Consider the following 124,417-nt stretch of genomic DNA (forward strand, 5'->3'; position numbering starts at 1 on the left):
GCCCTCGTGACCGAAAGACGGATGCTCTGAGGAAATATGCTGTTAAATATTGAAAAATATTCTTTATAATCTTACTAACCATCTGTGATCCATGTTTTACAATATTTAATAGCTATACGCAGACCTCCATAAATAAAATCAGTCGAAATGGTAAAGAATGTATGCATTATGAACGAAAACCATAGGTTATTTTATATTATTTTTTGGACATCTTGGTGTTTGACTCTCTTAAGTGGGTCTTTCTGTTTTGCCTAAACATGTTTGTTCATGTTCATGTAAGATGCTCCAATAAAACATCCTCGATGGATCTATTGAATGTGCCTGTCGGCAGTTAATGACATGGAGCATCTGGTTAGTCGAGCGGAATCTGTGAAGGATGATAGATCCAAACTCAACAGTGTTTCAACAGGGTTTCATGATTCCCCCCCCCCTAAAAAAAAAAAAAAACTTACACGTCCTCTGATGTCATGGCTACAGTAGCACCTCTGAACCTCAACCAATCCATAATAGCGCTGCCCCATAAAACTCCAGCCACTGGAATAACCCTTTGGTATAAATATCAGAGCGCAAACCTGCTGCTAGTTGCTTTTGTTAAGCAACTGGTTGAGATAGCCTACAACTTTCCCCCTTGGCATCTAGAATCAAGGCTGAGGATATGTTTTGCAATTCTCCCCCGTGTTGTAATGATGCAGGTTTCCTGCAGAAGAACAACAGTCTGGATGAGAAGAGTCGTATGGTGGGCGCCTTCAAGGAGAGCGCGAAGAACCAGCTGACGTGTGACAACAGCGAGCGCTTCACACGCGCAGAGATAGACTTCTCCAATCTGTTCGCTCGAGGTAATGACAAATTTTAATTAATATTCATTCTTAATGCTTTTTAAAGTTAAACATTTGAATCTGTTTCTTTTACTGTTTGCTTTTTTAGATGAAGCACAAATGCAAAAAATTAGAATTAAATATATTATTCTAAACTAAAATCATGATATGGCCAAATAATCTGAGACAACTATGTCTATGCATGAAAAAATTTTTTTTTACTGCTTTGTAATTTAATAATTTTTTCTTTGCAACTTGTATTCTCAGCAAACAATTTAAATGTTTTAAACAGCTGAAGTTTTTATGAGTTTGGAATGTCGTATTTTGTCCCCTGTATGCTTTAATGACAGCAGCACTTAAAGGGTTAGTTCACCCAAAAATGAAATTTCTGTCATTAATTACTCACCCTCATGTCGTTCCACACCCTTAAGACCTTCATTCATCTTCGGAACACAAATTATAACACATTTTTTAAAGAAATCTGAGAGGTAGATATATGACTCGTCCATAGACAGCAATTTAACCACCACTTTCAAGGTCCAGACATTGTTAAAAAAGTCGACATGACTACAGCCGTTCAACCTTAATTTTATGAAGCGATGAGAATGCTTTTTGTGTGCAAAGAACAAACAAAAATAACGACTTTATTCAACAATATCTTCTCTTCTGTGTCATTCTCATACACTGTTTACATTTAGCCTTCCAGGTTCTAGGCCTACGTTCGAACGGCGACTCATTATTGGGAGGCTCCTGCGTCAGCATCACATGCATGCATCGTGCTGATCATGTGATCAGCTTTGGCCAATAATGAGCCCGCATTCTGACGTAGAACTAAAAACAGCGCATGAGAATGACACAGAAGAGAAGATATTGTTGAATAAAGTCGTTATTTTTGTTTTGTGCACAAAAAGTATTCTCGTCGCTCCATAAAATTAAGGTTGAACGACTGCAGTCATGTGGACTTTTTTAACAATGTCTTTAGTACCTTTCTGTACCTCAAAAGTGGTGGTTAAATTGCTGTCTATGGACGAGTCATATACCTCTCAGATTTAATAAAAAATATCTGCATTTGTTGTCCGAAGATGAACGAAGGTCTTATGGGTGTGGAATGACATGTGGGTAAGTGATTAATGACAGAATTTTCATTTTTGGGTGAACTAACCCTTTTAGCTGCATGAACAAAACCTGATGATCAAGCATGTTGTGCATCCATGCAAGTACAATGAGTTCACATGATCACTGTCACTTATTGATTAGTGACCTAGAAAAAATGCAGGCATTAAGGATTAGATGAAAAAATCCCAAATTTTCAATGTGGGTTTCAAGAGTTTTCACCTCCTCCTGCCCACTTCAACCCCACTGATACTTTTCAGTTTAATAAATAAATAAATCCTTACATGCTGACTTTATTCTAGATCTACTGCCTGCAAAGAACGGAGAGGAACAAACAATCCAGTTTCTTCTTGAGGTGGTGGAGATCCTCACCAATTACGTTCGCAAGACCTTCGACAGATCTACCAAAGTGCTGGACTTCCATCACCCTCACCAGCTTCTGGAGGGGATGGAGGGCTTCAACCTGGAGTTGTCAGATCAACCAGAGTCCCTGGAGCAGATCCTGGTGGACTGCAGAGACACGCTTAAGTATGGAGTGAGAACAGGTACAGGCCAATGTAACAATCTCTCACATCGGCCAATCGTCACTTATACCTATTACTTTAACCATATAATGAATATAATTTATATCTTACAACAGATATTTGAGATGATTCTGATTTTAAACCAATGATAAATTCCTACAGGTTGTCCCTATTTATCCACATAAGATATATCTTTATTATATGAAATGGTATGTTTTGGATATTGTATATATATTCACATAGAAAACAGTTATTTTAAATTGTAACAATATTTCACAATATTACTGTTTTTCCTCTATTTTTGCTCAAATAAATGCAGCATGGGTGAGAGATTCTTTCAAAAACATTAACACAAAACTTACCAACCCCAAATTCAATTCAAGTGAACATCAGTGTATAGCTGACATGTAGAAAGTATTTTTGTACTCGTTGATTAATTTTATGCCATTAAAGGGTATTTGTTTGCACTTTTGTCCTTATATTTCCTGTAAAATCTCTTCTCAGGTCATCCTAGATTTTTTAATCAGCTTTCATCTGGACTGGACATCATTGGTCTCGCTGGAGAATGGCTCACCTCTACTGCCAACACTAACATGTGAGTTATTCAAATCAGTCTCCTCTCCTCTCCTCTCCTCTCCTCTCCTCTCCTCTCCTCTCCTCTCATAGTCTCCTCTCCTCTTCTGTCCTGTCCTCTCCTCTCCTCCCCATCCTCTCTTCTAGTCTCCTCTCCTCTCATATTCTCCTCTCTTGTCATCTCCTCCCCTCCCTTCCCCTCTAGTCTTCTCTAGTCTCCTCTCCTCTCATAGTCTCCTCTCCTCTCATGTCATTTCCTCTCCTCTAGTCTCCTCTCCTCTAATCTCCTCTCCTCCCCTCTCTTCTCCTCTAGTCTCCTCCTCTCCTCTCCTCTCCTCTCCTCTCCTCTCCTCTCCTCTACTCTAGTGTCCTCTCTTCTAGTCTCCTCCCCTCTCCTCTAGTTTCCTCTCCTCTAATCTCCTCTCCTCTCCTCTAGTTTCCTCTCCTCCCCTCTCTTCTCCTCCTCTCCTCTCCTCTCCTCTAGTCTCCTCTCCATCCTCTCCTCTAGTGTCCTCTCTTCTAGTCTCCTCCCCTCTCCTTTAGTCTTCTCTCTTCTAATCTCCTCCCCTCTCTTCTCCTCTAGTCTCCTCTTTCCCTCTCCTCTCCTCTCCTCTCCTCTCCTCTAGTTTCTTCTCCTCCCCTCTCTTCTCCTCTAGTCTCCTCTTCCCCTCTCCTCTCCTCTAGTTTCTTCTCCTCCCCTCTCTTCTCCTCTAGTCTCCTCTTCCCCTCTCCTCTCCTCTAGTATCCTCTCCATCCTCTCCTCTAGTGTCTTCTCTTCTAGTCTCCTCCCCTCTCCTCTAGTCTCCTTTCCTTCCCTCTCCTCTCATCTCCTCTCCTCTCCTCCCTTCTCCTCTCCTCTAATTTCCTCCCTTCTCCCCCCTCCTCTCCTCAAGTCTCCTCTCCTTCCCTGTCCTCTCATCTAATCTCCTCCCTTCTCTTCCCGCTCCTCTCCTCTAGTCTCCTCTCCTCTAATCTCCTGTCCTCACTTCTCCTCTCCTCTAGGTTCCTTTCCTCCCCTCTCTCCTCTAGTCTCCTCCACCCCCCATCCTCTCTTCTCCTTTCCATCCTCTCCTCTAATGTCCTCTCTTTTAGTCTCCTCTCCTCCCCTCTCCTCTCATCTCCTCAATTCTCCTCTCCTCCCTTCTCCTCTAATCTCCTCTTCTCTCCTCTAGTTTCCTCTCCTCTCCTCTCTTCTCCTCTCCTCCCCTCCCCTCCCCTCTCCTCCCCTCTCCTCTCCTCTCCTCTCCTCTCCTCTCCTCTCCTCTCCTCTCCTCTCCTCTCCTCTCCTCTCCTCTCCTCTCCTCTCCTCTCGGTGGGGTCATTTGGAAATAACAGCATGTTGTCTGTGTTATGCATGTAAGTATTTCCGATGCTCTGAGGTTATGTAAAGGGTTTGTTTAAACGCTATGGCTAGAGGCGCTGCCTTTGTCAACTCTGTATCGAGTGATGTCTCTGATTGCTGTTACCACCCCGGTGCCCTCCAGGCATGTGAGATTGCATATTGATCAGCCCATAGAGTTACACATTTGGCCACTGCACTGCGTGACATAAAGAGCAAATTGACTTGAGCTGTTTTATTGGACATTTCTGTCTGATGAGTTGCTCATGCGGTGTACAAAGGTGATTAGGAAAGAAACGATAGTATAGATTGCACTGACACATTGAATATTTGAATATTTTTATTCCTTTTTAAATTGCAGAAAACACATAGGTATAGAGCATTGCAGTGCTGATTTATTTTTGTAGGCCAACCCAGAAGTTCCCTCGACAAACTCTGTAACCAACAAAAGTTTATGATTCTTACATGTTTTGTCCAACATGATAACCTTCACAAATGAACACATTTTTTATGAATTTTGAAGTCTAAATACAATCGGCAGAAGTAAAAAACTAAACGTATGCTATCACCACCATCTCTTTCAATATTTATTTAAAAACATTTTCCCTGAAAGTTTGATTTAGAATAGTTTGCTAGAGCTGATTATAAACACAATGAGGCTGTGAAAGCGACTTGTGAGTAGATGAGTTTTCCGGTTTGTCTGATGACGTTTAATGTCCCCAACAACCTCTGTAATCCCATTTAGACACTTGACAGCAACCGCCGTTTTTCAGACAAGTAAAAGCTTTTAAAAATCACAAGTGGGATATTACTGATGTGTTTTATGTCATAAAATAAAATGTAAAAATATCTTGAACTTGTATTAACCACAGACTGTATTTCAGGCATTTAACCAAAGCCATTGACTTCAGGATGATAGAACCAGAAGTGTTAAAATGCTAAAACTCATTTGAGTTGTCGCACAAATTTGCTTAAGCGAATAAGGAATCAGGATGGTCTATTTCTGAGCGTAATTTTCTGCATAAACACAGTCCTTTAAATCTACCTTTCTTATATAATATGTAACTCACCCAAATTATTACCACTGATAAAAAACAAGGATTTGTGCGACTTAGAAATTTGTATTCAAAACCTTATACTTCTTGAGATTTAACCTTTGTGACCACTTCCCCGGCTGAAAACGAACCCTTTATCCCATATATAAAACAGAAGCTGATGAGTTTTTTTTCATGAAGCATATGACTGAGCCTGTGCAGCACTGAAGAGTCTTACAACACTAAAGCACAGAATGGACTTGTACCAAATCTATTTAACAGCCCATTGATTGTGTCTGACTGTGGGCTGGTAGGAAGCCTGTGCCAGCTGGGACCAGCCAGTCGGAGAGCGCGTCCCTGCGGGCTGAGCAGTCTGGCCATCGCATTTTACTCCCAGAGGCCATTTTGATCTCAGAGGACCGAGCACTTCATTACAGCTGTCTTTCTTAATATAAATAGAGAGCTTCTTATAATAGAAGTCACTTATGATGAGAAAGGCCTTGTTAAATAGCCATAACTATGAACAATGGGTTTTGGCAATAGGGAATTACTTTGATTAATATCCTCTTAAGCTAATTCATGCCACATACGAAAAGAAAGAGAGAACAGAGCAGAGCCAAAAACATAAAAGAATTTATAGGGTCTGTTTCAATATAGCGAGCTGCCTACATAGGCAGTATTTTAGGGATGCACTTCTGACATGAAATCTGTTTATATTCCATTTTGGACAAAATTTAAAGCAGTATCACATGTTATGCTGCCTAAAAGGGCATGTAGGAAGCTTGTACCTCAGAGTTGAAAACATACCATGGAAGTAGCCTAAACAAAAGAAATATATTGTGAACAATAAACCCAAATAACTACATCTAAATTCAAAATGGTGAAAATTATTCATTTCTATGCACTTGTTTACATGGTATCACAAAACTAAATGTTTTTGTTACATTAAGTAATCCGTGATACATCATTTTTAACAGAAGAGCGGATTTGGCCATTTGTAACTTAAATGTGCAAGGCCTCCGGTCTCATTCACTTCCAGCACCAACATAACAGAAACTATTTTAAATACAACATAATAGACATTAACGTTTTCTCATCTTACTAAAAATCCATAAAATAAAACTTTATGTATTTCAACATTTACTCTCCCTATTCAGCCCCGTGCATGCACGATGGAAAATGAGAATCCTGTTTTCCATATTTGATTATACTTGATTGAAAAATGTTGTTTCAACATGAAAACAACAGCATCAATAAATATTTTTTTGAGTGTATTTTAGATGACCAAGTCCTATATGCTGCCTATTTGTTATTATATTATTTTAATTTATCATATTCATAAACACTGGTTTGTAGTGCATATAGTTTTACTGTTTACTGCACTTTGTAATTCTTAGAGTTATTTACACTCTAAAAAATGCTGGGTTAAAAACAACCCAAGTTGGGTTGAAAATGGACAAACCCAGTGGTTGGGTTAAATGTTTGCCCAACCTGCTGGGTAGTTTTATTTAAACCAACTATTGTTTAAAAATTGCTATATGGCTAGCTTAAAATGAACCCAAAATAGTTGGGGAAATTAAAAACCAGATGCAATTAGAGGCAACAATAATAGACAAAAGGTGAATGTTTATTAATAAGCTTTAATATTTTATTAATATAAATTTAGTTTAATAGTTTATCAATATAAATTTATTAATAAGCAATTTAATAAATGTTTATTGTTTAATAATTATTCATTTAACATTAATAAATGTTCATTTCCAACATACTTTGGGTTAATTTTAATTAAGCAATACAGTAATTTTTAAACAATAGTTGAGTTAAATAAAACTACCCAGCAGGTTGGGCAAACATTTAACACAACCGCTGGGTTAAAACAACCCAATTGCTGGGTTTGTCCATTTTCAACCCAACTTGGGTTGTTTTTAACCCAGCATTTTTTAGAGTGTACAGCGGCTAATGAATCGGAAGTCTCGAACTTGGAAGAAAAAAAAGCCAAATAAATAAGCACCAAATAAGGTGGATAGACTTGCTTCCCCCTCACTGATATGTATATAGTTTATAGATGTATTACATTATAGTAATTCAGGTTGATTCGGACACTTTTTCCAATTCATCTCAATGGCAAAAAGTGTCCCAATCACCCTGAATTCACCCTATATTATAGATCAGTGTTACAGCAAATCAGCACACCCTTAAGACATCACAACTTGGCAACTGATGTATCATTTATAATTCCGAGTTTCTCACCTGTAAATATGACGTTGCTCATTCATTCATCTGCTCAATATTTTCCAACTCCACTTGAAGGGCACATATAAAAAGGCATTCCCAGAGAGCATTGTGATAAAAACATTTAATATGGCTGAGAATGCAAGAGGATATACTTATACAATTATTGCCTATTTTACAATGTTTACAATGTATTTTTATGCCATTTACAGTATTGTTCCATTAGCTTAGCAGATCCTGCGTGCTTTGGATTATTTGATAATATGAATACAATCTGAATGTGAACACCCCATCTGAACACAATTTTCATGTTTCACATTTTCCACATGCAGTAGACACCAAGGCAGCTCATTATTCTGTAGTGTTTTCTTTGTGACATTTGCTTTATATGATTTTTAACAGTATAAATAAACACATCCACAAGTGCTGCTGACATTTGAGAAGTCAAGAGGTGATCGATGGTGTTGGCCGGTTTCCTGTATTAAACCTTGAATTTTGCCCTTTCTTCAGATCTCATTCCTGTAAAGCACGGATATGATGTTAAAAAGCACTATATTTGTATCCAAAGGCAGATGGAGTCATGATAGTGCTTTTACATGAAGTACTAATGGCAGTAGTTCACTAGATGAGAGTGTGGGAGTCTCTCTGGGAGGAGGATGTTGATTAGTTCTTCACTTTACGCTAAAGCATTTTCAGCCGCTCCAAATCTCAGGATAAACATTTCTCCTTCTCTCCCACATTATGCCGTCTTCTAGCTCCAGGGATAAAGCTGTTCTGTTCGCCTCCCACTGCTCACTGCCCCATTTTGAAGGATTTCACCTGCAACGTTTTAGAATGTTTCATTTCTGCACTGATGAGATTGTCGCTTCTGCTGCTGCCACCTTCACACAAACACACTAACAAATGCTCTATAGAAAGGGCTTTGTGAGAAGAGAAAGGGGAGTGTCCTATTCAGTGAATTGGACTGGCTGCAAATGCTGCTTATTCTGTCATTATTCACCATGACTAATTTAGACCCATTATTTCTCATCAGCAGTGACATACACTGACCGGCAGCTAATGGACTGACACACACACACAAAGAATTCCCCCTACACCCTCAAAATAGCTTAACATAAAAGACAAAAAAAGATATTTTTAAATTAAATTTTGGCTTGTTTCTATAGGCTTTTCAAGGAGCTTGTGTGTGTATTTAGGGTGTGTGGTTGCTAGTAAAGACCTTTTGTCTCTATGATTTCTGTGGTTGATGCCAGTATTGATATCTGACCAAAACGAGATACTGAATTAAAGGGTTAGTTCACCCAAAAATGAAAATTCTGTCATTAGGCTAATTACTCATCGTTCCACATAACCTTCGTTCATCTTCGGAACACAAATTGAGATATTTTTGATAAAAATCCAATGGCTCAGTCAGGCTTCCATTGCCAGAAAGACAATTAACACTTTCAATGCACAGAAAGCTACTAAAGATATATTTAAAACAGTTCATGTGACTACAGTGGTTCAACCTTAATGTTATGAAGCGACGTTAATACTTTTTGTGCACCAAAAAAATTAAATAACGACTTTATTCAACAAGATCTAGTGATGGGCGATTTCAAAACTCTGCTTCATTAAGCTTCGAAGCTTTTCGAGTGTTTTGTTTCGAATCAGTGCTTCAGAGTGTATCAAACTGCCAAAGTCACACACCCCACCGGTGAACCATTGAAATTTCAAAACACTTACTGTATGACATAACAAAGCTTTGTTTACTGAAATCACGTGACTTTGGTGCTCCGAACCACTGATTCGAAACAAAAGATTCGTAAAGCTTTCATGAAGCAGAGATTTGAAATCGCCCATCAGATATTGTTGAATAAAGTCGATATTTTGTTTTTTTGGTGCACAAAAAGTATTCTCGTCGCATTTTATGAAAAACATCTTAATTTGTGTTCCGAAGATGAACGAAGGTCTTACGGATGTGACAAAATTATCATTTTTGTGTGAACTAACCCTTTAAGATACACAGTACTCAAAAATCACTTTTATAAGACAATCGCTGTCACAACAGAAATTATGTACCGTCTCTTGTTTATTTGATCAACATATTGTGCTTATACTGAGTATTTGATTATTATTTTAAGTTATGCAAATGCATATCACACAATTTCATAATATAGTGCAATGAATAAGCCTATATAAAAGGTCCCAATATACATTGTGCTGCCACAATATTCAGGCAGGTATTAAATTTCCTGTTGGTTTCTTCTCCTTTGTACATGAAAATGCAATTTGTCAAATCCAACACGTGTAAGGTCTGAGGGAGAGAAAAAAAAAAAAAAAAAACATTGTTCTATTTATATGACATTATGACAGCCGGAATCATGTTTTAGCTGCATGTTATTGATGATTCTCGGTTATTTTACTGTCTTAAATCTTTGTTCCTTTTGTGACGGAGCTGAACAATGAGTCTGCCCGGGGCTGTTCCCTGTCCTAGTTGTGTTCCATCACACTTTCGTCCATCCTTTCTCTGAATGAGATGGATTTGTGCTGGAGCGTGTTCTTATCTCGTGCGCGCAGCCGTCCCCTCATTTGTGCGCTGTCTGTCCCCCGTCAGCTGAACTCCTCCATTTAGACGGACAGATAGCCATCAGAGTACTCACTCCCTTCATTAAAACACCCTGAAATGAGCCCTTATCTAGTCTATCACAGCCGTCTTTTAATTAGCGATATTCAAAGCAGCCGAGAGGGACAGAATGTACCTCTGATGGGACAGCATGTGATGTCTGCAGGGACTGTGATTCTCTGAAGTAGCTGGCTGATTTCGACGATTTGGAGAAGCTGAACATAATTAAACGAACCTCATAACCAAGTCAAATAAATAAATAAACACCACACATTACTTCCTTGTCATTAGCACGCTTGGAAAGCCTCTCGTCCAATCAGAATCGAGGACCAAAACTAACTCAAAAATCATCAATGAAAATAATGTGAATGTGAAATACTGTGGGGGAAAATAATAATTTTATTTTCTTCTTGACAAGTTTAATTTCTTTTATTATTGGATATCATTTATTTACACTATGATTTGATTGTTAAACTTTTAGAAGAAAAAAAAACGTTTATTCTTGACTAAATATGGTCTTCCTGTGTGTGTCTGTTCAGGTTCACATACGAGATCGCGCCCGTGTTTGTTCTGATGGAGCAGCTGACCCTAAAGAAGATGAGAGAGATCATTGGCTGGCCTAACGGTGATGGCGATGGACTCTTCTCACCAGGTAAATAATCAATCGAAATAATCCATAACAAACCAAATGATTTAATATTACCATTACAAATGTATGGTGTTCTCTTCACCCAAAAACATACCGGTAGATTTTCAAGTTGGCTTAATTCCTTTAACACATTTAATTTAGGAAAACCAGCTGTCAGTGGTGCTGAAATACAATGAATGCTCATCTGTTCACAGGTGGTGCCATATCAAACATGTACAGTGTGATGGTTGCGCGGTATAAGTATTTCCCAGAAGTCAAAACCAAAGGCATGTCTGCAGCACCACGACTCGTGCTTTTCACATCTGAACATGTAAGTGCACACTGCAGTTAAACAGAGCATTTGTCTCCCTCTAGGGGTCGCATATAGTTTTTGTAGCGTTAGTGTAGGGTTGCATTAATTGTCTTCTATCTAGTATTTTGGCCGTTTGTTTGACTGGCAACACTGTTTATTTTTTGCAGAGTCATTATTCAATCAAAAAGGCAGGAGCTGTACTTGGATTTGGCAGAGAAAATGTCATTCTCCTGAAGACAGATGAGAGGTATCATGATAGTACAGTTCTGTGTCAGTTATAGCCTATAAGAATAAAAAGCACAAAACTATGTTTGTAGAACAACTTAAAAAAACAAAAAAAATGCATCTTTTTTTACTTCTCAGTCCACTTTTCTGATGTTAAGTGTATATATATATATATATATATATATATATATATATATATATATATCACTTCTGATTGATTTAATGCATCCTTGCTGAATAAAAGTATTAATTTCTTTAATTTCTTTTAAAAAAAATTAAAAATCTTACTGACCCCAAACGTTTGAACGGTAGTGTAAAATGTTACAAAAGCTTTTTATTTTAGATAAATGCTGTTCTTTTGAACTTTCTATTCATCAAGGAATCCTGAAAAAAAAGTACACAACTGTTTTCAACATTGATAATAATAACAAATATTTCTTGAGGAACTAATCATCATATTAGAATGATTTCTGAAGGATCATGTGACACTGAAGACTGGAGTTATTCAGAAAATTCAGCTTTGCCAACACGAGAATAAATTACTTTGTAAAATATATTCAAATAGAAAACAGTTATTTTAAATTGTAATAATTTTTCACAATATTACTGTTTTACTGTATTTTTAATTAAATAAATTAAGCCTTGGTGAGCAGACAAAACTTCTTTTAAAAACATTAAAAATCTTACCGATCCCAAACTTTTGAGCGGTAGTGTGTATATATATATATATATATATATATATATAATATTTTTCTCCAATTTTGATGGCTCAATCGAACTATATATATATATATATATATATATATATATATATATAATATTTTTCTCCAATTTTGATGGTTCAATCGAACTATATATATATAATAGGAGAAAAATTTTATTTTTAAATATGACATTTTAATATTTAAATATAAAATATTTTAAATATATTTAACCACTTAGTTACTTTCTTTCAAAGTTCATGTCTTATTTGTTTATTTGCTTTTATAGTCCCTCCCACTTACACCTCATTGGCTGTCTTGTTTTAGGGGGCGTGTCATACCTGCTGACTTAGAGGCTAAGATCATTGATGCCAAACAGAAGGTAAGTAAATTAACAGACTACACTGCATTGTTCTGTGCTGTCGAGACAATTGAGTCAGAGTATTTAACCTCTGTGCTTGAAGAATTGTGGATCAATACCAGTATCCTCAAGCTGATGGATGATTTGACCCTTATGTACTAATTCTGAGTGCTTCTGTTAATAAAGTGGCACTTATCTTTAAGCTGTACTATTAACAGTGAATGTACATTTTAAATGTTTATTTTAGGGTCATGTGCCACTGTTTGTGAATGCAACGGCTGGTACCACAGTATATGGAGCATTCGATCCCATCAATGACATTGCTGACATCTGCGAGAAGTACAACCTGTGGTTGCATGTGGATGTAAGTTTGACCTGAATGCATGCATTTCTAATTCGTGCTTTCAGGATTAGTTGAAATTGTAACTAAATAGATGAAACAGTATATGGATCACTGAATAAATTAATGAATAAATCTTAAAAGAGTCAGTCAGTGGTGTTTGTACATCTTCAGGGCGCATGGGGCGGAGGACTGTTGATGTCCAGGAAACACCGTCACAAGCTAAACGGCATTGAGAGGTATGTACAAATCAAAGCTAAAATGACTGTATATCACAGGAAAGGTGCAGTGTGAGCTGAAAACCCACTTGCCTGTTTGTTTCAGGGCGAACTCTGTCACGTGGAACCCTCATAAGATGATGGGTGTACCATTGCAATGTTCAGCCATCCTGGTTAGAGAGAAGGTGAGATTTTGACATAAACATAAATATACACTACCGTTCAAAAGTTTGGGGTCAGTAAAAAAAAAAACATTTCCGAATGATTTCTATTTCAAATGCTGTTCTTTTGAACTTTCTATTCAGCAAAGAATTCTGAAAAAATGTTTTTAACATTGATAATAATCAGAAATGTTTCTTAAGCAGCAAATCAGCATATTAGAATGATTTCTGAAGGATCATGTGACACTGAAGACTGGAGTAATGATGCTGAAAACTCATCTTTGACCACAGGAATTACATTTTAAAATATATTTACCTAAAAAACAGTTATTTTAAAATGTAATAATATTTTACAATAGTACTGCTTTTACTGTATTTTTGATCAAATAAATGCAGCTTTGGTGATCATAAGAGACTTCTTTTAAAAATATTAAATAATCTTACCAACCCAAAATCTCTGAACAGTACACATGTACAAGTTTAAACAAAAATCTTGGCTATATGCAGTTACACACCTAAATGAATCATCTGCTAAATGAATACATAGATCAAGTGAACTCAAATACATTTAAAGTTTAGTTAATACAGCTACTGATCACAGGAGATGCATTTGAGATGGACATGAATACAAGTAATGCTGTGCTTCTGTTACAGGGCATTCTGCAGGGCTGCAACTCCATGTGCGCTGGATACCTCTTCCAACCAGACAAACAGTATGATGTGACCTATGACACCGGTGACAAGGCCATCCAGTGTGGCAGACATGTAGACATCTTCAAATTCTGGCTCATGTGGAAGGCCAAGGTGGGTCACAACAGCCGATTATGTCATGTCATGTCAAGTCAAGTCAAATTTATTTGTATAGCGTTTTTCACAATACACATGGTTTTGAAACAGTTTTAAAGAAAATCATTATCTCTTAGTCACATCCAGCAGATTAGAGCTGGGTGATAGTATAGTTTACATTCTGAAATGATACAAGCAATCAAGAAATTTGCTCTATATCACATTATGTATGCCGATAAAGTCAGACATATATCGAACTTTATGTAAAGAGCTGGGCAATAATTGAGTTACATTTAGTGACAAAATAAATGTATGTAGTTGATTTGCATGAGTGTACTATATGATAATACAGTTATATGTCCAACTTTTAATATAAAGACAATTATGTGGCTATAGCATTGAGTATTTTGCTTAGAAAAAAATTTTTTTCTTCCTGGTGAATTTTATCCATGCAGGGCACAATTGGGTTTGAGCAGCATATTGACAGATGCCTGGAGCTTTCTGAATATCTCTACAATAAAATCAAGAACCGTGAGGGATATGAAATGGTCTTTGAGGGCCAGGTTTGTATCTGTCACACACATACTTATAGATTGAAAGAACTGCTTACCTAATACTGAATGTAATGGTTTTTATTTTGCTGTCTACAGCCCCAGCACACAAATGTTTGCTTCTGGTATATTCCACCAAGCTTGCGTGGCATGCCATCTGGAGACGAACGAAGGGAGAAGCTGCACAGGGTACTTCATCTCATCTAATTACCAAAACAAGAGTAACAAGCACACAGACTGGTGTCATAATTACTCTGTTTTCTCTTGCAGGTGGCACCGAAGATCAAAGCAATGATGATGGAGTGCGGTACAACCATGGTAGGATACCAACCACAGGGAGACAAAGTCAACTTCTTCCGAATGGTCGTCTCCAATCATGCCGTCACCAAGTCAGACATCGACTTCCTCATCGACGAGATCGAGAGGCTGGGTAATGACCTGTAAGAGCAGAGAACTGCAGCTCTGTGTCTATAATAGCGGCTCAGGCATCTCCTTCATCCACTCGACAGGACAGTCGTGCGGTCTACACATTTAATGGCTATGTTTCGACGTCGTGTTGTGGTCCAATATGTTCTGTCCTTCTTCTCAATGTCTTTAGATCTTTAACTTATAGATTACATAGCCTGTATAGTATGGAGGCTTGTTTCCGCTTCGGAATACAAAAATAAAAAAGGCAATTGCGACTTTTTATCTCACAATTCTGACTTCTTTTTTTTTTTTTCAAATATAAAAATCTGGAATTTCGAGAAATAAAGTCAGAATTGAAAGATATAAACTTGTCAAAAAATGTCATAATTGTAAGAAGAAAAAAAAGTGCAATTACCTTTTGTAATTGCAAGTTTATATTACAATTCTTTTTCCACAAAAAGACTTTCGGAGAATTTTGAGATATAAATTAGGAATTGCGAGGAAAAAAAGTCAGAATTGTGAGATATAAACTCTTAATAATTACAAATAAAACATGTAATTGGATGAAAAAATGTCTGAATTGTAAGATATAAACTTGCAATTACAAATAAAACTCGCAGTTGTGAGAAAAAAGTCAGAATTGTGAGATATAAACTCGCAATTACAAATAAAACTCACAACTGTGAGAAAAAAAGGTCAGAATTGTGAAATATAAACTCATAATTAAAAATAAAACTTGCAGCTGCGAGAAAAAAAGTTGGAATTGTCAATCCAATCTCGCAGCAATTTGTACATATTTTACGAGATGGCTAATTCGTACGATCACACTAATTGTCTGTATTTTACAAGTTGCCAAATCCGTATGAATGACCTACCCCTAAACCTGCCCCTAAACCTACCTGTCACTGAGGTTTAGACAAAACGTATGAATTTGTACGAGTGACGTCGTACGAATTCGTACGAATTAGCCACCTCGTAATATACGTACGAATTGGTCATGAGATAGCGTTGGAATTGTGAGATTTAAACTTGCAATTACAAATGAAGCTTGTAATAAGGAGAAAAATGTCGTAATTGTAAGATATAAACTCGCTATTGTGAGAAAAAATTCATAATTATGAGAAAAAAGTTGCAATTACTTGTGTAATTGCGAGTTTATATCACAATTCTGATTTTATTTCTCACAATTCTGAGTTTATACAAAGTCCCTTTAAGACAAGTCATTTCACTCAGCGGCCATCTTTGAAACGCCTCTCAGACTTCCTGGGCATCCATTCAACTCCTATCTCTTTGAATGGGGAAACATCAAATTCTCCAAAGCTGTTTGCCAAGCTTTCGATTAAATTTCATATTTGAAATCATCAATGAAATCTGACAACAACTGTCTCATAATTTTTTTTCCAAACGCTGGAATCATGACAAAAAAACTGTATTTTTTAGGCTGGATCAAGCTAATGCGCATGCGCAGACCTAAATGTGCGTCTCTTGTGCCTCATTTCGGAGGCGCGAGTCTGACTGTTTCTATAGAAACCAGAGCTTCTAACGGCCGCTGCAGTGACGCAATAATTTTACCAGTCGGCGATTGGCTCTTATTTTGAAGGCGGGACTTATTCCGCCATATTGCGCGTTAAACTTTATCCCATTCAAAACAATACGAGTGACATGTCTTGTGTTATTCTATAGTCTTTGGTTTGTATCTCGCAATTCTGACTTTTTTTCACAGAATTTTGAAACATAAACTCAGAATTCCAAGAAAAAGTTAGAATTGTGAGATATAAACTCCAAATTACAAATAAAACTTGTAATAAGGAGAAAAATGTCAACATTCTAAGATATAAATTCACAATTGCGAGAAAAAACGTTATAAAAATGAGAAAAAAGTTGCAATTACTTTTGTGATTGCAAGCTTATATCACAATTCTGACTTTATTTCTCACAATAATTCTGAGTTTATATCTCACAATTCTGACTTTTTCAAAATCAGAATTGTAAGATATAAACTTGCAATTGTGAGAAAAAAGTCAGAATTGTGAGATATAAAAATTTAGAATTGGAAAAATAAAGTCCGAATTGCGAGATATAAACTAGTAATTGCAAGAACATGCGAGATGTAAACTCGCAATTGCAACAAATAAAGCAAGATATGAACTCACAATGATCTTTTTCGCAGTTACTTGTAGTTTTTTTGTTCCATGACGGAAACGAGCTTCCATAGTATAGCTACACGGTCACCTTACAGCACACTAAGTCCATTGGGATCATGTGTAACAGCCGGTGCTTCGGTTTGTAAATACAAGATAAAGACAAGCAAAGGCGCAGCACCCTTTTAATGAAGCTCGAAGCCCTTTCTGTGTAGTAGTGGGGTCTGTGTGTAAACCAGTGGTTGATCTGTATTTTAGTGTTGTGTTTCTAGAACTTACCTTGTAGCAGGTCATGTAAAGTGTTTAATCAACACCTTTGTGAGGTGAAACATAGGTATTCAATTTTCAGTTTGAAATATTCTACTGATATAAAAATATATATAAACAAAGACCTTTATTTATATCGTGAGCCGAGCAGTGTTCAAAGGTTCAGTATTTCTCCCATTTGTAATGGTTCTTCATTTGTATTTTAAGACAAGATATATAATCAAATAAGTTTAGGCTAATGTTTAATGGTCCAGTAGTGTACTTGTGAGCCAAAGACAGAACTAGTGCCATACATTTTACAATATACTCGATATTCTTTGAAATAAGCAAGCATATAAATTATAACATGAATCTACATACATTTATATAAATATGACTATATTGTACATGTTTATTGTTGTTCAGGCCTTTAACTCTGTGCAATCAGTGTGTTAGTGTTATAATGTTATTGTGTGTATCTTTGACTGAATGTTACAGGCAATCCTATCAATTATCTGAAGGTTAGTTACCAGATGTATAATGCTGATTATTGATATTCAACTCAGGCAATTATAGCATCATATATAAACAACAAAAGAAAACAATAAAGCAAAAAGCACAAACTTAGAAGGGAGGCTGGAAGTGATGTCCTCAGGATGCTGGAAGATTGTGTTAATATAAATATTTATTAAAGGTTTATTGATATTTCACTGCTGTATTTAGATTCAGCTGTTGTCTTTGGAATGTGAAAGATGACTTTATTTAATGTTCTCTATTTGTTCAAAGTGTTTTTGACAAATGCACAATAATCTTTTTCCTCTATTGCTGTAAATTGTTGACTGTAAATGTTGAATGTGAGGAGAGCGATTTGGTCTCCTCAGTAAGGCTGGCACTTTAAAATGCAATCACACTATATGTAAACTGCAATTAACACAATAAAAGTGATTAAACTATAAGAATGTTCTATTAGTCGTCTTTTCGAAATGTAAAATCTGACGCCTTCATTTTAAAGCCTATAATAAACTACTTGTACACTTCACATTTGAGATTATTTGTGTTTTGTTTTGAATTAATCTTAATGAATTTAATTAATTTTAACTATCCGGGGTTAGGGTTAGTTAAATAATCTTTCAACAAAAGACAGTATAAACCATTTTAAAATAACTAAAATGTCATCTAAAATCAAAACCAATCTAAAAGTAATCAAAAAGTTGTCTGGTTATATTACCTTAAATGTGTAATGTAATGGATTACGTTACTAACTACAATTTGGAATATGGAATCGATTATAATATGTAAGTAATCTACTGCTGAACGATTACCATATTCATATGCCCAGTTACATTTTACAATACATCAGGCTATCAGATCAGAGACCCGAGGAGCCAAATTAAGTATAAATAATGCAAAGATTAGAGAAAAATTCAGTTGTAAAAACATTTGCAAAAGCATGACTTACACACTATCTATAAAAGATGACTCTTATGTTTTCCATTTATCGGCCTATAGGTTCTATCAGCCACAGGGAGGCAGTGTAGTAACTGAAAACATGTTACACACAGGGGGCGATCATGGGCGCATAAAGCTGAACCCCACATTACACCCTCAAGTTGTTCCAAAACTGTATTAATAGATTAATAGATAGTATGGAAAAAAATACTATGGAAGTCAATGAGGACGATTAATTGTTTGGCAACTCATATTCTTCAAAATATCTTCTTCAGACAGGTTTGGAAGTTGGAATAACTTGAGGGTGAGTAAATGATGACAGAATTTTCATTTTTGGGTGAACAATCCCTTTAAGACTGAAATATCGGAACCATGGCCATTTTGACTTGTATTGGACAGCCTTTTGCACTACATAGTTCAATCCTTTAAATAAGTTTAAAGGGTTATTTCACCCAAAAATGAAAATTATGTCATTTATTACTCACCCTCACGTTGTTCCACACCCCTAAGGTCTTTGTTCATCTTCAGATTAACGAAGCAGCTGCCTTCGTTAATCTTCGGAACGCAAATTAAGATATTTTTGATTAAATCCGATGGCTCCGTGAGGCCTGCATAGACAGCAATGGTACTTCCTCTCTCAAGATCCATAAAGGCACTAAAAACATATTTAAATCAGTTCATGTGAATTCAGTGGTTATACCTTAATATTATAAAGCGACAAGAATATTTTTGTGCGGCAAAAAAACAACAAAATAATGACTTTTTAACAATATCTTGTGATGGCCGATTTCAAAACACTGCTTCGTGAAGCTTCGGAGCTTTACAAATCAAATCAGTGGTTCGGAGCGCCAAAGTCACATGATTTCAGCAGTTTGGCGATTTGATACGCGATCCAAATCACTGATTCGACTCAAAAGATTCATAACCCTCCGAAGCAGTGTTTTGCAATCGGCCATCACTAGATATTGTTAAAAAGTCGTTATTTTGTTTTTTTTTTGGAGCACAAAAAATATTCTCATCGCTTTATAATATTAAGGTTGAACCACTGTACTCACATGAACTGATTTAAATATGTTTTTTGTACCTTTATGGTCATTGCTGTCTATGCAGGCCTCACGGAGCCATCAGATTTAATCAAAAATATCTTAATTTGTGTTCTGAAGATGAACGAAGGTCTTACGGGTAGAACGACACGAGGGTGAGTAATAAATGGCATTATTTTCATTTTTGGGTGAACTAACCCTTTAACAGGTTAACTGGTTAAATAAACATTACATATAAAAGGCCAAATACAGTTATATTTTGTATTTTTAGACTATGTAATATTCTGTTTATCAAAACCAATAAGTCTAATCAAGTTAGTGTTTTTATGTATTTTTACATTTATTCCAGATTAATAACAAAAGACAGAAAAAATACAAACAATATGTACTGTTCTTTTTAACTTTACCAACAAGATTAACCTCAGAAAACTTAATGTGATGTGTTAAACAAGTTTATGTATTGGATCCAAAGAGACATGACACTGTCACAGACACGTCAGGTTCCACCTCACTCCCTTACCCACGCACTCAATCACCAGCATACTGATCACCGCCACCTGTGACTCATCAGCACTGCAATCACCACCACTACAAAACCACCACACTCACACGCACTCACTGTCCGGTCTCGTTTGCACTACAACTCATGTATGCTTACCTTAAGGACTCCAAACGCTATACATACCTGCTCCAAGTTGTCTACTCCATCTCCCTCGTCTCCTGTTCTCCTCGTGTGCCTACTACCTACCTACCTACCTGTGTGTGTGAGTGTCTCAGCCATCACCTTCCAACGCATCTCTCCATCTGCATCTGCAAGACAAAATCAGGACAGTATTATACTCTCTCCATTATTCAAGAACTGCTTATCTGCTTACCATCACCCTGTGCTCTGCTGTTTGTGCAATAAACTTACCTGGATTGCTTTTATCTCTGCCTCCGTGTCTCTGTCGTAACAGACACATGCAGGTACATATTTGCAAAGCTGCTCTTTCAAGCACACTTGCTTTATTCAATGGCAATACTTAAATGGGGGAAGCCTATAACCCTTACACGAACATCAAAATTGAATTAATCTTAAATAATGATGCTTGGAACTTCGATTTATATGTTTTTGCTGATTATTTTACATTTTACATAATTTTTATGTGTCATGAAAATAATAAAAATGGAGAATAATATAAACATGGTACATGAATGAAGTTACATTTTTGTAATATAAAATATCGGGCAAATATCTGTGGGATTCCTGATGACGCATAACAGTTATTTAATTAATTCTGAAGGAATTTGATTTGACATTAAGGTCTCAAATGGCACAAGAACTAATATACAGCATTCATTATAAAAAATAAAAAATAAATCACATTTCCTAAAAAATGTTGTAACAGCTTTATGTTTGAAGCATTAACATCATTATGCATCAAATACTTTGACCATATTTGTTATTTTATCCAGAAAAACCTTCTTATCAGAGACAGCAGGACTGCTGCTGACTGGTGTAGCAAGAGAAACTGGGATGGAAAAATACAGTTTCCTACTGTCCTTTCAATGGAAAAGGAGGAACAAATTGCATCCAAATGCAAATTGCAGAGCTGGATCGGTGAATACGGCGAAAGTTCTCCAGCCGAACTGTTCACTTTTGTATTTGAGAAAAAAGACGATTATGAGGTGTTCTGGACAGAAATGGTTGATAAAATGAAGTACAGAATCTTTGCCAGATTTGAGAATAAATAAGTTATCCTTCATGATGAGAATTAAAAAAAAAAAATCAATCAATGATAACAATACATTTAAAAAAATCATTAAAAACTTAAGTGTTTCAATAAAAGTGTCTAATGATTATTTTAACTCTAGAATTATGATATATATATATATATATATATATAGTGTGTGTGTGTGTGTGTGTGTCACTTTAGTTTTGGGTCTAATTCTCACTATTAACTATTGACTTTTGCCTCAATAAACTTCTAATTACTGTTCAGGTATAGGGTGAGATGTAGAATATGGTCACTCATAATGAGGCAATATGTGCTTTATGAGTACTAATAAACAGCTAATATAGTAATATACAAGCAACTAGTTATTAACTAAAGCGTTACATTAAATAAAAATGTTTGTGTTGCGCGCGTGCGTAGTACTATTGGCAGCTGAGCACTCCTTATGTGTGTTCTTTTATGGGAAAATGCTTATGCAATTTAGTTTATTGGGATCATATTCTGGTCCCATTTACTTGCTGGTATGTAATATGCATCATCATATCTTTTAAAAAAAAACAGTGTAGTTTGCAGCCAGAAACGGCAAAAAACGATCGTGACTGCTAGCACAAACTCTGGCAGCAGATATATAAAAATTTATAATAATAATAATAATAATAATAATAATAATACAATTGTATTATTTGTATTATTTTATTTTAACTTTGCATCATAATTTTAAAATACCACCGCACGCCACTGAGAACATCTCAAACAGCGACAAACTCCAAGAAAGACCGTGGCAGCTGCCAGAAGAATCCGTGACAGCTGCTGATGCCACCGGAAGTGGCGCTGTGACCTGCCACTGCCAGAGGGAGCGCCAGGCCCTGCTGTCCGCTTCTAAGGGGTGGGGTTGGATCTAGATCCAACTCCTCCCACTTTCCATAGCCCTAAACCTACCCGACTCTGCCCCCTGGCTCTAAACCTACCCATCTCCACCCCCTGGTTCTAGATCCAACTCCTCCCACTTTCCATATACCTTAAAGGTGCCGTAGAATGTCTTTTTAAAAGATGTAATATAAGTCTAAGGTGTCCCCTGAATGTGTCTGTAAAGTTTCAGCTGAAAATACTCCACAGATTTTTTTTAATTAATTTTTTTAACTGCCTATTTTGGGGCATCATTAAATATGAGCCGATTTAGGCTGCGGCCCCTTTAAATGTTCACGCTCCACGGAGCTGGTGCTTGCCTTTAACAGCATAAACAAAGTTCACACAGCTAATATAAACCTCAAAATTGTTCTTTACAAAGTGTTCGTCATGCAGCATGTCTAATCGCGTAAGTATGGTATTTATTTGGATGTTTACATTTGATTCTGAATGAGTTTGATAGTGCTCTGTGGTTAAAGCTAACATTACACACTGTTGGAGAGATTTATAAAGAATTGTGTTTATGAATTATACAGACTGCAAGTGTTTAAAAAATGAACATAACGACAGTCTTGTCTCCGTGAACACAGTAAGAAACTATGGTAACTTTAACCACATTTAACAGTACATTAACAACATGCTAACAAAACATTTAGAAAGACAATTTACAAATATCACTAAAAATATCATGATATCAAGGATCATGTCAGTTATTATTGCTCCATCTGCCATTTTTTGCTATTGTCCTTGCTTGCTTACCTAGTCTGATGATTCAGCTGTCTTTGTCTAATGCCTTCAACATGGGTTGGCATATGCAAATATTGGGGGCGTACACCCCGACTGTTACGTAACAGTCGGTGTTATGTTGAGATTCGCCTGTTCGTCGGAGGTCTTTTAAACAAATGAGATTTATAAGAAGGAGGAAACAGCTGTGTTTGAGACTCACTGTATGTCATTTCCATGTACTTAACTCTTGTTATTTAACTATGCCGAGATAAATTCAATTTTTAATTCTAGGGCACCTTTAACCTACCCGACTCCGCCCCTTGGATCTCGAGTGTTCTGCTGTGAGAGGCTACTGGGGAGTGTTAGAGCAGTGTGAACTGACCCCGATATTGGACTTTAAAGGTAATAATATAACCTAGCTAGTTATTTTTTTTATTGTTTTATTCAATTTAAATATTCGAATGTTTGTGAGAAGAAGAAAAAACGATCAATATTAATCTGCATATGCGGTGGACATCGGTTATGGTCATCTTTGGTAGCTCCTTTAAAAGCTTATTTGGCAAAACAGCTCTGATATTCACGAACGACCTGAACCGGAAGCGATGCAACCTGTTTTGGAAAACGGAAAGTTTGTTGCACGTAACCATGAACTTTAAGGTAATATGCTAGCCTCGCTTATTCATTTTATGTTTACTTTACATTCTATTTTATTTTATTTTAATATCTGAATGATATTGAGAGGAAAATGTCTTTGTCAAAACCAATAAAGTACCAGAAGCGAAATAATCCTAACAGCGATTTCTGTTGTGTACCTAAATGCGCGATATCAGGGAAGTTCAATTCCACCATTAGTTTCCACCACTTCCCAAAGGATGAAACTTTAAGGAAAATATGGATACGTAATGTGAGACGTGAGAATTTGGTAATTAAGAGGACCACGACAGTCTGTAGTAGACATTTCGTTTCCACGGATGTCATTCAAGGTGGACGACGACGCTTGAAAGAGGGGGCTGTGCCTGTGTTGTTTGCCTGGAACGATTACTCTTTACCGGCAGCCAGTGTCTGGGAGAGAAGACCACGACCAGAGGATGGAGTAACTGAAAAGGAAAACATGGATGTTGAATTGTTGCTTCAGTGCCACGATTACGATGCAAAACCAGAACCATCAGCGTTGGATATAGCATATGAGAAAATAGAGGCTCAACAGCTGGTGATAGAAGAGCTGCGAAAGAGACTGGAAGAGGTTACACTGAAGCAGTCGTTTGGCTTGGAGAGGTTTTCAGCATCGGACGAGGACATTAGATTCTATACCAGGTACGTATTGTGTCATATGATATTTATCTTGCATACACCTGTGGTTATGACTTTGTTGCTGACTTAGATTGTGTTCACATTCATTCACTTATTCACCCATCCCTCCATCCAATAACCTTTATACTGGGTGACCAATGAGAGAAACTCTGATATGAGGGCACCATATGAAAACAGGACCATATTAAAGTAAATGAATAAAAGCAATATGAGATTTACATGACCACATAGGACTGCTGATATAACAACGCAGCCATAACAAAATTCAGATCGTGCTGCAATTCATTCTAATAGAAGTAAATCACTTTAGCTCTACCAGGGCTAACATCAGTAATGAGTTATGTTTGGATTTAAAGGAAATAAATACTTTTGTCTCACTCTATTAGATTTGCCAGCTACCGACATCTACAGGCATTTTGGAGGCAGATTGAACCTGCAACCAGGAGAATTGTGCGTGTTGGTACACAGCCATCCACTTCCAGCCCAACAGCAGCTCCTGACAAAGCAGCTGATCTGCCTCGTCATACGGTAGGCATCGTTTATACCAGTGTTTCTCAACTCCAGTCCTCAGGATGTTTTAAAGGTCTCCCTATATAATGCACTAACAAGCTGATGAGTTGAATCAGAAGTTTTAATTTGAGAGACATGTAAAACATTCTGGTAGGTGGGTTTAAACTCAAGCCCAAACCTAGCCCATACCCGAGATCGTTTGACCCTACCTGACCGGTACAGATACATTTTAAAGGGTTAGTTTACCCAAAAATGAAATTTCTGTCATTAAGTACTCACCATCATGTCGTTCCAAACTCATAAGACCTCCGTTCATCTTCAGAACACAAATTAAGATATTTTTGATGAAATCCGAGAGTTTTTTTTTTTTTATCTCCCATTGAAAGCAATGAAATTACCACATTTAAGGTCCGGAGAAGTAGTAAAAACATTGTTAAAATAGTTAACGTGACTACAGTGGTTCGACCTTAAAGGTGCTAAAGAGGTTCTTTTCGTCGACTGAGAAACCAAAAACTGTTACTGAGTTTTTGAAATGAGCGCATGTGTAAGAACAACCCCCCTCCTTCGAAGGAACGCCTCCCAAAACTCGTAAACACTCGTATTGGAACACGAGTGTTTACCACCGGCATTCGCTGTGTTGTGTTAGTGGATTCATTATGTCGGACTCACCGCAGGTAACTCATAATCTGCAGTTGTTACTCCTGTCTCCTGACAAAAACATTGCATGCGGCGCCTGTGGAGTGTGGAAAGTTACTGGAGCGCACAGCCGCGCTCGTCTCTCACAAGAAACGTCATGGCAGTGATTGACAAGCCAGAGGGCCAATCCGCGCATGTCTCTCACAAGGAACGTCACGGCAATGATTGACAAGCCAGAGGGCCAATCGTTTACACGATGATCACGTAAACGATTGGCTGATGTTTTTAAGGCCCTACCTCGTGCACAGATGATGTATATTAATATTATTCCTTTCAGTGCACCTAATAAATAGTCTTTTATCAGTTAGTAAAGACAGTTTCAAGTAATATTGCAAAAATGTATAAAACAAAACATCCTCTTTAGCACCTTTAATGCAGGGCTCCAGACTTCGACCAAATGCTTGCATTTTGCGACTAGTTTTTGAACAGCACAAGCATTTTTTACAAGTACTCGCACATGTGCGACCTGCAAATTTGGAATTTATTTTAGTTGTTATTTCATGTTGAAAGAAGTGAAGATCACAAGCCCATCAGTGTAGGCCTATGTATAAAGAGGAGGAGGGTCCGGAAGTGATTAGTTAACTGCGCGGGCCATTGATGTTTCTCGCTGTCATTGCGTCTACTTTCACAACTTTGACAGCGCTAACAGCACAAAACAGCAACAACAACAACAATAGCAGACTCTAGATGCTTGTGTTTGTGCTGCAGAAGCTACTGAGCCAAAATAAAGCGTTATTTCTAAGCTTTACTGTAGTTTGTATACAGAGCGCAAGGTCTATGCGCATGCTTCAAGTCTTATCCTCTGTTTTAAGTGTATCTCTGTGGCAAAACTGCAGCACCATATACTGGTCTGGCATGTATACTACATCATTTTGAGTCGGTTTCAGCAGTTTCGTGTGTACGCAGATATTTCTTGAGACGAGGGAAAAAAAAGATTGGATAGGAAAAGATCTGGCTTTGTGTGGACGGGGCCTAAGGTTGAACCACTGTAGTCACGTTGACTATTTTAACAATGTCTTTACTACTTCTCTGGACCTTGAATGTGGTAATTTCATTGCTTTCTATGGGGGATAAAAAATCTCTCAGATTTCATCAAAAAAATCTTAATTTGTGTTCTGAAGATAAACGAAGGTCTTGAAGGTTTGGAACAACATGAGGGTGAGTAATTAATGACAGAAATTTTTGGGTTTAAACCCTTTAAGCTCAAACCCGAAGTCCATTTCTCACAGAAAATACCTTTTAGCAATATGCTGTATTTTAGGATTGCATACAAATATATAATATGTTTTTCTGTAGTTACAAACCCGAACCTGGAGCTATTTATAAAACATTAACCCAAACCTCTATCCAGGACTGGAGTTGAGAAACACTGGTTTATACTGCATCATTTTGTTTTTAAAAGCAGCTTGATAAATCACTCCCCGAAAGAACACTGATATCTAATTCAATCTCATTTAAAACGCATAGATAAATGTATGACCAGGCAATGATTATCATTAATAACACTGAGACTTACCCCCTTCCAGAGCCGATGTCTTCCACTAATCGATGAACTGTTCCTGTTCTTGGTGTACCTGTCGCTGGGTCTGAAGGAGAAAGATCTTGGTGATCGCTTCAATATTCACCAGTCTGCCGTCAGCAGGATAATCAAAAGTTGGGTAAATTTTTTGTACACCTTATTGGGCGCTGTCAGAATTTGGATGTCTCCTGAGGAAATTAGAGCCACGATGCCGAGTGTGTTCGGCAAGTACTCTGACACCCAAGTCATTATTGACTGTACAGAGCTGAGATGTCAGGTGCCTTCATCTTTACTCTTACAGAGTGAGACGTTTTCTCAGTGTAAATCCCACACTACCCTGAAAGGAATGATCGGTGTGTCACCACATGGTGCTGTTTCATTTGTTTCCTCACTATATCCAGGCTCTGTCAGTGACAAAGAATTGTTCAGGCAATCTGGAATTATCCCTCTTTTGGATAAAGACATGGCTGTAATGGTGGACGAGGGTTTCAGAATCGATGACCTAGTGCCCTGCAAAGTTTACAGACCACCTTTTCAGCTGTCTCATGATGAAGTGCTGGTCACTCAGGACATTGCACGGTTAAGGATACACGTGGAGAGGATAATTCGGCGCATCAAAGAGATCAAACTGTTTGACACTATTATCCCTCTGACCTTTTCTGGCAGAATCAACCAGCTTTTTGAGGTAGCCTGCCTCCTAACAAACTATCAAAACAAGCCACTGGTCAAGGCTTGGGCCAAAGAACTGACTCTGTATTAACCTCACTGAGAAACTGGACGCTTGCTCACCAAAATGACAATGAGCCTCCATCAGTTCTGGTTCTTAGCACTACACAACGATTTCAAAAAGAACCGGATTTTCTGATGTCACAGATGTGATGCATATTTATGTAGCAGCAATACATGTTTTGACTTCAAGCTATTTGTCAAAGTTTTCATTAACAGTCTTTTATATCTAGTAGAATGTATGAAGACGGAAAACATCTTTTATACTGTGACAATATGATACATTTATTTTAAATGTTATAATGAATTTTGTCATTGACAAATCTGTCTAGAAAAGAAACATTTTTCTCTTTGTTCATTGACCTTCTGCAGTCCATCATGTTTACAGCTGTGACAATAAATGCTTATCAGGATCAACGAAATGCTGGATTTTCAAAGGTATGTGAAGTTCATGAAATACTCTTTAAAAGTCGTCTAAGAGTTTTACACACCTCTCTGTTATTGTAGGGACATTGACTACATTTTCATGCACCTAAACTTGATGCTTAACAAAACTGGAACATTTCGGGACTTGATATTGTCTATGGGGAATTGATTGGATTGTTGCTATTGCTGTGATCCCAAGTGAGTGACAGGTTGGCCCGCCCTCATGTCGGTGAACACGTCATCAGAGAAGAGATGTCCTTGCAAGAGGGAGGGGATTATTATTTTTTTTTTTTCATTTATTTATGTGTCCTCATAATCTATAATCAAATAATGATGTGCACGATAAATCATTTATAACAAACACTGCTATACTCCATTAAAAAAAGGAATGGTTTATTTCGATTTCATGGTGCCTTTAATGCTATTCAGCAAATACATCCACCCATTATCGACCTAAAAAATATTTTGAGAGACGGGGCACCAAAAGGATTTATGTGTTATTTTTATTAGCAGAGAAAACGAGTGGGGCATTTTTAAGACTGTCCTACAATGTTTCCGATAACTCGACAACGCAACCACCTCACTTGAACGAATCGTTCAGACTGGCTAGTGAACCGTTCAACCGATTCATAGAAAAGATCCGATTCAAACGAATGATTCGCTCGGGAATCCGATATCGCTTCCGTGTATTCAAGCGCTATGGTTGAATATCCCATCGTTTACCTACTTTTCACTTACAAATGATAGACCAAAATAGACCATGTTTCACTGATTCATATACTAAAAATGCCCCTGTGTGTACCGCTGCAGTCTCACCTGTGCGCCACATAAGCACGAGCCTTCCTTGCGCTGCCACGTCATTCACCGCCGTCGTGCGCATCCTTGGGAGACTCCGACGTGTCTGTTCACAAAACCGGCTGCTAGTAGCAAAAAAAATAAAACGGACAATTTTCTCACAGGTGACACGAAGCGGGGATCATGGGGGGATCACAGAGCGTGGAAATTCCAGGAGGTGGTTCCGAGGGCTATCACGTTCTCAGAGTGAGTGTGTTTTACAGATGCGCCCGCTCTATCGGTCTCTCTCTTTAACTCATGCGGTAGATCGCGACTCGCAGGCGGCGGAAAATTCAAATTGAGGCCGGGGACGTCAGTGTGGCCTCCTGACAGTGGCTAAATGCTAATATGGCTAAATGAAAATCTCTGCTGTAAAATGTCAAGAAATTTCTTTTCTGCATTTGACATGCAAAGACTAATAGCATTTAAAATGCACGTGTTTATTTATCCTACTGCGCCTTGTAATTATTATTTTTTGGATGGGATGTTAAAGAAGCTTACTAGTTACATGTCATTATGCTTCACTGTTAAAATGTTAAGTGTTCATGTGTCATAACTCAAATTGACCTAAATAAAGCTATTTAATTGGGGAACAGCATAACGTAACTGTTTTGAAGGTTGATTCTGATCTCAGTCAAGAATATGATAGAAAGGTTACGTTTTGCCAGTCTAGAGTTTTGCTAGGAGATATTGATGTTTGATATATATTTGAATGGTTTATTTGATGGTTAAATTCGAATGTTAGGGTATAACTCGGCTCCTTTCTCTATTATGCAGGTGCAGGAGAATTCTCCCGGGCACAGAGCAGGTCTCGAACCGTTCTTTGACTTCATTGTGTCCATCAACAACACCAGACTGGTAGGTTTGTTGCACATGGTGCATGGTCATCCATCATCAAACCACATTTGAAGCCATTGTAAAACATTTTATATATGCACACCTAGACTGTACATTATTTAAAATGTATGTTGACACATTTGACCACATTTTATATGGTATATAGCATCATTTTACACAGTCCTACATAGTTTGTTTGTTACTGTTTAATGTTGTTTTTGCTTTTATTTATTTATTTTTTATATATAGAACAAGGATAATGACACGCTGAAAGACATACTGAAGGCTAGCGTTGAGAAACCTGTGAAGATGCTAGTGTACAGCAGCAAAACCCTCGAGCTGCGGGAAGCCACCGTTACTCCTAGCAACATGTGGGGCGGCCAGGGTCTTCTGGGGGTCAGCATCCGCTTTTGCAGCTTTGAGGGAGCCAATGAGAATGTCTGGCATGTTTTGGTAAGTGAAAAGGTGGTGAAATGGAATTAGAGAAAGATGCTGGAATGAGTTATTTACACTGCATATTTTGTAAGGGTGGGGTAGCATTTGTTGAGCGAAAATAGCATGTTTGCTTTGAACTCATTTTTATTAACAACTTTTGGTCAATTAGTTATAATTTAGCATGGTGTTCGAAAAGGCTGTGGGCTTGTAAAACAGACCGGTCGGTCCAGCTGTAAGATGAAATGTAAGCCTTGACTTGCTTTCTTCTCTTGTTTTGTAGGAAGTGGAACCAAATTCTCCAGCTGCATTAGCAGGTTTGAGACCACACACAGACTACATTATCGGAGCAGACACAGTCATGAACGAGGTACACTTCTCTTTCACATCACAAACTCTTTTCAGACATCATGATGATGGTGCAAAGACATCTCAGACACATACTAGAATTGTAGTCTAGTTGTTAAATGTAGTTTTTTTTTTTGGTTTAGGGATAAATTGTCAATGGATGTCACTCTCTGCAGCTCAAATATAGATAATACATAAAATGATGGTTTGCTAACAAACTCTGATGACAAAACCTACAGATTCTTCAGGCACCCTAGAAAAGAGCTGAAATGACCGTGAAATGCAGTGCTCATTTTCTGTTAATAAAATAGTTTGTATTATTAGCATTTTGCATCTTTATATTTGCTAGAAATGTTTAGATTTTTCGTTAAAAGTTTCATTCACTTTACAAATTCCTTTAAGGAAAAGAAGCTGTGAATTAAACGACTGTAATAATGTTCATAAATTCATGAGCATACATTTTCTGTAAAACGATGACATATAGTGCAAAACTATATTGTTTTTAGTTTAAACCTCCTCTTATGTTTTCAAGACCAGTGTTTGTTATTGTTAAATGAAACAAGTTTAAAAAAAAGTTTTTGATAAATAGGTTTAAGTGCTAAAATGACTAAAACTAAAAATGAATGAAGGCTAAATTAAAATTAAAAATTAAAACAATGACAAGCACATAACAAAATTACTACAACTTAAAACAAAATTACAATGAAATCTGAAAATATAAAAAACTAACCCCTGGTTTCACAGACAAGGCTTAAGCCTTGTCCCAAACTAAAATGCATGTTTGAGCTTTTTTAACTGAAAGCAACTTGCACTGACATATCTTGGCACCCTAAGATGAACTTGCAGTTTGGTTTGTTTGGTTTGGACCAAAAAAAAAAAAAAAAAAAACATTTAGTCATGGTCCGATTAGCATTCAGATTGGCAATTTTAGCACCGAACCTAAAGGCATAGGGATACATTCACAACCCGATTGGCCGGATTTTATGATGTATTGCCTATTTCGAGACAGAACTTATCAAACATCCAAAACAATGCTGTGTGCTGAGGTAAATGCACTTGTTGTGTGTGCGTAGCCTGCATATGATGATAGTTTGGCCAGCTGGGAGTCAAAACAGCAGCGGGAATCCCTACGTCTCACACACACAAATGATCTGTGTGGAGACGCGCGTCTGATGCCCGTGATGGGCAAACTCGCAACTATGATGAGAAAAAACGATATGTGTGAGGATTCTTTACTGGGGTCTCATCTTCCTGTTTTTGGTTTATTTACATGTCTTTGGTCCGTGTTGTGTCCATATATCATTTGAACCACACCAGAGTTAGTTTGGAAGCAGACCAAGACCCATCTTTTCAGCGATCTCTGTCCACTTGTTTGGTGCGCACTAGGGTTAAGATGGCAGCGTTCACGCATGTTCAAATGAACCGCACTAACAGAGCAATCGCACCAGGGTTCGGTTTAATCAAACCAAACATGACAAGTGTGAACGCTCCCTTAAAATATGTCCGTGCCATTGTTTCGTCTCAAGATGCACACCAGTGATGTTTTTTTTTCTAAGGCATATTTATAAAAACTACTTAAATGCCGTAATTGAACCAAGACCTAATCATGGCTTAATCTAAGCCCTGTCTGTGAAACCAGGTTTGCAAAAGTTTGCAAGGTAAAAAAAAATGTTTGAACTAGATCATTGAATCAAAATAAATTTCAGTGATTTTATTTTGTGCGCTGTGCTCTTTCTCCAGTCAGAGGACTTATTCTCATTGATAGAAACCCATGAGGGCAAAGGCCTGAAACTCTACGTCTATAACACAGACACGGACAACTGCAGAGAAGTGGTCATTACTCCCAACAGTGCCTGGGGTGGAGAGGGCAGGTGTGTAAAACTCTTGCTCTTCTGGTACCTGCCTCTGTGTGCATGTCTAACATGATGATTTTTCTCCGTTCAGTCTTGGCTGCGGTATCGGCTATGGTTACCTGCACAGAATCCCTACTCGGCCCTTTGAAGAGGGCAAGAAATTTAGCTTCCCCGGACACACCCCCAGTGAGCCCACCAGCCCGCTGAAAGACGGCTTCACAGAGGTTAGTTTGTGTATATGAGTTTTGCTTGGTGTATTTGAATATATTTGGTCAGCCGTTTGACCTCCATGACGTTTTGTGTAGGTTCAGCTGTCTGCAGTGACTCCGCCCCCTGTGTCGCAGTCTGTTCCCACAGGGCTTGAGGACAGTCTGTCCGGCCTGTCACTCAGCTCTGCCCCGCCCTCAATACCCAGTGAGCTCCACACAGGTGAAATGTCAACAATGTTTTTACATTTATTCTGTACTTTTTCTACATCGCTCATTTATAATATTAATATAATACAAATATTGTCATTTTCTGCAGGTGTTCCTACAGTCCCCCTGCTGCCCACTCAGGTGACCCCAGGGCTGGGTACCCTTCCCATTGTCAACCCCTCCACCACTGTACCAGGTAGAGAACATGCCCTTGTCTCTATTTTTGTGAAATGAATGAAAACTGGGAGAAAAGTTTCTTTTCACATTCTCTGTTATGTGAATAAATGATTTTCATTTTGTGTTTGCAGGTTTGATGTCCTTACCGTCTGGTCTCCCTCCCCTGCCAAACCTGCCTAACCTCCCAAACCTTAATCTACCATTACCGGACCTTAGCGCTGTATCTTTAGCTGGAATCAGTGGGTTACCTCATAATACAGCAGGTATACATTATTATACATTATATACCACATTACAGCTTATTCTGACCAAGAACCAGCCACTTAATCAGGAAGGAACCGACACGTGTGCGACTGACATGTAAACTGGGTCCTCACGGGTCCTTAAGTATTAAATTCATTTTGATGAAATTTAAAGTAATAAGTCTAGAAGGGAACTTTTTATGCTCTGATTGGTTGGCTGGACCAGTGTGTTGTGATTGGTCAACTTCTTTAAGCGTGTTTAGGAAATGTCCTGCCCCTTACCATAACCACGAGTTTCAACAAACTACTAACTAACTCAACTAGGCTCTGCCCCTTTATTTTGCATATACCTTGGGTGGGAATTATTTAAATGAGGAATACTGTGACGTGTTCGTTCCTGGAAGAAAACTCAAGACTACAATGGAGGCGTTTCGGGGAGTTCAGAAACAGTGCGCACTGATATAGAGTATAACTCCCTTTGGAGTGACTTTGTAACTTTGCTGACCTTTTTTATGCTCAAAAAGCAACATTACACACTAAAGAAAGATGAACATGTAAAAAAGTATAATAGGACCCCTTTAAATATCTTAAATGTAAAAAAAAAAAAAAAAAAAAAGGTCGTCATTTTAAGAGGTTTTAAATTTGGGGACAGAAAAGCAGTAATCGTGATACTAAATGTGATTTATTAAAATTGAAAAGGCAATTATTTAAATTGACCCATTATGCCACTTTTCACAAGATGTAATATAAGTCTCTGGTGTCCCCAGAATGTGTCTGTGACGTTTCAGAAAATACTCCACGGATCATTTATTATATCGCGTCAAATTTTCCCCTATTTGGGTGTGAGCAAAAACATGCCGTTTTAGTGTATGTCCCTTAAAATGCAAATGAGCTGCTGTTCCCGGCCGCTTTTCAGAAAAAGGCGGAGCTTTAACAGCATGCGCATCAGTTGCTCAACAACAAAGCTGGAGAGTCTCACACAGTCAAAATGACAATTCTAATAACTCTGTTCAGCCTTACAGTCAAACCAAAATTTATATGAAGAATTTTTGGGTAAATGAACTATGGTGTCCTGCACCAACTAGTAAAAAAAATATTAAAAATTATATCTATTGTCTGAATAATTTTTGGTTTGACTGTACATTGTTTAAACCGGAGTCGGACACTGATGGAGACACTTAGGAAGCAACTTTTAGAATGCAACTGGATGTTTCTGAATGGTTAGTGTATAAATTTATGTAGTTGCTGTGGAGTTGATTCAGCTCCTCGACTAGCATGTGCCATCATGTTAATGTTTTGTGCAAAACCCGTATGGGCGCCCACTATACATAGTGTACCTGTTTGCCAAACAGAGCCATACACACCAAGCTAACGTTTATGATTGCTATCAAATGCTGTGAATGATCCAATATTTTTTCCAAAATATTGCTTGGACAGAAACGCTCACTTTTTAGCAATCAAGCTTGCCAGGGTCAACTTGCAGGCTATCCAAGCTAACGAGACTATAAATAGTGTTCTGTGATTGTATGTGCAGCCAACGACAGAACAGTTAGCATGCTATGCTTGAACTTTTGCCATGCCGTTAACTGGTACACTGTTGTTGCTTGCGAAAACAAAATGACGGTGCTGTGGGTGGAAACTTGCAGTTTAAGGGGCGGTACTATTATAATAAGATCCCCTTCCTACGTCACAAGGGGAGGGAAATCTGAGCAGCTCGTTTTTTCACATGCTTGCAGAGGAAGGCTTGCCAAAAAAAAGTTACTGGGTTGTCCTTTTTCACGTTTTCTGGGTTGTTAGATGCACCGGGCACCCGATTATAGCACTTAAACATGGAAAAAGTCAGATTTTCATGATATGTCCCCTTTAATCACACTAATGCAAACACTGCATGTCTCTCTGTAGGTTTGCCCCCTCTTCCTCCTCTGAACCTGCCTGGCATCTCTCCTCTGCCCATGCACACCGTTCTATCTTCCACACTTCCCAGCATGCCAGGAGTCACGCTGCCATCTTCCCTGGCACCATCTGACCTGGTCCCGCCTGTCTCCTTAGCGAGTGTGCAAACTCCAGCACTGATACTGGATGCCACGCCTAACCCTGCGGTGAAAGACATGCCCTCAGAGATGCCCGTTGCCACGGAGACCCTCTTACAACAGACGACGGATGCACAGGTGGCCCCGGAGTCCTCGTAATGACCCGACCGTGGCCGGAGGGCGTCCCTCTGTATGTCTCTATTGTATTTATTCCGTACAAAAAGATTCCAGTGTGTAAACGCACACAGAGATAAACACGGTTCTGTTGAGAGACACCAGTGCCTGAGGTCAGAGAGTAATGAGCGTGTGGACAGATATCGAATATTAAAACATACATTTAAAAATAAAAAGATGTGACTGTTGTATGTCTGGTTTACACTCTCCTCAGAATCTGTGTTGTCTCATGCTTTTTCTTTCTGTATATCCTGTAATCACCTTTCAAACCTTAGTATAGCATTCCCTGTAATTACCAATTGCTATGTGATTTTACAATGTAACGTCTGACTTTTTTCTTTCTTTCTTTGCACCACGTTTGTTTTGAATGCTTTGATTTTTCTCAGAAAATCTCTATACGTGGTCAGACTGGGCTCTGGGCCTCTGTTTCTCTCGCTCACACACTCTCTGGAAGATAGCTCTGCCATCAAGGTGAACGGAAACACAGTTCAGATGTGCTGCAGGGCTGAATGTGCGCTTGTGCAGTTTGAAGATTGTGAAGGAAACTCTAATTCAAACATACACAAGCAATAAAATACCCAGTTTTACACTATGGACTGTCTCTGTTGAATCTAAATTAGGGATTTATGAATTGACTATAAATCTATCACAGTTAAAGCTGCAGTCCATAAGTTGCCTCTTTGTCTCCATCTCTGTTTGAAACCTGCAATTGCAGTTTGTGGAATTGTCTTTACGCGGGTTGTGCTTCGGCACGGCTCCTCAGCGTGGATGAATCTAATGTTTGCTGTCAGTCACCACATCAGTGTGAATACTTTCCTGCAAAAACCCACCAGTACCACCCGAATTAGGAAACATTATTAGCTAACCATTGTGAATCGGGCTAAGGTAAGGAGATAGTTTCGAACAATGGCTGGTTATGTACTTGCTCAAATTGATTTTGGATCATTTTTAACCAACAAAAAGTTATGGATGGCAGCTTTAAGCATATAGTTTGTATTAAGTGCAGTGATCTATATATCACTTTACAATTCCTTGTTTTTAACGTGGTCAAGTGATAAGAGATTTTCAGTAGCCACGCTCATATCTGAAGAGCATGGTGTATGCGATAATGCAGAGTCAGATGATCAGGACACCAATGCATATATTAAAATATATACTGTACATATTGGCAGGTGTGGAAAAAAAGTTAGTTTTAGGCCTAAAACTAACTTTTTTCCACACCTACCAATTGCCGGTGACAAGAAAATTTACCAGCCATAAATATTTTTTACCGGCCATGAAACTGTTTTTGCAAAAACAGGCAGTTTATGACACCAAAATTTTAGATACCTGTGAAAATTCACAATTCTAGTTTCGATACCACAGCTGTTACGTAACAGTCGGGATCATTAATATGTACGCCCCCAATATTTGCATATGCTATATTTGCATATATTTGCATATGTTCAAGGCATTAGACAAGGGCAGCCAGTATTAACGTCTGGATCTGCACAGCTGAATCATCAGACTAGGTAAGCAAGCAAGAACAATAGCGAAAAATGGCAGATGGAGCAATAATAACTGACATGATCCATGATATCATGATATTTTTAGTGATATTTGTAAACTGTCTTTCTAAATGTTTCGTTAGCATGTTTGCTAATGTACTGTTAAATGTGGTTAAAGTTATCATCGTTTCTTACTGTATTCACGGAGACAAAAGCAGTCGATATTTTTTCATTAAACACTTGCAGTCTGTATAATTCATAAACACAACTTCATTCTTTATAAATCTCTCCAACAGTGTAGCATTAGCCGTTAGCCACGGAGCATAGCCTCAAACTCATTCAGAATCAAATGTAAACATCCAAATAAATACAATACTCACATAATCCGATGTATGCATGCAGCATGCATGACGAACACTTTGTAAAGATCCATTTTGAGGGTTATATTAGCTTTGTGAACTTTGCTTATGCTGTTAAAGGCAAACGCGAGCTCCGTGGGCGGGGGAGCGCCAGATTTAAAGGGGCCGCGCAGCATGAATCAGCTCATATTTAATGATGCCCCAAAATAGGCAGTTAAAAAAATTAATAAAAAAAAAAAATCTATGGGGTATTTTGAGCTGAAACTTCACAGACACATTCAGGGGACACCTTAGACTTATATTACATCTTGTAAAAAAAACGTTCAATGACACCTTTAATTTTAAGCCCTGTTAAGTGTTTTTTTTCCCTGTGCTATGAAAAAATGAATTCTCAGTAATTACAACAAGCTGGTAAATTCACTGGTCAGCTGTAGACTGATCACTCAACTTGGCTGTGAAATGTAGGCCAACTTTTGATTCTGTCCAGCAGGGGCCCTGAAAGCAAACAAAGCTGGTACTAACAAGAACAGCTCTGATATCACATGAAAATGTCCAAAAAAAAAAAAAAAAAAATCAGTCACCACAAACACCAAAGGAAAGAAAGCACATGTATCCAAATATTTTCAAAATGTTTATTTCTCTTTTGGCTACATTCTCTACAATCGCAGCAGCACTTTAGAGACAGATCACCATATGTTGAGCTGAAAACTGCTTCTGGGGTTGAAAGAGTATTTAGAGAGTGGAAACAACAAAAGCTGAGATTCTTCCCCTGAAAACAGACTCTGGAAGCTTTGACAGTTTGTTCGCGGTCCGGTTCACGTCATTCGGAGATGCTGACCTGACTCAGGCTCCGGGATCAGCGAGGGTTGCTAAGCAACATGACAGCACTGGGTCTAGGCATAAAGGGGTTAAACGATCAAGGGTGGGGTCCGGCCCACCTTCCGTCTGCTCTGTGAATCGTCGCACACACAAACACGCATACGTACGTCAGACCCTTAGTCTCACAACACACCTCATTCAGTTTTTTTTCATGCTTTTCCTGGTAAATCAAATTTATATTTGGTCTGATTCTTAATCTGAGTAAATCATAGAACTAAAAGCAACATCAGGTAGCAGCAAGGTGATGCTGCATCAGACAACAAAAGCTACAAACAAACCTGCAAACAAAATATGAAAACCTGCTCAGGGTTGGATTCATTAATACACACATGTCATTTGAGAGTTTCTATAGGAGGTCTACTGAGATGACTTTTTACGGTGTCTCCTCCTACATGCAGGATTCTCAGGTGAATCTCACCAAACTGGTCAATAACATGTCCAGGTCATTTTCCACCCTAAAATCTAAAGAAATAAATATGACTTGAAAGAATCCTATTTCATAATTTTGACAAAATTTATGCCTATATATATATATATATATATATATATATATATATATATATATATATATATATATATATATATATATATATATATATATATATATACAGTAAAACTCAAAATCAAAATAGTGTCACAATCTTTATTTGTAAATCTGTGCCAAAATCTGTCCAAATGGTCCAGAAATAGCACAAATTTCCTTAATCTAAAATAAAGGTTTTTTTTTTTTCCCCCGCTTGGTTTTGAGGTGAAATATGACCTGGACATTCTTTGTGAGATCCATTCATCCACATTTTGCAAATATTGCGCCCATTTAAACAAACTGACAATGTTCATACATGTTACTTTAAAGTGAAACAGACAGTATTTTGTCTCACACACACACACACACACACACACACACATCTTGCAATCTGCGGCCAACATACATGTATGTTATGAACAGCCAACATATAACGCTGTGGCGTAAAACATCCATTCACAGGTGCACGCACACAAAAATTCTTACAGACACATTTGTCACATTAAAACACTCGTTCATCTATTTCCACTCACACTACAATTAATTGCCTCTAAATTTCACACTTACACAAAACAAAACACCCCTTTACTGAGGCGTAGCTCAGGGAGGATATCAACAAGAAGCTAAAACGTTAGCGCAACCCTCCCAAATCTACTCCACAAAATGCCTTGGGTAAAAACAAATGTCAATTTTCAAATGGTTCTAGCTCTCACTGACATCTGGATCCACACAGGAAATGACATCGGCCATTCCTGCCCCAATATCAATGGCAGTCACTGTGGCCGGTGTGGGCATGTCCTACAGCCTGTCAGCTGATATATAGCTCCTCCCCCTTCCTGGCCACCCCGAGGTGTTGAAGGGAGGGAAATCACCATCAGAACCATCAATCATGATCGATCAGCCATTGAGATCAGTAGGAGATTATTCCTGAAGAGGCGGGGCTTGCGGGAGTGGCCTGCAAGTTCCCCGACGAATTGGACCGCCTCATGTGAGGAAGAAGGTACGAGTCACTGCCCAGCTGGTGGACGTCAAAGCGGTCCTCCTTCCTGTAAGCCAGACAGCGGCGGATAAACGCCTGCGGAGGACAAGAAAGAACTTAGACCGTCTTTTCCACACATTCATTTACATAAAAAACTCATAATACTGACCTTGGCCTCATTGCTAGCCACCGGTTTAGCAGGAAACTGCACCTCAGTGGCTTTCAGGATGGTGTTCTCTTGAAGGATGTCTTGCTGGGACTGATTATGGCCAAACGGCTACATAATGACAAAAAATTCAATGCAGCTTCATCCTAAAATGCATTACATCAACGGCCGTGTGGCTGAGTTTTCAGTGACCCACACAGCAGTTTCTAAACATTAAACCTTACCTTTCGTCCATACAGGCACTGGAAGAAGATGACGCCCACAGACCACACATCTACTTTATTAGAGATCTTTGGAGGCTCTTTACCAACAACAAAACACTCTGGCGGCAAATACCTAAAAATTAGAACATGTGGTTTTGTTATACATTTAAAATAATAGCCAGAAAAATCTAATTTTTTTAATGAAACAGTGTTTTAAAAGAGTGTTTTATAACATATTTGATACAACGGACTTTTATGGCTTATATATTGAGAACATGGAGCTCATACTCATGGAGTTAAACACTTCAGTTGTATTCAGAGACTCAAAATGAGCAAGACTATGCAATTTGGTGCAGATAACTGTTATTTATATGGCCAAAAGAGTAAGATGAAATGATGATAGCTGGTAATGTAAATCAAAGAGATTTTTACACAGGCTACTTACATAAAATGCATATAAATATCAGTCGTCACTTTATATCTCCCAATAATGTGTCTTGGTAAGATGATATTTAAATGCTTAGTCTTATGATCAAAGCTCTGTAGTTTTAATTTTGGAAAGCAAAATGTATAATGCAACGCAATACAATGATGATTAAGACATGGATCATATCTGACATATCTATTTTAACATGATTTTTCTGAAATTTATGAATTTAGAGTTTAGAGTTCATCAATAACTCTAAAAGTGACCAAAACAACAACAAAATTATAAAAAGGTGGTCCATATGACATGCACTAGTCTTCTGATGTCATATAAAAGGAACAGATGGAAATTCCTATGAAAGTGCATGAACAGATAAAATGTTTACCTGAAATAACATGGAAGCTGCTTTGGATAAATAATCTGCCAAATGCGTTAATGTAAATGTAAAAATAGATGCATGTTTGATACATGAGGTTACTTTCATGCAGCCTGATCTCTGCCATCATATTTGATATGACAGCTACGACACTCAGTGAAAAACAACTGGTCTGTTCCTCACACACATTTATGCTGCTATTTTGTCCTTTTTGGAGTTTCGGAGCTGTTTAAATATTCATAAAAATCCACAATACAAATGTGTTTGGAATGAGTTTTGGGAGAACACTGAAGTAATGTGCACTAGAAAGCGCTGTTTTTAGCTGGGAATACTGACCAGTAAGTTCCAGCTCCCTGTGATGTTAGGTCCATCCCGTCCACTCCGTAGCTGTCGTCATCCATGATTTTAGACAAGCCAAAGTCTGTGATCTTTATCTCCCCACATGCTGTTCCATCCACCAACAGGATATTTCCTGAGCAACCAAAAAACAAAACAAAAAAAAACATACTTCCTATACAGTCTACATGACAAATAACAAATCAACCATCCTTAAAAGAAGCATTTTTTTGCACCAATTCTCCATTCACATCATGTGCTACATAAATTGCTCGTCTCTGAGAAGAGTTCACGTGTGTGAATGAAAGCGGACATGGGCTGCTTCCAAAAGCTTAGGCAGTGACTTGTTTGTAAAAAGTTGGTCAAAAATGTTTATTTACACAAACTGACCACCAACTGCAACTTTCAGGCACCATCTTTATTTTTTAGCTCAATGGTCATGGAATGGAATGCAGAGGATTGTAGGATATCAAAGGCAGTAAAGGATACACCTATGCTTCCTTCAAAAATCAGATCAGATGAAGGTATCTCAGGAGACAGGATGTGATGCGATTATTGGATTCGGGTGCCTTGTTGTCTTTTTACCACCGTATGCTGCCTATGGAGACCGCGTTTTTCAGCTTTCGGACACAGCCATGCTCTGTAGTAGAGGTCTGCGCGGGATGGATTTTTCAATCCCGCTCCCGCCAAAAATGTGTAATATTTTATCCAGCTCCTGTTTTGACCCCTTCCCACCCGTAAAAGCCCATAGAAAGAGGTCTACGCAGATCTATCAGTCCCGATCCAGTTAGATTCTGTCCCGTTCTGGTGTCTATAGACTATTTTTCCCACAATTTTTCAGACTTTTCAAACTACGCTTCAGATGTCCAGTGACAGACTTGTGCGTGCTTTTATTATTAGATAATTATATTTTGTCATTTCTTTCTCCTGCTTCCCACCAGTGTAAATTTTGACAGCAAATTTTGGATTTAGTTGTTTTAGTCATAGTCTTTTGACTAAAATGCCTTTTAGTATTAGTCATATTTTAGTCATCTGAATTGTTTGTTTTAGTCGACTAAATCTACAGTAGATTTATTTGACTACAATCTAATGGATTTAGTTAAATTGTAATGCATCAATTAAGCAATTCTCTAAAATTTCAAAACTCATGATATACTCCCAGAGAAAATCTATTAACCTGTTAATATGCATGTTGGACATGCAATACAGACACAGATTCTGCTGTGTCATACGTCTTTATCTTAAAATTAAATAAAACCACTTCTCATATAGAAACATATGAGAAGTTTTAATTAGAAACATATGATATATGCATTCTTTAAAACAACTTGCAAGCAGACATATTTATTTGTATAAATTATAGAGTAATCCTTATTAAAGCTATTAAAGTTGTTCAATCAAAGAGCATTAAGTGATTTTCTCTTTTTCTTTTGATGTTTGATTAACATTAATGACGGGCAGCAGACGGTTTATTAGACTGCTGCCACTTTAAGGCCGAATGCATGGATCCAATACACTGATCCACATCCAACATTCTCCCAACTGTTTACGTTCACTTCAAGACATAACCGACTGGGTTTATGTGAATACTCACCAAAACAGACATTTTGACAATTTTGTGTGTATGTCCATTCAAGCGTGGAAAGATGCGAAAGAGAGCTCAATTCAGTACTTGTGCGCTGACGTCTGAGAGGTGGCTTTCTGTGTGCGCACAGAAAACTGGACTGAATTGAGCTCTCTTTCGCTTCCTCACACTTTTTCAGATTTAACCATATGCCAACTCCGACGCTTTATGAGACATGCAGCAAGTGTACGCCAACTTATGTCCTGCCGGGTAGATCAGCACGTAAAAATTCAAATCTACCACGCAGGACATCATTCTGACTGGATCTATTACCAAATTCCCTCCCTAACATGTTCATCTCTTTTTATTCATTGACGAAAATGTCAATAGATTTTCATCAGTTTTGTCATTCAAAACTGTTTTTTTATTTAGTTATCATCTAGTTTTCGTCAGTGAAATAATGATGTTGATGAAAATTATTCGTCAGCAAAATAATCACACTGCTTCCCGGCGCACATATCAGTATCTTCCCTTTTGCATCTGCATTCAGCAATTCAAAATTTGCCCCTCACACATGAATTAACATATGTAATTCTGCGACACAGCAGTTATTGTGCGTGTTGCGTTCACCTGGTTTCAGGTCGTAATGGATGATGGGCGGTTTGATCTCATTGAGGTATCGGAGGGCGTTGACTATCTGCATGACGATTGAGCGAGCCTCTTTCTCAGACATCAGCTTGTGTTGCTTCAGATAGAAATCGAGATCATTCCCCTCACAGAACTCGAGAACAGTGCAGAATCTAGAACAAAAACACATCAAGTGAACATTTGTAAAGTTGCAAAAAGGTTGCTTCAGCTTCCCAATTTAAGATGGTACTATATGGCTGCCCAACTGACTTCAGCACTAAACTATTTCTGTACAACAACAACACCTGCTTGGGTAGATATTGAACAAAACTCCATCCCAGATGGATATTTATTTAATTTTTATTGCTTTTTTTTAAGAAGTGTAAATTAAATACATCTATGTGAAAGGATGTATGCTTGTATACTTGTTCTGGTGTTCCATAGGCTATTTTTATTACTATATGCCTAGTTGATGTGTGGTTATAAAAAAAGAAAAGGACAATAAACATATTGGGAAGAAAAAAAACAGTCAGACGCTTACGTGTCAGTGTCCAGAGAAAAGTAGTCGTAAAGTTTGACTATTCTGGGATGGTCCAGTTGCTTGTGGATTCTGTATTCTCTACAGGCATGTCTGGAGTGGACAAAACAAATGAGCATGAAAAACTTGGGAGACAGAGAGAGGGAAAAAAAAAGGTGGGCAACATACTTGTGGTAGTTCTCTTTCTTCTCTTCTCTCCAGTTCTTGTTGAGCTGGTGGATCTTCACAGCAGCATATCGCTGCTCAAACAGGTCAAATGCCTTCACACAACAACATAAAACACATTTATTTAGGCAATAAGCCCCAGTTTTTCACAACACATAAACTAGGGTTATGCTGTCTGTGGACATTTTCTAGTGACTGGGTGTTTCATGCCACAGCTGTATACCACAGCATATGGTATGTTTCTATATACTATAAAACAGACATATTATTTTTGAAAATCGGTGTCTTTTATGATATTGCTGTTTGCATTAAGCCATGCAAAGCTTTGTGTAGTTTTACAATGGTTCAGGCCTATAAATTTTTCCCTCAAATACACATTTCTGGTATTACTGGGACATAATATAATGGTTTATAATGGCATTCACATAATATGAATGCCATTATAAACAAAATGCCTGCATTGTTTTTAACAAAATGCTATAACTTGCTCTGAAATGACTATGTAAGAGTTTCATGATCTAATCATTTTTGATTAAATCAAGTCCTGTTTTACATTTTTCTCACTGAATATCCAGTTTCACTAATAAATGAGTCCAATTACAGAAGTAAAATGTGTTGTGAAAATGGTTTGTTGTTGGCTTTTACGTACACTAATGTACACTAAAGATTTTTTGTTTCTGAAAGAAGTCTCTTAAGGTTACATTTATTTAAAAATATATAAATAAATAAATAAAAGTAGTACTACTGTGAAATATTACTACAATTGAAGAACAGAAAAAGAAAGAAAGAAAAAAAAAAGTTTTCTATGTGAATATATTGTAAAGTGTAATTTATTCCAGTGATGGTAAAGCTGAATTTTCAGCATCATTACTACGGTCTTCAGGGTCACATGATCCTTCAGAAATCATTCTAATAAGTTGATTTGCTGCCCAAGAAACATTTCTGATTATCATCAATGTTGAAAACAGTTGTGCTGCTTCATATTTTTTGTGGAAACTGTCATATAATTTTTTCAGGATTCTTTGATGAATAGAAAGTTCAAAAGAACAGCATTTATTTGAGATAGAAATCTGCCATTTAATCAATTTAATGCATCCTTGCTGAAAAGTATTACTTTTTTCAAAAAAAAGAAAGAAAAAAAAATCTGTATATATATATATATATATATATATATATATATATATATATATATATATATATATATATATATATATATATATATATATATATATGCATTGAACAGGCAAGTACACAAACTGTATCAAAGTGTGTGAGTGCATCTAATAATAAAAAACTAAATAACCTTATAAACTTCACTGAAACCTCCTCTTCCCAGCAAGTGTAACAGAAGATACCTTTCATTAAGGGTTGGATGGTCTTTAAACCTACAAACACAAACAAATACATCAGGCATATTCACAACTTTTCTGAGATGGATTAAGAGTGTGATTATCTCTTTTCAGAAGCACATTTTGGGGCAAACAGCAATTGTTGCGAAGAAAACTAAAAAAGGAAAAAAAATAAAATAAACGGCAATAAAATATAGCAACAAAAAAAAAAAAAAAAAAAAAAGAGATATGTTTTACAATTACAGTTTTCCAGTTTTTTTTTTTTTTTTTTTTTTTAAGTTAACATTTCTGCAATCAGTCTTTAAACTGCAATCAAACGCTGTACATGAAAATGTTGACCCAGACTTTTTAATTCAGAACAGAGTAGTACCAAAGACTATAGAATAACACAAGACGCGTCACTCGTATTGTTTTGAATGGGAGAAAGTGTAAAGTGCAATAGACCCCTTAAAAGTTTGTAAACATTACAAGGTTTCCTGATGGGCGGGGCTTAGCTGGAGGCAAAAAGAGACGCTGGACTCAATGCTGACAAGCGTAAGCTAGCATGTTTTAGGAGGGATTTATTAAACATGGATGCAGAAGGTGGTTCAGAACTGTCCGAATATGTACAGTCACTGACTCTACGGGACCGTGACAGCTATTTTTGTAAATTAACTTAAGTTTTGGATATTTCCTAGACAACATATGAATTACTTTCGGGTGGTTCTGGGAATTTTGTCAAGGCTTATTGTCTAATGTAACCTAACGCTGGGCTAACTATGATTATGGCTAGCAATGTGGATTATTTTAAGAGACCATTTAAAGGATGGCACACTCATCTATCGCTGTATGTTTGTTTAACATTTAAGCTAGCTAGTGCACTGAAAGTTGGCGACTTTTCACCTATAAAACAGAAACTTGCTGATTTGTACTAGATAAAACCAACACACCATTACATATGAATTGATTATTTTACCTGATATGAAGTGTGCACTGCAAACACGAGTATTATTTATGATCGTCTCCGTCCAGTCTGTATACAGTATATCTGTATACGCTGTATTGCTTTCAACCACAATTATCTTTTTGATTTCTGTGAAGGAATGTCTGCCAGGATCTGGTAAAACTTTAGTTTTCTAAATAAGAGCCAATCGCCGACTGGTAAAGTCATCGTGTCACTTCAGCGGCCGTTAGAATCACCGGTTTCTATAGAAACAGTCAGACGTACGCCTCCGAAGAGACGCGCATTTAGGTCTGCGCATGCGCATTAGCTTGATCCAGCCTGAAAAATAGTTTTTTTGTCATGATTCGAGCGTTTGGAAACTAAATTTATGAGCCGGTTGTTGTTAGATTTCATTGGTGATTTCAAATATGAAATTTAATCATAAGGTTGGCGAACAGTTTTGGAGAATTTGATGTTTCCCCATTCAAACAGATTGCATGATGCCCAGGATGCCCGAGAGGCGTTTCAAAGATGGCCGCCGAGTGAAATGACTCGTCTTAAAGGGACTTTGGTAGTACACTCTCAAAAGTTGATCACTGATTCTTGTGTACAGCCGACAGAAAAAATACATGCAATAACTGACAATGGCAGAGTTTCTGATGCAGTGTTCCATTTACATCTATGTAGGCACTGCATTTTATCTGCAAACTCTTTTCATCCCTATATTTAAAATCTCAAAAAAACAATACTTAAGATTTCATTGAAATATTTAAATGCAATAAGAAGTGGGCGGGACTTACTGAGAACTGTCCTCATTGTTGATTCTTTTAAGTTCTCGAATGTGCAGATTCCTCACACGCTCCAACCGTTCTAGCTCCGCCTGAATCTCTGCCTCCTCCTGAACACACACAAACACACACACTTGAGCACATACTAACATAGTCATGTATGAATGGTAGATTCCACTGAAAGGACAAAAAGACTGCTTGAAGCAGCATTTTTGCATGACTGCTTTTGCATGAAGCACTAATGCTACACCTCACTGCTTTTTAACCATCTTAGGCCCCGTTTACACTTAGTATTGAGATGCGTTTTGGTCGATCGGATCACAAGTAGACGAAGGAAACACCTGGTATTTTAATCCGTATCTTTTGTCCACTTTCAACCACTTCTGTCCTGATTTCTTTGAGGGGAGGGTGGGTGGGTAAATGTGTGAGTTTTTTCAGATCTTTCAATCTAATGGACAAAATAAGTTTGCGCAAATTACATATGAACGCGTCCGGAGACGACGGAAAAACACAGGGAGAGCAGCAGCTTTCGTTTCTGCTCTGACAGCCGCAAGACCGGCCGAACGCAGTGAGTACGAGTTAGAAATCAGGACTGGTGAGAAAACATTGTGCTTTGGTATGTTTTTCGTCTTCAAACCAAACTTTGGTCTTCAGCTGACAGAGTTTAAATCCCATCTGGCTAGCGTGCATCCCATAATGTTTACACGTTAGTCAGCAGGCGGAGAGTAGACGGTCCTTTTGTGGCTGTTTGAACGCATTCGACCACATGAGTGTTTCCACTACGAAAACAATCCGGTCAAATGCGTTTTTGACTACCTCTGGAAGTGGTCAAAAGTGAACAAGCTCAAAACGTTTTACACATGCATTTAGCGTTGTCCACTTGTGATCTGATCGACCAAAATGCATCTTAATAGCAGTTATAAACAGGGCCTTACTCTGAAGCACACAAGAGAGTGTGTGTGTGTATTGTGTTTATATAGAGACTAACCTTTTTGAGATGACCCAGTCTCAGTTTGAAGATTTCTTCCTGCTCGTGATACTCTGCCACTGTCAATCTGCATATTCAATACAGAAGCATTTCAATAATAAAACCATTTTGATGACAATATTGCAGAAAACATTTTACTTTTTTATTTAATGGCACCCTTTTCTGCTTCTATAAATCATACACGCTTCAATAATGATACTAAAATGACGAATTGTACAGCCCTGGTGTACAACAATCTTAATTATCTCATTTTAATAACATTAGAAGTCAATGGGAAGTCTCTGTTTAGAAGGCAAGAAACTAATATGTTTGCGCTTGTGTGTGTTAATATCTCACAGTGTAGGCAGGCTGGGTTTGAGGAAGGGGTCATTGTCAGCTCCATTGACGGCTTTGGTCTTTCTCTGTTTGGACTCATTGGGGGTCGGGCTCTGGGAGGAGGGTGTGCTGGGAGGTTTACGCTTTGCTAGAAGTTTCCGCTGCCTCTCAATCTCTTCCCTCTGCTGGTTTATCCACTCCTGCTGCCTATTAAAACAGTAATAGAAAAATATTAAAAACCACAATAAAAAAATAACGACTTATGCAAATGCAGGACAGAAAGGACTCGCCCCATTTTATTATTTACAATGGCAGATACTTTAATACAAAGTCATGTACAATGCATTAACACCAATGTTTGTACAAAAATTCAATATTTAATTCATTAAATTCCACCAATATCCCATCTGGATTTCATTTATAGAATTATATAAAGACTAATTATAATGTCAAATTCTGTAAATTAGGTTTAGGGATGAAGTCAGTGCATTAACTTTATGCTTCATGTCACATTTTGTCTTGTCTCAGCCTCAGACGTCTCGCCCACCGACTGTTGGCTGAACATATGACGCATAAAGCCCCGTTCACACCCCCGACGACAGTAACAAAGCGTCATAATCCCATTTTGTTTCAACTGAGAGCTGGTGATTTCTGGCGACAGGATGTAGGCATGTCCAGCAATGCAACAAAGTTGAGATATGTTTAACTTTATGCAAATGAAGAGCGACTTTCGGGAGCAACGGCAAATAGGAGTGAAGTAAGTTGAGTGCATGTGACCCGTCACTACATCCTGTTGTAGAGTGTCAGTGGCAAGATGGAGGAGACGTTAAATTTAGCAGTAAGCAACTTCCCTATAATTTATAATATGTCTCCGAGTACATACGATGATACGCTGCGACAAAGTCGCTGGCAGTGTGAACAGCTTAAGGCACACAAAATGGGAAACACTTTGGGAGTTCTGAAGTAGTCATCTGATTGGTTGAATTTTACAGGATTTCCAGAAGACTTGTGTTGTGTGTTCTCTAATGGTCTGCCTGGAAAAAAAGTCATTGTGACGCCAAACCAGAGATGGCTAAACCACCTCAAGATCAACTAAATGCTGGATTTTCAAAAGTATGTGAAGTCTGCGGCATACACTCTTTAAAAGACATCCAAGAGTTTTACACGCTGCTATTGTAGGGACATTGACTTGACATTGATTTTCAAGCCCCTAAACATGATGCTGAACAAAACTAACTGTCATTGGCTGGTTTTCATGTCAGTCAGACAATATCTGGGCGGTCCTTGGCAAATGAAAGCTGCTATGGAGTCTAGACCTAATGCCGTCAGTCTGAAGGTCTGGCTATGCGAGACTACATTGTGTCAAACTGAATAGCAGCACACTGGCATCCTGTTCACGTACTGAATGATGACGGTACATTTCTGCACTTTTTCAGTCCCAGACAAAACCACAGAACATTAGTGTTTGTCTGTGGGCGACTCTTACTTGACTAGGTTCTGGAAGGCATATCCGTCCGTCCACTGTTCCGAGTAGGATGCTCCGTGTCGGACTGTGGTGAAGTGCCCCAGACGCAGCCGGTCCTGCATACTCTTTTCACGGCAGGACTGCTTCTCTTGAGTGCTCTAGGAAGAAGAGAACACACTCAAGAGTCACTCTACAACCCCTGAAACATGTGAAATAAGCAGCTGTGAGCATTAAAAAAAAAAAAAAAAAAAAAAAAACAGCTCACCTTCTCAATGAGGAGTTTTTTACTCATCGTAGTGCATTTGTTCAGACGCTCCTTGAAACGTTCCAGCAGCTTCTGTTGCTCATCTATCTGTCTGCGGAGGTCACAGTTTGCCTGGGGAGAAAATATCAAAACCACTCAATTTCTGAACTCAAATGGCACTTTGTGATTTCTACATAAAAATAAAAAAAAAAACCTCAAGGACAGGACGCTCGTCTGTTTGTTACTCACCCTGAGTAGATCATCTATTCTGCCCTCTTTCTTCTCAAGGTCAAGATTCTTATTGCTCTCAAGTGCAGCCAGTTTCAACAGTGTCAAATCAGTCTGAGAACAGAGAAGGAAAAAGAGATAAATGTTTAGAGAACGCAAATAACAGCGAGATTGAGAGAGAATATACTATGTCAGCATGTGTTATCAATTGAGTCGCGGCAAACTGTGCATCATACAGTGCAAGTGAGCTTGTTTAAAGGTGCCCAAGAATGCTTTTTCACAAGATGTAATATAAGTCTAAGGTGTCCCCTGAATGTGTCTGTGAAGTTTCAGCTCAAAATACCCCATAGATTTTTTAAAAATAAATTTTTTTAACTGCCTATTTTGGGGCATCATTAACTATGCACTGATTTTTTTCAGCGCGCCGCCCCTTTAATTCGCGTGCTCCCTGCCACATGAGCTACGTAACAGTCGGTGTTATGTTGAGATCCGCGTGTTTTCCGGAAGTCTTTTAAACAAATGAGATTTACATAAGAAAGAGAAAGCAATGGAGTTTGAAACTCACTGTATGTCTTTTCCATGTACTGAACTCTTGTTATTCAACTATGCCGAGGTAAATTCAAATTTTGAATCTAGGGCACCTTTAACAGCATCAGAGCATGTAGTACACGCATATAACTGTGTCAGAGTATGTAGTACGTAGAGTATGTGCAGTGCAGGGTTAACAATATATGTGCAGTGCATCATTAAAAGGTGTTTAGTGTCAGAGCAGTGCACGTTTAATAGCATCAATGTTTGAAAGTGAACTTGTTTTACAGTGCCAGAACATGCAATAGATCACCCAAAAATTAAAGTGTAATTTATTACTCACCCTCATGTTGTTCTATACCCGTAAGACCTTCATTCATCTTCGGAACACAAATTAAGATATTTTTGATGAAATCCAGCAAGTTAATTTACAATTTCAGTGCCCAGAAAGCTACTAAAGACATATTTAAAACAGTTCATGTCGAGTACAGTGGTTCAACCTTAATATTATAAAGCGACAAGAATACTTTTTGTGCGCCAAAAAACAAAATAACGACTTTTCAACAATATCTAGCGATGGCTGATTTCAAAACACTGTTTCGAAGCTTTTTTTCGAATCAGTGGTTTGGATCACGCATCAAACTGCTGAAATCACGTGACTTTGGTGCTCCAAACCACTGAATCAAAACAAAAGACTCAAAGCTGTGTTTTGAAATCGGCCATTACTAGGTATTGTTGAAAAGTTATTTTGTTTTTTTTGGCGTCGCTTTATAGTGATGGCCAATTTCAAAACACTGCTTCATGAAGCTTTACGATTCTTTTGTTTTGAATTTTTTGTTTTGATGCATATATCAAATGATCTCAAACTGCCATGTGATTTCAGTAAACAAGGCTTTGTTACGTCTTAAGTGTTTCGAAGTTTCAATGGTTCACGTGACTTTGGCAGTTTGATACATGCTCCAAACCACTGATTGGAAACAAAAGATTCGTAAAGCTTCGAAGCTTCATGAAGCACTGTTTTGAAATCGCCAATCAATATATATTGTTGAATAAAGTTGCTATTTTGTTTTTTTGGCACACAAAAAGTATTCTCGTCGCTTCATAACATTAAGTTTGAACCAGTGTAGTCACATGAACCGTTTTAAATATGTTTTTAGTACCTTTCTGGGTGTTTGAAAGTCTAAATTATCTTGCTGTCAATGCAGGCCTCACAAGCCATCAGATTTTATCAAAAATATCTTAATTTGTGTTCCGAAGATGAACGAAGGTCTTACGGATGTGGAACGACATGAGGGTGAGTAATTAAAGACAGAATTTTCATTTTTCATGTTTAAGCACATTAGTGTGAGAGTGAGCTTATTCATACGCTGATTCATAATGCTCCGAAGCTTCCTGAAGCAGTGTTTTGAAATCGGCCATCACTATATAAGTCGTTATTTAGTTTTTTTGCCGCACCAAAAATATTCTTGTCGCTTTATAATATTAATATTGATCCACTGTACTAACTGATTTTCACTATGTTTTTAGTACATTAATGGATCTTGAAAGAGGAAATGTCATTGCTGGCTATGTAGGCCTCACTGAGCCATCGGATTTCAACAAAAATATCTTAATTTGCGCTCTGAAGATTAACGAAGGTCTTACAGCATGAGGGTGAGTAATAAATGACATTATTTTCATTTTTGGGTGAACTAACCCTTTAAGTCCTGTCAGTTTAAACATCAAGCAAAACGACTGGACCTCGTACGCTGTTTTCCAAATTCAGTTCTCTTTCTCTTCTTTTTGAGCTTGAACGGACACGTGCATGCAAAGTGAAATCAAAATGCCCATCTCGGCAAGTATCCTCTTAAACACAGTTGGTTACGTGTTGTAAACAATTGAGAAAGAAAACAGATGGGTATCATTATATTGGATCTGTGCATTCGTCTTAAAGTGACAGCAGCCTATTATACCCGCAGCTGTTTTTTCACCAATGTTAATCAAACAACGAGAGAAAGAGAAAATCACATTTGTAGCTTTAATATAATTAATTAATACAATGTATCATTGTTAATTATATTTAATTTATACAGTAAAGACTATGCAGTATTATTTTACATTTGATCATGTCTGTACCTGAATACAGATAAATTTACCTGAAAAACAAAGCACTGCTTATTTAATTTGTTTTTGTTTTTTTTTAAATTGTATTTATCTATGCTTGTACATTTTTTTATTATTTTTTTATGCAGATGCACTTCCCTACAAAATTAGCCCAATCGTCCTAGAATTCTTCACAAATAGAGCTATTCGAATCATCTGGTGAAATTGTTTTCATATAGCAATATGAAAAAAAAAATATCACAATGTCATTTTTTCCCAATATTTTTTCCAAGTATTACCTGGACACTCCTGCTGCTAAGCTGTTTTGGATTCATCATGTGATCCATGAAACACAGGCTGGTGGGTGAGGAGCTGTTCTGTCTGACCTGAAGAGTGAAAAACAGCAACATTATTAAAAGGAAGCATCACTGGCTCCTTGCTGATGTTTAAACATCAAACATCAGCACTTACGATAGCTCCGGGTGCAGAGTGTGAGTTCTGTGGTGATCGCAGGACCGGAGGAAGACCCCTGACTGGACTTGATCCGTTTCCTCCCTGGAACTTCAGAAAGGAGATATGCCATGTTTTTTACCAGCACCACACAACATACTAACATGTGGTGTCATCACAATGCTACTAATGATGAGCTCAAGAAATTTCACAACTCTACAAGTCAAAACATCTACTAAAGCGAGTGGCCATTTCAAGATGAAAAAGCAAAAGTACTCTGACTAAAAGCTCTCTGACAACTGACTGACATTTAATACAGAGCTGACTAAATGCAGAGTCATCCACACAAAGCTTTACTCACATCAAAATAATCGCTGATCTTGGGCCCTCGGCCGGAAGACTTTCCTGAGAGGTAAAAAGCAAAATAGATACAATCACTTCTCTGTGAGTGCACTGCATTATTTCCATGCTAAAAATTAAAGGTGCCCTAGAACCAGTTTTTACAAGATGTAATACAAGTCTAAGGTGTCCCCTGAATGTGTCTGTGAAGTTTCAGCTCAAAATACCCCATAGATTTTTTTTAATTCATTTATTTAACTGCCTATTTTGGGGCATCATTAACTATGCACTGATTCAGGCTGCGGCCCCTTTAAATCGCACACTCCCTGCCCCCCGAGCTCTCGACTATAATACAGTGCATTTACAAAGTTCACACAGCTAATATAACCCTCAAATGGATCTTTACAAGATGTTCGTCATGCATACTGCATGCATGTGTCGGATCATGCGAGTATAGTATTTATTTGGATGTTTACATTTGATTCTGAATGAGTTTGATAGTATGCTCCATGGCTAAAGCTAACATTTCACACTGTTGGAGAGATTTATAAAGAATGAAGTTGTGTTTATGAATTATACAGAACGCAAGTGTTTAAAAATGAAAATAGCGACGGCTCTCTTGTCTCTGTGAATACAGTAAAAAACGATGGTAACTTTAACCACATTTAACAGTACATTAGCAACATGCTAACGAAACATTTAGAAAGACAATTAACAAATTTCACTAAAAATATCATGTAATCATGGATCATGTCAGTTATTATTGCTCCATCTGCCATTTTTCGCTATTGTCCTTGCTTGCTTACCTAGTCTGATGATTCAGCTGTGCACATCCAGACGTTAATACTGGCTGCCCTTATGTAATGCCTTGAACATGGGCTGGCATATAGAAATACTGGGGGGCGTACATATTAATGATCAGGACTGTTACGTTACAGTCAGTGTTATGTTGAGATTCGCCTGTTTTTCAGAGGTCTTTTAAACAAATGAGATTTACATAAGAAGGAGGAAGCAATGGATTTTGAAACTCAATGTATGTCTTTTCCATGTACTGAACTCTTGTTATTCAACTATGCCAAGGTAAATTCAATTTTTCATTCTAGGGCACCTTTAAATGCTGTATTTCCCAACAAACATGAAGCACATGACTCTGATCCTGGATGTTTCCAAAATGCCAGGTCTGTTAACTGAAGAACGTAGTTGTCAAACAAACTAGCATGTCTCATTAAGAAATACTTCATTCAAACACACAGGAAGTTAACATTACCTTGACTGCTCTCTGATTGGTTATCAACCTTCCTCTTTCTTCCCCTGGATGATTCGGAGTGCTTCTTCTCTGGAGTCTTGGGGAAAACAGGAAAAAACATTACTATTTTATTCAATCAATTCTAATGCTCACTAAATCAGGCAAGTTCCATCTGAAGCTGAATTGAGGCCACAAAGGAGTTCTAAAAGGTTCACCAATGAGGCTTCCAGACAGCCATTCTGCATTTGTACGAATTCCAAACGTCATTTACCATGTCATTCCGAACCCATCTGACTTTTTTATTATTCTGCTCTTTAAATGTAACGAAAGTGAATATGAACAGGTGTTGTCAAACTCCAAAATGACAAAAAAAATAAAATAAATAAAATCACCATCAAACGATCATAAAAATTATTCATAAGAGTTTTGCACATAGAAGACAAGGAATAAAATGCATGCAATAACACTGCAGGAGGAAAAGACTCAAGTTATTATTCCCTGAAAATCTCCCCACTGCAGCTTTCAAATTATGGCACGTCAAGATTGACATCTTAGACAAATTGCATGATTATTTGTCCCCATTCACTTCTATTATATTAACACAGCATAAAGTGATAATTGTCACTGTAACTCACTGAATATGCAGGCGATCCTCCTTTCTTTATGTCAGAGTTCTTTATGGGAATGAAAAAAGTACATTTTAAACATGGACACACTGTTGAAACAGAGCTGTTCAATAAATATAAAGCTCAAACATCAAATCTTTGAGTATACATGTCCATAATGTTCACCTCTGACTCCTTGTCACTAGATGACCCCAGGCTGCCAAAACTGTGACTGGAACATTCGTTATTGTTCAAACCCTAAAAACAGATCAAAACAATACAAAGCAGGTTTAGGACAGGTCATGACCATGACAGAGAGCGTGTGGCATTACAGATCAAATATTTACAAAATATTCACACTGGTGAAACAAAATTAAAGGGATCCTATTATGCTTTTCTACATGTTTTCTACACTTTCTTTAGTGTGTAATGTTGCTGTTTGAGCATGAAAAAGGTCTGCAAAGATACAAAGCACTAAGTCACTCCAAAGGGAGTCATTCGCTAAATCAGTGCGGAATGTTTCTGAACAATGAACGCCTCCATTGTAGCCTTGAGTTTTCTTCTGGGAACGAACACGTCACAATATTCCTAATTTAAATAATTCCTGCCCAAGTTATACACAAATAAAGGGCCCGCTCCATTAGTAGTGTTGAAACTTGTGGTTATGGTAAGGGGCGTGGTATTTCATGCTCAAAGCAGTTGACCAATCACAACACACTGGTCCAGCTGACCAATCAGAGCACATTGCACTTTTCAGAAGGAGTGGTTTCATAAAGAGAGGAACTAAACAGAGCGTTACTGACAGGGGAACTGGGAAGAGAGGTGCTGAGACTGTCAAATATGGGACAAATAAGTTGTTTTTTTTAAACATTCAAGCATGAAAACCATTCTAATAGACCCCAAAAACAAAATCAAGACTTTAAAAGACTTTATAGGTCCCCTTTGAGCAACATTATGATTATAGTGTCATTACGATAGTTTAGTCTTGGGTTCTTGCAAGTATGCGAGTGTTAGAAAATATGGTTTTAATAGGGTCTTTGATTTTAACTTCAACAGCTAAAACTGTGTTAGACTTGGTAAGTTCAGTTCACTTCATAGGGAATCGATTCATTTTCAGATTCAATGATTCAGAGTCCATTGATGGGATGTTTCATTTATTTACAAAAAAAACGTGTAGGTAATATACTTTATGTGTAGGTACATTTTGCTTTTTATTACTATCTATTGTTGAACTGATGCACATAAAATGAGCTGATTCTTATTTGTGTTCTTTCAGTGAAACACTAAAATGAAATTAGTGTGAAAAACAATTCAAATAACTTTTTTTATACAATAAACACTTTGTTTAGTTAGTTGAGTGATGCTTTTTCAGTTTAAAGAAAACAAAATAACCCCTTTTGCCATTTCATAGAAAATCTCAACATAATAATAAATTTAAATGATATTAAAATTAATTAAATATAAATTATTATAATTACATGCGCATGCACGTTTGTGTGTATGCATGAGTGTGCATTACTTTAGGTCCGCCACTCGCGCTCCCTGTGCTTCCTCCTGTGTTTCCACTAACTGCCCCGATGAAACGTGCCTCCAAAAGCTCCTGCCGACGTGGATCCAGAGAATGCAGTTCATCCATTCCTACAAACACAGACAAACATGTCAATCTCAACACGTTCACACACAGGTACACAGGCTTCATGATCAGGGGTGTGATCATGGTGACACATCCTCCTGGAATCTTACAAGACCATCAAGTCATTGTTGTCTGATCCTATGCCACCCTAAAAGAGCCAAAAGATCATACATATTACTGGTTTAAAGACACGCCAAGAACTTATACTTACGAAAAGGCTTACAGCTTCCCATGTACACTCACATGAGATGTATGTGTACTTATATTAAAGGATTAGTTCACTTTGAACTGAAAATTACCCCAAGCTTTACTCCCCCTCAAGCCATCCTAGGTGTATATGACTTTCTTCTTTCTGATGAACATAACCGCAGAAATATTAATAAATATCCTGATGCATCCAAGCTTTATAATGGCAGTGACAGGAATCAATAAGTATGAGCTGAAGAAATTGCTTCCATCCACATCCATCCATCATAAATATGTGCTCCACACGGCTCCAGGGGGTTAATAAAGACCTTTTGAAGCAAAGCATTTGTGTAAAAAAAAAAAAAAAAAATCTATATTTAAACAAGTTATGAAGTAAAATATGTAGCTTCCGCCAGACAGCCTTCCGTATTGAAGATACGAAGATACAAAGAAAGTGTAAACTGGCATCACGTCAGTTACATTTTTTCCGTAAGCTGACATAGGATGTAGCGTAAGCTTTGTGAACTGCAAGAGTTTTACAGTTTCTGCGTATGCTGAATACGGAAGGCGGCTTGTGCAGAAGACTTCATTTTACTTCATAACTTGTTAAATATGGATTTTTTTTTTTTTACACAAATGCATCGCTTTGCTTCAGAAGGCCTTTATTAACCCCCCAGATCCATGTGGAGCACATATTTATGATGGATGGATGTGGATGGAAGCACTTTCTTCAGCTCATACTCATTGATTCCTATCACTCTCATTATAAAGCTAGGATGCTTCAGGATTTTTTTTTATATTTCTGCAATTATGTTCATCAGAAAGAAGAAAGTCATATACACCTAGGCTTGAGGGTGAGTAAAGCTTGGGCTAATTTTCATTTCAAAGTGAACTAATCCTTTAATACGTCTCAAAATTGCTCTACAATGACAAGATGAAGATGTCTACAGTAAAGGCCCTGACACACCAAGCCGACGGTCAGCTGGCATAGAGCATCGGCCAGACCAGTTTTTGCGGTGTGTTCCACACCGTCTGCACTAGCTGGACCCCGTCTGGGTTTTTTTGGCCAATTGAGCATGTTGAATCAGCGTCTGTTGGCGTCGTCTGTGAGAGAGATCACTCTGATTGGCTGTTCAATGTAGCGAGAATGAAAGCGACCAAAGTTGTCAAGACAGCACAGACAGAAGGCTGTTCTAATTTTACATCATCTTACCTGAGGATTCCAATAGAAGAATATTTTCATAACATGAGCTGCCATCATCAGCATAAATGATTTTTCAAAATGGTAAGCAAGCGCTGCTTTGTTTATTGTTTGTATATCTGCAGTTCTAGTTTCGTTTGCCTTTCTGAATGACGAATATAGACCATTAATACCTGCTGATATAAATGTATATGTCCTTTCACAAAGGTACAGAACACTCGTTACAGTGGCTTGTAGTTTTTGTGGTGTATTCCAACACAGCTTTTTGGTGGAGACACAGCCAACACGAGGAGACAACACAGTCAGCTTTAGTCGCTGCTAGTTTTTTGACGTCGACTTGGTATGTCACAGCATTAAAATGTCCACCATCCTTCACATCTGACTATGCTCAAGCTTCTAAAAACTATTTAAAAAAAAAAAAAAAAAAAAAACTATTAACAAATTTTTTTTATCTGCTCTTTTAGCCCTTTTCATTTTTCATGGCCAACTTCAGCACAGCTTCTTCCTGCGGGAGTCAGAATGACAAACAGGAAGTACTATGAGACGTTTTCTGCTCATTATCAGCTGATGCCACTGACAGCTTCGCTCCATCTTTCTATTTTAGTCTCAGAAAATAATGACGACACAATCTACAATTTTATGGAAAAAAAAAATAAAACAAATGAAATGTAAATAAATGCAATGAGTATTCCCACATGCCACTGTGACCTCAATGTTACACATTACATCTGGCGATATATACTACCATACACTACCGTTCAAAGGTTTGGGGTCAAGAAGATTCAAACAAATTAATACTTTTATTCAGAATGGATGCATTAAAGTGACAAAAGACTTAATGTTTAATTATATTGTGTTTGCTTCTTTTTTTCTTCTTTTTAATAACACAAAATAACTATATCTCGATGTATTTTGTTCATAGGGCTGGGTATTGACAATTTTCACGATTCGATTCGATTCCTATTCACATGCTTTTGATTCGATTTCGATTATTTTGGATGTAGTATTTCAGAGACAGTACATGGCAAATTTTCTAGAGGAAAAAAATCTCTCACCTAATGCTGTAAACTAAACATGGGAGTCAGTTGGTACTACCATAAAAATACTGAAGGTTAAATTAACTTATTTATATACAAACCCTTAAATTATACTCAATGATGTTTTTATTATAAATAAAGTTAAGAATTACATAATCATTTCTACTCCAATTCCTTTTTTTTTTCTTCTTTTTATTTTAATATAAACATTTAAATCGTGTCTGTCATAACTAGGGCTGTCAAACGATTAATCGCGATTAATCGCATACAAAATAAAAGTTTGAGTTTGCCTAATACATGTGGGTGTACTGTGTGTAATTATTATGTATATATATATATATAAATACAAACACATTCATGTATATATTTGAGAAATATTTACAAGTATATGCATTTATTTATATTTTTATATAATTTATATTATATATAAATAAAAATATTTTGTACATAACATATTTCTCTTACATATATACATTAATTTGTGTGTATTTATATATACATAATAAGTACACACAGTACTCACACATATATTATGCAAACTCAAACTTTCATTTGGTATGCGATTAATCGCGATTAATCGCTTGACAGCCCTAGTCATAACTGATTTATTCAAACATGCATTAAATATTGAAGAACATTAAAAATTATAATGAATATGTAGTGGTGCACAGCTATATTTATCAGAATGTTGCTTTCTAGAGTACACTTTTCTAGCTTACTAATGAGTTTATGGTCACTACAAGCTGTTATTGACGTCTTTCCGAGGTTGAAACACTGATTGAGCTATTGAGACATGATACTGATTTCGGTATGTTGAACTGTATATTTTAACATACCTTCAGATGTTTAATCGTGTTTATTTCGAGCTGTAACTGGTATTAAAGCGTAGGAGAGGTTGTTCACAACATGCGCTCCGTGCTGCCGCTTCTCTTTAACTGAGGCGCTAAAGCGATCTGTCACGTCACATTAAATAGCGCCAAAACGGTATTTATTTTTTGAATCTCATAATAAGATGGACGTCATTTGAAATCTGAGACTTTGCTTCATATCAAAAGTAACAAAGCACAAAGATTATTGCGATTTATTGGATGGGAGGCGCTATATATTCTGCTCATTCAACAACTGAAAACAGACTAGACTAATCGATTCTTGGGATTTAAGAATCGATATCGGTTTGTAAAAATGAGAATCGATTAAAATCGAGAAATCAATATTTTTTACCCAGCCCTAATTGTTAACGTAAAATAAAATTTCTCACATCGTTAATTAAATAAGAATTTGGTCATATCGCCCCAACCCTATTCTGGACCTCTTCTTTTCAATGAATAACCATTCAAATTTGAGTCTGTTCCTCTCACAAAGCTAGTGTATGACTTCATAAAACCTATTATTGTTCATTAGTTACACTTTTTTTTTTTTTTTGCCATTTTGGGAGCTCAATAGCCCACATGAATTATTGAATTCGGGGAAAAAAAACTGTATTAAAAATTTTCAATCATTTGCAACTGTGTTCTACAGTAAAATTACAGCATATAAGTTTGGAACAACATGAGGGTGAGCAAATAATGCAAGAATTACATTTTGGGTGAAATATTCCGTAGTTTAACATGTTTGACATGATCTGCCACCAGAAGCCCGATGACAGAATTCATCATTTTTGCAGCAGCCAAATGGCCCCGTTTCTTCAGCACATGAGAATACAGTATCAGCAGCTGATAAGAACAACCAGCTAGCTACTAACGACATGAATTATCATTATAAAACCAGTCTAAAAAGAATCATCTGGTCTTCAAACCCCATTACAGTGACTAGACGAAACAGCCCAGGTTCACTTGCGTTCTCTAGTCATAATCACCGGCGCACTGGATGCGTCCGACACCGCTGCCATGATAAGACTCGTGCCAGAAAGAGCTACAAGCCAAAGAGATCCCAAGATGGTGGATGGGTGGAAAACTATGAAGGTCAACAGGGCAGGAAGTGCCCAGATAAATGACACAGATGACAAATCAAAATGCTAGGAGTGAGTAAACAAACCTAAGGCCACGTCTGGTTTGGCAAAAAACCCAAGTAATGCTTGGCTACACAAGACACCTCACTGACACGAGCTCCAAACATGCAGAAGGTGGAGTGGAAATGAGTACAAGCAAATGACCAGAAAACAAACAAACCACATCCTAGTTTGTGCACCAGTTCACAGGTTATTGAATTCAGAGCCATCAAGATATCATGAAATATTATAACATAATCCACCTTCTTATGGATGATTATGGTAACACTTTACAACATTTAGTGTAGTTAACATTACTTAACTACACTAAATGTTAACTAATGTAGTTAACATTACTTAACTACATTAAAGGGATAGTTCACCCAAAAATGACAATTCTGTCATTATTTACTCACCCTCAAGTTGTTCCAAATCTGTATAAATGTCTTTGTTCTGCTCAAAAGAAAAGAAGATATTTTGAAGAAAGTTCATAACCAGGCCGCTTTGGGGCACCATTGACTTCCATAGTAGGAAAAAAAAATACTATGTAAGTCAATGGTGCTCCAAAACTGTTCAGTTTCCCACTATCTTCAAAATATCTTCTTTTGTGTTCAACAGAACAAAGAAATGTATACAGGTTTGGAACAACCTGAGGATGAGTCAATGATGACAGAATTTTCATTTTTGGGTGAACTATCCCTTTAATTAACATGCTCAAACTCTCAATGAGAAATATTTCTAAAACATTAATTAAACTCTTGTATTTTTAATACCTAACTTTAGATTATATTGTTATATTGAGATTATAAGATTAGGGCAACAACTAATCAATAATATCGGCAATAATGAAATGAATGAAAATCATTGTCATTATCGATTAGTCGTGTCTACCCACCAAGCACGGAAACTTCCACAAGTCACGACAATTACAGCACTGAATAATAATGCATTTCTATGGACAAAATGCATCTAAATATAATGGAGAATAACTGCTGCGGAAAATGTACGTGATCCAAGCTGCCCAAAACATGAGAATTCTTTATTTTAAGCTTAAAGCTAACGCATTAGCATAATGTTTAACATGGCTTGACCTATCAGGTGCTTTGACAGATGTGTGTGCTGTTTAATGTATGATATATTTCCTCAGCGCAAAACTTTCATTTTATGGTTACATTCTTATCTGTGTTATAAATTCATATGAGTAATTCCATTTTGCATGAAGGCTCGTCCTGACAGTCTGCGTTAAACTTCAGTCTTTACTGAATGAACGCCGGCGCGTGTGCGCATCCAACAGACAGGACACATTAGAAAGGGAGACAATTAGGCTAATATTCAGCACAAAAATATTAATTTTGGTGAAATATCTGTTGTTGGACATTAAATTTAGTTTTAAGTCAACGTGTAATTCAAATATTTTATATGAGCGGTAACTGTAAAGGGAAAACTGCGTGTATTGAATACAAATAAATGTAGCCTAGGACATTTCTTACATTAACAGGAAAAAGAAATGACAGTGACAGGTTACTGTGTCCAGAGTGAATGTGTGTTTTCTTGCCAAAGATTTGTTTTTCTTTATCATTTTTATAGGGATTTAAACTGTCATATTGCTTTATAGCACTTTTGCATATAGCATAGATATAGATATATTCACTATATAAGTTTTCATAGCATACAGTTAACACTTTTGTTTGAAGGACAGCATTTGGCAGGATGTAAAATAGTGTGTTTTGGCAATAAAAAAAAAAAAAAAGAAAATTGGGCTTTTTAATCAGATTAATCATTTAATCAAAGAAATGATCAACCAACTAATGGATTATCAAAATAATAGTTGTCGCCCTATAAGATTGTATTATATATTTCCTGTGGCTATACCAGTGTGATCTTGTGCATTTTACAGCTTGATTTGATTTTAATAGGCCTAGGTAACAGCCAATTGTTTAACTTGAGAATTTATGTCAGTCATTCATTCAAGTGAAGTATTTAAAATGAATGGATGAAACACCAACCATCTGTTTTGCATGCTCAAAAATCAATTCCTGGAGCAAATCTTAAAGGGATAGTTCACCCAAAAATGCTTACCCCCAGCGCATCCAAAATGTAGGTGACTTTGTTTCTTCAGTAGAACACAAATGATGATTTTTAACTCCAACCATTGCAGTTTGTCAGTCAAATAATGGGAGTGAATGGGAACTCTATCAATAAGAGTCGAAAAAACTTGCATAGACATGAAACGATTGGTTTGTGCAAGAAACTAAACAGTATTTATATTATTTTTTACCTCTAAAACACCACTATGTCCAACTGCCCTGCACTTCCGGTTAGTGAGGTCTGATCGCGCTCTGATGATGGAAGTGATGTCTCGCGCTTATACTTCAATTAGTGCTAGACATTACTGCCGTTGTCAGAGCACGATCAGACCTCACTAACCGAGTGGTGTATTAGAGGTAAAAAATTATATAAATACTTTTCGGTTTCTCACACAAACCGATCGTTTCGTGTCTTAGGACATCAAAGTGTTTTCGACTCTTATTGATAGAGTTCCCATTCACTCCCATTATTTGACTGACAGATTGCAATGGTTGGAGTTAAAAATCATCATTTGTGTTCTATTGAAGAAACAAAGTCACCTACATCTTGGATGCGCTTGGGGTAAGCAGATAAACATCACATTTTCAATTTTGGGTGAACTATCCCTTTAATTCCATTTGTATCAGATGGTAATAGCATTATATGTCGATATACACTTCTGCTTAAAAGTTTGGGGTCGTAAGATTTTTTATGGTTTTGAAAAGTCTAATTTGCTCACCACAGCTGCATATATTTAATCAAAAATACAGTAAAAACAGTAATACTGTGAAATATTACAATTCAAAATAACTCTTCTATTGTAATATACTGTATAAAAAAAAAAAAAAAAAAAAAAAAAAAAAAAGTGTAATTTATTCCTGTGATCAAAGTCGAATTTTCAGCATCATTACTCCAGCCTTCAGTGTCACATGATCCCTCAGAAATCGTTCTAATATGCTGATTGCTGCTGATAATCAGAAATGTTTGTTCAATGTTGAAAACAGTGCTGCTTCATATTTTTGTTCAACTAGTGATCAATTTTTTCAGGATTCTTTGATGAATAGAAAGTTCACAAATCTTTTTAACATTATATAGTATAGATATCCATAAAACATGATACTACCATAGTACTAAGTAAAAAATAAATAAATACCAACACCAAATACCAATACTTTTTGGTTTAACAAGCAGGTAAAAGACATTTTAACTGCAAAACTTTTAAAAAAATAAATAAAGGCAGAGCATGCCATTACATGGCTGAGAACTTATTCTTGGACATGAGAATCTGAGTGATGCATTAACACACGTATGATATTACACTCATCAGTGCACATACACATGTTTACAGCACATATTAACACAGACCAGCCTGAGTCTCTGGGGCACAGGAAACATCCGGTGCAACACTTCATTAAGTTCTTCAAAAACACATCAAACAAAATTTTGCAAAACAAAGGAAACCATTTAACCTGAAAAAAAGCACTTGAATTTAAAGGGATAGTTCTGTAATCATTTACTCACCCTCATGTTGTTCCAAACCCGTAAGACTTTTGTTCATCTTCGGAACACAAATTAAGATATTTTTAATAAAATCTGAGCGATTTCTGTCCCTCCATAGACAGCTACACAACTACCACCTTAATGCTTCAAAAGGTTCATAAAGAAATCATAAAACTAATCCATATGAATTGAGCGGTTAAGTCCACATTTTCTGAAAAGACTCGAACACATTATATGATGAGCATTGAACAGATTGAATTTAGTCTTTTATTCACATATAAACATTGATCAGTGAACATAAACAGAAGCTCAACTGTACATGCTTTGACCCATGAGAACAAACCTCATTGGTTCTCACACGTCAAGCAAACATGCTTGAGCTTCTGTTTACCATAACCGATGTGTGAGTTGATGAATGTTTATATGTGAATCAAAGCCTAAATTAAATATCTTCATCATATAAAGTGATCGAGTCTCTTCAGAAAATTTGGACTAAACCACTCAATTCATAATATGTATTAGTTTTACAATCTCTTTATGAACTTTTTGAAGCGTCAAAGTGGTAGTTGCGTAGACTGTCAATGGAGGGACAGAAATCTCTCAGATTTCATTAGAATTATCTTCTTCTGTGTTCCACAAATGATCGAAAGACTCGCGTGTTCGGAACAATATGAGGGTGAGTAAATGACAGAATTTTCATTTTTGGGTGAATCAGATGTGTATCAGACAGACTTTTGCTTAGAGGTTCAAAGCCATCCAGCTTATTTCAGGGACAAAACTACAAGTAAAGCTGCAATAACAGAAAAAATCCAAAATCTCACCTACCTAGAAGGCATTTCTAAGCCATTGCATTGTACACAAATAAACACTTACACATAACTAATGTGCATCACATACTAGATGTCTCAAAACCTAGTCTGCTGCCTACCTAGACAGCATTTTGAGTGCTAGATAAATAAATCAATACTTTCAACTATAAAAACACAAAATCATGTTTATTGTAATAAAATCCAGTGAGTTCTCTATGTGCATTTTTGACTTCATTCTCATATCACGTATGTTGATATTGAACTGCCTACCTTATATAACATTTTAGAGTCACTGCATACATAAGTGCTAGAAATAACACACCCAAGCATACAAACATCAACTTTTATCATATTTATCATATATGGGCTGCGTCTCAAAAGCTAGTAAACAGACAGCAGTTTGGGGCATTGCATTGCAAGACATGCATAAATGACAAATACATGCCGTCAACCTTAAAAATGTCTAATGTTTGTCATGTACTGGTTGTGACTGTCTACCTACCTAGACAGCATTTATGAGCAATTGCATGACATGCATAGAGTGCTATGTAAAAACAGCAACTCGTGTGTATCGGATACTGACAGCGTCCTGAAAGCCAGCGAGTTTCGACCTAACCTAAATTTTCAATGCATGGGTGATAAACATTCTCCCTTTTTATCAGGTAACGTTACAGGCTGTGTCATTTGTGAGCTATTGCATTACATACATAAAAGATAAACATAACTCTAAACCTCAAAAACATCAACTCATATTATTCAGACTGCCTGTGTATCAAAACCTAGCAAGCTGCCTAATGCCTACCTAGACACAAAGACAGAATTTAGGCATCATAAAAACACAAAAAATACGCACCTATGATGCCCAAAAATGCAGTCTAGTAAGACATCTCGCTAGGTTTTGAGACACGGCCAATGGCTGAGTCCCCTAATAGGTGACTATGGGCATCCTCGCATCAAATTAACCGTGCAATCAACAAACAAAGAGACATAATTCCATCGCAAACGGTTTAAAACACAGCAGCTCATCTCTAGGACTCGATGCTTGTTATAAAAACACAAGAGAGTCACAGTCAGCAGACGAGAGATCAGCGGCCTCCGACACGACCGCTTCGATATAAGGCCAGATTTACTCAAAATCACACGTCAATCTAACACAATCCCGACCGATTCTACATGAACAAACTTTAAATTCACATTCACACCGGTTTTACCTTCTTTATGCCTCCGCGGAGCGCAGATATCGAGCGGAGAAACTGAGCCCGGGGTCGGAGATCCAGTCGAGAACTGAGAGCAAGATGGCGCTCCGTCCAAACTTCCACTGCTGTTGCTGTTACTTTGGACACTCATGAAGACACTTTCCCCCGCGAAGAGACGCCCGAGCGCACCGCACACATGATCTCTGTCAAATCACACCTGTGTGTGTCTAATGCATCATGCACAAACACTGATAATCAATGCAACGCTGCTCATGTTTTCAGCTCCGCACTGCGCACTGAGATCCTCCTCACTCACTCACTCTCAGTGTGTGTGTGTGTGTGTAGCCGATGCGTGACGCCAGTTGCAAAGGTTACACACACACACACACACACACACACATACATTAGTGCAAAACTTAAAATCCATGTTTGATGCTTCAACCCTTCTAGCAAATTGTATTCTAGATAAAATAAGTATGAGCATAAGTATGATCACTTTATGTCTGCGTCCTAATAGACCTGAGTGTTTATTTTACAATAATGACCACCTGACTGGGTTATTACATGAATACTTACCAAATAAATACATTAATGAACATATCGATTTATGTACAATATATGATATTGAATGGACTAAATATTATTTTGTTTTTCTACGCAGCTGTGATTTTGTTATTTATTAATTTCGCCATTATTCAGAAATATTTTATATTAATATTATATTTTAAGTGAATAATATAAATACAAATTAAGTTAACAATTGCATATAATCAAATATAAATAATATAAAAATAGGCCTATGGGTTACACTTTAGTTTATGGACCAATTCTCACTATTAAGTTGCATATTAGCCTGCATACTAGGATATTATTGGCTGTTACTTATAAAGCACATGTTAATGCCTTATTGTGCATGACCATATTCTACATCCCATAATCCTTCCCAGTACCTAAACTTAACATCTACCTTACTAACTATTAATAAGCAGTAATTAGGTGTTTATTTAGGCAAAAGTTGTAGTTAATAGTTAGTTAATTGGACTCTAAATTAAAGTGTGACCAAAAAATAATATCTCAATATAGCCTAATAATTTGTAAATTATAATAAAACATTTACAAGCATCTTCACAAAACAGGTACATTAAGTTCATGTGTTCATTAGAACTAGTACTTAAAAATACTGCAATGTAAAGTGATTTTTTTAGTGGATGAAACTTCCTAGCTTGTGTGTATGTGTGTGTGTGTGTGTGTGTGTGTGTGTGTGTGTACATGCAGGTTTATCTAACATACAGACATCTTGATCTGTGATTTGCTGACTCAGAGATCTGCCCAGAGCTGAGCTTTACCCTCTGAACGGCTCCAGACACATATTTCACAATAAACATCCCACTAGAGTTATCTTCCTCTCAACTCACCACAGAGGAATTCACTGGAATAAGAGCCCTCATTATATATTCTGCTGAACTGAAGATAATTTAGAATGCAAATGTTCTGCCTTTTCATGTCAACAGATGACAGCTATATTGGTTCATAGAGTTGATCAGTTTATGAATAGATCCTGCTGAATCACACCAGCCTCTGAGGAACTGCTTTTTGCCATCTGACCGGAAATGTGTCAGCTTCCTCCTTCTTCACAATCTGAAGGTGTTCTTGGAATATTCTAAGTCACAGAGACCTAAAAAAAAATGTCCAGAGACATAATTTCACCTCTATAATCAAAGTTATTAAAAGGATAATAATGCATCAGATGTTCTTATAGAGCTGTGTTATATGCAATAGTACAAAAAAAAAAAATGCTATTGAGGTAGTGTCACAGTCGCCCATAGTAGATAGCTCACAAAGACAAGGGAAACTCAGGAACAGGCAACAAATGGCTGAAAAAGCAAAAAATGTTGTAAAGATTCAGCAACTAATTAAGTTAATTGATATCAGGTTTGTAACATGACATGTGCTATAAAAGGGATGTCTTAGAGAGGCAGAGTCTCTCAGAAGTAAAGATGGGCAGAGCTGTGAAAGAGTGCGTAAAAAGATTGTGGAAAACTTTAAAAACAATGTTCCTCAACGTCAAATTGCAAAGGCTTTGCAAATCTCATCATCTACAGTGCATAACATCATCAAAAGGTTTAGAGAACTGGAGAAATATCTGTGCATAAGGGACAAGGCCGAAGACCTTTATTGGATGCCTGTGGTCTTCGGGCCCTCAGACAACACTGCATCACTCATCGGCATGATTATGTCAATGACATTACTAAATGGGCCCAGGAATACTTCCAGAAACCACTGTCGGTAAACACAATCCGCCGTGCCATCTGCAGATGCCAACTAAATCGCTATCATGCAAAAAGAAAGCTATATGTAAACATGGTCCAGAAGTGCTGTCCTGTCCTGTGGGCCAAGGATCATTTAAAATGGATTGTTTCAAAGTGGAAAAGTGTTCTATGGTCAGACGATTCCAAATTTGACATAACTAGACACACCTGAATACTCAATCAACTGGTAACCTAGGAAATGAAAAGGCCAGGAACATAGGAGAACAGAACTAAGGGTAAGTTTACACAATAATGATGTACTAAACTGTCATCTTTCTACAGATGACAACGTTATCAAACCTTCACATGGATTCGCAAAAATTTCTGAAAATGCTGTATTATGCATGCCAGACAAGTAGTTGGCAATGTCACATTGTAAAGAAAGACTACACGCCTGCACATACGCATTCTTTTACAGAGCACTTGCGCCAAACGCGCATGGCTATCCACCTTATTTTTACAGTTTTGTGCACTTTGATATTCTTCTTGTTATTTCCCTATAGCGGCTAATAAATCGGAAGTCTCACACATTCACAGAAAACACATTGAAAAATAAGGTGGATAGACTAAACACGTAATACGCATACGCATGACTTCACAGATTCGCGTTTTTTCTGTTTACATGGAGATGACAATGGTATCATTTTCAAATACTTGCACTTTGAAACCTGTTTTCAAAAGTTTGCGTTTTCAGGCCACCAAAACGCTGTTGTCGTGTAAATGAGCGGCCAAAACGCATAAAAAGTTTTCAGTTTTTAGTTGTAAACAGTGTCGTGTAAACAACCCCTAATTAATAAACTAGAAAAGTGACCATGAAAGCAAGACATGAACAGCAAAACAAACTCAAAATGTGACAGGTATGTCTTGCTTAAGGGTAAAATGGTGCTAAGTCATCATGTCTTGTTCTTTATAGGACAAGACATTGCATTTATCAATTCTGAGCTTCAGTCACTATGCCACACCAAACCATGTCCAACGTACAATAGTCTCTTCCTCAGATGACATGCCCATAAACCTTGTCAACGCCACAGTCTGATGAAAAGAACGTCTTTAACTACTATGTACTTACTGTACATCCAAATAAGAAATTGTTAGGTACAATGAACTCATTGTGTTAATGTTGCATAGCAAATCACTTTTGCTGCTATTGAGGTGGATACGGGTGGTTAGTACAGATATGTGTAGGTTTAAGGGCGGGTTAAGATGTAAGGGAAAGGTCAACAGTGTAATTATAGATTACAAAAAGAGAAACAGAGAAAACGCCTGCGCTTCTGGATCATGTTTAGATATGGCTTCTTTTTTGACCTATAGAGTTTTAGCCGGCAACGGCGAATGGCACGGTGGATTGTGTTCACCGACAATGTTTTCTGGAAGCATTCCTGAGCCCATGTTGTGATTTCCATTACAGTAGTATTCCTGTATGTGATGCAGTGCCGTCTAAGGGCCTGAAGATCATGGGCATCCAGTATGTTTTCCGGCCTTGACCCTTACGTGCAGAGATTGTTCCAGATTCTCTGAATCTTTGGATGATATTATGAACTGTAGATGATGATAACTTCAAACTCTTTGCAATTTTTCTCTGAGAAACTCCTTTCTGATATTGCTCCACTATTTTTCGCAGCAGCATTGGGGGAATTGGTGATCCTCTGCCCATCTTGACTTCTGAGAGACACTCTGAGAGGCTCTTTTTATACCCAATCATGTTGCCAATTGACCTAATAAGTTGCAAATTGGTCCTCCAGCTGTTCCTTATATGTACATTTAACTTTTCCGGCCTCTTATTGCTACCTGTCCCAACTTTTTTGGAATGTGTAGCTCTCATGAAATCCAAAATGAGCCAATATTTGGCATGACATTTCAAAATGTCTCACTTTCAACATTTGATATGTTATCTATATTCTATTGTGAATAAACTATAAGTTTGTGAGATTTGTAAATTATTGCATTCCTTTTTTATTCACAATTTGTACAGTGTCCCAACTTTTTTGGAATCGGGTTTGTACATCCATCTAATAGATCCCTGACATATTTTATCTTACAGTCCAGAGAGAACAAACCTTTTCGTTTGTTTATTTTTTTTACAGCCTAGTTTATGTGTTAGATGTTCTGTTGGAAGAACGACACTTGAATGAATTTGAATAAAGTCAGAAACAGAAATTGGGATAGTCTTTTCTTCCCTATTGTGATGTATATCCAAGTGAAATGGCTTCTGGAACAAGAAAAAATGTAGGACTGGTCTTGATTTTGTCCATGAGGAATTGATTGGATGGTTCTGGTTTACTATTGGTGGATCTCATGTGAGTGACAGGTTGCCCCGCCCTCACTCACATCATCAGAGAAGAGATGTCGCTGCAAGAGGGAGGGACATTTTTTACGAGGGCACATGAATTAAAAAAACAATGATGTGCACACATAAATCATTTAAAATAAATGCTGCAATATTACATAAAAAATAAGAATTGTCAATTTTGATTTCGTGGTAGCTTTAAAAACAATGTTTAAATGCAAATTTCTAATAGGCTATTTTTAATGTGCTGTTACTGCTTTATAGAAGCAATGTTTTATATATCTGTGAATTTTTTGCCTTTCAATATCAGACCATATCATATAAGCTACCCAAACTGATGTGGTTACAGGTGACTTTTGTATATTTCCTCAGATGCCGTGGGAGTGTGATTGATGTGGGGTGATAAAATATAGTGAAACATCTCTGCACATATGCATGTTCATGCACCTGCTAACCCATAACCTGATTTTTAGACATGTTGCCATGGAAACTACAACGGCCCTTTACAGCCATTGTCATATGGCAAAAGACAAAGGAGATGTGGGTTACAGGGCTTTTACTCATCTCATCCACACACACACATACTTGTATATGTGGTTTATGGGGACTTAATGGTTTTTATACTGAGCTAAACAAAATTTCTATCCCCTTACCCTAAATCTACACTTAAACCTATCCATCACAGAAAAACAAAAATAAATAAACAAACAACAAAAACATGCAGTTTAGTATGTTTTTTAAGTCACTTTACAGGTTTACGAGGACATAGGAAGTAATATCCATGTTATTTTAAACATTTCCTTATACAGGAACACAGACAGACAGACAGACAGACACACACACACACGCGCACACACACAGACAGAAGGGACTTCACCATGAAACAAGTCCCTGAATCATGCACAAGCTCCAGCATGCACACACACACTCATATTCAAGTTGTCATTATTTCCCCCCATATATCAAATTCACAATGCTTCATGAATGAAATCACCAACTGCATTGGCAAACAGGGTGTGGTGGGAAAAAAAAAACCAATGTGATGACAGTTTTACTTTTCACTTGTATTGTTTTATTGCCTGCTTAGGTGTCATTCACACAAAAATGCCATAGGCTCTCGCATATGTCATAACACAGTACACCATTTTGAATATGCATATCATATGACTTCAGAAAACATGAGAAGTAATGAGTATAATGGACTAATTTTAGGATATTAAGGGACCAAGCACCGAAGGTCATAGGCACCTATTGTAATCGTTGGCGTTCTTATTATTATTCTTCCTTTTCCGCTCTGGAAATCTATGGCTGCCCATAGAACCGCTTGTGGGAAAGTTGTGAAATTTGGCACACAGATAGAGGACAGTCTGAACTGTAACCATAGCAAATTTGGAGTCTCTAACTCAAGCACCACCAGCTGTCTAAATTTGCACTCAAGTTTATGCTAATAACGTTTGAACCGCAAGCACTAGAAACAAAATGATTTTTTCCTCTGATTCCTTGGCTCAAGACGATTCGATTGCACCCTATGACGTGAAAGTTCATGAAAATTGAACCAGATCATCTTCAGTCCATGCTGACAAAAAGTTATGGAATTCAAGTCCATTTCTCAAACCGTTTTCGAAAAACACGCAAATGAATTTCACGTAGCGCTTGTGAGAATAGATGTAAGGCTGTATCTCTGCAACTATTCATCAAATTCAGACCAAACTTGGTACATGTCTTCACAATCATGACCTGAGGTTACATGCTGTTTTTCGGTGCAGCGCCACTTACTGGTCTGGAGATACAAAAAATGGCTATTTTTGCTTATAACTAACTTCTGAATGGTTTGTACATAAAATTGGTCACATTAGATTGAGGGTGGACATTTTGAATTTTGTACAGAAATGCTGTATTTTATGAACACATTAGCATATCATTACGAAATACATTCCTCAATACATTCCTTGTCTCAATACATTCCTTGGGTCATGCCGAGACCATAGATACCAAATTTGCCATAGTCAGCCAAACTTCCTGTCCGCTATTTTTTTTTTTTTTTTTTTTTAAACATACTTTTTCTAACTCCTAGACCGTTGCTCTGATTTTCAACAAAATCCAATCGTATCATCTTCAGACAATGCCGATTCATCAAAGTCGATTCATCAAACCGTTTTTCGTATACCACAGCAACAAAGTTGAGGCATGATGCAAAACTGACTCTTAAAGCTGTATGCAATGCTTTGGCATATTGACACCAAACTTTGCATGAGTCATCATCATCTCACTATGACCATACCACATCAATCTGGTCACAGCGCCACCTATTGGTCGACAGTGATAAACATTTCAGTCATATTTCAAATTACTATATTTGTTTTTTTTCAGCCATTTTGCCTAAAATCATCTTAAAATGTCATTACTTACTTGTTGTTGCAGCTGGTCTGACCCTCCCAGCCATGTTGGCATGGCTTATTGTGCTATTTGTGCTTGGCCTCGATAATTTCTGCTTGCAGCTATATGTTTTAGTTGTTGCTGTTGTTTGCTATACTTAAAGGTGCCCTAGATTCAAGATTTGAATTTACCTCGGCATAGTTGAATAACAAGAGTTCAGTACATGGAAAAGACATACATTGAGTTTCAAACTCCATTGCTTTCTCTTTCTTATGTAAATCTCATTTGTTTAAAAGACTTCCGGAAAACACGCGGATCTCAACATAACACCGACTGTTACGTAACAGTCGGGGTGTACGCCCCAATATTTGCATATGCCAGCCCATGTTCCCAACATTATGAAAGGCATTAGACAAGGGCAGCCAGTAACGTCTGGACCTGCACAGGTGAATCAACAGACTAGGTAAGCAAGAACAACAGCGAAAATGGCTGATGGAGCAATAATAACTGACATGATCCATGATAGCATGATATTTTTAGTGATATTTGTAAATTGTTTCTAATCTAAATGTTTCGTTAGCATGTTGCTAATGTACTGTTAAATGAGGTTAAAGTTACCATCGTTTCTTACTGAATTCACGGAGACAAGAGCCATCGTTATTTTCATTTTTAAACACTTGCAGTCTGTATAATGCATAAACACATCTTCATTCTTTATAAATCTCTCCAACAGTGTAGCATTAGCCGTTAGCCACAGAGCATAGCCTCAAACTCATAGAGAATCAAATATAAACATCAAAATAAATACTTTACTCACATAATTCGAAGCATGCATACAGCATGCATGACGAACATCTTGTAAAGATCCATTTGAGGTTTATATTAGCTGTGTGAACTTTGTAAATGTGCTGTAATATAATCGAGAGCTTGTGTGGCAGGGAGCACGTGAATTAAAGGGGCGGCGCGCTGAAAAAATCAGTGCATTGTTAATGATGCCCCAAAATAGGCAGTTAAAAAAATTAATTAAAAAAAATCTATGGGGTATTTTGAGCTGAAACTTCACAGACACATTCAGGGGACACCTTAGACTTATATTACATCTTGTGAAAAAGCATTCTTGGGCACCTTTAAGCACTATGAACTGCATTCCATATTGTCATATGGAAAAGAGCTGCAAATTAAAAATAGGCTAATACATGTTTGGAGCAACAAGAGAGTGATATTGACAGATTTTTTTTTTGGTGAACTATTGCTTTACAAGGTTTTTTTTTGTGTGCAATTATTTCTTGTAAGTCTGGTGTAGGTTACAGTATAAAAACATGAATGAATAAATCAAAACAAAGACATGAATGAATAAACCAATATATTTTAATTAATGATTGCAGAATAAATAAATGCATCATCATTAGGCTACATTCATTTACATTTTAGTACGGATTATGCACAAATGTTTGCACTTCATTCTAACTGAAAATACACAACATTCAGACTTACATTTATTCTTTTATAAGAGACTTTAACAAGGACAATAACACCTGACAAAGCATAAAACCAGTGCCAGAAATAGAGCTCTGCATCTACCGCCTACACTTATTCATCTTTCCTTTTATAACAGGAAAGTGCCAGACTGTAGTGGATGAACACACCAATAAAAAATCATTATGCATTGCTTAAACATCATGCTTATGTGAAAACATTTCTCTGATGTTCCAACTATATTTTATTATTTTATCATATTCCTTAATAATAATTTTAATTTCTGACTACTATCTCTGACCCTTAGAGCGGACCCTTAAAGCAAAATATTGTTCAAAACGTTTCATAACTTTGTACATTTTATTTTTTGTTGGGTCTCCGTTTATGTTCTATTTGCATGTTATTATTTAGATTATTTTCCATAAAAATTATCAATTTATTAATTACTGATGTCAATCACAGTGCTAATTGCCTACACAAACGCTGCAACAAATACTAAAAAAATCACGCGTCCAGTACGTATTGGATTTAATCAAATCTCTGATTTAATCCAGTACTTCACATCGCGATACTGTTATGGTGGGTAAAAGGTATTTGTGTTGTGTTCAAAAGGAAGTTCATCACCAATCAGTTAAGTGAAAGTGCGTCATCTAGTGGTCACTTTAAGAAACGCCGCATCCGCTCTGTTTGAGAAAAGCGCCACACGGCACCCGTAGCCGCATCCCAGATTCAGCGCTGCCGCTGCTGTCACAACAGAGAAAGAGGATAATAAGTTATTAGACCGCTGACAGAAGAATAATCCTCTTCATACCGACCCCAAGCCGCTAACATTTTATTTCAAGTAAGAATAATGTTTTCTTTATTAATCAGCAGGCTTTCTAATGTTATAATGAATTATTATGTGTTTTTAATGGCGATGTTTCTGCATTGATTCATGAGGCCGTCTGTCTGACGTGTGCGCTTTAACTGTCATTTATGTTATAATAACTTATACAGTCTTACTGAAATTAATTTAAAACAAAGCACAACATGAACTCCTAATGCACTGTATTTTTAAACATCAGTTCAAACGGTTTGGAGAAAAAAAAGAAACATAAATGCACAGCTGATTCAACTAGACAGATGATGTAACGTTATTTAATTCGATTTCAGCTCAACAGTCCTGCGCGCGCAGTTTAAATAATATAATTAATGACTCCACAAGTATTATGCTTTTAAACTAATGATTTTATGTTAGTTTGCGAGCTTTCACCGGTGGTTTTCGCTATGCAGCCATATTGACTGACCATCCGGGACACTTACAGGAGTGTCCTGTGTGTGTGTGTGTGTGTGTGTGTGTGTGTGTGTGTGTGTGTTTGTGTGTGAACAAACTCTTCTCAGCTACTGCCGCAGTGAGCTGTCTTTTAGTAATTAAAAAAAAAAAAAAAAAAAAAAAGAAAGAAAAATACAAAAGGTTATTTGAAATAATGTGAGATTATAATATGAAGTTATGCATGAAATTTGCTGTTAAACATCTTTGATATTATATATATATATATTGTACATTTTTAATTTTATTTGTATGTATAATTTTATAATTATTATATATTATATTTGGCTAGCAACCAATGCATGGTGAAAGTCACTTTAAATCACTTCATTTCCCAGAATGCTCTCATTTACATAATATACAAATTATTTAAGATGCTGTATATCAAAATTGAAATCTTTGTATTTAATATATGTATTAATTGTTTGTTGTTTGGACAATGTTGAACTTAGTTTAGAGAAATATATTAAATTTAAAAAAAAGTATTTTACATAAGATTAAATTGTCACAATTAATTAAAATAATATTGTTAAAACTTGTGATGGACTTATGAAATTCACAGAACAGAGCACAATAAATCCAGGCAGTATACATTAAATATTAAAAAATAAATAAATTACAAATGAAATAAAAAAAAATCACTTATAAACAATAAATACTGAAATATATAAAAGCAAATTACAATGTAAATCAAATTAAACTTAAGTGGTTTTTTTTCAATATATATTGCAAGTCATTTAGGAAGTTTTAAGGCACTCCGTTTTTCAGCTGCTTTATAAATAAAAAATTTCAAATAATTTTAAGTGAAATTCAGTTCAGGAAATTCTTCTTCCTGTCATTCTTCTTCAAATTCCAGATCAAAATCCTGTGGTTTGTGTCCAATTCAAGTTCACACTGAAAAAGATCCAGTCCACTGAAAAAGATCAGACTTTTGCTCAACCCTGCAACACTAAAGTATACAAAAATGTGTCCTAAACCAGTTACCAGAGTGAAGCTGTTGATGAAGCAGTGACGTGGTGATTGTTGCACATTGAGCTCATGGGTGTGGACCAGAATGACCTCACGTGTGTGATATTCCCTGACTGACCACTAGAGACCGCTCTTGTAAAATAAGAAATAAAAGCAGCAGCAAGCAAATAAAACAAGTTAGCATCTAAAGGCTTTCTTAGCAAATGCACTCAAAAGATTAAATGTGTGTGTTTGTCTGTCTGTCTGCAGAATGTCTGACAAAAGTGAGCTGAAAGCAGAGTTAGAGAGAAAGAAACAACGATTGGCCCAGATCAGGGAGGAGAAGAAGAGGAAAGAGGAAGAACGCAAGAAGAAAGAGGTGAGCTGTTGTCTAAGTGATTTGTAGTGATTTTATTTCTGTGTTTGTGTTATACTGAAACACGTCTCTTTCTCTCTCTCTCTTTCTCTCTCTCATCTCCTGCAGCTGGATGGGCGGAAGGAGGGAGCATCTCCTCCGCAGGATGACTCTGATCTGGAGAGGAAGAGGAGGGAGGCAGAAGCCCTGCTGCAGAGCATGGGGATAGTGGATGCCTCCATGGGTATGAAACAACAAAGCAGCATAGAAAATTAAATGAGGTTTTTGTGGCTAACAAGTGTGAACAACAAGCAACCTACTAAAAAACACTTAAAAGTTGTTAAAAGGGGTCATATGAGGAGAATTCTGGATCTTTTGTAAGAGTATCATCCACATTCTGTAACTTTCAAAACTCAAAACCTCATTTTCAATGAGAAAATGCTATTTATTGAAACTACACAGCAAAAATGACTTGTTCTACAACTTCTGCAACCCTTTTCTGTTCATTGGACAGATTAACACATTAACACACCTTACATGTTAATGACACCTACCGGGTGATCAGAAACTTGGTCCACTCAGTTTCTGTAAGACAATAAAGAGAAAGCAGGACTGATGCTATTATTTCCAATATGTAGTTTAGAGCTGCACGATTAATCGTTAAAAGATCACAATCTCGATTCAAATGCCCACGCAATCTTCATTCCTAAATGACAACGATTCTCCTGTGTCTATTAAACCTTTGACAGTACGATCACAGCGAACATTCAGATCTGTGTTGGTGCTGCCGCTGACCAAGAGAAAGCAGTTGTCATGTATATGTATGAAACGGCTTCAAAAACAGTCCTTTCAACCACACAGTGATGTATTCATATTATCACAAAAGAACTCGGATAAAAGTTCATAGTTGTTCAGATATAAACACTGATGTGATGTCTATGGAAGGGATCATTTCAAATGATACAAAAATCATAAATAATATTACAAAAATAAGCAACAATTGTATCGATTACATCCTTAAACCAGTAGGTGGCGACAAGTGACTGTTAAAAAATATATTTGTCATTGAATCATTCATTCAAGAGATTCATTTAAAAATACTGATTCATGTGGTAATGTAACAAGTGAGGAATTTATGAGCGAGTCATTGAATCATTCATTCAAACCGTTTAAAAAAAAAAGATTCATTCATATTCATTAAACATTTTAAATAGGCTGCTGCAATAAACATTTGTCAGAACCACTAGTACAGGGATGGGCAGCTTCAGTCCTGGAGGGCCACTGCCCAGCAGAGTTTAGCTCCAACCCTAATCAAACACACCTGAACCAGCTAATCAAGGTCTTCAGGATTAGTAGAAAGCTATAGGCAAGTGAGTTTTTATCAGGGATGGAGATAAACTCTGCAGGACACTGGCCCTCCAGGACCAGAGTTGCCCATCCCTGCTCTAGTAAATTACATGTTATTTTGTTTAGTTGTCTGTTTAAAATCGAGAGAGAATCGTGATGATTTAGTTTAGGGTCCAATTCTCACTATTAACTAGTTGTTTATTAGCATGCATATTACTATGATATTGGCTGTTTATTAGTGCTTATAAAGCACGTATTAATGGCTTATTTTGCATGACTATATTCTACATCCCTCAATCCTACCCAATACTTAAACTTAACAACTATACTAACTATTAATAAGCAGTAATTAGGAGTTTATTGAGGCAAAAGTCATAGTTAATAGTTAGTTAATAGTGAAAACTTGACCCTAATCTAAAGCGTGACCATGATTTTATATATATATATATATATATATATATATATACAGTACAGTCCAAAAGTTTGGAACCACTAAGATTTTTAATGTTTTTAAAAGAAGTTTCGTCTGTTCACCAAAGGTTACATTTATTTAATTAAAAATACAGTAAAAAACAGTAATATTGTGAAATATTATTACAATTTAAAATAACTGTGTACTATTTAAATATATTTGACAAAGTAATTTATTCCTGTGATGCTGCTCAATAAACATTTATGATTATTTTCAATGTTGAAAACAGTTGTGTACTTTTTTTTTTCAGGATTCCTTGATGAATAGAAAGTTCAAAAGAACAGCATTTATCTGAAATACAAAGATTCTGTAGCATTATACACTACCGTTCAAAAGTTTGGGGTCACTAAGAATTTTTATTTTTATTTTTTTAAAAGAAATTAAAGAAATGAATACTTTTATTCAGCAAGGATGCATTAAATCAATCAAAAGTGGCAGTAAAGACATTTATAATGTTACAAAAGATTAGATTTCAGATAAACACTGTTCTTTTGAACTTTCTATTCATCAAATAATCCTGCAAAAAAATATTGTACACAAATATTTTGTACAATTGTACACATTAAATGTTTCTTGAGCAGCAGATCAGCATATTAGAATGATTTCTGAAGGATCATGTGACACCGAAGACTGGAGTAATGATGCTGAAAATTCAGCTTTGCCATCACAGGAATAAATTACTTTGTGAAATATATTCAAATAGAAAACAGTTATTTTAAATTGTACAATTCACAATATTGCTGTTTTTTACTGTATTTCTAATTAAATAAATGTAGCCTTGGTGAGCAGACGAAACTTCTTTTAATAACATTAAAAATCTTAGTGGTTCAAAACTTTTGGACTCTACTGTATGTGTGTGTGTGTGTTAATTATTTTATATATGATCTGTTTAAACCAGCCTAAGCTTGGTTAGATGTTTACCCAGCCTGACCAGCTGACAAGAACCCAAAGCCTTAAAATAAAGCTAATTTGTTTAGTCGTAATTATGTTATCCATCTCCTCTGGTTTTATGGTACTTTATTCTTTCTTTCTTAACATAATAGTTTTGTTTGGTTTGGAATGAGCACTGATATCTTTTTAACGCATGTGGATCCTGCATGAATATTAACCACTGCCCTTTTTGTCTTCTTCTTCTTTTTTTTGGCTCAATCCTCTTTGATTTTGCTGCTTCATCGTGTTTCTTGCTCCACCCTCTTGCTTTTTGTTGCTTACCTACTTTTTACATCTTTTTTTACTTGAAATTTTGTATGTTTTTTTTTTTATTTCAAACACCCACCCTTCGCCCTGCTTATGCATGTGTACGTAGTGCAACCTCTGCGCGTGGTAACAGAGGATACGTGTCTGTTTCACTATTTAGTCCCCCCTCCCATGTCCCCCTCTGCCAAATCAGTGGGCACACCCAGCGAAACGGGCAGCCAGGACTCAGGAGACGGCGGCACAGGGCCGAGGTGAGACGCACACGTGTACACAGATACAGAACATCAGAAACACTAGAGGTGGAGGGTATGACCACAATCTTATGGCATGGGAACTGTATATACACTACCATTCAAAAGTTTGGGGTAAGTAAGATTTTTTTTTTTAAATATTTTTATTCAAGGATGCATTAAATTGATCAAAACAGACATTTATAATGTCTCCATTTCAAATAAATGCTGTTCTTCTGAACTTTCTATTCATCAAAGAATCCTGAAAAAATCTATCATCGTTTCACACAAAAATATTAGACAGCACACCTGTTTTCAACACAACAACAAATCTTCCTTGATTTCTGGTTTCCTTATGTATAAACCTCAAGGTACTAACCCTCACTTTCAAAGCTCTTCATGACCTTGGTCCTTCATATTTATTTGATTTACTTCAGCCATATGCCCCTGTTTGTTCCTTAAGATTGTTTGTTCCACGGGATTGTTAATGAATCCTAAATTTAGTTTGGTCACGATGGATGCCAGGGCTTTTAGTGTTGTGGATCCCATGTTGTGGAATGCTCTGCCTTAAGACATCTGTCAAGAATCCTCCCTTCTTTCTTTTAGAAACCTCCTAAAAACATTTAGTCTCTGAATATTACTCTTCAGCTCTTGGTCTGTGAACCAAGTACTTTGATATGGATGTTTGTGATTTGTCTGTATTCCTCTAGCCTAACTGTGAAAAAGTTACCTTGGGCCTTTGGCTTTGGAAAGGTGCTATAAAAATAAAAAACATTATTATTATTGTTATTACAACATTACTGTTTTACTGTTTTTTTGATCAAAAACATGCAGACTTGATGAGCATAAGTATGGAAGCTTGTTTACACCACTAAATAAAAAAGGTAATTGTGACTTTTTATCTCACAATTCTGACATTTTCTTTCCTCACAATTGCAAGATTACATCTTGCAATTCTGACTTCTTTTCTCAGAATTGCCAGACATAAACTCACAATTGCGAGCTTAATGTCAGATTTGCAAGATATAAACTCGCAATTCTGACTTTTTTACTCGCAATTGCAAGATATAAACTCACAATGTTATAACAATGAGTTATAAAGTCCAATTCTGAAGAAAAAATGACTTTTCTTCCCAGAATTGCGAGTTTATATCTCACAATTCTGACTTTATAACTCACAATTCTGAGTTTATAACTTGCAGTTGTGTGTTATAAAGTCAGAATTGCTAGATATAAACATTTCTGAGAAAAAGTCAGAGTTGTGAGTTTATATCTCGCAATTCTGAACTTATAACTCGTAGTTGCAAGTTTATATCGCGTAATTCTGAGAAAAAAGTCAAAAATGCGAGATTCGAAAGTCGCAATTATACCTTTTTTATTTTTTATTCAGTGGCGGAAACAAGCTTCCATACAATCTTACCGACCCCAAACTTTTGAAAGATAGTGTAGTTAATCTTTCTTGAAATTCTATTAAAATATGGTTATGCATATTAAACAAATTATGTATACGAAACAACCATGTGATAATGCCTGTTTTTGGTTAATGAAGGGAATTAATTAACTTGCAAATAAAAGATTCTTTTTTCTCCTGTTTTTTTTTTTTTTTTAATATTATTATTATTGACATAAATGATGAAGAAAAAAAACAGCTTCACATTATATAACATATCATTATTTTAATATGTTGCGTGGAAAGCATAAACTAAACTTTGCTTCACACTCTGTATTTCACATTCCTCCATGTTTCACTGTAAAGATGTTTTCATCATTATCTTTTCATCTATTTTTCCCATTCTTTTAATTTGTCACAATATTTTCTGTCATTTCTATTAAATGCTTTGAGTTTTCAGAGATTCAACACAATTTTCAAAATGAAGAAAGTGCAATAAACTCATCACTGCAGGCTGGCACTTTTCTCACCATTTTGATTTTAAACTGAAATTTTCAGTTTTAGTTGCTTGAAATGTTTTCAAAAATACAACAAATTATTTACATCATTCATATATATATATATATATATATATATATATATATATATATATATATATATATATATATATATATATATATATATATATATATATATATATATATATATATATATATATATATATATATATATATATATATATATATATATATACAGTGCACAGCATAAATGAGTACGCCCCCTCTGAAACTTCTGAAAGTCAGCAATTACTCAATTACTAAAGAAGCATGTCAAAATTATTCAGGAAAATTAGATTTTCTTATCAAGGTGATAAAATGTTGTGTAGGAAAAATGAGTACACCCTCCTAAAAGTTACTAAAATAAATGAAAGAAAAATTTTCTGGTGTAAGTTTAAGGCAATGTTTGATCAACACGTAAGTATGTTGAACCAAAACATTTAAAGAGAAGTAATTTCTTGACGATTAAAAGTGTTATATAGCCCACTGAATCATTCTCAGACTTAATGCTAACAACAATGGAACCACTTGAGAGAGAATCGTCAAGAGACTTATTTCTTACCACAAAAGAGGACAATGGTACAAGAAGATTACCAAATGTTTAAAGTGTGAAAATATAGCAAAAGTAACAAAGAAATTCAAAACAATGGACTTGTGACAAGGCCCCTGAAATAATCAGGCCTTCATTTTAAGCTTTCATTTAGTGATGAGGGATTTTTTTGCTAGACAAAGAGCTGGAGAAATACCAAGCGAGTGTCTCAGAGCCAGCAAAAGCTATGAAAAGAGTGACTGTTTATCTCACAGAGTAAGATGCAGCCTGCAGAAATGACATGCATGGTTGTTGTTCTCACTGGAAATACCTACTGTAGCCAAAGCACAATAAAGTCATTTGGCCATTTCCAAAGCCCATGTTTACAAAATATAGATTCTGGGAATCAGTTCTCTGGTCTCATGAGACCAAATCAATCATTTTGGATCTAACAGCATCCAAAATGTTCTGGTGTTGCTAGAGGAGGAGTACAGTGAGAAGTGCCTGGTTCCCACAGTAAAGTTCAGTGGTAGTAAAGCTCTTACATATAGGGATGAATGAGTGCTGAAGGTGTGAGGGAGTTGTGCTTTATCAATGCTGTCATGAATTCCCACACCACTGTGTAATTTAATACACAAACTTGAAACAGAAGATGTTACCCTTTCCTCATTCCCTGCATTGTTGGGCATTTTTTCAACATGACAATGAGGATATGCATTCTCCCAAGGTGAAAAACCTTCTGTGGACATTTATTGCACTCAATCTTAACACTCTTGAGCACCTGTGGGGGATTCTGTAGAGACAAGTTGAGCAACACTCCCAATTAAAAAGCTCAGGGCATTTAAGAAGCTCATCATCCAAGTGATAAACAGGACAGATGTGACAATTTGTCATGAACTTGTACACTCCGTGCCAAGAAGGGTCAGAGCAGTATATTCTAAATTATGGAGGGCATACTAAGTACTAGAATATTATACAATTGTTGAATTAATTCTAGGGTGTACTCATTTCTGCAATTCTTAATTTAAACAAAATTGGCTAATTGACTTATTTTATGGCTATTAATGACATATATTTCTCAGTTTTTATTATGTATATGTTTAATACATTTTAGTTTTGCCATCTTTTCATGAATTGTATTAGTGATCATAAAGAAAATACATCTTTTTTATTTGTATAGAGGGGGTGTACTCATTTATGCTGTGCACTGTATAATCTCACATATATAGTCCATCCAGAAAGTATTCACATCCTTTTTTAAAAAAAATTCACATTCGAGGGGTCCGAATACTTTCTGAATACAGTAAAAACAGTCAACACATTTCTACCATCTTGCATCATAACACACCCAGCCTTAATAAACATAATTCATAGACATGCAGATAAACACGTACTGTAATACAATATATGTAAAGTACTTTGGGGTTTGATTTCTATTGTCTGTATTGCATTGTGTACTATGTGAAAGTCGTCTGCATGCACATGTATATTTGTGTATAACAGTGATAAGTGCTCTCCCTTGTAACCGTCTGCATGCGTGTCTGCCTGTGTGTGTCTCTAACAGGACTCTTCATTGGGACTCTGACCCCTCTACTCTACTGCTCCATTCAGACTCTCAGCTCGGGTACTGCTGTCTCGCTCTCATTAATATCACTCCTGCTGCGCTTTAACTGCACATTCTGCTTTTATTACCTTTTATTACCCGGCTCTCCTTCATTTATCCTTCTGTCACATTGTCCTCTCACTCTTGCTGTCTTTCTTTTTTTTTCATGGACAGTCATGATGAACCAAATAGTGCATTGTGTGAATACAATATGACTCCCTTAGCATAGCTAGCTAAATGATGTAACTATCTTAAAGGTAATTTCTACAAAGTTGAAGAAAAATGTTTGCATTACACTCCCCCCGCTTGAGTCCAGGTAGATTGACCTATGATTTATCAATGTACAATCTTATTTCCTGTCGGAAACCATTCAGACAGCCCACTGTTGCTATGGTTACCTTTTCAGACCAACATGAAATGTTCCTTATGTAACATAGAATTAAGACTATTAAAACAACAGTAGTTTAGTATGTACTTCCTAAGATCCTCAAACTGTTGTACTGACTTTGTGGACATTACCACCCCTCAGCAGATGGAATTTCTAGTTTGTTTGTGTTTAAATTCGGTTATTTTTTTTTTTTTAATGTATTGTTTATTATTTATTATTAATTTTTTGCTGTTTTTAATGTAATTATTTGTATTAATTTATTGTTAATTTATTATTATTTTTTTACCATTTATTTATTAATGTAAAATTTATATAATAATTTTTAATTATTTTTTATATTTATCAGTTATTTTTAGTTAATTAATTAATTGTTGTATTTATTTATTTTTAATTGATTTATTTTCATTTAAGCATTTTTATTTTTTAAGTAATTAATTAATTTATTTATTTTTATTATTGTTTTATTATTAACTAATAAATTGACATTTTCAATTTAATTATGTATTTATTTATTTTAAATTCATAAATTTTAATTATTTTAATTAATTTATTTTTTATTTATTAGGTTTTAATTTTTTATAAATTTATTATAATTATTAATTTTTTGATTCAGTTATTTTAATTAATTAATTTATTATTAGATAATTATTTGTTGTGTTTAATTTAATAATTTATTTTAATTTTATTGTTTGTTGGTTTGTTTATTGTTTTTAATTGTTTAATATGTTTGATTTAATTATTTATTATTTTTAATTTAATCATTTGTGTATCCCACAGTCTTTTTCAGTCTAAACATATGTGTGTATTTTCTGCAGACGTGGCCCGCTGAAGTTGGGCATGTCAAAGGTCACGCAGGTGGACTTCCCGCCCAAAGAGCTGGTGTCATACTCAAAAGAAACCCAGACGCCCACACAGACTCATCACAAAAATGGTAAATCACACACAAGCTGCTTTTCTTTAAAGCATCAGTGTGCGTATGAGACTAAACTCTTTCTCTGCTTTCTGAAGATGAGGAAGAGGAGGACGATTTGGCTGTGACGCAGCCTGTACTGGAGCCTCAAGAGGAGAAAGACTCTCAAAAAGAGGAAGAAGAAGGTAGGGCTCTGAAACACAGCAACGAGAGAAATCATGTTCAATAGTTGTCTTCTAAAATTAATTTTACATTGTTACGTGAAATTAGCTTTAAATGATTACTGATGAAGGAAACTTTTTCTGTGTGTAGCGCCTCATGAGCTGACGGAGGAAGAGAAACAACAGATTCTTCACTCAGAGGAATTCGTGACTTTCTTTGACCACAGCTCTCGTATTATGGAGCGCGCTCTCTCTGAGCAGGTGGATGTTTTTTTCGACTACAGTGGGCGAGACCTTCAGGATAAAGAGGGGTGAGGAGAGAGTTTGTTTATCTGTTATCAGATGTGCAACGTGTCTGGTGTGTGATGGTGAAATCATGTTTGTTTCAGGGAGTCTCAGGCTGGGGCCAAACTCTCCCTGAACAGACAGTTTGCAGACGAACGCTGGTCTAAACACAGAGTCGTCACCTGTCTCGACTGGTCACCACAGGTACTTGATCGTGCAAACTTTTGACTGATAGTGTGTATTTAGCTAAATACAGCTTTTTAATAAGTGAAGTTCCCCTCACTGTTCTTGTTCTCATCAGTACCCTGAGCTGCTGGTGGCGTCGTACTCCAGTAATGAGGATGCGCCACATGAGCCGGACGGTGTGGCTCTCGTCTGGAACATGAAATATAAGAAAACCACACCAGAATATGTCTTCCACTGCCAGGTGATGATCTCAATGCATATCTTTATGCATTAAAAAATGTAAATTATTATTTTGGGTAACACTTTATGTGTCCTCGTTACATGTAGTTACTATAGTAATAACTATAAATTATTCATAATTACATGCTGCTAACCCTAAACCTATAGTAAGTACATGTTGTTAATTATTATCACTACTCAGTACTTAAATGTTTAATTACACTGTAACAAGGACATCTTAAAATAAAGTGTAAGCATATTATATTTTATATAATAATATATTGTTATGTTAAGGTTCAAAGGTCACATGGCTCATGTAATATGTGTCTTTGTTCAGTCTGCAGTGATGTCCGCAGCGTTTGCACAGTTTCATCCTAATCTGGTGGTTGGAGGCACGTACTCGGGTCAGATCGTCCTGTGGGACAACCGAAGTAACAAACGCACCCCTGTACAGAGGACTCCACTCTCAGCCTCAGCTCACACGGTACACGAGGACAAACACCTCTGCATTTTCTTCATCCACACTATTCTGGTGGCTCATATCCATCACTGCTCTCTCTCTCTAGCACCCGGTGTTCTGTGTGAATGTGGTGGGAACTCAGAACGCTCACAATCTCATCAGCATCTCCACGGATGGGAAGATGTGCTCCTGGAGTCTGGACATGCTGTCTACACCACAGGTAACACATCTACAAACCCGATTCCAAAAAAGTTAGGACACTGTACAAATTGTGAATAAAAAAGGAATGCAATAATTTACAAATCTCATAAACTTATATTTTATTCACAATAGAATATAGATAACATATCAAATGTTGAAAGTGAGACATTTTGAAATGTCATGCCAAATTTTGGCTCATTCATGAGAGCTACACATTCCAAAAAAGTTGGGACAGGTAGCAATAAGAGGCTGGAAAAGTTAAATGTACATATAAAGAACAGCTGGAGGACCAATTTGCAACTTATTAGGTCAATTGGCAACATGATTGGGTATAAAAAGAGCCTCTCAGAGTGGCAGTGTCTCTCAGAAGTCAAGATGGGCAGAGGATCACCAATTCCCCCAATGCTGCTGCGAAAAATAGTGGAGCAATATCAGAAAGGAGTTTCTCAGAGAAAAATTGCAAAGAGTTTGAAGTTATCATCAAAAGATTCAGAGAATCTGGAACAATCTCTGTGCGTAAGGGTCAAGGCCGGAAAACCATACTGGATGCCCGTGATCTTCGGGCCCTTAGACGGCACTGCATCACTTACAGGAATGCTACTGTAATGGAAATCACAACATGGGCTCAGGAATACTTCCAGAAAACATTGTCGGTGAACACAATCCACCGTGCCATTCGCCGTTGCTGGCTAAAACTCTATAGGTCAAAAAAAGAAGCCATATCATGATCCAGAAGCGCAGGCGTTTTCTCTGGGCCAAGGCTCATTTAAAATGGACTGTGGCAAAGTGGAAAACTGTTCTGTGGTCAGACGAATCAAAATTTGAAGTTCTTTTTGGAAAACTGGGACGCCATGTCATCCGGAATAAAGAAGACAAGGACAACCAAAGTTGTTATCAGCGCTCAGTTCAGAAGCCTGCATCTCTGATGGTATGGGGTTGCATGAGTGCGTGTGGCATGGGCAGCTTACACATCTGGAAAGGCACCATCAATGCTGAAAGGTATATCCAAGTTCTAGAACATATGCTCCCATCCAGACGTCGTCTCTTTCAGGGAAGACCTTGCATTTTCCAACATGACAATGCCAGACCACATACTCCATCAATTACAACATCATGGCTGCGTAGAAGAAGGATCCGGGTACTGAAATGGCCAGCCTGCAGTCCAGATCTTTCACCCATAGAAAACATTTGGCGCATCATAAAGAGGAAGATGCGACAAAGAAGACCTAAGACAGTTGAGCAACTAGAAGCCTGTGTTAGACAAGAATGGGACAGCATTCCTATTCCTAAACTTGAGCAACTTGTCTCCTCAGTCCCCAGACGTTTGCAGACTGTTATAAAAAGAAGAGGGGATGCCACACAGTGGTAAACATGGCCTTGTCCCAACTTTTTTGAGATGTGTTGATGCCATGAAATTTAAAATCAACTTATTTTTCCCTTAAAATGATACATTTTCTCAGTTTAAACATTTTATATGTCATCTGTGTTGTATTCTGAATAAAATATTGAAATTTGAAACTTCCACATCATTGCATTCTGTTTTTATACACAATTTGTCTCAACTTTTTTGGAATCGAGTTTGTACATACATTACCCTTCAAAAGTTTGGGGTCAGTTTTTTTTTTTTAAAGAAATTATTAGGTTTATTCTGCAAGGACTCATAAAATTGATCAAAAGTGCCAATAAAGACATTTATAATGTTATAAAAGATTTATATTTCAAATACTTTCTAGTCATCAGAGTCCTGAAAAAAATCACAATTTCCACAAAAATATGAAGCAGCACAACTGTTTGCAACATTGATAATAATAAATGTTTTGAGCAACAAATCAGCATATTAGAATGATTTCTGAAGGATCATGTGACACTGAAGACTGGAGTAATGAAAAAATTCACATAGAAAAGAGTTACTTTAAATGGTAATAATATTTCACAATATTACTGTTTTTACTGTATTTTTGATCAGATAAATGTAGTCGTGGTGAGCAAAAGAGACTTCTTTCAAAAACATAAAAAAAATCTTACCCCTTTAACCCCAAACTTGCATAAACCGGTAAAACATGTATTTGAATGCACCGTAAGTCGCTTTGGATAAAAGCGTCTGCCAAGAGCATTAATACAAAAATTCTATGAATCCTAAAAATGTCAACAAAAAAAGTCTTAGTAGGCAAATCACCAGGGTTTGAATCAGTGCCATTTGCTCTCTTGCATCCAGATACACAACAGTCAACCTCCCACGTGCTGTGTGTGTGTGTTTGTGTGTGTAGGACAGTCTGGAACTCGTGTTCAAACAGTCCAAGTCAGTTGCAGTGACCTCCATGTCATTTCCTCTGGGTGACGTCAATAACTTTGTAGTGGGCAGTGAGGACGGGTCTGTCTACACCGCATGTAGACATGGCAGGTAAGAGTGTGAGCGCTGTAGTGTTTGTGCCAGTTTCACATCCGCACAAGTGTTTGATTTCTATTGGTGTGCGTGTGTGTGTTGTAGTAAAGCGGGCATCAGTGAGATGTTTGAGGGTCATCATGGACCAATCACAGGGCTCGACTGCCACACAGCGGCAGGACCAGTCGACTTCTCTCACCTGTTTGTTACTTCCTCTTTTGACTGGACCGTCAAACTCTGGAGCACCAAGGTGCCAAACACTCTACTATTATAAACACTACATCTACACCACTGAAGTGGTTACTCTAATCCGATGGAGGATTTATTTCGTATTTTCTATATATTAAGGCCTGTACACACCGGGACGAATATCGCACGCGTTTATCGCCAGCGTTTTTCGAGACGTTTTTTGTGTTCACACCCAAGCGATTTTCACTGGCGATGCGCAGAGTGAACGTGCAAATTCACTCCCTGACAGTATGTGGCGCTTGTGCTTAACGGTAGTGCAAATAAACATATTTATGATATTAATAAAGTTAAAGAAGATACAAATGCAGATATTAAATGGCATATATATGAGAGATGGTAGTCAGAAACAGTATTGCAAATAAACATTTATGAAATAGACATTCTCAACTATATTTCTTGAATGTAAAAGAAAAAAAAAAAAAGTTTTTCGCGTCGGTGTGCACACTCACATTGGCGCCCGTTGTTTAGTCACGAGGCGTTAAACGTCGGCGAAAATCGCGCGCGATATTCGTCCCGGTGTGAACAGGCCTTTATTATAGTATTTTTTATTATTGTTAGTATTAGTTTTCATTTTGATTTTAATTAATTTTGTTGTGTGCTTTTGTCATTTTTACTTTTTTTTCATTCTGTTTAGCTTAATTCTTTTAGCATTTTCTCATTTGTTTTGTTAATTTTAGTTATTCAACTTATTCTGGTTTTCATCTAATATTTATATTTTATTCAATTTCAGCTTTATTTCAATTAATGAATTTTTTTTAATAGTTTTAGTTTACAGTAACAACACTGGTCTGTTTGTCTCTCCTGACAGAACAATAAGCTTTAATTCATTTTTTATTCAGTTTTAGTAATTTTATTACTTAAACTAAACATATTTTATTTCAGTTTTAATTTTCAGATAATATTTTTATTTGATTTCATTTCAGCTTTATTTCAATGAACAAAAAGTGAAAATGCATAAAAAAACAGTTTTGCTGAAAAATTTGCTGTCTTCACAGCCTGTTTCCATCCAATTGGCCTTTTACTGATAAAATGGTATGCGTGATCATGTCATAACAAAAAACAAACAAACAAAAACAAACAAAAAAACCCCCCCTGCATTGTTGCATAAGTGTCACATTGTGGCTTTGATGAATCGGAGATTACCAGGAAAGCATATCTACCACATAATACAAAGACGAGACTGAACAAAGAATTGAGGAGACTAAGATCTTAAATACACAGGGCGACATCATGATTGACAGGTGAATGTAGTTAGTAACTAAGGGAACTAACAAGGGATTAATCAAGACTAAACTGAACCGGAGACACAAGTGACAAACACAAAAAGGCAACTAAATTAAGCATAATCCTGACATTAAGATTACGAATTTATACACTAAAAAATTTTGTTGCAATTCGCTATGACAACTTTACGGAGCCCCGGATATGACATGCAGGAAAAAATAGTAGGCTAAATCGTGCGCACAATTTACTAATTTGCTCTCTCGTTTTACTAAAACGTGCGCACGATTTGCTATTTCGTTCCCTCGATTTATAAATCATGCACGATTATAAATCGTATGCACATTTTAGTAAATCAAGGGAACGCATTAGTAAATCGTGCGCACAAATTAGTAAATTGAGGGAACAAATTAGCATTTCATGTGCGTGGCTCTGTATAACTTAAAGGTGCCCTAGATTCAAAAATTGAATTTATCTTGGCATAGTTAAATAACAAGAGTTCAGTACATGGAAATGACATACAGTGAGTCTCAAACTCCATTGTTTCCTCCTTATATAAATCTCATTTGTTTAAAAGACCTCTGAAGAACAGGCGAATCTCAACATAACACCGACTGTTACGTAACAGTCGGGGTGTACGCCCCAATATTTGCATATGCCAGCCCATGTTCCCAACATTATGAAAGGCATTAGACAAGGGCAGAACGTCTGGATGTGCAGAGCTGAATCAACAGACTAGGTAAGCAAGCAAGGACAATAGCAAAAAATGGCAGATGGAGCAATAATAACTGACATGATCCATGATATCATGATATTTTTAGTGATATTTGTAAATTGTCTTTCTAAATGTTTCGTTAGCATGTTGCTAATGTACTGTTAAATGTGGTTAAAGTTACTATCGTTTCTTACTGTATTCACGGAGACAAAACTGTCGTTATTTTCATTTTTAAACACTTGCAGTCTATATAATGCATAAACACAACTTCATTCTTTATAAATCTCTCCAACAGTGTAGCATTAGCCGTTAGCCACGGAGCATAGTCTCAAACTCATTCAGAATCAAATGTAAACATCAAAATAAACACTGTACTTACGCGATTAGACATGCTGCATGACGAACACTTTGTAAAGATCCATTTTGAGGGTTATATTAGCTGTTTGAACTTTTTTATGTTGTTTAAGGCAAGCGCAAGCTCTTGGGGCGTGGAGCACGAGATTTAAAGGGCCACACACCCTGAATCGGCTCATTTCTAATTATGCCCCAAAATAGGCAGTTAAACAAATGAATTAAAAAAAATGTATGGGGTATTTTGAGCTGAAACTTCACAGACACATTCAGGGGACACCTTAGACTTATATTACATCTTTTAAAAAAAGTTCTAGGGCACCTTTAAATATTTGCGTTAGAATAACTTTCCCAGATTTAACTTGTTGAGATAACTCAAAATATCCAAGTTGTCACAAAATTGGACAAAATTAAGGATGAATGATGTTTGAGAACATGTAATGCATCTTATTCTTACCAACAGTTATATCTAACTTACTAATTATAAATAGGTTTAATATATTTAATGCACCTTTGAACATTACAGAAAAACTGCTTTAACGGGAGCAACACCAGAACGCGGACATTGCATGTAGGCTAATACTGTCATGTGACAGCACATTTAATTGTGTTAAAGCCCTTTTTCTCATCAAAAAGTGTTTCCAAACTAATTTGACATCATTTGAAGTTTCGATATAACATTTATGTGATAAAGGTAAATAGAATGCAAAAGATGTAATCAGTAACCATTTTGAAGTGCTGAACCTTTTTCCAAAAAAATCCTTGGATGGAAACCTGGCTAATGATGGTCTGTTTGTGTTGCTCCTGACAAAACAATAAGCTTTGATTCATTTTTATTTTAGTTTTAGTAATTTTAGTAATTTTATTTCAGTGTTTTAATTTATATTCTAATATTTATATTTAATATCATTTCAGCTTTATTTCAGTTCATTTCAATTTTAATAGTTTTTGTTTTAGTGAACAAGACTGGTCTGTTTGTGTCTCTCCTGACAGAACAATAAGCCTTTGTACTCTTTTGAGGACAATTCAGACTACGTGTATGATGTCATGTGGTCACCCACACATCCGGCTCTGTTTGCTTGTGTGGACGGGCTCGGACGTTTGGACCTGTGGAACCTTAACAATGAAACTGAGGTACACAAATCTCATAGAAATATAATATGAACACATCCACAAATCTTGAATGATTATGTGCTGCTTCAGGTTCCCACAGCAAGCGTAAGCGTGGAAGGAAACCCTGCGCTGAACCGTGTGCGCTGGGCTCACTCGGGACGAGAGGTGGCCGTCGGCGACTCTGAGGGTCAGGTGCACATTTACGACGTTGGAGAGGTGAGGACGACACTGCTGAACCACTTTCAGTTTTCAAAAATACTTTAGTTTGTATAAAAGCTTGTTTCCACCAAGGAATTAAATACTTTTTTTTTTCTTTTTATTTCACAATTCTGGCTTTTTTAATGTTAAAAAGTCAGAATTTTGAGATAAAATTGTCAGACAACTTTTATATCTCACAATTTTATCTCAAAAATTCTGAAAAAGCAATTTATAATTGTGAGATATAAACTCGCAGTTGTGAGAAAAAAGTCAGAATTGAGTTTATATCTTGCAATTGACTTTTTTTCCTCAAAATTATGAAATATAAACTTGCAAATGCGAGTTATTAGGTCAGAATTGCGACATATAAACTCAATTGCGAAAAAAACGTCAGTATTGTCAGCTGACTTTTCCTCACAGTTGCGAGCTTATATCTCACAATTTTGAGAAAAAACATCAGAATCGTATATAAACTCGTAATCAAGAGAAAAAAAAGTCAGAATTGAGTTTATCTCATAATTGACTTTTTTTCTCAAAATTTTGAGATATAAACTCGCAATTGCAAGTAAAGTCAGAATTGCAAGATATACTGTAAACTAAATTGCGATTTTTTTTTTCCTCACAATTGCGAATTTATTTCACAATTTTAAGAAAAAAAACATCAGAATTGTATATAAACTCGTAATCGAGAGAAAAAAAGTCCAAATTGTGAGTTTGTCTAACTCGCAATTGCAAGAAAAAAAGTCAGATTCAAATTGAGTTTATCTTGCAATTGACGTTTTTTCTCAAAATTGTGAAATATAAACTTGCAACTGTTAAAGAGTTTAAAGTCAGAATTGCGAAATATAAACTCGATTGCTAGAAAAGTCAGAATTGTCAGCAGACTTTTTTTTTCTCAGAACTGCGAGTTTATTTTTTGCAATTTTCGACTTTACAACTCACAATATAGATATAACTCAAAGGTTATATCACAATTTTGAGAAAAAATATCAGAATTGCAAAATATCAGAATTGTATATAAACTCGTAATCGAGAGAAAAAAAGTCTGAATTGGTCTGAGTTTATATCTCGCAATTTTGAGTTTTTTCTTCAGAATTTTGAGATATAAACTTGCAATTGTGAATGATAAAGTCCCAATTGCAAGATTTAATCTCATGAAGAGGAAAATAGTAAGAATTATGAGATTAAAAAGTCACGATTACTATTTAATTTTTTTTTAAATTTCCTGGCGGAAACAAGCCTCCATAAGTTTGTCATTGAAACACATTTCATGTTTTTTTTGCAGCAAATTTCAGTGCCCCGGCAGGACGAGTGGACTCGCTTTGTGCGCACGCTCACTGAGATCAACGAGAACCGTGAGGACGTAGAGGAACTGGCTGCTCAACGATTGGCTGCATGATCACCATAGCAACCCCTGCTGACCAATGACGGTTCCCCTGCTTTTGCATATCTCCACCCTCTCTGAAGTTATTTTAGTGTTACTGGATGACAATCTTGGGCTCTTTTTTAATTCTAAAGGGACAAATGGATTATTACAGAAAGCAAGACTTTGCTTTTAACAAATTAAGCACTTAAGAGTTGCTAAATTTTGGAGTAATATTCGTAGTGGGATGGGATAAACTTGGTTAACTTAGATCATATCAGGTGGGAATTATTATGTTTTTATCTATTTATAGAATAAGAGGCTAATTTGCTGTGCAACAGCACTAGCACTACGAATATGCAAACTAATGTACAGCATCTTTATAATGATCTAAGACACTAACATAACCTACAGTAACTGGAGAAATAAATTTTTAAGAGGTGGAATATTTTTAACATTCCCCTCTGGACAAACTTTCACATTATTGGATTATTTATAGCTTTTTAACAAATGCGTTTTGTTTTTAACTCGTAAAGACTGAACATGTATGTTTGTAATAACTCAGAGCAGAATCAGCATACTTTCCAACAACTCAGTTCTTCTGAATGCCTTAAAGCGAACCTTAGAATACACATTGCACACACACACACGCGCGTATCCACAAACTTCCATCACATAGCATTATGTTCTCTTGGTGCTTGTTCATCCCGGCGCTTATGACTGAAAAATCTTTTTTTGCCTTAGCAAAAAGTGTAAAAAATGCCCTGTGTTTTGTCATTTTTAAAGGGGCTGTGGTTCCTTGATTAGTATTTCAAAGCCTGTAGGTTTAAACTGAAAAACTTCCCTTTGGCAAATATTTAGACTAATAGTGTTATTATTTTGCCATTTAATTTTACTAATATGTTCTACACCAAGTAGTTCATAACCAGCTTGTCCACAATTGAATCCTGTTATATTTATGTATTTTATTTTTTTTTTGTCATTTGAATTTAGAGACCTCCCAGCTCATAGCGTGTATGATCTTACAAAAAATTTGAAATATCAGTTTATTCATTTTCTGTGGATTTCTAGTAGTATTTATCTAATTTATGCATTTTCCTTGACATTGTATAAGCAACAACATTTAGTTACTGACATGAAATCTCAAAACCTGAAAAGAGCTTCCTTTTTACGTCCACATACATTTAGCATAAAATCTTTCTGTTGGAAAGAAACATTGGCAATGTTTTGACATGAATTGAACCTAGAGTTTAAAATATTGTGGCCAATTAAAGGGTTCAGAGCATCCAAAATGAAAATGTACTATAAAAAAAAAAAAAAAAACCCTGCCTTAATCTAGACATATTCTGAACCAAAGCTAGTCGGTTTGTCTGTTTCCTTTGAGTGTTGTTTTACGAGTGGTGAAATGAAGGAAGCTCTGCACCTCTGTATCTGACATGTGATTACATTCATCAGGATTCCCACAGTCATGTAAAACCCAGTCAATTCAGGGAATTTTAAAATTGATATATTTCCAGGTCCATAAAAATTGTGTAAATAAAATCTTGGAAAGATGTCTTGGAAATATCTGTAGCTTGGGATTTCATGATTAGGAGCTTTTGGCTGAACTCTTTCCCCGCCATTGACAGAATTTCCGTCATTTATGACACAAAGCTTTCCCGCCATTGACGAGCTTTTCCTGCGATGGAAGCATCGTAAGCTAACGTGATCAAAAAACAGCATATAAATCAAAACTGAATGAAATGTTGAACCCAAAGAGGTACATGACTGTATGAACTTTGGGGGTGTTGATGGACTTGATCTACTCCATTTAGGTTTTGTGAGAATGATCAAAATTGCAAGACAACTTAAAAAAAAAAAAAAAAAAAAAAAAAAAAGACAGGCGGGAAAGAGTTGTTAGACAATATGTTTGTGTAAACTGTTAATACCCATACAGTTTATTCACAATGAACTTGAAAAATAAAATGTTTAACATATGACAATGACAATATAAAAAAATAAAGTATTTTAGGCATTTAAAATGCATATTCCATTGCATTTATATATTTGCTTTGGACACAATTGGACTTTCAAGAGCACAATGATCACAAGTCACCTCAAATAATCAATTATATCACATAATGGTATTTCCTTAGCTAGAAATTGAGCTTTGTGCATGCAATTTCTATATTATGTTTTAGAAAAATCCAGTAATCATGAATAGAAACATAACTGGTCAAAATGTGTGGGAACCCTGATTTACCCGATGACTGCAGTGAGCAGGACAAGCGTGTTGATGCATGTGCGTTTGATCATGCAACAATTTCACTAATTCTTTTGTAACTTGCTGTAATAAACTCAATAAAACCTTCACAAACTAGAAATAAAATTTAACCGTACTGATTTATTTCCATAAAATACAAGAATGAAATGCATTTAAATTACTTTCTACATTTCAAATCGACCATGATTTCTTTGATCAAGTTTTGAAACCTCTGTACATCAGTCACTGTGACACAGACAGAGATGTCTCTGTGCATGAGATGTACATGTATATACAGTACATGTGCAAGCTACGCAAAGCCAAATGAGCAAATGAAAAGCACTACAGCATGCTTCGGTCACAACAATACATCAGTAATCATGAGACTAGAACTTAAAAGCAGTGAATGTGCGTCTTGGGGAGCGGAGAAACAAAACCAACATGTGATGGTTTTCCATTCAGGAGTGTTTCACGAAAAGCTCTTTAGCTCTCGTTACAGCCACACAGTCGTTTCAGTATTAGCCGGCGGCTGAGTGATGAACTTCTCTAGAGCCCTTGATGGATATTTCACTGTACTTGTGTCGCTTTAGGTCTTGATCAGTGTGGCAAACATCTACCCTGTGCTTTAGCAAACACACTATGACCTCTAAACAGTGTTCTTCGTCAAAACTGAGGCACTGATATGGGTTAAAGCAACAAGACTCTGAAAACAAGTATAATTTCCCAGGTCCCCCACCTAAAAACTGAAATGAAAGAGAAAATAAAAAAAGTGTGGGAAAATGTAGGCAAATGTAGACTGTGGGAGGGAGGCATGCAGCCATTGGAGGACAAGGCCATGATAGGCGGGGCACGATTTATGATGCGGCAGCTTGTTCCGTGGGCGTTTCGGAGTGAATGGCCACCACCCCCGAGGATTTGAACTTGGGCAGGTGCAGTCCGAACTTGTTCTCCACCCCAGCGAAGGTGGCGGCTGCCAGACGGTAACCACCGACATGTTCAGAACTGACAGGAGGAAGCTCGGAGATCCGGGATTTGGGCATTGGTTCAGAACCAGTAGGGCGACTGGAAGGGGAAGAAAAGAAGTTTTTGCTTTAGCAGATGCTTTTTATGCAAAGAAACTGAAATATTTTTCCAGATAAAGGCTCTGTTTGCTAACTTCCACCACACTTTGCCACTGAATAAAATGCTTTACCAATGGTGCAAAAACAAAACCCTGCCCTCTATGTTAGTCAACCTGTATGCATAGTGATTCACAGGCAGAGAGTCTTTCTGATTGGCCAGTTTTTTGCTCTTTGACTCATTTCCATCTTTTCCAGAGCCTAGGGCTTTTAAGAGACCAGTGGGATTTCTCAGGACATGCTTCAGACATATTTGTCAGGCATTGGGGACATTTTAGCACCATTAAAACATTTTTTGGGGTTATATTAACTGTTGGCTTTTTATAGTTGCCAACATACTAATCAAAGATCATTCTATGCATTCTAAGCATAATTTTGTAATGAACCCTACCATTCAAAAGTTTATGATTGGTAATTGGTGCTTTTTTTAATGTTTTTAAAAGAAGTCTCTTCTGCTCACCAAGGCTGCATTTATTTGATCAAAAATACAGTAAAAACAACAATACTGTGAAATATTAATACAATAAATTTGAATATATTTTAAAATGTAATTTATTTCTGTGATCAAAGCTGAATTTTCAGCATCATTACTCCAGACTTCAGTGTCACATGATCCTTCAGAAATCATTCTAATATGCTGATATGCTGCTCAAGAAACATTTGTTTATTATTATCAATGTTGAAAACAGTTGTGCTGCTAAATATTTTAGTGGAAACCGTGATACATATTTTCGGGGTTCGGGCTTTGATAAATAGAAAGGACAAATCAGATATTTGAAATAGAAAATCTTTGCTGAATAAAAGTATTTTCTTTCAAAATGAAAAATCTTAATGACCCTAACATTTTGAACTGTAGTGTATATTAAACTGCCAGCGTTTTTTTTTTTTTTTTTTTGTAATCATTTTCAAAAAACTTTCATGGCATAATTTGTTGTATGAATATCTGAACATACAATATATCAAAAGAAAGAACAGATCCTCTGCTTTTAAACAAACAAAACAAAACAAAAAATTCTAGCTTCATGCATTCTTTTTCTATTAACACTTGAATGTGGGTGTTTCATAAAAAAACAAACAAAAAAAACAAAACATTTTGAACAAACAAAAAATCATGTTTTTGTCAAAGACTACATCCAGATTGGATTCAGAAGCATGATGTCTTCATGCTGTGTGAATCCTCTGGTAAAACACGTTACTTAACATTTCCCACTTTCAGGCAGTACAAAGTGTGCTTAACATGATCAACACTTACTGTCCTCCGAAGTCAACGTAGAACCATCGCTGCAGGAGCTCATATGTCACCAGGGTCACACCGAACTGAGGGGATGAACGGAACACGCGAGCTACAGAGAAGACGGACAGAGGACTGTGAGTGAATATGGACGTGACTGTAATGAAATCTGTGTGACGTGTTTGTGTGTGTACCTCCGGCTCCCTTCCATAGTGCTCGGAAGCCTTCCTCCTTTAAGATCTTCCTGAAGCAGTCGATCACTCCAGAATAAGTCGTCTGACCAGCACGGGCCGCCACCTGCAGTCGTGTTTTGATGACATCAGCAGGGGTGACAAGCGAAGCAGCGGGTACACCTGTCAATTAAAATCATTCAAACATCTATTAATACATGAAAGAAAATCTCTGAAATTAAAAACAGGAAATCTGGGTCAGACGCAGTTTCATTTTATCTGAAAAAAAAAGTCTTGTTTTATAAGTAGTGGAAGATCTTCTCTTCCCTATTGTGATGTAAATGACAAATATTAGGGCAGGAACTTTGTTTTAGTTTTTTGATTGGATTTTGAGTTGGAGGAAGATCTGCACAGGCGGGGTTTAAGCAGATTAAATGATTGGAGAAGTCCTGCTTACATCAGCAGTGAGAAGTCTGTCAGGACTTGATGGAGGCCGGAGGATGATCGAGTTATGAAATTTTGAAAAAAGAAAAATGTAACGTACACGGACAAATCGTTCACAATAAGATCAATAAAATGCATTCAAAAAATAGATAAGGTTCATTTCAATTTCTTAAAAAAAAAAAAGAAAAAGAAAAAATGGTTATAAGGGTGCAACCAGTCCTTAACTGAAACTGAACTGGGCCAGCATCACAAAGTTGAAGTCATGTTCTGACCTGCGATGGCACCAGCGGTCAACAACTGCAGAGGCCCCAGTCTTCCATCCTCATCTGACAGTTGTGTCTTTGTATGAGCATAGACGGGGAAATAGATGGCAGAGAAGGGGATATCACGCAGGAAACAAGCCTTGGCACCCTGTGGAGGAAAACCAGTAACGTTTGTAAGGCTTGATTTTCCTGCTAAACGAAAACTGAGATCAAGCATCCTGCAATAAAGCAATAAAGCGTATCTAAAGAGAAGATCTTAAAAGAATAGCATAGGACAACGCCTTGCCCCCACACATCTACAGTATGCAAACCCCCCACACACACACAAACTCTCCTTCCCCCTGCCTCAAGTCACTGAAAGTTTATATTTTATGTATAATGTAACTTGTGTATCTATTGTTTTTCCCTTTTCATGTTTAGTATCATTTTAAAAGTCTCAGTGCGGTTGGTAAAATGGTCTCAATTTCACAGCAGTCACTAGAATTATGAAGAAGATGGAAAATTAAGGAAAATTCTGTCCTCTTTTTGGGTGGTGTCTCTTCTCCTCTCCCCCAAAACAGATGTTGGTGTAATAAACATTTATGATCCTTTTGTTCTGGTCCTGGTATAAAAGGTAAAGAGCAAAGCAGTCATGGGGGAACTTCTGTAACCAGAACCCCCATACAGAGATGGGTGAATGTCTGAAGACATTCATGTATCACTGTGTGTATATGCATTTCTTTGAGTAATTGATGTTATGCATTTATCATTTCTGAATTGGCTTCTAATTGTCTAATTGTAATGTAATTGACGTGATCCATTTTTACTTGACAAATAAAATGTTATATTTGATTTACTCTGGATTCTTCTGAAATCATTATGACCGGTAGATTATTGGAGTCCGTTATTTCCGTAAATCTGCGTCAGGGCAGGTCAAACTAGAGAGCCCCATGAAAGGAGCATGTGGGCACATCATGGGACTTTTTGAGTTTGTCTGTTATTGACTTAGCAAGTTGCAGTATCGTGACTAAGAAAACTGTATTTTTGTATGAACAAGCATGTGGCGGTTCGACTCAAATGCATTAGTAAACTCTGCACCCTCTGACTAAGAATCATAAACTGGCGAATTTATGTCCGTGAGAACGCAGTCGGCCCATGCGAAATTCTCTAAGCGATAATGGGTCCGTAATGAAAGAATAATTGAAAATAAGAGATACCCAGAATAATCAAATATCTAAAGTAATACATAACAAATGATTAATTTAATTGGAGACACAACCCTTAGAATAAGAATCATTTGAAATTGGAGTCAGATTAAACGAGTGAAATTAAGTGAACTTCACAGAGACGCTGAAAAGGCATACACGCGTTAACCTTCGCCCAACGCCGTCGGACTCCGTTTTTGGGCCGATGGGGGGTTCCTTACACGTTTGTGTGTTTAGTTTATGCCAAGGCATAGCACCCATATTCAATTGTATTCTGGATGCAAGCAGCGAGAAGTTACAATGTCAAATTTGCTTGGATAAAAAGACAAAGACAGACGCATCCCCCACCTTGTAGAGGCCAAAGAAGCCGAGGTCTCGGACCACATTGAGCGCGCTCACTCTGGGGCCTGTAGTGATCTCGCCAGCAACCTGCAGACGAATCTTAACGATTTCCAGAGGGTTGGTGAAGATAACCTGCGACCCACCAGCCTGGAAAGACAGAGACCGATAGTTCAGCCAGTGAAGTACAACATAAGCCAGTTTAACAGTTCTGTGCAGTTTATTATACTCACACATCCACCGGCGAGAATCTCAGCAACCAAAGGTATCGTATCTTCTTTTGTGGTAAATTTGTCTCTCACAAAGTCATTCACCTGGAAAACAGACAAACAGAAACTTGTGTAATTGGATTCACCGTCAGCGGCTCAGAAACTACTTTCTATAGGCAGTTTAATGACACTCACAGTGAGCTTGATGGCTTTCTCAGGAGCCACTCCAATGAGCTGTGGTACAAGACCTGTAGGGGAAACACACAAACAGAAGAAGAGTAGGATAAAGAAAGCGAGATCAATGTTAAGAAACATGCAGACAAACACTCTATATGGTTTTTCTGAAAAGGGATGTCAACATAACACAAATCCAACCTCTATAAAAGCCAAAGAATCCCTCGTATCGCAGGACTTTCTTGGCGCAGTCAAAGCTGTTCTTGTACATGAGCTCTCCTACGAAGGATCCAGTGGAGCGCTGGTTCTGCATGCGGGTCTTGACCAGGTCTATGGGGTACACAGCTGTGGCCCCAGTGGCTATAAACATACACACAGGTTAAATTTCATACGCGCAAATGATATATACAATCCATTTAAACCAGCAAAACCTGTGCATTTGAAGAGGCCATGGAAAACTGTTTTCTTGCTCTTTTGAAATAAAAGTACAAATGCATTACTAGGGGTTTAATGGTACATAGTTATATCCAGATATTGTGATATAAAAATGCGAAGATGTGTATCGTTGATTTAAACGATATAGTGTTAGTTTTATCCAAGGCTCAGCTTACTATATTTATAAGGTATAATTCACCTAAAAATGTAAATTCTGTCATCATGTTCTCACCTTTACCTCATTTCAAACCTTTCAAACACATATGAAGATATTTTTTATAAAACCTGAGAGATTTTTGACACTCCATTTAAAGTCCATTCCTCTAAAACTTAAAAGATCCCAAAAATGTCATAAAGGCATCGTTAAAATAATCAATCAATAATGTATAATAATGCAATAGAGGTATATTTGTGGGTTCTGATAATAATATTATTATTATTTTATTGTTTCAATAATAGTAAAATAACCTCTCTATGTTGGCTTAAAATATCTCGATTGTATCATATCTTGAGTTCACTATCATGATTTGTATCGAATTGTGACTAGCTACACCACTAAGCACCACCATTCAAACATTTGTTGTGGGTAAGATTTGTTTTTTTTTTTGGAAAGAAGTCTCTTATGTTCTTTTTGACCCCAAACCTTTTCCTGATAGCGTGCTATGAAACATGACTTTTAAAAACCCAATGAAATTGGACTTCACACTCATAAAAATGGACAATTAACTTGAAATGCACTTCTAAAATTTACAATAAAATGCTTTCTAGAAAGGTAATGTCCCTTCTCCTAATTCCACCTGCCTCTGACTCGCAACTGCAAGTAGCAAATCATGGTTTATGGCTTTGATGTGAACTAAAATAGGGAACAATTCCTTAATGTCCTTCTCCCAACTTTCTTTGTCATAAGAAAACACATGACACCGAATGTAAAAATGCCCTCAATCCATATCGTGGGATCCTTTAACTAATATGAGAAATGAGCAGAAGGCGTAAACTCCTACCTCCAGCGATGGAGCCCAGAGTAAACCTGTATGCTGACTCTGCTGCCTGCACCAACACAGACCGAGATACATCCCCATGTGAATGCTGCACACAGAGAAAAACAGCACGTGAGTTTTAAAACCAAATGCATCATGTTTTTGGGGCCAGTCTGTATTTCAGAAATATGTCAGCAGCCTGAATAAGTTCAAACCAGGTATTTACATTTTCTGAAGAAAGTGAGAGTGGTGTCAAATCCTTAACCCAAAGTAAAAAGATGTTTTGTGCCATAATTAGTTGTGTTTGCCAAGGCAAGCTCACTGATAACACTACAATTTTCTCAGTAATATATATATATATATATACATTTAAATTACCCCTAATAGACTCTTATCTGATTGTTTATACAGATAAACCCACCTGTCTCTGCACCTCAGCCAGATTATATGGCAGAGCTCCTTCCTCCAGTGGCGCTATCCTCTCGATATCAGCCAGATTTAATCGTCTATACATCATAACATACATAAACACCCGATTAGCTGATAGGTAGGTAGGCAGTAAAATTTGTGTTTCGATGATCCACTTTAGACATTCTACTAACTTTCAGTAACTTTGCAACTACATGTCAACTAACTATCATTAGAGTATTAATGGACTGTCTGTTTAATATTTGCTAACACTTTATTTTGATGCTCCCCAACAGACATTCTACTGACTATAAGTAGGCTTGCTACGGTAGTCGGTGTTACCGGTGTTCAGTCGCAACACCGGTTTCACCACATTTTTTCAGTTAAACACATTAAAAATATTTAACGCAATTAACACAGTTGAGTTCTCTTCCACGCTTGAAGGAACCAAAACACACACAAATTATGCCAAATTGTCCATTCTGTCGAGTGTCCTCATAAGAGCAGACTTAAATGAGTTAAATTAAGTCTTAAAGGGTTAGTTCACCCAAAAATGAAAATTCTGTCATTTATTACTCACCCTCATGCAGTTTCACACCCGTAAGACCTTTGTTAATCTTCGGAACACAAATTAAGATATTTTAGTTGAAATTCGATGGCTCAGTGAGGCCTCCATAGCCAGCAATGACATTTGCTCTCTCAAGATCCATTAATGTACTAAAAACATATTTAAATCGGTTCATGTGAGTACAGTGGTTCAATATTAATATTATAAAGCGACGAGAATATTTTTGGTGCACCAAAAAAAACAAAATAACGACTTATTTAGTGATGGCCGATTTCAAAACACTGCTTCAGGAAGATTCAGAGCATTATGAATCAGTGTATCGAATCATGATTCAGATCGCGTGTCAAACTGCCAACGACTGAAATCACGTGACTTTGGAACTTCCGAACAGCAGATTCGACACGCTGATTCATAAGGCTCTGAGGCTTCCTGAAGCAGTGTTTTGAAGAGGAAATGTCATTGCTCCCTATGAAGGCCTCACGGAGCCATCGGATTTCAACTAAAACATCTTAATTTGTGTTCCGAAGGTCTTACGGGTGTGGAACGACATGAGGGTGAGTAATAAATGACAGAATTTTCATTTTTGGGTGAACTAACCCTTTAAATTAACGTAAAGATTTGTGAGAAAATGGGACGCGTGTCAAATCTGCATTGTGTGCAGCAGCAACAGATTTTATTGTCATTAATGTTAATCAAAGAACAAAGGTAAGAGAGAGAATTACTCGCTGCTCTTGACCAAAGCACTTAAACCTTCTGTTCCTTATTTATTTGGTTCCACAGTTTGATTTTCAGTTTTTTATATAAACATTGTGTAAGTTAGCCTATTTGTTATTTTATATTAGGCCTTGCATGGTGTATTTTTATTCATTTTCTTAATAAACGAATAAGAATTAATGGGAAAATTTTCTCACGTCACATCCCTAACCATAAGTAACTTTGCAACTACGTCAACTTATTCTACTAACTCGAACCCTAACCTAACAGTCTACTAATACTCTAATGAGAGTTAGTTGACATGTAGTTGCAAAGTTACTTATAGTTAGAAGAATATCTAAAGTTGATTATCGAAATAAAGTGTTACCAAAATTCTAATGCCATGTCAGCAGCTAACAAAACAAATGACAAAAGCTGCATTTTCATAGAAGTTACATAGGAGTTGTACAAATAAAATAAAACCAAACTAAAGAAAATAGAAAAATACAATAAATTAAATTAATAAATTCTAAAGCATTTTCTGGAAGGATCTTGTTGAACAAGTCTTCAAGAGATCTTGCTAAAAAAAATCGTTATCTACTTGCATTAAAAGCAGAGATGTCCAATAAGATATGTTTAATAGAAAGGGGGGTCTTGCAGAACACCTGATCAGCTGATAATGCTGCTTAATGTACATGTGGATGAACTGGTTTTAAAAAGGAAAGTACCCTGTTTGGGAGTGCAGCCCTGAGAGCTGGAACAGGATGTCAATTTCCATAGGGGTAATCTGACCGAACTTATTTGCAGCATGAACAAACTCCTCTACAGATGGAGAGAAGAAAGAAAATGTTAGACAATTCTGCAAAATAAAAATAAAAAACTTTATTCTCATATGCAGATTAACAGAAACAGATTATTACGGACAGCACGCACCTTTAGTGACAAGTGTATCCTTGCGAGTTCCAGCGAGAGTGCTGTAGATTTTACGGATCAGTTCCATGTTGTTCAGGAGAGAGTTGAAGGCATTAAAGAAGGAGAAGCTCACCATGTGAGAGGTGCCGCCCCCTGCTGCCTAGGAGACACACATATAAACCTTTTACAACAAAATCCATCTCAGCATATCAAAACGATTTTATTGCACACTTACAGACACAAGGTTTTCCTCCACAAAAGGTGTGAGCATGTGGTGTCTGATGGTGGACATGATGTCACTGAAATCCAAGGATGAAATCATGCCACTCTTGGCCTTGTCTTTCTGCGCGAACGCCTGACGCGCGTGCTCCAGCTGCAGCTCCTATGACAACACAAGGCATAAACTTGTATAAAAATTGCGCCAAACCAAAAGGTCAAGGGCCAATTAACCCCTGCTGGTAAAAAATGTAACTACACAATCCTGGGGGCATCATTATATTATTACAAAAAATATCATATTAAAATTATTAATATTATGTTACAATATAATTTTTTATTAAATACAATTATATTTCTAATATACTATATAAAAACAATAAAAATCTAATATGACATCTCCATAATTTTGAGGGGTAGAACTGTGTGGTATGGTACCTGCAGGAATTGGGTAAACTCCAGGTAACTGAGGCGTTTGTTTCTGTTATTGCCGAAATGCAAGCGGATGAACTCACAGTCCCAGTTGAAGGGGATGTGGTGGTGCACCGTCGTCTGGCTGAAGATATCACGCACGTTCTCTGTAAACACACGGACATGGACAGATTTACACTCCTGCAACACATACCAGGCCTTGCAACATTACTAACAGTGTTGTACAGCTTCGCTGAACATGTGAACGTGTGTTCAAGGTTAAGCTGCTTGTTTGTTTAGCATAGCTATATTATGATCAGCTGACTCTGTAAGAGGGAATAAAACACTACAGCTCTGTTAAAACATTGGGCACATAGGCAGCATTAAATGAAACCTCATTAGTGAATTATGAGGAAACTCCATGTACAAATGTAAAAATGCATAGTACGCACTAATATGGTGTACAGCAGTCCATTTTAAATAAGACTGACCATTTATATACAAATAATACTGTTCTCACCGAAGGACACATCTCCAGTGCCTGTCTTGTCAAAAAGCTGGAAGGCCACGATAAAGAGGGCATCAGGCACACACAGCACTGACTCAAAAGCCAGAAACTCTTGGTATGAGATCAGCCTGAATAAAAAGACAGAATCATTATTAAAAAAAAAAAATCTCTCTCATACAAACACATTAAGACGTTTTTAATTCTATTCAATTTTTCGATTTTTGCAGTAAAATATCCAAAATCCACTAGGCCAGTGTTATATATTTTGTTCACTTGAGTACTTACAACATCTCAAATGTTTCCAACTATTTGTAAATCGTGAGAAAATTACAATTTTAACCAAGGCTCCGGGATGTGTGAGGAGTCGCCTGTCAATTGCGTCATATCCACGTTAACCCTCGGTCTGCCTCGGTTTCCGGTTTTATTTTGTAGAAACCATGGAAACACCAAAGACGCTTTAATATATTACACATTTTAATAGACAAGGGAACAACTGTTTTGATATATTTATAGACAGAAAACTAATTGTTGTTATATAGCTCAACATGTTTAGTCTTATCGTTTAAATCTAATTTTCTTAATTTTTTGTACCATGCTTTACCATGCCTCAGAGAAAAACACTATTTTGTCAAGCAGCTAACATATTATAATCTGATGCAGCTTTATTTTTAGTAACAGTAATACAGAATTTTCTCCATCATACAATACGTTTTAAAATTAATTGCATGCCATTTATCAACACAAGCCATCCAGCATTTAATATGATATTCTAAAATCGATCTATCTTACTGCAGTGTGTCTCAAACAAGTGTCTCACAGTAGCCGCCGAACAAATGCACAGAGTAACATTAAAACATTTTCGACACACTCAAATGTATCTAATATGATAAACAGAGCTGTGTTACCTCATACTCATGACCGGAAAAGCGGAAGCGGCGCAGGTGATTGTGTCATAATAAAATTTCTGCTGCTCGTGAGGCGTGTGTTGCGCAATCGCTCTAGCTGTCTTGTTCAGCTCCCACAACACTCGGTCCTGCTCTGCTTCATACTACAGTAACGTTAATAATTGCATCCATGAACATGACTTCTTCCCGAGTCCTATCCCTATTCTTTTGCACCGTCCGTTGAGGTGAAGACCACATGTCCCAAGACTCCACGTTCAAACTTGGCGTCATCAAGCTACGCCTTTGTTTTGAATAGGCCTTTAGCGGACAGAAATCCTACATACTGCACCTTTAAACTCAACACTAGTTGGATCGCTTACAACTACGTGTACAAAACAATTTTCTAAATTATGCCATGTACACTACTTTTTTTTTTAAAGAAATTAATACTTTTATTCAGAAAGGAAACATTAAATTCAAAAGTGACAGTAAAGACATTTATTATAATGTTACAAAAAAATTCTATTTCAAATAAATACTGTTCTTTTGAACTTTCTATTCTATATCACAATTTCCACAAAAATATGAAGCAGCACAACTGCATGTGACACTGAAGACTAGAGTAATGATCACAGGAATAAATTACATTTTATAATATTTTAAAATAGAAAACCATTCTTTTAAATTGTACTATTTCAAAATATTAATGTTTTACTATAATTGTGATCAAATAAATGCAACCTTGTTCTTTCAAAAACATTAAAAAACAATATGTACAATACAGAATTTTCAAAATTATGCCATATGCACCTGGCTGCTACTAAAGTGGGTGAATTTCCAGATCTGAGCTGATCTGAAGGTACAGGCTTCATATCAAACCATAAATAATTAGAATACAGAAAAAGTACAGAGACAGGAAACATGATGTTCGTCTCACCCATCTTTTGTGGTGTCCGCCACACCGGCGAGCAGCTGCACAGTTTTAGGGTTGTAGTGGAGCTGCGTGTGGAGGCCCAAATACCTCTGCACAAAATCAGTCGGTGTCATGTACCGCTCTCCATCCTTTTCCAACACACTGGCATACTGAGGGAAAATAAAGAAAAACCCCAAACAATTACAGCATTTGTGTTGGATATGAAGCATGATTAAAAATGTGTGATGGTATCTTTTGAACCTCAAAAATATGGTTAAAAAAATAAATTAATTAATTTAAAAAAAAGCAATGTCATGTACCATTATAAATATATTTTAAGAGTTTTATTATGCATGTCCCCAGTGTTAAGAAAAATAAAACTGTAGTTGGTCATGTAAAATATCATTGGCCTCTTTCAAACAACTGTTTTGGCAACATGCAAGCTGCAATCTTACTTGTCAAGTACAAACATCCGCCTACTTGGACAACTAGGCAAAGGTGACATCACATTCATGAGCCAAGCGAGAAAAACAAAAACAAAATTCTGGACACAAAATGCTGAAGGGAGATGCCCTCTGACCTTAGCAAGACCTGATATTTGTGTCTTCCATCCATCTTACATGCTTGAGTCCTATTAATAGAGCCCCATCGCACACAAGTCACTGTGTTACCAGACACCAAAGTGGCCCAACACGGCCCAAGAAACAACTACTCTCGGCTGACAGACGCATAAGATCTCAATGGCAGAAGAGATCAAAAATCACTACATGAACATAAGAGCCCTGAAGGACATTTAAAGCCAGAGAGCTATTTACCCACAAACACACACAGGTGTCTAGACGTTCCTTCCTGCGCATGCAAGTCTCCCTTTGTGTTGCATTTTTTAAAAAGGAGACGGCTCCAATCGGTCATGATGTGCATGCTGAAGTGAACTTGACATACTTAAGCATCCTAAACTTACCGACAACAGTGTGACAATAAAAGTGCAGCGTGACTAAGGAAATAAAGCTGTAATGACAGACCAAAGTCATGACACTAACTACTTTGCATCTAAGGTTGCACATCTGGTTCAAAGCTGCTCATTTTACTACAGCGTAAAGGAGAAAACAAACCAAAATCATAATACAACTTTTAAAGGAAGGATTTCTGCTGTTTAATCTTACCTTTAGAAAGATGACCTTCAGCTCGTTAGGGTCGGCCCTTTTGGTTGACTGCACCTGCAAAACAACAACACAACAATAAGGTTGAATGACACTATAGAGACAGAATGTGCATCTAAACAGCTATTATCCATAATTATAATCACGAAAGCACCACCCTAGTAGTCTAGTGACATCTAGAGAAATGCATTGTATGTTTTAACCTAACAGATGTATCTGTATCTATGACAAAACTCGGTGTTTTTGAGTCCCAGGATGACAAGGTTTTATTGAGAGAACGGTCAAAACTACATTTATTCCCAAATCCTCACGTAAAAATCAAATGCTCTACGCGGTTTAAGGGCACATTCAATATCACTGGGACTTTCCGGCTCATAAATATTGCACTGAATATATGCAAAACTAAATCAAGTTTTTAAAAAAGCACATATAACCAAAAATAAACCAACCACTAATTAACCAACACAAACACACATGAAGCCATAGAGTCCCTGAAGAATAAAATGAGCCCAATTTCGCCCACACGACATGATCCTTGCACGCCTGACTTCACTTTATAAACAAAAACTAATCTTTAACAACACAATAGGTTGTTAAAGAGCTGATTAATGTTGTTTAAAACACATTTCTGATATTTTTTTATGGTTTTATGATCCTCACAGACACTGAATTCAGTCAAAGTCTCAGCGCGAGCGTAGTGATAAGCTCAGTGATGCTCGCGCCGGTCAGTTAAAAACGTTTATCACACTATCTACTGATCTAATTTCTATGTCAGTTAGCCTTTCTCCCACATATAATCACCAACTACAATTAAGAGTCGACGGCTAAAAATTAGAAACATTATTTTTCAGTCAAATACGGTATCGCTGGAGTCACCTTGGCCGCCATGCTGCTGTCTGACGTCACGTGTGGTCGTTTGAGGTCGCGCAGGCGCGTGGCCGATGACAGAGCGTGTGTGAAAAAAACCAAAGGAGGTGCGCGCGCACCTGTGATGTCACACCTCACAAGGTTCAGCCGGTTCAGCCGGATACGGATATTTCCAAGCAGCCCTTGAAATTTATTTTGAATCTATAAAAATATTTGATTTGATTTGTTATTATGTAGTTAGTATTGTATTTTTATATGGATTTATGTTGTTTGTTAAATTTCTTTAGAAACTACTTAATTGTTTTGCATTTTTGTAAAAAACAGAATCCCTTACAATTTTCAAGAAACACCTAAATACTTGAATTATGGCCAGATATGCAACTAAAAAGTGGAAAATGTATTTTTATATACATTTCAGAAAATACATTTCAGTCACATTTCATGCGATAAAGGGCAATATTTGAATAAACTAAAAATCTGTTTCTTTAAAAATATCTTTATTGTACACATTCTCATAAGTAAAAAGTGCAGCATCCAAGCAGACATATTATGCACTTTTCCCCATGTTTGCATTTTCAAAACCATATCACAACATTAAATGAGGGTTGAGTATCAAATAAAGGAAAAAATGACACCATAAACAATTGAAACTCTTTTTCCTCTACAACCAAACTGATATTTACAGATACATACAAAAAGTCAGAAAGTCCCAAGAGCAACAACAAACTTTCCATCCATCTTTAAGAGCACATGTGCACTGCAATGTCCCTCGTGTGCTCTGGCGCCCTCTACTGGACCCTGTGCTTATAGAACCAGCAGAGACCTTTAGTGAAGTTCCAGCCAAGCGAAATGGAGAGAACATACAGGAGTCCGAGCAAAGCAAAGGGATACAGAAGCACCACAGTGTTCTTTAAGAAAGGGAGCGCTAAAGAAACAAGGAGAGAAAATTAGACAATTTTCAGCTGAACAACTTATGGATGGTAAAAATACACCAGCAATCACAACACTTACCACTGTAGCCCAGGAATGTGATGTAAATATAGTAACCGATTGCAATAAGCCAAAAGGTGTTTCCCACAAAATAACCCAGGAACCAGTCTGAACTCGTAACAACAATATCTGTCAAGAGAGCAAGATGTGTTCACAATGTCCATAACTGAAAACAGAACAGCTTATTATACATTTATACACCTCTTTACTTACAGTTGATGAAGAATAGCTGTAAAAAGTGCAGAATGACCAGGAGAGGGTAGAAAGCATTTAGATGGACGTCAAACGCATAGCCCCACTCCACATCATAATCTCTGCTATGATGTTTCATCAGATATTTATTTGTAACAAACCTGGAAAAGACAAAACAGGGATTACTGTACAGTTTACTGTAAAAAACTCTACATGACATATTCTAGTAAAATTATGCCAATTTATTATATCATTCTCTAAAGCACTTTATTCGGATTGGTCAGTCATGACAAACATTATTGTATAATAATGACTAAACTGTACAATCAGGCAATGATTTCCTAATAATAATCAGATAAATAAAATAAGATCAATATTTCATGTCCATTTATTTATTTGGTAAGTAATCATGTATTAAGCAGGATAATGTACAGTCAGTCAGTCAGTCAAAATAAATACAAAACACATCTTTGTGCCAGTGTTTTATTAGTATTATTTATATAATATAATTGACAGTATTTATTAAAAATTTGAATTAGCTTTTATTTTTGACTTTTCAGTTTATATTAAAGTAATTTTGTTATGTGCTTTTGGCATTTTTATTAGTTTTTGTTTTTTAATATTTCTATTAAAATTTCTATTTCTATTTCTATTAAATTTATTTTTGTCAGTTTTAGTAATATTTTTGTTTTTTTTTATCCAATTAAATATAAATCTAAGTTTTTTTTATCCAATATTTATTTTATTCTAGCTTTAGTTCAATTTGCACTAGGGTCCTAATCAACATTAAAGTCGGCATGAAACGAAAGTTGCAATAGTCTTTTCTTCCATATTGTGACGTATATCCGAGTGAAATGGCTTCTGGAATTAGAAAAAAAGAAAGAAAAAAAAAGATGCTATCGGTATCACTGGTGCAGTCTTTCAGTGGCATACCTTCAGACAGGCAACAATTTACTTGCATTAATAAACACAAATCCCGCTCCGTCACTGTTTCCCGTGGTGTACCTCAAGGATACGTTCTTGGTCCACTTCTATTTTTTCTATATTTCACTTCTATATCCTCTTGGTCAGATAATCCAGCGTCATAGTCTTAATTTCCATAGTTACGCTGATGATTCACAAATTTATCTTACTGTTCAGCCCAATTCTGTTTTTCATCCCCCTTTCATCACTTCCTGCCTACAAGAGCTCAAAGTATGTATGGCTCAAACTTCTTAAAACTGAATACTGACAAAAAATCCTGCTAGCAGGCCCTAAATTCCTTTGTCATTTCCTAACATGACTTCTCCATTAATTTTGATGGAGTTATAGTTCATCTTTCACCCTTATATGGAATCTTGGGGTACTATTTAATTCCAGATTATGCTCTGAACCAAACATCAGCCAGCTTGTTAACTCCTGTTTTTTCCACCTTCACAACATTGTCCGTATACAGCCTTTACTAAATCTCAAAGATGCCGAAACTGTTGTCCATGCTTTTATAACCTCACATCGGGACTACCTCTTTGTTTTGTAGCCTTCCCACTAAAGTCCTCAATCGCTTACAACTAGTTCAAAACTCATTTACTTACAATATGTTTTGTTAACTGATTGATTTCTGTCATTGTCAGAGCCACACTTATTGTCTTGTATGTTATATGATCACCATCTGACTTCCTGTTCACTTTGTTGTTCCTTGATTGTACATCTGTATTATTTGTTGATATTATGTAAAGTGTCTTTGGGTTCTTGAAAGGTGCTATATAAATAAATCATTTTATTATTATTATTGGGAATTGAATTTGTCCTTGGGAATTGTTTGGATCGTATGAAATTGCTAGTTTTCAATCAGTTGTGGAGCATGTTTAGTCGCACCTTCTGCCGAGACACACAATTATGAAGAGAACTGGGGTAGGGGAGGTTAACGTTTTTAATGAAAAATTACGAGGGCATATGATTTTTTTAAAAATAATGATGTGCACGGATAAAGCATTTATAATAAACACTGCAAAATTCTGTAAAAAAAAAAAAAAGAACAATTTTGATTTCATGGTGAATTTAAGGACATGCACACATTTTGGTCAGCATTCAAACCTTTGTGTGTGTGTGTGGGGCACCTTACCACATGAGTGTAGATATGAGCAATCCAACTCCGATGCAGTCGATGAAAACAACCCAGAGCAACAGCTTCAAGGTCTCCACAAAACCCATTTCTAGAACCAGACCAAAGCCCACCGTCGACACTGCAGAGATAACATTAGTTAGCAAATAAAAGTTTCCTTTCCAAAGCCCCTCCCATGTTTCCATCGAAAGTGCTCACCACACAGCCAGATGCTGAGCAGCACCAGGAATGCAGGGTCGTCCCGGGCCCACTGGTCTTTAGTTTGTTTGCGGTAGTGGAAGTTGCGGTACACTTTCTGCGGTGATGTGAACAGATAGAGCATCTGCCATATGGCGAACTCGAAGTCCATCTGTCTGAAATGCAGGAGTCGCCTCAGGTACTTGTAGCGTTTGGCACCGGCCGTGTGCCGTGCCGCATCCCGTGCGCTGAGGCTGCCGTTTTGGTGGATCTGTGGGGAGCTTGTCGGCAACATACTGTTGGGATGAGAGAGAAATTTGGTTACGACAAACACATCGGGCTGCAAATTATTGGTTATTTATAAGATATACACTGATGTCCAGATTTAACACTTGAATCTTGTAAATCTCATTAGGACTAAATTATGTGACTGTTTTTGAGTGGCTGGGTCATTATCAACAATTATAGCTTAGTATGTTTTGGCAAAAAGTATAAGTCAAACTCGATTAATTTAATTACAGTAAATAGACAGTACAGTAGATCTGTCTCTGCCTGAAAATTTCTAGAAAACTATCTATCATCTGTCCATAAATTTAATTTGCAAGCTATAATCTATGGTCAAGCATTAAGCTTATTAATCAAATGTACTGACTGCTCATCAATTCTTGTGCTTCCTATAAATGTGATCTGCTATGTAAACATGTATAGCTGATCCTGGATCAGTCATATCACAATTATTTACTTTACACAGACAGTCTGGTCCTGGATAACAACTGATAGCAATAATACAATAACTCTTACATTACACCAAACTCAAATCACTGTATTAAAAGCAAGCCTGCTAGTCATAATGTTGATGCTTTATTAAGCACAATGCAAAACCCAAAGCTTTAGTGCTGTTACTTGGGCCTCGGCACGATCCTACATAATAACCTGGTAAACTAGTTAGCTAAAATGTCGCTCCTTCTCAGGATAAGTTATAAAAATATGACACTCACCTGCTCGACAGCAGTATCAGCAACTATTAAAGCAAATCTCTTAATTAGTGTGTAAAAAACAATGCAGCAACTGTGACATGTCAACTTCCTGCCTTGTCCGAACACGTAGCAGCGCAACCTATACAGTGACGCCACTTCCTGTGTCAAGGGTTTCTGGGAAATGTAGTGTTGGAGTAGAGAGAATCGTTTCTTGAGATTACGGTCATTCCTATAATATCTACATCTAGGTCTATATTCATATCTTAATACATTGGATAAAATATTAGTCTCACAATTTTTAAAGATGAAAATAATAGTTATTACTTTTCTTTTATTTATCTCATTATGAAATATTACAATCACTAATCAAAATGTTTAAACAGAATATGTTTAACTGCTAATCAATTATAGGATTTTCTATCATTATTCCCTTTTAATATTTTGGTGGGAAAACAACAGGAAAAACAATCCTTCACTGAGCGATGACTATCAGCATGTCCTGTCTTTTTTTTTTTTTTTTTTTTTTTTTTGGGTAAGTAATAATCATGTACAAGTGACTGAGCATTTCTGAAATATGCTGTGACATAATATTTTATCTATATGTTTCATAAATAACAACACAAGCATATTTTCATTGTGTGCTATTTCGATAAACTGTGTCTAAACCAGAATAGATTCGGTGAATCTGCTTTTAGCAGAAAAAAAAATCTAAAAAAAAATCTTAATATTATATTTTGTAATATATATTTTGTATAGTTTATATTAGGCTATATTATTTATATTTTATATATTTTAAAATTATTTTAGTTGATGTAGGTTATTCCATTTTTCTCTAAAAATGTAAAAATGTCCAACTCTTTCCTCTTTTTTGTTTTTAAATGTATTATAAAAATATTAAAAGGGAATAATGATAGAAAATCCTATAATTGATTAGCAGTTAAACATATTCTGTTTAAACATTTTGATTATTTGTTTTAACATTTGATTACATAATGAGATAAATTATTTAAAATTCACATAACTGTGATAAAAGAAAAGTAATACCTATTATTTTCATCTTTAAAATTGTGAGACTAATATTTTATCCAGTGTATTAAGATATGATATAGGCCTAGATGTAGATATTGTAGGAATGATCGTAATTTTTTTTTTTTTTTTTTTTTTTTTTTTTTGCATTGCATTGCATTGCATTGCATTGCATTGCTATTTTTTTTTTTTTTTTTTTGATGCATTTTTTTTATGTTTTTATATTCTGATCTGCGAAAATTTCAAAAGACACTGCAGGCTTCAATAATTGCATAACATGATTGTGAAGATAAAAATTATTTTTGATGTATTAAGTCATGGCTGAAGGCACGATGAGAAGCAGAGTGCCTGCAACCCCTTCAGCTGTGACTTATTCACAATACCTTATTGCTTTTATAAAATGGTTACCACACATAATTTAATACAAGCTAATAAGTTAATACAAATATTAAAGCTAAAATATGTATCGATGCAACTTTCATGAAGTAAAGTTTCACTAAAAACCTTCCTTCCACTGGAAAAAAATAGTCCCTGACTGTGAACAGCAACAGAAGTTACATTAGACTGTCTTTATGAGTGTGTCAGTCAGTAGCGAAGACTTTTACATTGACTGAATTGTAGTGAACACGGAACAAGACGCAACTGACAAATGCTTTGACTAGCGCTGTCAGTCACGGAAAACCCCTTAACTGTTAAAAGGACAAGATAATACATCTGACATTTAAACAGATTTTTTATTATGAACATAGGACTGACCTGAAGGAAAATGCTAAATCTGAATGCAGGTAATAAACTCGCTCACTCGATCTCTTTCTCACAATTCTTCTACATAATACACTAAGCTTCAACATTAATTGAGAATATACAGTTTACATTGCTAAGAGTGGTTACTAAGGGTGTTGTGTAGTTACATTGTCGTGTTTTATCGTGAATAAAACACAATTGACCAATCTGAATCAAGGACAGTAAATAACCATTTTATACAAATGTTTATAACCTTTGTTGCTCGTACAATAATGTTTAGAAACAACAGATGGCGCCAAAGTATAAGTCTCCCTTTCTTACATTGCTATAACTCTTCTCTCATGCATGGTGTTCAATAGCTTTTAAATGGTCAAAAATGTGTTATGAGTATAGTTTTTAAGCAATTCTAAGTAATAATCCCAATACACATCAATGTTGTTAATACTGTAGAATAGTTTACCACCAGTCAGTCTATAGTTTCATGTTTGCTTGGAGTGTGTTCATTTCCCAAAAAGGATGTTTTCCCCTGCAAATGCACAGAGTAAATTTCTTTGTACTATTTTTAAGTCTATGTCTTTAAAACTAAAAGTAATCTTTTAAAACCAGAAAGCGGAGAGTGGTTTTTATTTTTACCTGCACATTTCTTGCAGGTCATTGGAGCGGAGCTCACCTGAGAGATGTGTCCATCAGGTGCTTGTGTGCCATTTGGAGCAGCTCCTCTTTCACAGGAGTTTAAAAGCACAGCTTGAGGTTTGGCTCATATTTATTTAATAACCACCCACCACCTCATCATTCTTTTATCTCTTCTTTCTGTTATCCCTTTATTATAACCCTCAGACTACTCATGTGTTGGATTGTAAAACACTTGCACATCACTTCAGAAACAAGTTTCATTCATGCCATTTTAACTTTGTGGAATACTGTTTTGCTGGAGGGCATGTCATCACAATGAATAAAACATTTATTCAGTCTTTCCATATGGCAAAACATAAATTCTCTTTTTAAATACATTTGAAATGAATGAGACTATAGGTTAAAAGAAATATATGTTCCAAACTGAAAATGTGTTAATTTAAACCTACAATTTTTTTTTAAATATATAACATTTATTAAAAAATACTAAATAATTTTTGGACATTTTTTGTAAAAACCATCACACACACACACATACACACACACACACACACACACACACACACACACACACACACACACACACACACACACACACACACACACACACACACACACACAGTCACTTTTAGAAATAAAGTTTCTTTATTATTGGCATTTATGCTTCCATGATGAACCCTTAACATCCATGGAAGCTTTCCATTGAAGGTTCTTTATAGTGGAAAAAAGTTCTTTATAACTAAAACTTTCTTCATACTAAGGAAAAAATAGGGTCTTTTAAGAACTTCTCACTGAAAGGTTCTTTGAGGAACCCAAAATTGCTCTTCTACTACGGCATCACTGGGAAAACCCCCTTTTGGAACCTTTTTTGGTTCTTTTGGTGTGGACCAAAAGATTATACAAATACAAAATTATACATTTAGTCCTGGTTCGCTTAGCGTTCACACTGTCATTTTTAAGACCGAACCTAAAGATGCAAACAAACAAACAAACAAACAAACAAGCTCGGTTCGCTTGTTTGGTGCGCACCAGGGTTTGAAGGGCACAGTTCAAATGAACCGCACTAACAGAGCAATCACACCAGTTCGTTTTAATCAAAACAAAACTGAACACTAAGGGTGTATTTGACTTGTTTTAGGCTACATGTAATTTAAAGATGCATGAAAGGAAGTTTATTTATATTATTACCCACTGAAAGCTTCAAACTGATTATGTTCATAAGCTCAGCCAAAATGAGAGTGTAGTTTGTTTTGGTGAGCTTAATGTGCTTTCAAATACTTCAGAGCAAAGCTGCTCTGCGAAATGGTAAGTGATGAATGGCACATAGCGAAGGATTTCCACAGAGAGCAATGAAAATGAAAGAGGTTCAAATGCAGAATGATGTGAGCATCACTTCTCCCTGTTTGCTTTGCTAATGAACAGCAAACCTCTTCGATTAATTGAGCTGTTTTAATGTTCCAATTCAGTTCTTAGGTATTTAACTATACACTCTTTCTTGTCTAAGCAACGCTATTAAAACCACCCTGAAAATATGATTTTTCAGCAGTAAAATTTCAGAAATATTTTTTTTTTCAAATAAAATGAAAATAAAACAAGTTTTACAAAAGATTTCATAAATGTTGATAAATTTAATTCTTGAAAAGGAATCTAACACAAGGCAGTGAAGAATGACTTAATTCTCACAGAGCCACGTGAACATCATCAACAAGGCAGTTATTTTAGGTTGTGCTAAATTTACATCACAATTTTAACTCCAGAAATTTAAATGAAAAGGCCATTTTATTCATTCCAACCCCTCATGCTTTTTTAAAATCATGTGATGGTTTAGCAAATCACAAAACAACATGCTGTCAACAATCTAATATTTACTACAGTGTTATCAGCGAAACAAAATTCCTCTGGAAATGGGGCAGACATGAATCTTCCTTCTCCTGAAATCTGAAGTTGAGGGAGTTCACTGCTCCTGTACCTCTAGCGATATTAATGTCGACACATGTTAAGAGCCTGTTTGATCACACAAATCCATTATGAACAGCGCCTTTCATAGTATTAGGAGAATAAAGGAAAGAGAGGTGAAGATTAACCTGTTTTGCTCTTGTTTAATTCCCATGTTGACAGCAATGTTGTGTCTCTTTACAGCGGTATGCCTCACATTATGATTCACATTGCATAAAACAGCTCTCTTTTGACTGATCTGCTGCTATAGCTTTGTATCTCACAAGGGTCCGAGACTGATGTGGTAGAAAATCTGGGTACAAGCTGGGGAAAATCAACAAACAATCTTTTCATATTCAAAGAAGTTCAGACAACAACTAATTAGAAATTAAAGCTTGTCAGGACAAACTTTTATGTTGGCTTGACAAAGCCTTGTAAGTTTGAAAGTTTTATAAGCTTCCAAGCATGTTTTATCATGCTGTTAGCATGTCTTAGCATGTGTCTAGCATTATTTTACATTTTTCTAAAATGAATTAGCATGTTACTAGCATATCTTAAAAATTGTTAACATGCTAGCATGTTTTATTACTTTGCTAGTACATTTTAAAGGGTTAGTTCACAAAAATGAAATTGTTTGTCATTAAGTACGCTTCCAAACACAAATTAAGATATTTTTGATGAAATCCAAGAGTTTTTTTTTTATCCACCATAGAAAGCAACATAAAACACATTCAAGGTCCAGAAAAGTAGTAAAGACATTGTTAAAATAGGCAACATGACTACAGTGGTTCAACCTTAATGTTATGAAGCGACGAGAATACTTTTTGTGCTCAAAATCAAACAAAAATAATGACTTTATTCAACAATTTCGTCTCTACCCTGTCGTTCTCCTATGTTTACGTTGTATATACAGTGGAGGCTTCCAGGTTCTACGTCAGAATGCCGACTCAGTATTGGCTGCCGTTCTGTCGTAGAACCTGGAAGCCTGCACTGTCTATACAATGTAGGCTAAACAGCGGTGAACTAACTTTGAACTTTGGGTGAACTAACCCTTTAACACATTGTTAGTATGTTTGAGCACATTGCTAACATGATTGAACATGCTGCTAGCATGTTTAACATGTTATCATGTTCTAACACACTGTTAGCATGATTTAGCATGTTGCTATCATAATTTAGTATGTTGCTAACATGAATTAACATGTTGAGAGCATGAATTAGCACATTACTAGCATGAATGAGCATGCTGCTAACATGTATTACAACATTGCTAACATTAGCATTTTGCTAGCATGAATTAGTACATTGCTAACATGTTTAACACATTGCTAGCATGATTTAGCATGTTGTTAGTATGTTTTAGCCCATTGCTAGCATGAATTAGCATGGTGCTAGCATGTTTTAAGCCAACACATTGCTAACATATCCTAAGCTAGTTGCAAGGCTTTGATAGATACTTGGTGGATGAAGCTTAAAAACTCTCTTATATAAAAGTTTTGACCTCTTTAAAGAATGCCTATAGGTTTTTTTTCATAGATTTGATTTTCCATTTAACGAAAAAAGTATGCTTGATCAGTTAGAAAAATAGAGCAACCCAAGTAGGAGGTCTGAAGGTCTGACCTGAGTTTGGTGCTGTAGCTTTAAAGCTTTCGGAGGAGGTACTGAATAAATTTAGTCAAAGAGGAAGAAGAAGAAGAAGAAGAAATAGGATTTCAGAATGTTTGCTTTGCCAAGCCAACATAACAATCCCTTAAAAAATGGCTTCTCTTTTGTAAGCCATACCATCAGCTTATATTTTCGTGACATTCCTCTCATAATTTCCCTCAGAATTACTTTCTGAACTGCTGACAGGCTCAGAACATTGACATTAGTTATGAAAATGAATAGTAGAAGATTTAGCCATAATGGCTCACTAATCATCTGACCACCAAGATCCAGAGGGAAGTTTTGATGGATAATACACTATCTGACTAAAAAGGAATGATCAATATGTAAACACTAAGAGACTGCTCAACATTGCAGATATTATTACAGTTTTTTCTTAATGCTTAAACCCTAACCCTGATTCTTATAGCACAATTTCTAAAACTATTAATACTTATAGCAAAACCACTCACTGAGTTTGCAAAACTAAAAGCACAAACACTGCTTTGCACTCAGTTTGCAATTTTGTAACACAAACTTTGCAAACCTGTAGGTACAATCCACTGCACAGCACTCTTTTTGCGGAACTGTAAACACAACTCACTGCTTTACACTCAATTTCCAAATGATCAACACACTCCTAGCAAAATTATACACATGTATGGCTATTATTGCCAACTGTCTGGCACACTGTCATATGTGAAAACTGTTTTAGATAATTAGTTCACTTTGCAATCAGCCTAAGCACTATAAATAAGCCACAGGTGCTGTCTGTGTGGAGGGAGCAGGAAGAGTGAGAATTAGAGGAGGCAGAGGAAGAGGACGTGGAGGTGAAGAAGTAGGAGGAAGAGGAGGAGGAAGAGGACGCAGAGGTGAAGAAGCGAGAGGGAGAGGATGACAAGGCCAACGGGTTCAGCCTAACTTGAGCCGCTACACTGTAGCAAGCATCATAAGGACATTTCGAAATGAAAATCGGTTAGTACAGTCACTTTGCACTAAGTTTTGTAGCACTGCCATACTCTAATAAAAGAAACACAACAATACCAAACATGTAAAAATACTGGAATTGTTACTTTACAGAATTGCTAGACGTGCTGGGGGCAGAGGAAGAATGTTCACTGCAGAACAAGAGACCCATATAGTCAATATGGTGATTGCAAATAATTCCATAAGGCTACGAGAAATTCAGTAGCGCATAATTGAGGATGACACCACCTTCCAAAACATACACAATGTGAGCATTTCTGTATTAAGTCATGTACTTGCCCGCAACAGAATCCAAATGAAACAAATCTACAGAGCCCCTTTTGAAAGAAACAGTGAATGTGTAAAACAACTGCGATATGACTATGTGCAGGTAAGCTATAGTATCATTGGTACTGAATCTGGAAGTGCATACTGTAGTA

At 36.6% G+C, this 124,417-nt stretch overlaps 7 protein-coding genes and 1 long non-coding RNA gene across 18 annotated transcripts in view; 4 read left to right on the forward strand and 4 right to left on the reverse strand.

The window, feature by feature from the left end:
- The window catches only part of gad1b (glutamate decarboxylase 1b), a 20,294-nt gene extending 4,843 nt beyond the window's left edge, over positions 1-15,451 (forward strand). For both annotated transcript variants that reach the window (XM_048200223.1, XM_048200224.1), the window contains 14 exons: positions 693-836; positions 2,231-2,473; positions 2,957-3,047; positions 10,775-10,887; positions 11,079-11,194; positions 11,344-11,423; positions 12,430-12,484; positions 12,711-12,827; positions 12,978-13,042; positions 13,128-13,206; positions 13,837-13,986; positions 14,424-14,531; positions 14,619-14,708; positions 14,790-15,451. In XM_048200223.1, the coding sequence (XP_048056180.1) occupies positions 693-836; positions 2,231-2,473; positions 2,957-3,047; positions 10,775-10,887; positions 11,079-11,194; positions 11,344-11,423; positions 12,430-12,484; positions 12,711-12,827; positions 12,978-13,042; positions 13,128-13,206; positions 13,837-13,986; positions 14,424-14,531; positions 14,619-14,708; positions 14,790-14,963 (1,625 nt within the window). In that variant the 3' untranslated portion in view covers positions 14,964-15,451. The remainder of the gene's footprint in view (positions 1-692; positions 837-2,230; positions 2,474-2,956; positions 3,048-10,774; positions 10,888-11,078; positions 11,195-11,343; positions 11,424-12,429; positions 12,485-12,710; positions 12,828-12,977; positions 13,043-13,127; positions 13,207-13,836; positions 13,987-14,423; positions 14,532-14,618; positions 14,709-14,789) is intronic.
- Positions 9,687-10,755, reverse strand: LOC125274124. Its single transcript, XR_007186185.1, has 2 exons — positions 10,036-10,755; positions 9,687-9,926 (listed from the first exon to the last, which is right to left on the reverse strand). It is a non-coding gene; the product is annotated as an uncharacterized LOC125274124 (long non-coding RNA).
- A 7,993-nt stretch (positions 15,452-23,444) lies between the features above and the next one.
- On the forward strand, positions 23,445-28,337 carry LOC125274111. 4 transcript variants are annotated; one of them, XM_048200228.1, is made up of 4 exons: positions 23,445-23,555; positions 24,137-24,467; positions 24,851-24,992; positions 27,197-28,337. In XM_048200228.1, the coding sequence occupies exons 2-4, from the start codon at positions 24,265-24,267 to the stop codon at positions 27,947-27,949; spliced, it is 1,098 nt and encodes a 365-aa protein (XP_048056185.1). In that variant the 5' UTR covers positions 23,445-23,555; positions 24,137-24,264; the 3' UTR covers positions 27,950-28,337. The 4 variants fall into 4 exon arrangements, with proteins under 4 accessions (XP_048056185.1, XP_048056183.1, XP_048056184.1 ...); XM_048200226.1 differs by lacking the exon at positions 23,445-23,555 and adding an exon at positions 23,572-23,810 and having other exon boundaries at positions 23,984-24,467; XM_048200227.1 differs by lacking the exon at positions 23,445-23,555 and adding an exon at positions 23,572-23,810.
- Positions 28,338-29,043: 706 nt separating this feature from the next.
- On the forward strand, positions 29,044-36,276 carry gorasp2 (golgi reassembly stacking protein 2). 2 transcript variants are annotated; one of them, XM_048200230.1, is made up of 11 exons: positions 29,044-29,382; positions 29,953-30,033; positions 30,262-30,465; positions 30,728-30,814; positions 32,533-32,663; positions 32,737-32,869; positions 32,951-33,074; positions 33,171-33,257; positions 33,370-33,501; positions 35,383-35,700; positions 36,071-36,276. In XM_048200230.1, the coding sequence occupies exons 1-10, from the start codon at positions 29,320-29,322 to the stop codon at positions 35,667-35,669; spliced, it is 1,329 nt and encodes a 442-aa protein (XP_048056187.1). In that variant the 5' UTR covers positions 29,044-29,319; the 3' UTR covers positions 35,670-35,700; positions 36,071-36,276. The 2 variants fall into 2 exon arrangements, with proteins under 2 accessions (XP_048056187.1, XP_048056186.1); XM_048200229.1 differs by having other exon boundaries at positions 29,045-29,382; positions 35,383-36,276.
- A 1,872-nt stretch (positions 36,277-38,148) lies between these two features.
- Positions 38,149-67,834, reverse strand: tlk1b (tousled-like kinase 1b). 2 transcript variants are annotated; one of them, XM_048200214.1, is made up of 22 exons: positions 67,494-67,834; positions 57,382-57,500; positions 56,049-56,120; positions 55,893-55,931; positions 55,279-55,354; positions 54,034-54,077; positions 53,694-53,777; positions 53,522-53,608; positions 50,634-50,726; positions 50,406-50,516; positions 50,162-50,298; positions 48,697-48,882; positions 48,361-48,427; positions 47,385-47,482; positions 45,617-45,698; positions 44,317-44,408; positions 44,152-44,241; positions 43,614-43,783; positions 41,420-41,555; positions 40,302-40,413; positions 40,081-40,188; positions 38,149-40,007 (listed from the first exon to the last, which is right to left on the reverse strand). In XM_048200214.1, the coding sequence occupies exons 1-22, from the start codon at positions 67,627-67,629 to the stop codon at positions 39,843-39,845; spliced, it is 2,304 nt and encodes a 767-aa protein (XP_048056171.1). In that variant the 5' UTR covers positions 67,630-67,834; the 3' UTR covers positions 38,149-39,842. The 2 variants fall into 2 exon arrangements, with proteins under 2 accessions (XP_048056171.1, XP_048056170.1); XM_048200213.1 differs by having other exon boundaries at positions 53,694-53,783; positions 67,494-67,833.
- An 8,775-nt stretch (positions 67,835-76,609) lies between these two features.
- On the forward strand, positions 76,610-98,634 carry dync1i2b (dynein, cytoplasmic 1, intermediate chain 2b). 4 transcript variants are annotated; one of them, XM_048200217.1, is made up of 17 exons: positions 76,610-76,767; positions 78,454-78,562; positions 78,668-78,782; positions 81,664-81,805; positions 85,825-85,884; positions 87,067-87,182; positions 87,260-87,346; positions 87,474-87,633; positions 87,712-87,811; positions 87,909-88,034; positions 88,350-88,496; positions 88,579-88,692; positions 90,941-91,074; positions 91,162-91,306; positions 94,586-94,726; positions 94,796-94,921; positions 96,189-98,634. In XM_048200217.1, the coding sequence occupies exons 2-17, from the start codon at positions 78,455-78,457 to the stop codon at positions 96,300-96,302; spliced, it is 1,935 nt and encodes a 644-aa protein (XP_048056174.1). In that variant the 5' UTR covers positions 76,610-76,767; position 78,454; the 3' UTR covers positions 96,303-98,634. The 4 variants fall into 4 exon arrangements, with proteins under 4 accessions (XP_048056174.1, XP_048056175.1, XP_048056176.1 ...); XM_048200218.1 differs by having other exon boundaries at positions 81,715-81,805; XM_048200219.1 differs by lacking the exon at positions 85,825-85,884.
- slc25a12 (solute carrier family 25 member 12) lies at positions 98,630-112,736 on the reverse strand. Its single transcript, XM_048200216.1, has 18 exons — positions 112,602-112,736; positions 111,729-111,782; positions 110,590-110,735; positions 108,781-108,896; positions 108,288-108,427; positions 107,869-108,015; positions 107,655-107,793; positions 107,450-107,543; positions 105,474-105,558; positions 105,077-105,161; positions 103,842-104,000; positions 103,662-103,714; positions 103,491-103,571; positions 103,267-103,407; positions 101,744-101,882; positions 101,052-101,210; positions 100,879-100,969; positions 98,630-99,570 (listed from the first exon to the last, which is right to left on the reverse strand). Exons 1-18 carry the CDS (start codon positions 112,611-112,613, stop codon positions 99,363-99,365), a joined length of 2,049 nt encoding a protein of 682 aa, XP_048056173.1. The 5' UTR covers positions 112,614-112,736; the 3' UTR covers positions 98,630-99,362.
- Positions 112,737-113,072: 336 nt separating this feature from the next.
- Positions 113,073-117,224, reverse strand: unc50 (unc-50 homolog (C. elegans)). 2 transcript variants are annotated; one of them, XM_048200243.1, is made up of 6 exons: positions 117,051-117,224; positions 116,074-116,348; positions 115,876-115,996; positions 113,796-113,935; positions 113,604-113,711; positions 113,073-113,517 (listed from the first exon to the last, which is right to left on the reverse strand). In XM_048200243.1, the coding sequence occupies exons 2-6, from the start codon at positions 116,345-116,347 to the stop codon at positions 113,381-113,383; spliced, it is 780 nt and encodes a 259-aa protein (XP_048056200.1). In that variant the 5' UTR covers position 116,348; positions 117,051-117,224; the 3' UTR covers positions 113,073-113,380. The 2 variants fall into 2 exon arrangements, with proteins under 2 accessions (XP_048056200.1, XP_048056201.1); XM_048200244.1 differs by lacking the exon at positions 117,051-117,224 and adding an exon at positions 116,854-117,021.
- Positions 117,225-124,417: the final 7,193 nt, after the last annotated feature.

The sequence above is a fragment of the Megalobrama amblycephala genome, linkage group LG8 (genome assembly GCF_018812025.1).
Source record: "Megalobrama amblycephala isolate DHTTF-2021 linkage group LG8, ASM1881202v1, whole genome shotgun sequence".
Taxonomy (NCBI): domain Eukaryota; kingdom Metazoa; phylum Chordata; class Actinopteri; order Cypriniformes; family Xenocyprididae; genus Megalobrama; species Megalobrama amblycephala.

What these genes read in the sequence shown, in the direction of transcription:
- slc25a12 (XM_048200216.1), bottom strand. An exon ending in TGAAGGTCATCTTTCTAAAG is followed by an intron (nt 110,736 to 111,728) that starts GTAAGATTAAAC and finishes ATTTTCCCTCAG; the next exon opens with TATGCCAGTGTGTTGGAAAA. An exon ending in TGGAGGAAAACCTTGTGTCT is followed by an intron (nt 107,794 to 107,868) that starts GTAAGTGTGCAA and finishes TGTGTCTCCTAG; the next exon opens with GCAGCAGGGGGCGGCACCTC.
- gorasp2 (XM_048200230.1), top strand. Translation starts at nt 29,320, where the DNA reads ATGGGGGGATCACAGAGCGTGGAAATTCCAGGAGGTGGTTCCGAGGGC. An exon ending in GCCTGGGGTGGAGAGGGCAG is followed by an intron (nt 32,664 to 32,736) that starts GTGTGTAAAACT and finishes TTCTCCGTTCAG; the next exon opens with TCTTGGCTGCGGTATCGGCT. An exon ending in GTTACCTCATAATACAGCAG is followed by an intron (nt 33,502 to 35,382) that starts GTATACATTATT and finishes GTCTCTCTGTAG; the next exon opens with GTTTGCCCCCTCTTCCTCCT.
- unc50 (XM_048200243.1), bottom strand. Translation starts at nt 116,347, where the DNA reads ATGTTGCCGACAAGCTCCCCACAGATCCACCAAAACGGCAGCCTCAGC. An exon ending in GCTCAGCATCTGGCTGTGTG is followed by an intron (nt 115,997 to 116,073) that starts GTGAGCACTTTC and finishes TTATCTCTGCAG; the next exon opens with TGTCGACGGTGGGCTTTGGT. An exon ending in ACAGCTATTCTTCATCAACT is followed by an intron (nt 113,712 to 113,795) that starts GTAAGTAAAGAG and finishes CTCTCTTGACAG; the next exon opens with ATATTGTTGTTACGAGTTCA.
- dync1i2b (XM_048200217.1), top strand. Translation starts at nt 78,455, where the DNA reads ATGTCTGACAAAAGTGAGCTGAAAGCAGAGTTAGAGAGAAAGAAACAA. An exon ending in GATAGTGGATGCCTCCATGG is followed by an intron (nt 78,783 to 81,663) that starts GTATGAAACAAC and finishes ATGTGTACGTAG; the next exon opens with TGCAACCTCTGCGCGTGGTA. An exon ending in GACCTTCAGGATAAAGAGGG is followed by an intron (nt 87,634 to 87,711) that starts GTGAGGAGAGAG and finishes TGTTTGTTTCAG; the next exon opens with GGAGTCTCAGGCTGGGGCCA.
- tlk1b (XM_048200213.1), bottom strand. Translation starts at nt 67,629, where the DNA reads ATGAGTGTCCAAAGTAACAGCAACAGCAGTGGAAGTTTGGACGGAGCG. An exon ending in GCCTTCCAGAACCTAGTCAA is followed by an intron (nt 48,883 to 50,161) that starts GTAAGAGTCGCC and finishes CTGTTTTAATAG; the next exon opens with GCAGCAGGAGTGGATAAACC. An exon ending in TTTTCTCTGGACACTGACAC is followed by an intron (nt 43,784 to 44,151) that starts GTAAGCGTCTGA and finishes TTTTTGTTCTAG; the next exon opens with ATTCTGCACTGTTCTCGAGT.
- LOC125274111 (XM_048200225.1), top strand. Translation starts at nt 23,899, where the DNA reads ATGTCTTTGTCAAAACCAATAAAGTACCAGAAGCGAAATAATCCTAAC. An exon ending in GACATTAGATTCTATACCAG is followed by an intron (nt 24,468 to 24,850) that starts GTACGTATTGTG and finishes TCACTCTATTAG; the next exon opens with ATTTGCCAGCTACCGACATC. An exon ending in CTGATCTGCCTCGTCATACG is followed by an intron (nt 24,993 to 27,196) that starts GTAGGCATCGTT and finishes ACCCCCTTCCAG; the next exon opens with AGCCGATGTCTTCCACTAAT.